At 34.3% G+C, this 115504-nt stretch overlaps 8 protein-coding genes across 15 annotated transcripts; 6 read left to right on the top strand and 2 right to left on the bottom strand.

Annotated features, from left to right (window-relative positions):
• The first annotated feature begins 2210 nt into the window (after nt 1–2210).
• Nucleotides 2211–22265, top strand: LOC106067860 (uncharacterized). Its single transcript, XM_056023259.1, has 6 exons — nt 2211–2443; nt 11381–11644; nt 13073–13230; nt 14278–14449; nt 14947–15381; nt 16126–22265. Exons 1-6 carry the CDS (start codon nt 2233–2235, stop codon nt 16905–16907), a joined length of 2022 nt encoding a protein of 673 aa, XP_055879234.1. The 5' UTR covers nt 2211–2232; the 3' UTR covers nt 16908–22265.
• A 5618-nt stretch (nt 22266–27883) lies between these two features.
• Nucleotides 27884–35012, bottom strand: LOC106067859 (SUMO-activating enzyme subunit 1-like). The gene is made up of 9 exons (XM_013227130.2): nt 34855–35012; nt 33487–33598; nt 33090–33149; nt 32511–32770; nt 31434–31509; nt 30486–30597; nt 29240–29384; nt 28958–29027; nt 27884–28206 (listed from the first exon to the last, which is right to left on the bottom strand). The coding sequence occupies exons 1-9, from the start codon at nt 34947–34949 to the stop codon at nt 28117–28119; spliced, it is 1020 nt and encodes a 339-aa protein (XP_013082584.2). The 5' UTR covers nt 34950–35012; the 3' UTR covers nt 27884–28116.
• Nucleotides 35013–35261: 249 nt separating this feature from the next.
• Nucleotides 35262–43339, top strand: LOC106067861 (TATA box-binding protein-associated factor RNA polymerase I subunit A-like). The gene is made up of 12 exons (XM_013227132.2): nt 35262–35397; nt 36694–36817; nt 37098–37258; nt 37648–37712; nt 37835–37940; nt 38196–38346; nt 38503–38639; nt 38804–38956; nt 39638–39695; nt 40303–40423; nt 41054–41205; nt 42449–43339. The coding sequence occupies exons 1-12, from the start codon at nt 35368–35370 to the stop codon at nt 42463–42465; spliced, it is 1275 nt and encodes a 424-aa protein (XP_013082586.2). The 5' UTR covers nt 35262–35367; the 3' UTR covers nt 42466–43339.
• LOC106067857 (eukaryotic translation initiation factor 3 subunit K-like) lies at nt 42848–48168 on the bottom strand. The gene is made up of 8 exons (XM_056023268.1): nt 48058–48168; nt 45325–45423; nt 45072–45192; nt 44393–44467; nt 43730–43796; nt 43452–43529; nt 43067–43192; nt 42848–42976 (listed from the first exon to the last, which is right to left on the bottom strand). Exons 1-8 carry the CDS (start codon nt 48108–48110, stop codon nt 42945–42947), a joined length of 651 nt encoding a protein of 216 aa, XP_055879243.1. The 5' UTR covers nt 48111–48168; the 3' UTR covers nt 42848–42944.
• Nucleotides 48169–48425: 257 nt separating this feature from the next.
• Nucleotides 48426–54590, top strand: LOC106062616 (tetratricopeptide repeat protein 9C-like). 4 transcript variants are annotated; one of them, XM_056023273.1, is made up of 5 exons: nt 48426–48765; nt 51576–51667; nt 52186–52526; nt 52648–52818; nt 54084–54590. In XM_056023273.1, the coding sequence occupies exons 3-5, from the start codon at nt 52244–52246 to the stop codon at nt 54182–54184; spliced, it is 555 nt and encodes a 184-aa protein (XP_055879248.1). In that variant the 5' UTR covers nt 48426–48765; nt 51576–51667; nt 52186–52243; the 3' UTR covers nt 54185–54590. The 4 variants fall into 4 exon arrangements, with proteins under 4 accessions (XP_055879248.1, XP_055879245.1, XP_055879247.1 ...); XM_056023270.1 differs by having other exon boundaries at nt 48426–48803; XM_056023272.1 differs by lacking the exon at nt 51576–51667 and having other exon boundaries at nt 48426–48803.
• Nucleotides 54591–58512: 3922 nt separating this feature from the next.
• On the top strand, nt 58513–83767 carry LOC106072639 (uncharacterized). Of its 2 annotated transcripts, none has more exons than XM_056024465.1 (8): nt 58513–58647; nt 64972–66123; nt 72832–73047; nt 73722–73883; nt 76609–76791; nt 77832–77948; nt 80005–80151; nt 81077–83767. In XM_056024465.1, exons 2-8 carry the CDS (start codon nt 65299–65301, stop codon nt 81323–81325), a joined length of 1899 nt encoding a protein of 632 aa, XP_055880440.1. In that variant the 5' UTR covers nt 58513–58647; nt 64972–65298; the 3' UTR covers nt 81326–83767. The 2 variants fall into 2 exon arrangements, with proteins under 2 accessions (XP_055880440.1, XP_055880441.1); XM_056024466.1 differs by lacking the exon at nt 58513–58647 and adding an exon at nt 62348–62452.
• A 2016-nt stretch (nt 83768–85783) lies between these two features.
• Nucleotides 85784–106837, top strand: LOC106062252 (leucine-rich repeat-containing protein 74B-like). 4 transcript variants are annotated; one of them, XM_056024101.1, is made up of 17 exons: nt 85784–85979; nt 92527–92629; nt 93349–93406; nt 93513–93691; nt 94416–94587; nt 95209–95375; nt 96855–96962; nt 99308–99401; nt 99556–99605; nt 99774–99855; nt 101047–101132; nt 101257–101451; nt 101937–102032; nt 102751–102924; nt 104018–104122; nt 105327–105412; nt 106335–106837. In XM_056024101.1, exons 2-17 carry the CDS (start codon nt 92576–92578, stop codon nt 106390–106392), a joined length of 1764 nt encoding a protein of 587 aa, XP_055880076.1. In that variant the 5' UTR covers nt 85784–85979; nt 92527–92575; the 3' UTR covers nt 106393–106837. The 4 variants fall into 4 exon arrangements, with proteins under 4 accessions (XP_055880076.1, XP_055880073.1, XP_055880074.1 ...); XM_056024098.1 differs by having other exon boundaries at nt 92509–92629; XM_056024099.1 differs by lacking the exon at nt 85784–85979 and adding an exon at nt 91609–92017.
• Nucleotides 106838–108657: 1820 nt separating this feature from the next.
• LOC106078531 (protein ZNRD2-like) lies at nt 108658–113136 on the top strand. Its single transcript, XM_056024102.1, has 4 exons — nt 108658–108969; nt 111133–111304; nt 111859–111943; nt 112500–113136. Exons 2-4 carry the CDS (start codon nt 111155–111157, stop codon nt 112979–112981), a joined length of 717 nt encoding a protein of 238 aa, XP_055880077.1. The 5' UTR covers nt 108658–108969; nt 111133–111154; the 3' UTR covers nt 112982–113136.
• Nucleotides 113137–115504: the final 2368 nt, after the last annotated feature.

Raw genomic sequence — 115504 nt, 5'->3', positions numbered from 1 at the left:
GTTCACAGTCAACAATAAGTAAACAGCTGCGCAGTGCCATATATCAACATCGAATCATCTACTTAGTCTACTATTTCCCTTTTTTTCTCGGGGGATCTCTTTTTAAAAAAAAGAATAACAAACATTAAAGAATAAGTATGTTTTCATATTTCCCGATTAAAAAACAAACAATAACAAAAGAAACATAACATATAAACAATCACACACCAATCTTTAATGAATATAATGGCAATGTCTTATTTTGAATCTGAAAATTAATGATTAAACGTGACATTAAAAAAAAACAACATTACATGAAACACAGTCATTCAATCTTGTCAGTAATTTCTTCAAATGAATCCACTGATCGCAGGAAATGATGGTTAGTTGATTTAGTTCGTTGATTGTCACTTTTGAAGTTTGCTTGTAAAGACATATGGCTAATGTTTTAAATTGGTCTTTCGCTCTACTATTCTGTAGGTTGTCATCAGTATCGGGTAATATATCTTGTTCTGTTCCTCTGTTCGGGTTGATATATGCCAACACTCTACTTCTGCACCATTATGTCTCCTAGAATAATGTAAGGGATCTCTGATGTATCCACATTCAAGGGATTTAATAGGCCTGTAACTTCTTGAAACTGTCAGGTAGAGTTGAGCCTTCGGCTCTTTGAACTCTAGGCCAGCAAAAGTGAACAAGAGCTCCCTCTCACCGGCATGAATGAGAACAGTGTACACTTTTCTGTCTGGCGGGTGGGTCAGACCGGCGCCTTCGACATAGGGGTCACGGAGGTCACGGTCAGACTCACGGCAAGAGGCCGCGTACACTAAGACCCCCGCCATTTTCCTTTTCTATACCAGGCTAACTATGCGGGACACGCCATTTATGTAACGGCCCCTTGAGGAACAGCGCCTGGATTGTGACAAGGTTGTGGGAGCTTTTTTACAACTCCGCGCAGTGCAATGAGGATGTTCTCGCACCCCCTTAGGCACCCCCACGGGAGTCTTGATTGCTTTTGAAGGTCTGCTCTATCATGATCGACATCCTGCAAGTGGTCTTGTGTCATGATACTTCTCAGCCTATCATCATCATCAAAAAATAATTCTTAATTTTTTAATTAGTACAAAGATTATCAACTCACGCTGCCTGTCTGTCTGGTAAAAAAGTTTGCACACGTTAATTCTCCAACACCCATGTGGGAATCAAGCTGAAAATTTACACAATTATTTCTTTTACCTGACAACACATGAATCCATAAAAATATTAACCAGCTATTGATAATTAATTATTTTGTTTGGTATTTTAAACAAGGTGAAGAAATCGTTATTGTCAGTTGTACTGGTAGGCCTATAAGTTGAATTAGTCCCCTTGACACTGACAGAGTGAGTTGATCCATGTAGGCCTAATATTAATCTTTGTAAAAAGCCGGACATATTTACATTTTAGGCTAAGGCCGACCGGACAGAGGACTCAACCTCAAAAAAGGAGGACATGGTCTCCTTTTCCCGGACGTCTGGTAACTCTACATGTGGAAATCTGCATTTAAATGTATCTTCAGAATCGAAGACATTGCCACTATAATAGGTTTCATTCTTGTTAATTTTTCATGGCCTAGAAGGCATCTAGATCTATATATACTAAAATAGCCTTGTCTTCGAGTCCGAAGATTAGTAAGGAACGCAGTATTTCCCATGGCTGCGCAGCCCCAGCTGTGACCTACATATTTTGCCACATCCAGGGCAATCACAACTATTGTCCGCAGGTGGTCAATTTAGATTTTCTTTTCGCCGTCTGCGTCTGTTCTCGGTAGCGGATTTTCTCTAGGTCTCAAATGTGTATCCCGCGGCCTATGTGAGTGACCTCCAGCTGTCTCGTTCTGAGGCCACATGCAACCAGGTGCTCTCTTTTATGTCAGCCAAGCCAGGCAAGTTGGCCCCTAAGTTGGTCTTTGAAGCGTTTCCGTGGGGCGCCCCTGTTACGTCGACCAAGACCGCACTACAAACACTGAAACAGCGATGTCCCTGCGATCGCCGGTATGGACAGTAGGCTATAGAGGGAGTTCTTATAGTCCAACAGTTACGCTGGACAGGGTACGTATCCCGTATGGGATATGGTGAGGTAAAAGGTGGTCGACACTTACTATATAACTATAGGACTGAAGATACTATCTTAAATGTTTCCTTTGTTTACTCAGTTCGCGTCGTGAGAGTAACTCTCCCAATTTTTAAATTACAAAGGTTAAGGCCAACAATAATGGCGGCCAATGTTTTTATTATACTATTAATAACATTGGCTGGTTTACTAACACTAGGAATAAATCTAGATCTAGATCTACCTCTTAAAGATGTAAATGCTAGTAATATAAAAAGTGTCTTAATTGCGCTAGATAATGTAATGAAGTTTTATAAAGAACATTACAGAAATCTTAATTTGGATGGTTTCTTTGGACTTCGTATTATGCAAGGTAAGTTACGCCAGTTACGGCTTACGGACTTAGATCTAGGACTTAGACTTAGAATAAACTTAGATTTAGATTGACTTGGCCGTAGATAAAATAGATTGACTTGGATTCTTAGATCTAGATTAGATAGATCTAGAAGATCTAGATCTTATTGACTTATTCTTAGTTTAACTTAACTTAAACTTAAAGTTACTACCCGAAGCTGCCGGAAGACGAAGTAAATAAAAAAATAAAGTAGATCTATAAAGAATTAAAGATTAATTAAAGTTAAAGTAAATTTTAATTTAAAAATCTATGAGTAGATTATAACTACGAATCTACGAGTAAAAGTTTATTTAAATTACTTAGATCTAGTATTCTAGAGACAGTAGACTTAGAGTCTAGAGTTAGAGTACTTAGAGTCACTAGAGAGTAGTTTATTAGTTTATGCCAATTGTTTGAATTATGCTATTCGGATACCTGATGCCTATATGGCGGCTATGGCTATAGCCTATATATAATAATAAATTTTTATAATACTATGTACTACTATGTAGTATGGCAGAGTATGTATAGGTGTTGTGATTGTTGTGAACTCCTAGCCTATGACTTTGACTTTGACATGGATACATTACGTATGCAATACTTCAAGAACACCGGCCTGGTGGCCTGGCAGGGATACATTAGAAATAAGAAATATTTAATAAAGAAATAGGAATAAATTATAACTGTAGATAACGCCAACAAAAGCTGAATTCCTAAATATACATTAACTATCAGAACTGTGTTATAATGGCTCCTACTATGCTATCCTAAAACTCCAGTCCCCTGTCAACAAAAACAAAACTTCAAGCGCTGTCACTCTGTCCCAACCAATGGACCAATGAAATAATAGTAAAATAATAAATAAACATAGAATTCTTTAACTCTTTCAGCCTGTTTTGCCAGTATACTGGCAAAACAGCTATACCTCATAGCCTGGTTTGCCAGTATACTGGCTTTTGGGGGGTGGCTTCTAAAATTAGTCCGTTTCTTGTAGTTAGAGTTTTTAAAGTTATTTTTAAAAACAAAAATAGTAAAAAGAAACGAAACCTTCCTTTTTTAAGCGTCTTTATGCAATAACCTGGATTGTTTTTTTGTTTTAATATTATTTTAATTAGTGTGTTGCTTAGCAAACAAAAACAAACATGGATGCTATGCCTGGATGCAGTAGTGTTAGTGGTAGGCCTAAAAGATTGACGGTAGCACAAGCTACTCAATTGTTTTTAGCTTTAGAAAGTTCTAGTGATAGTGATAGTGAAGATGATTCAACATATTTGCCAGAAAATCATGGTGTAGATGATAACATTGTGAAGAAGAAAAGAGCTAGATATGATGATACTGTGGTTGACTCAGATTCTGACAGTGATAGTGGCAGTGAAGCTAACAATGATGGGACTGGTATTATTGCTACAATTCCAGAACCAGATGATTTTAGACCTAGAACTAGTGGTAATAATGATGGGTGGCAATGGGAGAGGGTTGCTGACAATTGTCCTGTCAGTACTGCCAATACATTTAGAATGTCCCAGCCTTCTAAAAGTGGAGTCAATTCTGAGTTAGATTTGACAAGAGATTCTACACCATTTGATGTTTTTACCAGGCTAGTAGATGGTTGTATCATGACCTTTTTAGTTGATAGCATTAATGATTATGCTAAAATTGTGATTCAAAAACACAATCCTCCTACTGTCAGGTCCACTTTTAATAATTGGACAGACACAAATGTTGCAGAAATGTACAAGTTTCTCGCAGTTTTTATTTCGATAGGTCTACAAAACAAAAAGTCTGTCAGGGACTTTTGGTCTAATAAAGACATATATATCAGCCATGGTTTAATACCATGTTTACAAGAGCTAGATTTGAACTCTTGTTCTTTAGCATGATGCATGTAGGTGAAGCGGTCTCGGTCGGTAAGGATAAAGTTGAACCCTTCGTAAAGATGATGTGTTCAAATTTTCAAAAGGCATTTTATCCTTTTGAGGAGGTTGCTATTGATGAGATGGTGATAGGATTTAAAGGCAGGTTTGGACCATTACAGTACAACCCTAGTAAGCCTGAAAAGCACTACATAAAAAATTATGGCCTGTGTGATAGCAGTACAGGTTATGTAATAAATCTTATTACTTATTATGGAAGTGACACTACTTACTCAGACTCATCAAAGAGTATTACCAGCCATGCAGTCAAAATATTTGATACCCTTCTACAACCACTTCAAAGTGGGCATCATATTTTTGCTGATAGATATTATACATCAACAGATCTCTTGGAATATCTAACTCAGAAAAGATTTTATTATACTGGGACAGTCAACTTGGCTAGGAAAAATTTCCCTGCCGAGCTCAAGAAGCAAAAGCTGCGTCACAGAGAAACTCAATTTTACAAGTCTGTTGGCAGTATAGATGCTCTTTGTGTGGCATGGCAGGATAAGAAAGCTAAAAAGCCTTGCATTATGGTGTCCACAAAATCAACCAATCGCATCATTAATGTGCAACAGAAGCGCAGTGTTGTCGAGAAGCCAGAAATGGTTCACGACTACAATATGATGATGAATGGTTGCGACAGGGCAGACCAAATGCTCTCTTATTATTCTGTGCATTCTAGAAAAAGCATGAAATGGTGGAAGAAAGTCTTTTTCTGGATATTAGAAATTGCACAGATTAATGCCCTCATCATTTATAATGCCACACAGGTTACATGTGACCAGCCTTCAAAAAAGCTTTCTTTAAAAAAATTTAAAGAAACTTTAATTGATGGTTTAGTTGATGCTGCCACTGCACTGGGTGATGTTCCCAGACAGGTGAAAGTGAAGACTGTTAAAGCTGACAGCAAAATAGCACCTGGGCCTCATCTTGTTCATTATGAAGAGAATGATCGCCCTTGTGTCTATTGCAAGAGTCAATCACAACGGAAGCGGACTAGATTCTTTTGCTCGGGTTGCCCGTCGCAACCTCGGCTCTGTGTGAAACATTGTTTTCGTCTATACCATGAGGATCTGGCAAAAATATAGCTTTCGAGTAGTGGCAGTAGCATCTATGTAATGTAAATAAATGTATATATATATGTGTGTGTGTGTGTAAAATGTAAATATTATTCCTATTTCACTGGATATTGTTTTTTGCCAAAAATGATTTCGAATTGGATTTACAACTCTACGCGTCTAAGGTAATATCTGTTTTATAATCTTCACTGCATGTTTAAGTGTTGTATATCAAATTATTCAGAAATGAATCCTCTTTCTAATTAATGAAAAGTATTTAGTCAAAATGGTCAATACAAAAAAATAAAGAGTATATATTGATGTTATTGCAAAGAAAAAAAAATTGCGAAAAAAAATTGACTATGATCTAAGACATGAAATTACAAATTATTTACATTTAAAAGAATAAAGAAAGGGTAAAAAAGAATTCTTATGCATATCTATGTAGTTTAATATATAATTTATGGTGACTGTAATAATAAAGAAATTTTAAAAAATTATTTTATAATAGATATGGAAAAAAAAGTAGTTTAATTAAAATTAATGCAATTTAGAAAAAAAATTAAATTAAAATAAATAAGCAAGAAATTAGGGAAAAAAACTTGATTTATGTTTATCAAAATGAATTTACTTTAAAATGAGTACAAAATATACTCTTTTCAAGCAATATTATACATATATTATGTATAACAAACCTAGACAAAAAAAATTTTTTTTACTCTTTTATTTTTTTCCATCCTATTCAACCTGCAAAATCATCTATACAAATTAAATAAACTACAAAAAGATTAAAAGAGTTGTGTTGGTGAAGATCTTTGCTTTAATTTGATATATAACTTTATTTATCTGTGATTTACCGTTTATGAGATAAAAAATATTTTTATAACCCTAATGTAAACAAAAACTGGTAGCCATTTTTGCCCGCATCCATTGCTATTTTAGCAACAGGCTGAAAGAGTTAAGTCTTACAACCAAGGTTCTATGACGTACCGTTTACAATATTATATACAAAACATAATCACCACAATAGGCCCAAATTTGAAAGTTTGACTTTGACAGCACATTATTATGATTATTTTACTTTACAATGGTTCGACATAGAAATAGAAAAGAAAATGAAGTACACATCAAAATCTTCTTTAGTTTAAGGAGAATAAGGATGACTACTTATAATTATATTTCTAACCCTAGCCTAGGTAGTTGCACCAAAAAAATTAAATTGATCCTATACCAACAAATGTCACTAATGTGTAATAGAATGAAAGAGGATGAAAAATGCATTCCGACAACATCAAATTTATGGTGCTAGCATTATTGGTTCAAAAGTTATTGTGATTTTAAGTTAGTCAAAGTGTCTTGACATCCTATGACTATGGACTTTAAGACTTTATATATCTAGAGAAATAAAAAAAAAAAGTGAAACAAATTTTTTTTTAATGTGAATATTTCAAAAACTTTTGTGAATACATATACAAAAGTATATATATATCAAATTGTACAGTTTCAAAGGAGGAATTTTAATTTTAAAATAAGTGGCAAATCAAAATGAAATTAAAATTTTAAAATTATAATATCATTTAGTAAAAATTACAAAAAAACTAACATTTTTCTATTTTTCTTTAAATAGAGTATATAAAAAGAAAAATGCTCCCTGTTTCAAGTTTTCAACACAATAAGCTTTTAAATTGTAGATTAGAAAAAGAATCTTCAATCTTCAGATTTAAGATTTAGATCTATTTAAGTATATTTATTTGAAAGAATATTTTAGATACCTAGATTTACAGATTTTAGCTTCTTGTGTCTCGACATCGAATGTTCAAAAGAACTCCCAAGCATACAGATCTTTATAATATTTTATGTTAATCAATAATATTGGTATAAAGAAGTTATTCATTAAATTTTACATGTTGTAGTATATACACTAATTTTATTTTACTAATGTAAAAAACGGGTATTATTGATAAAAGGTCATCCCGAAAAAGAAATCTAGGCGTGTGTCCTGTTTAATTTAAATACGTATTTAAATACCTTAATTATGCCCTCGTTTTTTTTTTTAACAAAGAGATGTATAAGTAATTAACAATATATTAATTAAAATTCCCTATTAAAGACATTAAATACAATCTAGACATGAATATTTTACAAATAATAATTTGTAGAAAAAAAATCTAGATCAAAGATTTACTAAAAGAGGAGAGAGGGAGACAGTGACCGGGCGCACTCTGCTAGCACGTCACGTCAGTATGTCATCATACATGCGGATAGATAGCTGCCAAATAATTGAACTTCAAAACTAGGGCCCTTTGATGGAAAGTTTTACCGAGATACTCATCTACTGTGTAATGATCTAGTAATCTAGATCTAGACTAGAAATTTAGAATTCTATAATATATATATATAGATCTATATAGAGCTATAGATATATAGATTAGATCTTGATCAGCCAATATGCCCACTATTTAATTTTTATTTTTAAAACATGAACTACTTAAACTCTTTTAAAACTTAACTTGACTTAATTCCAAGTTTAAATAAAGACAAACATTTTGTGATATACAATATAGATCTAATAAATATTATATATAAATTATATATATAATATATATATATATATATGGTTCCCGGTCACTTCATCCCCGGTCACTTCATCCCCGGTCATTTCATCCCCTGGTCACTTCATCCCCCGGTCACTTCATCCCCCGGTCATTTCATCCCCAATTAAATATTTTATATATAAATATGATTATGTAGAATGCTTTCTTTTTTACATTTTATGACATATTACCAATGCGTTTATAGTGTTTCCTCTTCCACTTTGTATTCTTAATGAGAAATCTAATATTATATGGTAAATCTGGATGTGTACTTATCTATAGCGTAATGATTAAAGGCCAAGGTGTAGTGCAAGTAGTGGGAATCTTTTGATAGATAGAAGTGCGATTAGAATAATTATGACCGTGCCGCTGATAACTTATCATCAAAGGCCAATGTGTGGTGCAAGTAGTGGAAATCTTTTGAGAGATAGAAGTGCGATTACAATAATTATGACCGTGCCGCTGATAACTTATAATCAAAGGTTAAGCTGTGGTGAAAGTACGACCATGTTTCACTTTATTTGATTTTTCAATCGCTCTTTCTTGAAAATGGGCGAGTCATTTTTAGCCTTGTAATAAGGTTTTATTTTTTTCTAATAAAGGCGGTCTTCCTTATAAACATTAAAGTTACAAATTGTGTTATAGGACTTTATTTCTATCGATATTTCATTTCTACATGTAAATGTAAGTATGTATTTTGTTTATTGATATTCATTTTAGATATCAAAACTGGTGGGGAGGCCTCTAGTTCTGAGAACATACCCGTCATGATGAGGTTCCTATATCCTTAAAATTAATTGTTTGAGTGCTTATTGGAAATAATCTTGCATGTATATTTAGGGTGTGATTCTCTCTCTCTCTCTCTCTATCTCTTTCTCTCTCTCTCTGTCATTTAAATAAAAAGGAATACATTAAATATTGCTCATTTAATGCTTTTTAAAATTACAATTTGTTAGATAAAATTATCAGATGATGAAAATATCAGGGGATGAAGTGACCGGGGGATAAAGTGACCAGGGGATGAAATGACTGGGGGATGAAGTGACCGGTCACCATATATATATATATATATATATCAGGGGTGCACCGGATAGTACTTTTTGATATCCGGCCGGAGCCGGATATAACCGGATAGTACAATTAGATATTCGGCCGGAGCCGGATATAACCGGATAGTACAATTAGATATTCGTCCGGAGCCGGATACCTACATGACTCAAACAGCTCAGCTGGTTGCTGCTTGTGTGTGAGGCTTGACGAATCACTGGAGCTCGTAGACGTACTGGCACAGGCAGTGATATTACTTGATGCTGATTTCAATGCAGTCATTTCGTTGAATAAGTCTGGGTGTTTCGAGCGTAGATGACTAATCATAGTGGTGGTTGAGAAGTCTTTAGGTTTGCTGGTTTACCACGTGACAGTACTACTTTGCAAGCATTGCAAACTGCTTTAGAGTTGTCCATTGTTTTGACATTAAAGTAACGCCATATAAGTGATGACTTTTTATCAGCCATTATTATTATTATTTAATTTACTAAATGCCCTTGCAAGCCACTTTTATACCCGTGGCTTGTGTAACAAAATACTTGTAGGGGTGTGTCCTGTAGTTCAGTGCTCTAATTTACATTTCTCTTCAAGTAAACAAACTTAGTGTCATCATCTAGTGACCTCTAGACAGTGTCAATATGTCTTAACAATTTGGTTTGTGGTCCAGACCCTTGATTGACAACCTATCTCATAATAAACAAACTCATACCAGATTAACCTTATAGAGATTTGGCTTGTAGTCCCGCCCCTAATAAAAATTCTACTCCAAGTAAACAAACTCAGTTCCCTCATAAGATGTGACCTCTAGAAAGTGTCAACACGTTGACATCTGGCTTAATGTGGTCAGCTGCCTATCCGTGAACTCAATGTTATGGACTAAACAAACAAAAAGAGGTGGGGGGTGCTCATCTCTACCTCTGGAGATATACTCGCACATCTAGACAGATTATCAGCGTGACGTAGTTAAGGAATATTACGTGTTTACAAGACCACTCAAAGGTCAAGACAAGCTTTTAAAATGTGCCAGACATCGCTGCTACGTATGTAATACGAATTTATAATGTAAAGTCTAGTCCACCCCCCCCCCCCCCCCCCAATAACAAACCTAGTTCCCTCGTGTGACCTCTAGAGAGTGATTACGTCCATCGTATCTGACTTGGGGTCACCTGTCAATCAATGAACTCAATGTGATGGGCTAAACAAATAAAAGGGGAAGGGAGTTGTTCATCTAGAAATATACCTGGTTACATTAGAGGTGTGGCTCTTGTAGTCCAGCCCCCCCCCCCCCCTAATAAAGATTAACTACTAAGTAAACAAACTCAGTTCCCTCGAAAGGTGTGACCACTAGAGAGTGTCAATACGCTGACATTAAACCTACGTCCGTCGTATTTAACTTGTGGTTACCCACCCATAAAAACTCAATGTGATGGACTAAACAAATAAAAGCGGGTGGGAGTTGTTCATCTCTACCTCTGGAGATATACCCGCACAGCTAGACAGACGTCTGGTCAAGGAATGTAGCATTTTAACATGTTAACTAACTTACTCAAAGGTCAAGACAAATTGAAAAAAGTGCCAGCCATTGCTGCTCTGTATGTAAAGCGCATTTATGATGTAAAGTTTCATCTCTATTTATATTAAGTTATTAACACGCCTTGTCTTTATAATAAACGATGTTTGGTGCATATTCATAATGGCTCTATTTTTAAGCACATTATTTTGTTTTCATATAAACATTAATACATTCTATAACAGACAGTAATGGAACTAGGTCCACTTTATGCATATTAAATTATGTACTTTTTACTATCCGGTGTACTATCCGGTAGTGATATCCGACCGGAGCCAAATAGCACCGGATAGTAAAAAATGCCAGATATTCGGCAGAAGCCGGAGCCGGAGGGACTATCCGGTGCACCCCTAATATATATATATATATATATATATATATATATATATATATATATATATATATATATATATATACTAAAATTATTCTTAACTATACTGACTATACTGAGGACTCATAGTGAGGAATATACTCATATTACTGAGTTACTCATATAGATAATTGATCTCTAGATCTATAGTAGTAATAGTATAAAATAAAAAAGACTTTGAGACCTACATACGTTACTCAAAATAATGCACATTTAAGTGACAATCCCATCACAGAGAATACTTTTATAAATTATAATTTGTCAGTGGGGCACTTAGATTTAATTGAATTGAGTATTAATTATTTAATTTTTGTGAAGTACACCACCTTCTAATTCTTTTGATTGTATGTTTGAACAGGACAACTTCAAATGTTAGTAACAGAGTACAAGGCTAATCCTCATGGAAACCTTTCTTCAGACATTATTGAGCACATTGAAACTTTGGTTCAGTCATCCAGCAATGTCAGTGCTTTAGGCCTAAAATATATAGAAAATGATGATCCAGTTTACTTCCACAAATTCAGGCCCATTATTCTGTCTCCTTGGAGGATAAAAAAACCACACCGCAAATTAGAACCTCACCTCAGATGGGAAATACCTCAATACAAAGCTAAGTTAAAAGGTAAAAAAAAACACTCTGTGTTGACTACATTTATTAAGTAGTTATATAAATACTATGTCGGCTGCCTCGTTGAGCAGTTTGTGCACTGGACTGTCGTTTGGACTTACATGTTCATGTATGATTCATTTAGCTCTTTTTGATCACGCTCAAATTATTTTTACGTATTAGTGTTGTCCCTAACGGTTGGAAAAATCATGTTAGGGTCTTTTAGGTTGTTTTTTTTTTTTGCTTTAGTTTTAAGTGCTTGAGAAATATTCTATAAAGTTATAAAGAAACAAGACTTGGTGTTGGGGTACATTGGTTCTGTTGGTTTAATTCATATTACTAGTTCAGCTTTTATGTGATTTCAGTATTATGATTCATACATTGGATTTATTAACTAAAAGTTTTTTTAAATTTCTATTCATGAATATTTCTATGCTTTATTCATTTCAGAGTTTGTGTTAGAATTTAATAAGGACTATGCTGAAATCTAGCCTTCACATCTGAATATATAGATTATTAATATTTAGAAACTAGCTTTGTGAAACCTCAACCATTACAATATTTTTTCAGAATAACAAATGCATGTTTTGGGCTAAAAAATTCTAATTAGCATTGAAATTTAACTACTAATTTGGATGTTAACCTCATACAGTAAATCTAGTTTACAAAGAGCTTTGGGGAATCCTCCACCTTAAGCTTTTTTTTCTTTCTGTGATTTCCTCGCATAAATACCAGTGCTTGATACATGTTAGATAATTGGATTGATTCTAGTAACTAATCTTCATTCAGTAACTTTTCAAAAGCTTTTTCTACTTGCATCAAAACAATAATCGTTGGTTTATTTTCTTAAAAACTGTAACTTGTGCCATGAGTTTTAATTCTGCTTATATCTAAAGTTTGTGAAACCAGCCAGTTCTTTACTACGTAGATAGTTGGACAGAACTATGTGAGGATGTGTTCACCACTTATTCAATACATTTGATTCAACAACAAGTGGATTCAACAATAGCTGTCCACCCACTTACTTTTTATGTTTGACTATGCGTGCTCACTCTGACCTGCTTAAATGATGAGCATCATTTATAATATTATCTCAAGTGTTTTGTCAAGTTATTTCCTCATCACTTGTTATCTCTCCATGTTAGAGTGTGGCTTGTCCATTATGATTTTCCTGCAAAATATTAAATTTTTTTTTTTCTTACATGTTTTGAACATCCCCTCAAAGAATATTACTTCCTATCCCATACCTCCCTCTGGAGGTAAATAAATATATGTTGTCTAATGGGATGGGGCCTGTTTGGGAGAAACTTTTTCCTAATTATTAAGTACTACTCTATGTGTACTAAGAAGTGAGAGCAGAGTGTGACTTGTTTTGTTTTGAGTTGCATGTTATTGATTTATTAGATCTTAAAACTATTTTTTTTTTCTTCGCTATTTTCTCAGTAAAATTAACAGAAGAGTTGAGTGATAAATGTATAGTACAGTTGTTGCAACCAGACTGCAATATAACAGAGGACTGTGCTGACATTATGACTACCAGAGCTCTTACAGGCTATGGTATTACACATCAACTGTTGTGGACTGCAATTGGAGAAACAACGGTAAACGCAAGCAGCTTTAAAAAAAAAAATTGAAGCTAGTTTCATGCCATGCTAATTTTATTTTAAGAGTGTAAAATGATTACAGCCTCTCATCTGTTATTATGTGCACTTAAGTGATGAAAGGATTCAATTACTTTTTTTTTACAACCCATGTAATAGTCCTAGTATTTTTGAGACTTTAACTAGGCCATATTTTTTTTTTGTCTTTTTTGTTGGCTGCAGGTCATGAGAGACCATTCAACTATTACCTCTGGTGCATTGATAACTTTTAAATTTTGAATGTCCAGAAAACTAAAGAAATGATTTTGCATTTTAGAAAGTGTCAGGACAAGCTTGCATAGACCAAGTACAAAAATATAAATAGCAGGCACAATCATAAAAAACAAGCAACATGGAGTGAATATTGCCAAAATTTTAACAAGTTACATCAAAACTTTTTCTATCTTAGGGAAGCTACCAAAAGTAATCTAATTATCTTTTCCATCACCTGCTAGTATGGCAATACTTAAATTGCACAAAGACATTCTGTCTGGGAAATATCCAAGCAGTTATCCCAAGTATTCCTAAGACATTTGGGTTCGAAAGCTGAGCACCCCAGAGAATTTTCCCTATTGGCCAATTCGTCTCCTCTAACAACTTTTTACACCTGAGCGCCATGTTGAAGCTGAGAAGCATAGCTCGGCTAAAATAAATATGAAAATTCCCTTAATCACACTCTCAGGTCTGGGTGTTTGAGGTCATTCATGGTAAATAGTAGCCTAATTCATCATGTATTGGTTGTTAGTGTGTGTGTTTTTTTCTCTTGTGTGTATGTTGTTTGTGGTTACATCTATATTTTAATTGCTAGAGCTGTAAATGTAAGGTGGACAAATGTAGTTAAACTGAATTTCCTTTGCTATAAATATTGTCATTTATGGACACACTTTCACTCACAACGCTATAGGTATTTGATACTTATTTAAGTGCAAGTAAAAATTTTACAGTGGACAAAGAAAAAAATTTTGTATTACCTTCTAAACTTTCTTTTTATTATTTTCTTTCATTTAGGTCAACTGCACTGTGAACATGAATAAAATCATGGAAACTCGTGGATTTGGTAATGTCAGTGCTATGCAACTGGAATGGTGCACCAATAATTTCTATGAAATGGTAGCTATTGTGCAAGTTCTGATGCACAAAAAAATTCATGAAAGTCAACAGGATTTATTTTTTGAACAACGTAAGATAAATTGAAATGTGACTTTTTGGATTTTAAAAAATTTAATTGAAATATAGATTCTCAATAGTTTTGTTTTTAATGATAAGTAATTATTTATTTAAAGGGCTTTAATCTGTATGTGAAAATGATATATGTTTTGTGATTGTAAGGTGATCAGTGACTTCAATCATCAATGCATTGTAGTTTCTCTTCTTCTGAATTCACACCTTCTCAGACAATTCTTAGATTTTGTAAACCAAAGCACTTATACATTACTTCTAAACATTTTTAAAATAGAAAAATGTTTAGAAAATCCTTTTTTTTTCATCTATCATTGAGAGGCTCAAATTTTCTTTTCCCTGAGCACTATACAACCCTGTGGTGGTCCTCAATGCATGTATGTCCCCTCGCCCATACATTTCAAAGCATAGCTTCTCAGATCTATACAAAATAATTCATTGATTTGATAAAAATGTGTTTACTAAGTTTCCAACAAGTTTTTTTTTCTCCTTCTCTAGAGTTTGTTTGTCCTAGCCTTGGTTTTTATGAGTTTTTGAAAATGGAGTACCTAAAACAGATGTTGACTTGGCAGTTTCCTATGGGTTGTTTTGGAGACAGAAATACTGAGACAGATATAAACTCAATATTGTTCAACTACCAAGAAGGTCAGACACTTTTCCTGCATAACAAAGTGAATGCTGCCAATGGTCAAGTGACACTAAAGGATGGTTCAAAAACACTTGAGTCTGAAAAATCTGAGCAAGTTCATTTTGTGAAAGAGAAGGATTTAGCTGTGAGTGAAAACTCAACAAATATAGTCACGTTAAAGAGCAATGCTTCTTTTGTATCTATTAGGAGAAAACAAAGAAATATAAAACAAAGCAGTTTTGTTGGTAAACTCAAACAAAGTAGTAAAACTCAGAGACGCCTTCTGAATGAGAAACTAATGGAGGGTAAGAATTCTGCTTTCTTTTATTTGTCTATTCTAAAATACTTTGTAATCTGGACTAATTCATTGATCATCTTTGCATCTAATGCAAAATAAATTGTAAGTCACTTGCCATTGCTATGATGTACAAAGATTTGATTGTGGATTTTAAAACCTTTTACTTCATTAAATACTGAATAGATTTATACCCATATTATGCCTTTTCAACACATTAATAATATAATAGGTATGAGCACCTTTAGTTAGTAGTTCCCCTTTCAGACCTTGTGGTCTATAGGGCAGATGATTTAAAGGTCATCTGTTTCTGTGGCCTATGGTTAACATGGGTGTCATGTGGCTATCACAACAACCAAACGCCTTTATTTTGCCCCAACTAATGTCAGGCAAACTAATTAGAGTTAGAGCTGGGTGGACTCAGAGGTGCCCAAAGATGCCGAAATTAAAAAGTTAAGTAGTTTATGTTTTAAAAAAAAATTGTGGGCCTATTGGTTGATGATTGATTAAATCTTACTATCATCTAGAGTCTAGAATTCCAAAGATCCCGAAATTAAAAATCCCAGTCTTCACCAGGATTTGAATCCGGGACCCTGGGTCAGAAGCCAAGCGCTTTATGGCTCAGCCACTGCACCTCCTATGAGCACCTGTGGCCTGTGATTATTTTATTTTTCCAGTATATTAAAATAATAAGTTGTAGATATGCCACACTGTGATAAATAAAATGTCAACTTATTATCATATGATTTCACAGATGGATGTCTCTCTCACAAAACAGCAGTGGCAGTTGGGGCACTGTGCTCATACATCCGTTATATGATAGAGCCGGGAAATATACAGTGGACAGGACAGCATGAGCTGTTCCTTATGGACATGAGGAGCTTACTGCAGGCAGATGGTGATGGGCAGTTAAAGCTCTCAGTGGATAGGCCTGAAGAGGAGGATGAACACAAAGAATTAGAGGATTTGGGCGCAGCTAATAATGATCACTACCCTGCGGAGGAGGAAGAAGAAGAGGAAGAAGGGGAAGATGAAGAGGAGTACAATCAAGATGCTCAGGACTATGTCTCGGAGCAGCCCAAAGCTCATCTAGAAAACCCAGTTATACAGTTTGACCAGAGGGACAATGATAATATTATGGTTAATGAGGACAATGAAAAAGAGCTGATAGAGTACTCCAATGTTCATGATGACACTGGTGCCGAGAAGCAAATGTTGCCTCTTGAACCAGCAGAAAACAACATGGTAGACACCAGAGAGCAGCAGGAGGACCGCAACTATTATGACGACGAGGGAGAAACAGAAAAGGGGATCATCAAGCGGAACAGGCAAATCACCCCAAGGCCACGTCCTCCAATTAGGACTCGTAAAAAACACGGAAGCAGCTCCGATAAGAGCTCAGAAAATGTACTCTCTGACCAGCCTAACTATATGGTCATAGTTTTGGTGTCTGTTTCTCCTTTCTTTGTTTTACTTCTATTCTTACTCAAGTTTATTAGAAAGAGAAGAGTGCACAAACGTCATACATATTTTTGACATGCTTTGAAAAGAAGGAAATTCGGCAGCTTGACTGTACAATTAACGGTGCAATATTATAGTTTATGTGTGGCAGATTGAAAATTTGTTTTCATTTGTTCATATTACAACAGAAAGAAGCAAAAATATTTTTTAATGTAATTATCTAATTTTTTAAATAGATTTTTTTTCTTGTTTTTTGTGCCTTTTGCACAGTTATGTGTGTAACCTTTGCACAAACATTTTTAAGTGAATACTGAATAAAGTGAACCAGTGGAAGTGTTTTGAAAACTTGTAGAATTTCATTTCTATGGATTGCTAATAGTTTGATCTTGCATAAACAAAATGTCTTCCTATCTTCATGTTCACCAACCTGGATGTTGTAAGGGAGGCTACTTACTCAAAAGGCTCAAGTGGCTGTAGTCTCAGTCCTTTAGCTTTGACTTTTTTGTCTACTCTATCTGGACTCTATAGTTAACATGCTTTCTATTTATTGTTTTCACTGTTTGAAACAGTAGAGCATCAGTATTATTCTATATATATCTGATTTTAAAATATTGAACTTAGTCATGTATCATAAGACTCATTTATTACATAAACATTAAATTGAATACTGTTGTTTTACATGATACACTATCATCTATGATCTTAATAAGCATACATTTTTATTAGTAGTAAATATTTTTATTTAAAAAAAAATCTTTATAATTACTTTGATACAAATGTATTTAATTTTATGTCATATTTGTCTGAGCTTCAATTGCTGCTAACTAGTAACCATGTTTAGGTTTTATTTGATATACAACTTAATGTACACCAAGTTGAGCTGTTGGTGGCCTTCTCAATCCTAGAACAACTATGGTTCATCTTGAAGAATACTTTTTCACGTGACTGTAGAGTCCTATTCTCAAGAGGCATTCCTGTCCGCATATAACGCAGGCTAAGGTGGCATTCGCTTTGGTGGTAGAGAGTCCGTCCTCTATTTCTTTTGGCATGCTTTTTATCCAAAGCTGAGGCCAAGACATTTTCTCTATCCATAGCTTTCTTGGTCACCATCTGTGACTCTCCACATTATGCCGTCTAGAGCTATGTCTTCCCAGTTGTCAACATTAATATCCCCTGCTTTGAGGTCCTTTTTGATTACGTCCACAAATCGGAGGCGGGGATGATCAGTTTTTCTTGAACCTGTCATGAGTTGTCTGTAAAGGATGACTTTCAGGATACATTTATACTCAATCCTGTGGACATGACCTAGTCTGAGCATTGTAAAGTTGGGAAGACCTGCTCAAGCAAGTATCTCAGTATTACACACTCTTTCTTGACATGTGATTTTGAGATGGGCACCAAATCTACAAGCTAATAAGCTGTTAAAATTTGTGTTTATGTTAAATTAAAAAAGCAAAGCAAAAGATGTACAACAAAAAGTATGAAAACTAGTTCTAATGTTTTTAATGTTTTAATGTACATTTTATGTGTGATTAATTTTAAGCCATCTTGTATTGTAAATATTGTCTGTAATTTATTCTTTGTGTGTTGCTGCTAGAATGAAGCCGCATGTCTGTGAAACAGTGCTTCATTTAATCAGTTCTGAAAATGAACCTCCAGTCTCATTTATTTATTTGCATTGTAATTATCACCTGTTTTTCAAAGCTTACAATACTGCTCATTTTAAATTAAAATGTTAGTCTCTTGATCCATAAAAAAAAAAAATACTGTATAGTCTCTCTGCCTGAATTTTTCTCATATATATTGTTACGAATCTCACTATCCAGGCTCTCTGCAAACTGCACCATACACCACCAACTTAAAGAACTTGACAACTCAGGGCTCCAAAGTAACGTAACACTTTAATAGTTGAATAAATAACAGCCAATACTGTACAATTGGCAACACGTACACTGTACAAATATCTCTCCGATAACACCGTTCCGCAGTATCAACTCTTGCACTGGCCTCTCCGTCTCGTTCCGGGCTTGCACTGGGTTCAACAGTTCAGGACTGACTTCACACACTAGGCTCGTTGTGTCGGACTCGATCGCAGACCAAGATCAAGACGCCAGCCGTCTCAACTGTACTTGACATTACTCCGCACCGAACCGTCGTAATGCTCCGTACAGAACCACACCGCTGAACTGTGCTGTAGTCGACCGGACTGTAGTGAACCGGGCTCTGAACCCCTGCCGTGAACCTCCTTTCTGAACCTTGCTGTATTGAGCCCCTTTTCTCGACCGTCTTGACTGCGATACCTCCGCTCTTATATAGGGTCCCTACTGGCCTTCTCGAACCGGACAGAACACCGCTCGACGTTTCCAGGTGGTCAGATGATTACAATTCTCGTGACGCTCCTGAGCTCTGTTCACGAACCGCCGTCGATCCTTCCCGAACCGCCGTGTTGACACTCGACTCGGCTGACCATCGTAACTCGTCACGGTTGACCGCTCGTCTAGCGCTGGCCTGGGGCGATTTGCGTCGGCTGACTACACTCACACCACTACCCCCATCTGTGCCACCACCAGGTTTATAACAATATTTATACATAAAATATAGACTATTTTGTAGATATTAATAGTTATTTGGAGATGTCTCTTGAATTATTGTTACCAAACTCAATGTGTCCATCACTGTATGTAAAGAAGTGGTAAAATGATATTTTACATGAAAACAAAGAATGATCAACAGTTATTTGTGTTTATTTTAACCAGGGCAGAGTACCAAAGGACTAGAAAGAAGCTAATGTCACCCCCCTATTTAAAAAAGGAGAAAAATCTGACCCAGGAAACTACAGACCAGTATTACTTACCAGCATCACATGTAAAATCCTAGAACACATAATATATAGCAACATCATAAACCACTTAGACAAACATAATGTCCTCACACCATACCAAGTTCACCACCATAGTTTGCTTAAAAAATAAAAATAATTTCGGCATTAATGGTCCACTGCATCAGTGGATTAAAGATTTTCTGATAGGTAGAGAACAAACTGTAATAATAAATGGCTCTAAATCAACACCGATAACAGTAAACTCAGGTGTACCTCAAGGAACAGTCTTGGGTCCACTACTATTTTTAATTTACATAAATGATTTACCAAATTGCATTACTTCAGGAACAAAAGTTAGATTATTTGCAGACGATTGCATAATATATAGAACAATAAAAACAACACAAGACACAGATGTTTTACAAAGAGAATTAGATGAATTACAGAAATGGGAATCAAATTGGAGCAAGAGTAACAAAAAAAGCTAAAACAAATTAATTCCACTTATCTTATTCATGGCAAACCAGTAACACAGACTAAAAATTGCAAAATACCTAGGTGTTATAATAAATGAAAAACTGTCATGGAATCCACATATTGATTAAACTATAAAAAAATCAAACAAAGCATTAGGATTTATTAAAAGAAATTTTTATACATCAAATAAGAACATAAAACTAAAATGTTATTTAACCTTGGTTAGGCCAATAATAGAATATGCATCCTCCGTTTGGGACCCCTCAACTCAAGAAAATGTTAGGAAACTGGAATAGACACAAAATAGAGCAGTGAGATTCATAACAAACGAATATTCACATTTGACTAGAGTAACACCTTTAGTAAAATCACTAAATTTAGAAAGCCTTTAGGACAGAAGACTCAAAAGTAAAGTAGCAATTATTCATAAAACACTGAACCATAATCTTCAAATACAAAATTTAATAAAATACTCTGAAAGACACAAAGATAAAGGCACATTTCTTGTCCCATATGCTAGGACAAATTTGTACAAATACTCCTTCTTCCCTAGTGCTATTAGAGCATGGAATGGGTTGCCTGAGCTAGCCAGGAAAACCAGTGACTTGGCAGAGTTCAAGTCATTGGTTAATATGCATGACGCGTAGGACGTAATCATCTTCTTTTTTGAAGTAACGTCTGTATTATATAAGATAAGATAAGATTTGATCTCATTTTAATTATTATTATTTATATACAGTCAGACCTTATTATAATATTAAGTAACGTCTGTATTAGATAAGATTGCGCTTTTTTAATTTGGTATAGTAAGCATCTGAGTTTTTGTAGGGTTTCCTAGGCAGTGTTTGCATCTCTCAGCAAGACAATCTTACTGTTTGTTGAATTTAATAAGAAAATGACTCTAGAACTGTCAGTCTCAGTGGCAATACAAATCTTTCACCACTGAGCTGTTCAGTGACAATGTCATCTCCCCTCCATTTTCTTTTTCACTTCTTCAGAGAATTTCTAGTTATTGTAATGTTTATTTCTCCATTTTATTTGTAACATCAAATCAGCATGTGTCTTGAGGTTTCTTTAAAATAATGTTACTGACTCATTTCAGTTACATTAAAGAGAATTATGTAAAGCCTTTGTATCAAAATCTCCAACTTTCACCTAACTCATCTTTAATATATAAGTTAAAACATAATTTTTTATTCCTTTTTTTTTTTCTTTGCCTTTACTAAAACTATAAAAAAATCATTTTTTACATTTTTACATTTTTCAAATAGTTTTGAAGTTACAATATACGTCACAAAAACCTCCATGATTTAGGAGCAACCATAAACCTTGTTGCTTCTTTACCTACTTCTCAGTAAAACTGAATTCTTTGTGCTTTCGCAGCATTTAAGTGTTTTTTTTTACCTTACAAAAACTTTTTATTTGAAGAGCCTTTTATCAATTTGATTTTTTATCTCTTTCTGAGTTTACTTTGATATACTCTAGAAAATGGCAGAGATAGCAGTTTGATTCTACTAGAATATACTTGTGATTATTGAACAAGTCCACTAGCCATGATATTAATTTCTGTTTTCTTGAGGTTGTAATTAACTGTAAGTAACTTAGAAAACAATTCCAGAGGCAAGTAATTACTTGAAATGTTTAATGATTTTACTTTACATTGGCCATTATGAGTTATTGAAAGCCAAACCTATTCTGAGCACATATTTCTATTCATTTTAAATATATCATCATGTGTTCATCTTTTGTTCCATGATGTGGATAGTTTTGATACAGAATTATAGTGCATCTTTTTTTAAATTTATTTATTTACTATGAATGTATTTAATTTTTATTCAAAGAGTGGTGGCTGAAATTTGAATGCATAATTATATGTGCCATATTATGATATATATTATATATATGTATATATATATATATATGATATTTATGTCACTTTCAAGTTTGCTTTTTTGTCAAAGTTTGTTCCCTGGTGTTTGACCAAGTTTAAAAGTGTTTGATAACATAGAATACTGTCTGTTATTGAAACATTTTTTTATGACTGACTCAAGAAAGTAAGTTTGTAGGGTTTTTTTGTTTGTTTTTTATTGTACTGTTCAAATTTTAATGTCAATAATTATAATTTTGTTCACCAATGGCCTTCCATACTTAATTTCATGTTAACTATTTTGTAAGGTATCTCTCTTTGACAACAATAAATAAAAGAACATGTTTCTGTGCAAGTAGTTGTCATGATCAAAAAAGTTATACCTAGTGATGACCTAAGCATCATTCATCATCATCAAACTCTATTTGGGTAAAGACTTGAAAGGATCTAATTCTCTTTTGCAAAAGCCCTGCACAATCCCTAAACACTGTTAAAAAGTCTTAAGCTCCAATGGTATGGCCTTGTAACTATCATAAGATTTTATCCATGCATTCCTATAGAGTGCAGTATCAGGAAAAAAAAGAAGAGATTAAAAAAAAACATAGCAAAGGATGGGTATCCTTATTGGTGAACTGCAAAATAATTTTTTTTTAAATTAATGATAAATGCCTGTATGGACAGTAGAGAGGGATTGCTTTTATGGTTCGACAGCTAGGTTGGGCAGGGCACATATCTCATATGGTGAGTTGAAAGATGGTGTAACAGGGGTTTCCCCCGAAAAAGCTTTAAAGACCAGCCTAGGCACCACTAAAGAGATAACCAGGCAGCAGGTGGCTTCCAAACAAGACAGCTGAAGATTCATTACAAAAGTCGTGTGATACACATTTGAGACCAAAAGGAAATTAATTACAGAGGACAGACAGATATTTGAGAACAAAAGGAAATTAATTGCAGAGGACAGATATTTAAGACTAAAGGAAAGCATACTGCAGAAGGACGGTTATTTCTGCATTGGATGTAGCAAAATATGTAGATCACAGCTAGGACTGCTTAGCCGCATGAAATACTGCACTTCTTTATCTCTGGACTCAAAAACAAGACTTTTTGTTATTTATCAAATATCCCAGTCAAAAAAAAGGTATGTAACATCCATATATAAAATATCCCAGTCAAAAAAAAGTATGTAACATCCATATATAAAATATCCCAGTCAAAAAAAAGTATGTAACATCCATATATAAAATATCCCAGTCAAAAAAAAGGTATGTAACATCCATAGATAAAATCATCCTGACTTCCACCATTTCACTTTTCAAAAGGAATAACTCGGGGGACAACTCCTGTGGTCCATCATGCTATCTAATAAATGGATCAATTTCTACTTAAATACAGACTACATTGTCCTAATTAAAGTAGAACTTAATGACAATTGTTGGTTTGATACCTGTAACTTTTAACTTTTTTTTGTACAGACTACATGCAATAAAAAATAAACTTTATTGATCAAAGAAGCTGTAATCAAACTTAATATAATTTTTTTTTCAGTCTTTGTTCTTTATATTATGCTTCTATTTATTTATGGTTCTTTTTTATGTTACTGCTGATGAAGATGAGTTTGTTTCATCTTTGTATTGAAACCAATAATTGTTCATTTATTTGAAAAGATTTGTTTTACAAATTTTATATATATATATTTTTCACAAACATAAATTTTGTCATTGTTTTGTTCGTTGAAGACTTTTATTTTAAATAATAGTCTCATATTCCAGTTTAGGGAATATTGCATGCTTTATTTGTGGCCCACAAAAACTTATTTACAATACTAATTTTGTCCAGTACCACAGAGTGAAGTCTACAGGGATGTGACTGCTCTGTCTAATTTAAATGCCACATATTGTTGTAATGTTTGTATCTAGTGGTCCACATTTTGTTACCAGTACTTTGTTTTGATATTTTGTCTATCTGCAGATGTGTTTATGTACTTCATATAGACCTGTGTTTCCCAATGCTATCTAGTTCAATAAAATATTGTGGTAGTGCTTAATTTAAACCTGATCAAATGCTTGTTTTATCATTTTATATTTTTTTTTTTTTTTTTTTATTTTGCTAATATTTTAAATTTATTAATATTAAAAATACTCATGTTTTCTGACAATAAATTTCATTTTATCAAATGTTCTTGGGCTGTTTCTTTCTTTCTTTTTTTATTTCTATGAACTTTCCTTAGTGACTGTAAATATAGTTTGTCCATTGTAATATTATTATATAATGGTTGTCATGATGACCACTTTTGTCATCCGAGGGGCCGAGGGCTTTGCACTGCATTTTTTGTGTTATGTAGCTTGTGAGACCTAGTTTTGCTCAAAATGATTGGCTGCACATTGAGCAAGCTATTTCAAGTAGAGCTTGTGTGAGTTTTTTTCTCTGGCTCTTGTCCTCAGCGAGTTTTGTGTCAGTTCAGTTGTCACAGCGTGGCGCCATGATGATATCTCATTTGCTTCCATCTCCCAGGTGGCAAGGTCCATGTTGAAGGATCTCGGGGAGGCTTTTGGGGGTGTCCCTGAAGCATTTTCTTTTACCACCTTGGGCTTGCTTTTCATCTGTAAGGTAGCCTTTTAGGGATGCAGGAGTTGTTTATTCTGCAGATGTGGCCTACCTATAACATGGCATGAACGCTTGTGTATGGGAGAGCGAAGAACTATCAGAGCATTTGGCAGCATGAGATGGGGTTCTCCTCATATTTTCAGCTATGCTGACAGATGCAATCGGGAATAATAATAATCTTTATTATCTGTAAGGAAATTTGTTTTACAATTTGTGCATTACACCAAACAAAAAACATTATAACTATAAGAAACCAAAGTGTACAGACTCACTCATAATTTACATGTGACAAAGTTTATATTTATCTACTACATCAATGATTGCTTCCAGTAGGAGTTGAAGCTCCGAGTTAAAAAACGATCAATGCAACTAAGAATGAACCCCTTTTTCTCTTTTTAAATAATGAGTCTGGCATCTTGTGATTGCTCGCCTGACATTTTCTTCTTGTTTTTAATATTTTTGTCTTCTGAACCACAGTGCTCTTTTTTTTTTTTTTTTTTTTTATAGAAGAGCCATATTTTTTTTATAACACTTTGAGCTAACGTGTTATGCTTTTGTTAAAGAAAAGGTTTAATTAGTCAATAGTTTACAGATAGGCTTACTCATGTGTTTCTTTTGCCTTCTAGTAGCCTACGTGTACATCTACCTCCTACCTACAGATTCAGTGGATGTTATATAATTCTACATTCTGTTAGTTCTTTTTAAATTTCCTTTACTCCTCCATGGTTCCAGACATTGAAGCTGCATTTTCATATCTTTGAGCTCCACATATAAATTCAAGCTCAAACTTTTCTAGACATTTTAAGATATTTAGTTGATCTTATCAACTTTTTTGTCTCCCTTAAAATCGTATAACTTCTGAATCTGATCAGTGTGTGCTATGTTAGATGTGTTGTCAAACAAAATACAAATGTGCTTACAGTCATACTGACACTAACTAATATCTTTTACGTCGTTTGCTAAAACATTTCTAAACATTTTAACATGACAGACGTACTTTCAGCTATGGGCTTTATATACATAACATTTCCATCACATCATGGAAATTCATTATTTAATAAAGACTCGTCACAAAATGTCAAATATTTTGCTTTTATAGAAACAGTCTGTGCAATATCACCTTCCATTGTTTTTCTTATTTACATCAATCATAGAGCAACGACTTCCTTGTCAATAGTATTTCTAGCTGGATGCTCTTTTTCAATTTTCCAATCCAGATAAATTCTTCATACGTCTTTTAATATTTCAATATCGAACCTAATTTCAACCACACTTTAAATTAAGTGACAAATTTCTATTTCATTTCAATACAATTAGTTGAAAATAGTCCACAACAAAAGAATACAGTTTTTTGCTATTAAGTGATTAAATCGTTCCTATTAGGAAGCATCTGAACCATTCTTTGCACTTGTTAAGATGAAAAATTCCCTAAAATATTCAAGTATATCATTCGACTGACACATTGCCTTCTTCTAGAGCTTCTTTAACGGAAAAATGAAATAAAATCATAATCATCAGGAATCTCAATGACCTATAATTTACTTTCCAATTCTAAAAAAATTACATTAATTATATGTGATATTTCAATATTATTTTTGCCTGAAGAATGTCGTCATTTGTTAAACAGTGACTATTGGTTGGCATTCTGATATTACGGTGCTAGCTACAAATTCAACAGATTCAATTAAAAACATTTTTAAAAAAATCAAAGCAGTGTTCATATACATAGATGCAGCAGGTATACATCTGAAAGTAAGGTTTCACGTTTTTCTTATGTAATTAAATATGATATAGCATTTAAAACCTTTTTGAGGGGTACAACAACTGTGCGAGTATTAAAAAAAATGGATTTAAATCAAAAGACACTTTTAGAACAGTTTCCAGCTCAGTCTTAATGATTTTTTTTTTTCTAGAAAAAAAAGGAAGGGGGCAGCATTTTAAAATTCCGCACGCAGGTAGCCACGACCCTCTTGGCGGCCCTGTTTAGACATGATCTTCCAGAGTCATTCTTTGCTTACAGAGTTAAATATTGATAACAGGTTGATATTTTTCCTAGAGCTGCCATAAAGGTCATGTCTTTGGTTCCATGTTCTTTTAAGAAACCACACTGACTTTCTGGTAGTAGGCCCTAGTTCATATTCAAGATGATGCATTATCTAATTTAGTAGCACAAGTGTGAGGATTTTTCTGGCAATGGAGAGAAAGTCCTCTGGTTGTCACAGAGTGTTTTTAAGAAGACGTGACTTTATTTAGATTTGAGGTACATTTTAGTTTCAATAGCTAATCTCTCTACCGCTTTAAAATTACTATTTTGCTAACTTTCTGAATTCTTTGTAATGGCAGAGTATAAATACTTATGAAACTGGACTGTAACATTAAACATGTTAAAACAATATTTAAAAGCTCACTTTTTGTTTTGTTAGGGGCTTGCAGTGTCTAGTGCAGATAAACCAAGCAGATCAACGAAATCCAATAACACTGGCAAAAGGCTGAACAATCAACATAAGTTAGTCGACGCTGATACTGAACAAGTAGTTTAATAGCAATGAAGGAACCGTCAAATGTCAGCTATTTCTAAGGCATCATAAAGTAATTAGTTTACATTGGCTGATATTTCTCTCTGCCTAAAGCTTAGTCTTGTCTTTACATTGTCTCTAAGTCAAAACTTCTCTAATTTCCGAAAGAAATAACAAATTCCCAATAAGTTTCAAATTTTAAAAAAATAATATTCTTCATTTGATGATGAATTTGTTTGCAAGTAAATAATTGCTTTCTCTGAAGCCTATATTTAAAAAAAACAACAACTTTCTAATGTTTGGGAAGTCTTCACTTTTAATTTCCCTTGTTTGGTAAAAAAAACAACTTTCTAATGTTTGGGAAGTCTTCACTTTTAATTTCCCTTGTTTGGTTAAAAAAAAACAACTTTCTAATGTTTGGGAAGTCTTCACTTTTAATTTCCCTTGTTTCGTAAAAAAAACAAACAACTTTCTAATGTTTGGGAAGTCTTCACTTTTAATTTCCCTTGTTTGGTAAAAAAAAAAAGTGAATGATGATGTGGATCTATCCAGTGCCACTTTTCCCCATCTTTTAGTGTCAATTTTGAAGACCTTCATGCCACATTAGCATACATCAGTATACCTTAAAAGTGGACGACCATCGGCTCTCCTGCCCTTTGTTAGTGCCTGGCATGCTTCATCTTAGAAAATGATAACTAAAACAGTTAAATCCCACTAACTGTATATTTGTATAAGGCCTTTATGAACTAACAGAACACAAAGGACATTTTTTTGGAGAAAAATATTTTTAATACCAACTTATCAATAAACCAAAAAAATGGAGGTACTAGTGTAGGTACATAAATTTGTAAAATTGTTTTTTTCATATACTAACATGATGGTTGTATAAAAACAAAATGATACAAAAAAAATAAATGATTTTAAGCCAGTTACGAATGCTCAAGAAATGTCAACAAAACAGACAACATGTACTTTTGTAATAATGATCAACATTAAAGGTTATAATGTAATTTTATCCACCAAGCCATCATCTGTCACTCCGTTGTAAAAAAAGAAATTGTTCAGGGGAGCATCTTTTTGTGAAACAGCCTGAAATGTACAATTTTTCATTATATCAACTAGAACTATTAGACACAACTCAATCAATTGTCCTCACTTTTTTTTTTAGTCAAACAGCTCTGACAATGTCAAGGTATTAAATAACAAAAATAGTTCATGTCAGTGTTTAATTATTCCAGTTAAAACAAGTGGGCTTTACTTAGATGAGGGAGGGGTGTAGGCCTGCATACATAAGGCTGGTAAATGTGGAGTTGTCTTTGACAAAAATGCTCTAAAAGACTAGCTCAAGAGATCTAGCACATCTTCAGTTGAAACAATGAGAATGAAAAGACATTTCTTTGCTCCTGATGTAAATAATGACAGGTTGGCTTGAGAAAAGGAAGAGGGGAAAGGCAAGGTACACATGTAACTGGTTTGTTTAATATAACTCAATTAACAAGCCTGCCAATAATGCTATCAAAATGCCTATAGACATGCTGCTTTTTTACACTTTTATTAAGAAATAAGCAAAACTATAAAAAAAAAATTAGGAAGAAATTTTAGGAGGCTGAGGATTCTAGGAGTCTTTTCATTTGTTAGGAGATTTGAGGAAATTTTAGGAGCGCTTTAAAACCTTAAAACAACTCATTTGTTTTTATGAATACAAAGTAAATTTGGTTAATGGCCTAAAAAAAATTATTAAATGTTTTACAATTTGCATTAATAAAGAGACAAGTCATTCACAACTACCTCTATAAAATTGTGCTTTGATGCTAATTAATGTAAGAAATTATAAATATACCTTAATGATTTCTTGACCAAGGATACCACCAACTATTGCACAAACTGGACTCAGTTCACCAAAACCATACCTAGTAAAACAAAAATACAGAGCAAAACAAATATATTAAAATTATTGTCATTTATAAATGTGGTTTTGAAAAGATGTTTATCTTTGTATGTAAATAAAATCTAACAAACATTTACTTTAAATAATGTTTCACCAATTATTGAATTTACAAAAAAGCAAAAGCAAATCTAACGACATTTATATTACTAAAAGACAAAACTCTAAATCCCTTACTTGTAAAAGTCTTCTGGAATAACTTTGGCAGGAACACCTAATTTATTTAAAAGCTGTAGGCGTATATTTTGTAATTCTTTAGTGTCAGCTTCAAGAGATGAGATACAAGGGCGTCGACCATGCACTTCTAAAAACTCTTGGTAAACTAGAAAAACAAAAAGATAATAAGGTTAAAAGGTAATATTAAATTCCTAAACCTATATCCAAAGGCTGCATTGCAAGAAAAATAGCAGGACTATTCTTTAAAAAAACAATTTTTAAATGCAATTATTTTTCCAGCCAGTTTTAAATTATTCCATTCCCTTTTTTTAAACTTTTATTCTGGACCAAAGATATATTTAAAAAACATCAAAGCCATCTTTCTCCTTGGGATAATAAAAATGTCATGAATGCAGTGCATAGTAAACACAGATCAATATTGTCTCTGCTTTACACAGAAAGGCTAATCAATGCCAGACCTTTTACAGACTCAACAAATGGTCAAACCCACCCTTCAGTTACTAGGTTTATTGGTAATGGACTTTCATGATGAATCAGCAAAAGGCATAGTACAGTGCAGAAGACAACAGCTAATTCATGCAGCTGATTTTCATGATAGACAGCTTTATGCCTTTATAAAGTTTTTGTCTAAGGTCTGTCTTATCAGGAAAATTACTGTAGACTCTATAGTGTATTTATTTATATATGCCTACTTTGGTACATTTTCCTTAAAGTGTATTTTGACACTCTACTAGCTACTGTAGCCAGCCAGCAATAAATGCAAGACTGTATTTTCTTTTTTACCCTCATTCCTGATAACCTGGCATTAACACAAGCTTTAAGTGGCTTAGATTTTATTTTTCAAATTTTAATTTGCTTGACATGCTGTGGCTATCACAAATTCATGGAAATCTTTATGCAGAATACAGTGCTTTTCCAATATTGCACTTGAATTAAAATGTTCAACCCAACTTTCCACTAATGATATTGAAAAACAAAACAAACCTAAACTATTTTTTTTTAAATGAAGGGCAACTTTTTTTTTTAAATTCCAGAATTGGAATATAACTTAGAAGCATATTTCATAGAGATATCCAGGCAAGTCTAAAATAGCTACCCCAGTACTGTCAAATAAAATTATAATAACAAGTATCTTAATCATTAAAGAGGTAAATAAATAACTGAATAAAAAAAACATTAGTTGGTTGATAGTGTTTTGATAAATCAAGGTCAAAGACTGATATCTAGTATTCTAAAAATTAAGCACCTCTGGTAATGAAAAATGTGGATGGTGTCTGACGTATTTTCTTCTGCATGGCAGGTGTATCAGCTGTCCAGTCAAACTGTAATTCATCTTCAAGTCGGGTGAAGACAATTTTCTAAACAAAACAAAACAAACATTTTAACAGTTAGCTACTACACATATATGTCAGTAATGACATAAGAAATGGTGAACAAATATACACGTGAAGCAAGCAGTTGTTCAGCAGTTGGAAGGCCCAGCAGAAGATCATAGTGTATTAGTAAAGTTTTCCTATGAGACTTAAAGGTTCATAGGACAGTTCAAAAGCCAAATCCTTTACTACTCTACCACCAAACTATAACATTGATACAAATTATGAATAAATACATTTAATGAATAATTTTCACAAAGTTTTTATTTTAAATGTATTTTTGTTGTTGAGCTGTATGCTCTTAAAAGTTTGCTGTTTTTTTTTTTCAGTTGTTCACCCCTGCCATACAGAATGCTCATTATCAAGTAGTAGTAAGGTCTTCCTAAGGTGAATTAAAATGCGAGATTCAAATAGGATATGATTCACAGTTTCATAAGGGTGGGCACAGTGTCTATGGAGAGGTGGGTCAATAAGTAACAATTTTTTTTAACTCACTTTTCTGGTTGGCAATTAATTGCATACTTACAAAACACTGTATCAGTACAAAATGAAAAAAAAAAAATTAACATTTTCAGGAAAGAAAAAATAGTTATTTTTGTTAGTTGTCCAGCTGGCTAATGTCATAATATCCAAAATTTCTAGCCTAATTACAGAATATAAAAATGTATATATATTTATGAAATGTTTAAACAATTCTATTACTAATTATTCTTTTTACTTTTATTTAAATAATCAAATTTGTGTGCTTTTCATTTTAATTTTAACTACATTTCTTAAAAAAGATCTTAATATATAAAATGGCCTAAAAAGAAGTAGGTCACCTCTTTTGATGTTATTGTTTTTTCTGTTGTCTTTGACTGTCCTTCACCTTCCTTGGGTTTCAAAACCTTCACCTCTCTTAACAAATAATAAATAGTTTTTAAAATTTGATCATACAATAATAAAAATTATTTTAATAAATTACCATCACATTACAACAAATATGAATGGAGTGGTCAGACATATTATGGCAGAGTTAGATCTAAAAGATTTGTTTTTTAATAATGATCATAGATTTTAAGCCTCATTTCCCCGAAATACATAAAGGCTTGCTGCTATTATTGTGTTTTTTTTAAGACAACTAGTTTTTATGCATAATAACTTAGACCTCTACAAAGATCAGTCCCAGGCAACTTCCACAGCCTATTCCCAGCTGGTGCCCACAGATATTAAATCTTTAAAGAAGGAGTGATGACGTTAGAAGTGGACGTTCTTGTTTTCGCTTTCCCTTTTCTGACTTCCATCATGGCTGACTTTGGTAAACATGTTTCAGTTGTTAAAGAATGTATGTCCAGTGAATCTCATATGACTTTCAGTCACCACTTCACTTATGGGAGGAGTGCCCATGCGGGATGGATTTCTTTATATCTACATGTAGCTAGTATTCCTAGGATCCTTCTCATTCATTGCCTATGAGACACATTTAGCCTCTTTTTAACTTTTATGGATGACTTCCACCCAAGCGAAGGTGGCCCTTGGGACAATGATTGTATCGAGGAGGTGGATCTTGGTGTCCAAGCTAATTGATTTCTTTGGCCAAAGTTTTTTTTAAAAACAGCTTAAAATATCCATATCAGGCATGCACCATTGTGCCTTTTCTATTCTTTTCAAGCTCTGTATAAAAATGTTAAGGAGTTATTAGTTGACCTTTAGCCAATATGCACACCTTTGTGTCTCTAACAAGGCTCTTCATCATCTCTTGAATAAATTTAATCATGCATAATCAGTACACTATTATACTATCATTTTCTACATCCCAATGGTAATAAGAGTAAAGAAAAAATAGCCGAGCACTATTTAGTTATTTGGATCAATAAAACAAATATTATTTTATAGCCTGATGATACAAAACAACTTACTCGTGTAAATATTCATGAGTTCCCAGGTCAGAGAAAGTGAAACCATAATATCCGTACACGTCACCAGCAAAGAATTTAATGTTATTTTCAAAGCAGAGCTTATCTAGACGGCAGAGCAAAGAGGGTGGGCAACAAGTCGCACAGATGACATCAAACTCTTTAAAGAAATTGTCATCCTTTCCAGCGGGGTTGTTTGTATCTGTGGTAACTGTCACCATTGGGTTTAACAGTTGTGCATTGCTTGCGCTAGCTTCTGCTCTCTGAGTAGAGGACATTACATTAGTTAGGAATAAAAATCTTAAACTTATATGTAATATGTATATATTAACATAATATAAAATTACAAAAATATATTTGAATGCAGGTAATATTTTGTCAGTCACGAAACATCTTTGTTGAAAATTGATGAGTGTAATGGGTAAAAATAACTTGAAATGTGCTAGAGACTTCTAGATCTTAAAAATAAAACTTTTAATTTTTCTCCCTCAAAGGTTTGAGAGAGTTAATTTTTTTACAAGTAATTAATTTACCCACATACCCATAAAATATTTGTAATTAGACAATAAAACTAAAACCTACATTTTGTCCTGGTGCTACAGTAGACACAAAGAACTGAGACATCTGGTCTTCTTCATCCACCTAAAAATGTATGTATATATTTTAAACAGCATTTTTTTTTACAGTACATCGACATTCCTTTCTATAAATTATCAACACCAGCTATTAATTCAGTAATGTAAACCTGGATGTGGACTGCTAGTTCTGATAGCATCTTTAAAGGGGGGGGGGGGGGGTGAAAAAGAGTTTTATTCATGAGTACTTGCTTTAAAAAATAAAAGGTTGAAAAACACAGCATGAATTCATTTTCTTTTAACAATATTTAAAAATCTAAATATTGTACAATTTATATAATTATTTTTTTTAAAGCATGAATTTATATTTAGACAACAGAATAATTATCTAAATTTTTACTGACTGGATTATGATCCATTAATGTTATAGCTTTAATTCCAGAAAGAATAATATTTTTGGCAACTTCTGCTCCTAAACCTTTCAATCCAATTAGAAGAACACTGGCAGCTCTTAACCTGTAAAAAAAAAAAACATATGTAAAATCTAGACTTGTTCTTTTTTAATATATACATTATTTAAGATACACAGACATACAATTCTCTCTCCATTCAGCAATGCTTTCTAGGGGAGCATTGTTCAGGAAAGCCCCAGTGACAATCATTTTTCTGTGTTCTGAGTTTCAGAAGCATCCTCCTGGTGTCAACAACACACTTTTTCTCATAGAAAGAAGCATGTTAAAAAAGGTCAAATTTAAAAAGTCTGGGACAGGCCCATACATAAAGCAAAGTAAATAAAGAAGAGGTAGCACCAGATATTCGAGGTAAATATTCCTTACCTCTAACAGGCATATAATCATCATTAAGATCAACTTTGTATTAAGTGAGACCTCATACTTTTTTTTTAATGCATTAGTCCTAAAGTAACATTTAATGAAACCTATAAGTATAACAGTCTTGAGAAATGAAACCATTCCGACATAAAACAGAGAAAAATTGAACTCTAAAAATTCAAAAGGTTTGGACTTGATATATATTGTTGCAAATGCTTAAAAATTTAAAGTTCACTCTAAATGGGGGTGTATAATAATACTGTATTACACTGTATACATTTTTAAAAGTCCTACTTACAAGATAAAACAACATCTCTTAGTACTCTTAAACTCGATTGAATAAAAATCATTCAAACATAAGATTAAAATTGACCCTTCCTTCTGAGCGTCACCATCATCATGTTCATTATAAAATCATTATACTTACTTCATGTCATGACCATTTCCATCATAATCCTTGATCATTCATGGTGATCATGTCAATGAATCATGCATTCATGATATCATCCAATCATTCATGAATGATGTGATGATGATGACTTTTGACTTGATCATTATTATTATTGATTTATTCATTGATGATTGATCATTTTGATGACCATCATCAGCCAGGCATCATCATGATTTCATGACTGACTGACATGACATTGTCATCAGACATTCATTTGTTTCATAATAAATCTAATCACTAGATCTATCATAATGAATGATAATGACAATAATTGAATAATTATAAAGTCAATAAAGAATCAAATCATGAAAAAAAATAATTCAGAAAATCAAAATGAATATCAGTCTCACTCTCAGTCACAGTCAGTCTGATCAATTCAATCATCATTTCTCTCGTTTACTTTTTACAGTTTTATTTAGCCATGAAAAAAAAAAGACTAGGTCTACATTCTAGAAATCTATATCTACACTGGTGACTATATCTAGATCTACCTTCTCTGTGCATCCAGACCCCAAAGACGTATTTGTCTGTCATATAATTCTGCTTCATCCTCAGTTATGAGATCCATCGACGATTGTGAATCCATTTTAGCTTTTTCTTTTAAAAAGCGCTCGAGTGTAAATCTTTTTGTTTCGAAGATTATTTAAAATCTTTATACTGTGGCTATTAGTATTAGACTTGCTCTTGCTAAGTATAAATTTGATAGAACACAATAACAACAAGTAATAATTTATGTTGTATTTTTAACAAAAAAATGCAGATTTTACAAAAAGGTTAGGGAAATAGTAACAAAATCTAGCTCTAGATTGAATGAATTTAAAAATAGGTCTATGTATTAATTTAAATGCCAAAGACCTAAAAAAGAAGTGTTAATATTGATCTAGTCTATATCTATATAATTTACGTAGAGATAGATCTAGAAATGGGGGACGTCTTTCTTGTTTTTAACGTTACTTTCACTTTACCAAAACCAGATTCGAGTATTTCAGCAGCTGCAAGCAGCAATGGAAATGAATGACACATCAAAGAAACTGGTAATCAGTGCTCTTCTTATCTTATCGTAATCTAGACGCTATATATATTACAGACGTTACTTCAAAAAAAAAAAAAAAGAAGATGAAAATTACGACTTCAGCATTTCTTGTGCCAATCTGAATCTTATGACTTATGAATCTATTATCTAGCCACTAGATCTAGTCTAGGACTAGAGTCTAGTAGTTACTAAGGACTAAGTTATTACTTACTAAGTAAGTTAGTAAGTAGAGTGAGTTATGAGTAGACTTTGTCTTTGAAGAGTGTAACTGTAGACTGTAGACCCTAGTCGACTCAAACTAAGTTCAAGTCATGCACTTTAAAAAAGTCTTTTATTCTTTAAAAAAAATTAATACTTTTATTGCATGTAACCATGACTATGTATTACAGTAAGTTTGTAACATGTTAATAACAATAGTTATTGATTATTGTTATTCTATTTCAAGTTATTAATATTCAATATAAAAAAGATATTGTCATTAATTTATAAATTATTGTTAATCAAAGACAAAGTTAATCAATTGATTCAAATACTCAATTCAATGATTAAAGTTAAGGCTACTTAGTGCCTTAGTCTAACTAAGTTTAAGCAAAAGGTAAACAAACTCTTCTAAGTCGTCTAAGTCCTTGGTTTTTCTGGCTGATTCAAGCAAGCCATTCCATTCTCTAATGATAGTGACTAGGGAAAACGAGCACTTGTTTAAATTTGTTCTAGAGTATGGACTATGGAATAAGAAATGTGCCTCTTTCTTTGTCTTTGTGTCTTTCTGAGTATTTCATTAGGTTTTGTTTTTCTATTTTTGTAAATTATGGATCCGTGTTTTATGTATTATAGAATTGAAGCTACTTTACTTTTTATTCTTCTGCCCTGTCTCTTAGGTTAGTGAATTTACTAATGGTGTTACTCTATAGATATGCAAGGTTCTGAAAGGGGAACTTTTCTTTTTCATTAGTTAGATATATAGATCTACATAATTATATCTCTATTAGTGTATTATATACTATGATATAGATCTACCAGTCTTTATAGATCTAGGTTATTCTAGAGATATATTATTTTATTTATATAAACTATACTGTAATTTATAAGATAAGTGATATATGATAAGATATTGCATTTATATTAAAATATTATTTTAGAGTCTATTTTAAATATATTATTATATATATATCTAGTTTTAAGAATTAGGAAGTTTTCAATTAAGATCTATTTTTAGGGTTAGATTTGCAAAGTTTAGGTCTAGACTTCAACTGCTACTGTTTTAAGCTTATAATATAGTTCTGATTCTTTATTTCAGAAAGACATATTTCTCCTCCTTGTTCCTGAGAATGACTGTCCACTCTCTGAAGAAGACCAAACCAGAAAAAAGGAATTAGTTGAATTTTTTGAGCATTTAAATTTATACTCAAGAAGACTAAATGGTATGTGTAACAATAAGACTTTATGGTATTTGACAAGAAGACTAAATGGTATGGGACAATAAGACTAAGTGATATGTGACAATAAGACTAAGTGGTATGGGACAATAAGACTAAGTGGTATGGGACAAGAAGACATATTTGTCTGTTTAAAAAAAAAAAATAATTTTGTGTCAGTATAGCAAGACATGATTCTTAGTTTGAAAAAATAATAATTCAATGTTATTATGACCTATGACACTGGTTTGTAGTCTGTTTCTCATAAAAGCTTGTATAATTTCAGACTATTTCCATTGCACTAGCACCAACAATTTTTATGAATTAGTTCCACGCTTTCTGCATCTTCTAAGAGAATGTCTTCTTACCCATCAATGGCAAAAAGCACTTAAGTTGATCACAGCTTTATCTAATGAAGCAAGGGGACAAGACTCTACAATGTGGAAGGTACGCTAAAACTATCACTAGATTTAATCAGGAATACATTGAAAATATGAAACATATTCACAACATAAAAAGGAATTGGAATAATGTCACAAGCATTAAATATTTTACATTTTCTCTAAGTACAACATACCAATGAAAAATTATTATTTTTAAAAATCTTTGTTTCATTTGTCAAAATGTTTATTCATTTTTTTCTTAAAATTTAACCTTGGTATGTAATTTCAAAAGAATAACTATAAAATTCAATACAATCAATAATATTTTGATGTTAGCAATTTACCCACAACACAGTCATTGCATAGATTAAGTATATACAGTGAAAAAGGTTGCAATATAAACAATTTAGAGCTCTTATAATATATAATTGCTCATTTTTTGTTCCATTTCAGGTAGGACTTGCCTGTTTATTTCAAGATGAAGAGAGAAACAGTCGCCTTATCCAGCAATTTGTAAAGTATGCTAATTTCAACACACAAGAAGAAACATATAGATTTGATTACTACTATTATTCATAAATTAAAATTATGTCTTTTCCATCAAATGTAAATAGTTTTACCTTGTCATAAATTTGTCCAGTCAGGTTTACATTCTGAAGGGACTTGCTGTTGTTGAAGTCATGTTGGATTATTTGCTGTTCTTGATACTGAAATTGAACATTGAAGATGCCAAAGGACTTGTGCAGGTACTTTGATTCCATAGTTTACTTTTGTTAGTTTTTTTTTTTTTGGCTATTTGAACTATTTGTCTTACTTGTGATTGATTTTTTTTTACTGCCCTTGAAATTGTTCTTTTTCCTTTTAGTTGCATATTCTTAGAAATAATTAATTTTTTTTTTTTAACATTGTAACTAATTGAAATCATTACCAAATAGGTTAAAAAGCTGTATCAAATTACAATTTGGCATCGTCACTACATGCATTAATTGTGTTTTGTTCAGGAGCTGAAGCTTAAAACATTATTTTGTAGTCAGCTGACCAATGAAAGAAGATCCATGGCACATACTTTGTTCTTTGCTTACCAAGGCTTGGTATTGTACGTTGAATGGAAAATGGTTTTGATGAAAATAGATGATGAGGAAATGGAAATGGGTGAGTAGACGACTTTTGTATCTGATGGGAGAAATAGGAAAAGGTTTTCATTTATGTATCTTTTTCTTTGTAATTGTTCTAATTTAAACAATGTTTAAATGGATGATGTTGTACTAGACTGTTTCTGTACCAATATGTTTCATGCTTGTCTTGTAGACCTTATATCTCAGAAGTTGTCTCAGGGAGCTACTGCTAACTCTGCTAGAAGTATTGCGGACAGAGCTGTAGAATATTTAATCACAGTCAAAGATTTGCCTGGCATTTGGGATATATTTATATCAAGGATAGTTGAGGTCATCATCCATTTTTTCTTTTCAAGTAGAATAAAATACATCTTAATTGCTTTGTAACTTAAAGTAGTATTTTATTTTTTAAATCTCTTCATTGTTTTTGTCTACATTAACGCTATGCTCTGAAATATTTATCTATTGCATATTTTGTTTGTTTCATCGTGAAGATATATGAATATTATGGAAATACAGATGAAGCCAGAGAATTATTAACTTCTTACAGAGACAGAAACCCTTCCAATCCTAATGCCCACTTTTACTTGTACAAGTTTGAAATGAATCAAGATGAAAACCCAGAAACTCGTCTAGATTGTCTTAAGGTTATTTACGCTTATTCTTCAAGCAAATATCTACTTTTTTTTTACTTTAACAAAATCTGTCTAGCTCTAAAAACAAAATTCTACACACACACAGAAATATTTTTAAAAAATTAACATAAAAAAAAAAAAAAAGAATTTTCCTGGTGGGCCCTTTACTCTGTCTAATTGGCAGTTTTTTTTTTTTAAAAAGGGTCACTTAGTCTCTCTTCTTATTATTAAGAAATGTTTTAAAAAATGCTGGTAACCTTTGATCACATTGTGCTGCACAAGTAGTCCTTTGTAAACATTGCATTCTATCATAATAATAGTTAGGAGGCGGCTGAGGGGTAAAGCTCTTGGCTTCCGAAACCTGGTGAAGACTGTGGATCTTTGATTTTGGGATCTTCGGGCACCTCTGAGTCCACCCATATATTGGGTACCTGACATTAGTTGGGAAAGTAAAGGTGGTTGGTCGTTGTGCTGGCCACATGACACCCTCGTTAACCGTAGGCCACAGAAACAGATGACCTTTACATCATCTGCCCTATAGACCACAAGGCCTGAAAGGGGAACTTTACCTTACTATAATAATAGTTGTCTTGGAAAGTTGAGGTGGGAGATTCTGGACCCCCCATACACACTTGCTGGCCTCAATATTTCCATGCTTCTTTCATTTTCTTTTGTATGCTTTTTTGCTTTCAGCAAATTCTGAGGTTAGATCCAAGTAATGAACTTTGTTTAACATTGTACAACCTTCTCGGTAGGTAATACTAAATACTGACCCCAATTGATGATTGTAGCTAACCACAAAACAATATCACACATACAAAAAAACATAGCTGAATCAAAGTGGCGCTCAAATGTACACCCAGACTAACACAATCCTGTCTCAGCTTTTTTTTCTTACCTTATATCTACTTCATTGTATTTACTTGGGATACTTATTTAAAATCAGTTTTGAGAAATTGCAGAAAAATTCAAACTATCAACTTCAAGTAACAGTATGCCAAATTAGTAGCTCAATTTATATAACAAAATATTCTCAAATTGTATTTTATTTACATTTAAATTTAATACAGTATACAATTTATGTGGAAATCATTTATTAGTTGATCAATTTTATCTGATTATAATCAAAAATACACTTTTCCCCCATATTTTTTCTTATCAACTGGTTGACTTAAGTCAATCCAATGTTACATGACTTATCAAATATTTTATTTAACTTATAGAGCACTGAAATTGATAATTGTTTTAAAGTGAGAATTAGAGCTTTGCTGACTTTCGTATCCTTTAATTTTTATCTGAACCCTCAAAACTAAGTGACAAGTCTAAAATGTTTGTTTGATCTGGTTCTGATTTAACAGAGGAATTCTTAGAGCCTAGGTCAGTCGTCTACTTGTTTGACTTCCTGGACTATGAACATTGTTGCCATAATGAATATGTCTGGGAAGCACTAGCAGATAAACTCAGCCAAGTGAATGACAAGTAAGTAAGATGTTTACTGTTCACCAAAGTTTGTTCACTTCATAATGTTTGTGCTTTTGTATGATCTCTACAGGAATGTAGAATTGAAAGACAAAAATGTAAGACAAAGTAAACAAAAACATGACAATACTAAGTCTTTTATAGACATTGTTCTCAATTCTGAAGGTAAAGGATGGCACAGTTGCAACCTACATATTTCGCCTCATTGAATGCAGACAAAGCCAGGGCTTTATTTAAGCTCTATTTTTGTAGCCTGTGCCTGTCTTCAGCAAGGGCTCTCCTTCTAATAATATCTATATTATATGAAAAAGATTTCAAACCACACAAAAAGCTAATGTTTCTTAACAAAATTACAATGGACCTCATTCACCAATCGCAAACAAACAACATTTAGCCACATGATAATATTTATAAAACCTCGAAAAAAACGTATCACGTGACAGCCTTAGTGTATTACGTAATTTGTATAGAAGAGATAGAGAATCACGTGGCTAAATGGTGTTAGTTTACGATTGGTGAATGAGGTCCATTAGTATTTCAGCAAGGAATGTCATTGTAATTTAGTTTGTCATCTCCAATACAATAAAACATAAATACATTCTTGTTTATATATGTGTCTCAATCTTTCAGCCCACTTTTAGCTGAGATTGTTAGAGAACAGTGGGACATACGCAGAAAGTGGTGGCCTCAGACCAGATTGAGTATAACAACAAATCAAATTAAAATATCAACCAGATGCCAAAGTCTAATTCAGAGAGTGAAGGATAGTTTGTTATGTATGGGTAAGTTGTAGTTGAATGAAATGTATTAATGTGCGGCTTGTAATAGTTACCAAGTCAAAAAAAAAAACAACTGATAGCACTTCGCAAGTTAATATTCCTAGGCTATTTCCCTTTGATCACTGAAATATCAAAAACACCTATTGGTGTATGAAGAGTCAGATCAATAACCCAGAATCAATGAATGTATTGTTCATGCTACCTACTGTTTGAAGTTACTCTTTACAAATTTTGTCAAATGTAAGTGAACTAGGAAAGTTTTTTTTTGTTTTAGAAGTTAACTACACCTTAGTCTTATGAAACATAGTACTGGTAATTTAATTTCCAGTCGTTATTATTAAATAGTCTATACTAGTGCTACCATCCACCAAAGTAATAAACTCAAAAAAGATTTACATTACACTAAATACTACTTTGGCTTGTAATAGTGGCACTTCTGGTCAACTGTTTAACAGAATGTTGTGTTTAAGAAACAGAATGATGCTTTTTTTTTTTCGAATTCTATTGGAGACTTTAGTTTATGTTGGTAAGAAATTCTTTAGTGTTTCTGGTTTACAGACTATAGGAAGAAGTAAAACTATATGCTTTTTAAAAGGCCTACGTGAAACTTGTAAATTCTGTTTGAAAGGGTTAGATTCATTATTTTGGTCAGTGTTGGTGACAGCCTTATTTGGGTATAGGGCTTTTGAATTAAGACTAAAAAAAGTATTTATTAGTTCATAAGAATACACAACTTTCTTTGGGGAATGCACTGCTATGTAGTTTCCACATCTTCATGCAGTTATGTATGCAAAAGAGCTGCAAGTGCCAATACCGTTTGGAATCAGGCTCAGCCAGAAAGTAGCAAATCGCTCTCCTGAATTTTCATCAGGCTTGACTCCCAAAGCTTTTCTAATATTTGGGCATAACTGCAAAGGATAGAATTTAAAGTTTTCTTTCTTTCATATGGGTAGCCAGCCATGGCAAAAAAGCCCCTCCTGGCTAAAACTTACTAGTTTAAGTGTCAGTTACTTGCCTTTTTCCTATCATCTCCATCTGACCCAATATCTGAGCTATATGTGAAAGCCAGGAGTTGGGCTGGTTGACAGTGGCTTGTGGAAACAGGTTTATACATTATAGTTTCTATCACTAAAAAAAAAAAAAAAAAAAAAAATTTACTAGTAGTGGACATTGATTAGTTTGGTCAGCAAACAAATCATTCAGTCACAACTGATGGACACAAATTGTTTCTTTTTTTTTTCTCCAGGAAATGATAAAACCTGATCTCCCAATGAAACAAAGAGAATATGCTCTCATCAGCTAAGATGTGTGATGGTTTCAACCTTCTTTACTCATGGTAATACTTCGAACTAAAATGATGTCACCAGATAAACCTTGGTGATGAAGACTAAGTAACTCACAAATACATTATTATCTGATGAAAATGTCAATATGATTTAAATGTAAATAAAGTGAACACTTTTTCAAATCTCTGTTGCAAGCTGGCATCTAAACTAAGTTTGAACAAAACAGCTGGAAAGAAAGTGTTGTATCACTTTGTGGAAGTGTTTTAGAATACATAACCATTCAACTGATTACTCTGCTTGATGTTAGCAGCAGGTATTTCATAAAATGTATACCACAAAAGAAAAAAAAAGGCAAAGCATTTATTTTCAATCTTATTCTTCCAATTGACAAATTGAAGTTACAAATAAGAATTTCAATTCCTAAAGCAGCTAAATAATTGTCCTCTTTCATAACCATCATCGCCCAGAAGCCATAATTGCAGCAACACCTGCAGATAATTAACAAACATAAAAAATGAATATATTGGAAATAATGTACAAAGTACAGATTGAGTTGTAAATGTAGATCTGAAACTTACTGTCAAATGAGATTTTCTCTGTGATGTTTTTAGTTTTGATATTTTCTTCTTGATTGGTGATGAAGACATAGCCATCTAACATCTCAGTCCAACCATACTTGCTGATCCACTGACTGGAATGAGCATCTGGAACAAAAATATATTTTATTTTCAGTGTTTAAGGAAGATCAAGCCTAGATATTCGAAGTTGTTAGATGTATTTATTTTGAGAAGAGAGGGAGTAGTGTGTCATTGTTTCAGAAAAATCTATTAAAAATTTGAAATAAATATTGATTTTAACTGGGTTTTTTTTTTGTTTCTTAGATATTTATCTCACTTTAAATCCATTGTATTTTGCATGCCATAAACCAGATGCACGTGAACTAGCCCACAAATGTAAACATACCGGAGATATTTCCAAGCAGTTGTCTCAATTTTTCTTTTCTGATAGTCTGGTAGGTTGATGCTACAACATGACAAACAACTGTTTGCAGAAAAGGAAGATTACATGAAAACAAAATGTTATGATGCATAAAAAAATAAAAACATGCTAACATAAAAAAATAATAATCTTAAAAAAAAACAATGAATGCATCTATAACAAAACTGTACCAAGTTCTTAAGATTACACTAAGTCAAATTTAAAAGCGTGTTATTATTACAGCAAACTAAAAGATTTCTTACATTTGCGAATTGAGTCTTCAAATCCAACAATGCCAATTAGTATATCAGGATCTTCCTCTAATGCAGCCTAAATTAAAGAAAAATGAATATTTAAAAAGGGCTTTTGTGAATACCATTGAGACTTCATCATTCATACCATTACACCTCATTTGTTCATTAAATTGTTAAACTTACGCTTTGTTGTTAACTAATGTAAGTTAACTACTTGTTATTAACTATTCAGTTGATTGACATGTATTCAATGTTTAGCAAGTCACAGTTTTATATGCTAATACGCTAATACTTTTGTTCTGGTTTACACTGTTCAGGTGGGGGGAGGGAGGGGGGGGGGCAGGGAACTCAATGCAAGTATATACACCCCTCCCTGACAGTTGGGTTGACGAGAAATTATTTACTGATTCATGCTGGTGTCTCCTCTCATTACATATAAATGTTACATCAACAGGCATGTGTAATTTTTATTACCAAAAGACACAAGAGCTAACAACAATCATTATTTTCAAAATAGAAATATGTTCTTTGGTATTTATTTCTAAATGTTCCATCATTTAGGTAAAAATAAAAGACTTTTGCATGAGTTCACAGCAGAAACAAATAACTGAAAAAAAAAAAATATTTCTATAAAATATGATTTGTTTAAAAAAAAAAGTATTGATCACTTACCCAAAACTCTTGGAAACTGGCTCTCTCTAATAAATTTGCTAACCTCAAAACTTTTGATACAGGCTCTTCATTTAACTGCGAACAAATTAAAACTAGATAAGTAAATTTTTCAAAATACACACAAAAAGATCTTATCTCAAAGTTTTTCCTACATTCTTTTTAGACTAGACACACAAAAACAATTAGTTTATTAGGTTGAGGTTTTCAGGCACAAAATATTTAGAAATATGCCTAAAAAACATAAAATATTCACAAAGCCATTTTTTATTTGGTCTTTTTAATGCTAAAGTTTTAAGCTGTGTTCCTCAAAGAGCCCAAAGCAAAAAAAATTTTTTTTTAATTTATTGTGCATCATAACAATGTACAAAAAAGTATTTCAATCAGAAGAAATTATTCTGACTTATGAAAATCAATAAGAATCTTCTTCAAATCGTTTTAAGTCAAATTTTTGCATAGACTTCTTGTGAAAATGGTATAAATTTTAAAGGCCCTAATTAGAAAACAAAACAATATGTCTCTTACTTAAAATATTTAAATTTTTAAAATATAAGGACTGGCTTCAAGCGACTTCCATGTTTGAGATATTGCCAGGATGTACCTTGATCAAATGTTTATTTTTTTGTAAATAATCTTTAACAATATTTAATTTTTAAAAATGACTACAAATTGTAAACATTACCCTGGAAGTTTCAATAAGACATTTGCATAAAATGAAATCTGAATGAGGAAGATTTGTGAGAGCCTTGAGTAAAATCAAAGCAGTTGGTACTGGCTGGTACAAACTTGGATTGAATTGATATCTGGTAGAAATACAAATTCTTTGAAAGTAAGAACATGTCAACCTTTAAATACAAGTTTATTTCTAAGAGAAAAGGGTATATAAGCTAAAAACATATTAAACAATCACACTATTTTCCAGTATTAAATCTCACAATTTTAGTATGGCCAGATTGGCTTCTAAGTCGTATGTATTTTCACTTGCTTGCATGTCAACATATCTCTCAAGAGTATGTAGGTTCTCTGGATTGTATCTGAAATTATACATTAATACATTATTATACCCTGTATAGACATAGACTATAGATAGTAGAGTGATAAACTAGAATTTATATAATTATAAATATATATAGATCTAGTCTAGTGAGATATCTTAAACACTGAATATGGTTACCAGACACCCAGAGAAGAACAAAAAGAAGGACAAAGCCTCACAAAGGAGAAAAAAAAAAAACAAGACAAAGGATTACGCTGAAACATTTCAGCCAATCAAACTCAAAGGCTGTAGACTTGACTATTTTTATATTTAGCATCGCAACTTTTAGTAGACATTTTAACATCTTTTCCCAGTTGTACATCATTAGCACAAACGTACTTGTGGAACTTCATGCATGACATTTTTTTTCACATTGTACATTGTGAGAAAAATACCTTTCACTGGAGGATGTATTTCCCTCTATTGCCCAACATGCAGTGATTAGCGAAAACGCCTTTTCAACTTTGTTATTATGCCTCGGAATGCAAAATAAACACTAGATAAGATCTTTATGTATAATTCAGTTTAAAACTGCAATTTGAAGAATTGGTTCTTTAAAACATCCCTAAAAATCAAACACCTGTTCAAGAAGGAGGTTGCGAAAAATATTGTCAATGGACCTCATTCACCAATTGTAAACAAACAACATTTAGACACGTGATTCTCTATATCTTCTATACAAATTATGTAATCCATAAAGGCTGTAACATGTTACATATTTTTCATTGTTTTATCAATATTATCACTTGGCTAAACTAAATGTTATTTACGATTGGTGAATGAGGTCCATTTATAATAAATTATAAGCTGTCTATTGGTGAGTTTTTTATAGTTATATTAATGCAGAAGATAGGAATAATGAATAAATGATGTATAATATCTAGACTAGAATCGTCACTAGATAAGATTGAATTATGAAAATGTTGGATAGGCCAATAATCTACCTGCTGAACAGAGGACAGAACCCCAAAAAAAGGAGGACACCTGGTAACCCTAACACTGGGTCAGTGCCTGTGGCTAAGTCCCTGAGTGGGTGACTGAACAGTAAAACACTTCAACTCAACAAAGACTAAGAGAAGACTGACTAAGAAAATTAGTCTTAGACTAACATTAATAAGTCGTCTAACTTAGTTCTAAAGTAACTAAGTTAACTGTTAGTTAACAAAGTTAATATAGTAGTTTATTTATTTCGGACATTACATGAATTCGGACATTCGCTGTTTTTTGTGGTCATTAAATAATTATTTTAATATGTATTATAAAACTAGCGCACTGTATAATGTGCTTGTCCATTTCCCAATGATTCTGACCCAATTTCCTTCCATTTAGCTGTCTTTTTATGTAAGAAAAACAAATTTCAAATTTGTTAGTCAGGTTGTTGTTTTTTTCCTATGTTACCCGGATGACTTTACCTCTTCCTAGAGTTAAGACTATATTTTTTGATTGACTCAGTCTATACTAATGAGCCCGGCAATATTTATTCTGTTTTTGGAGCTAATTTATTTGATTTATAAGCCAAGTTTTCTAATTCCATACCAAAAAAAAAATTAATACGGTGTCCGAATTAAATTACGATTTTCTTACCAAAATTTATTTCGGACAGCCAGTTTTGGACATCAATAAAAATGATCTTATATTATATTTGTTCGTTTGTTGTTATTATTTTTAAATAGAGAATAAATGGGCGAATGTTTGGAGTGAGCTTGGTACATTGAATGAAGTTAAATGCTTAGATCTAGACCTATTAGATAGATCTAGATTTATATAGAGAGAATATAGAGGATTCAGTTAGGCAAGAATGGCTATCGTAACCTGTAGGGGCCTACTATACTACAAAAGATCATCTGTATTAGAAATTTATTAAATTAATAAACAAAAAAAAAACACAAACATTCAACACACATCTAATCATGCAAACCTCAAACATTCAACACACATAAAATAAACAAACATAAAATAAGTCTAAAAGTCGGTGCAGAAATCACTATTCCAGTGACCTATTTTTGGTAGAATAAGTGTGTTCATATTTTTATTTTTTGTGTTCGTATTTATGCATAGTTTGAAAACATCGTAATGATTTCATGTGATGGGCTATGCCTGGGGATCTTAAAATTTAGTTAATGTTAATATAGAATTAAAATCTGAGTTTATTGATGCCTAAATATAGAGACTGTCCGAAATAAATTATGGTGTCCGGAATCAAATAATGTGGGTCAAATGTGTCCGAATTAAATGAAAACACACGGCCTCTTTGACCTTAAATATAATCACAAATATAGGTTTGGGGAACAAATATAAGTAGTCATCCTTATTCTCCTTTAACTAAAGAAGATTTTGATACGTCATTTTCTTTTCTATGTCAAACCATTGTCAAATAATGCGCTGTCAAAGTCAAACTTTCAAATTTGGGCCTATAAGTGTCCGAATAGCATAAACTACTCTAATTAGATCTAGATTGAGATTCTAATTCAATAATTCAAAATAATTGACTTCGACTAAACCACACATTCTATTTTTAAAAACAAAGAAGAAAAAATAAAGAAAAGGTATTGAAAAGAATTTAAAGTAAACGAAATTTTGTAAGGATTTTATTTTTAGCATATTAGATCTAGAAATATAGATCTAGAATTACCTATCGATTCCTTTCAATAAGGTAGCCACGGTAGCTCTCATTGCTTCAGCCATTTTTTTTTAAAAAGAAGCCAGATTTTGTAACGGACCAGTGGCGTTGCAATTATCTACAATTTACTTATTATTTCTTTTACAAGATTTTAGAAGCTCAGATAAATTTGTTTACAAAACTAAATAGTTTTAGAATGTATGATATAGATTTAGATTTAAATAAAATTTATTTGTACCCCACATAGATCTAGTATTTTCATTGTTAAAATAAATATATAAAATATAGATCAACATTTTAAAGATTATTAAAAGCGTTGAAATCAGGCAATAGTACAAAAATGTCAATATCCATTTCCGTTTTAAACAACTTTTCCTTTCGTTTTTTGTGTAAATCGCAAGTTAGTGCAGTGAAATAAAGATTAGACTCGATAGTCTAGAATCTAGATCTACTATTACTAGATCTAGATAAAGAATCTATTTCTAGATAGATAGTATAGATTTCTCTAGATCTAGAGCTCATAAAAGATTTTATTTTTAGATTGTCTAGAATCTAGAATAATCTAGATTGAAGTTTGAAGATTCAGTTTAAACTAAACGTGGTCGTGATCAGGATCATGATCAGGAGGATGCTTTTAGTTTGTAAACTTAATTTTATCATCAGGACAATCAGGTCATCTATCAAAATAGGTATCAATAACTGAAGCTTCAACTTGAACCTGTAAGTTGTAAGACTGAAAGTGAAAGTGTAACTTTAGTGTAAGTACTATAGATCTAGTATATATACAAATTATATTGATCTAGATTATAGATCTAAAATCTAAGTCTAAGTAGTCACATGTAGTGTAAGTTAAGTACTTAGTCTTAGTTAAGACATAGATCTAGATCTATATATTTATATATATATAGATCTATATAGGTTTTACTTCTTCTTCCTCCTCCTTCTCATTTTTATGTTGGAGCGTTCATATGGTTAGACCAATATTCCAATATTTAAGATGAACTCCACAGTGGTTTCCAAATCAGGGAGCTCTCCATATAGTTTTCTTTCTATTTGGCCCAATTTGGGTGCTTTGAGGCCAGTGTCTTGTATGGTCCTCATGGTAAAGAGAACAGTTTTGAAGGACATGGTCAACTTCCTTTGCTGACACTCCACATGTGACTGTCATGGGCAGAAAGGTTGCTTCATTAATTATTGAAACAAATATTTTTTGATTTACAATTAAAGCCTAGTGTTCCCTCTCTCAATTTATGGAACTACAAAATATATATATATTGTATTTTTTCTTAGTATCTTGTGAGTAAGACCTGGCTTGGTAAAATGATGTTATTGTTAGGAAACCATGAGAGATAACTTTTTTACATACTGAATTTTTGTAATGACGAAAATTGACAAATGGGAAACAACTACCAATCCAAATATATTTAAGTAGATTCTTTTATGTCATATTAGTTTTAAATGTTATTGTTAAGTGGTCAAGTGCCCATTACTATTAGCATCTACTAATAGGATTTCTTTGTTTCTTACCTAATCTCTCTGCCTCCTAAAATCTGTGTTTGCTACTTTTACTGAGCCATATTTAGCCTTATCTTAAATTTTGCATATATATGAATTCCATGTCTCACATGCATATATTGCTATTGGGATGAAGATTGTGATTAATAGGTGGATTTCAACTTACTGACGAACTAGCCCTAAAACACCACCTACCCAATAACAGAGAAAAAGTTACCAGATTTTCAAATATAACGCCCAGACTAAACTACAGACAACCAACCATTAAAACACATTTAATAAATAACACCTTAACAAAAGAATCAAATCCATTGGAGCTCAAAGTAAGCAAGCTCGAAACAATTGAAAGCTATCCATATATATACCGACGGATCGGCCTTCAAAGCTACCATCAATGCTGGTCTTGGTGCCTTCCTGGTCTTCCCTAAAAATAAACACTTTGAAATAAGTGCACTGTGTGGCGATTACTGCTCAAACTTTCAAGACGAAATTGAGGCAATTACCATAGCACAACAGACAGTGGAAAACAAATTATTTGAAGGAGTGCAATCACCATCAGATATTGTTGTCTTTACAGACTCCCAATCCACTCTGCAAGCACTTAACAGCAACACCTCAAACAGCCCAAGAGAGTTAACAACACTAATTGTGATAATCCACCAGATGATATCAAAATTAAATATCAATATCACACTACAGTGGATCCCTGGACACATTGGCATCATGGGAAATAAAAAGGCAGATAAATAAGCTATTAAAGGCAGGTTCATCTATTGAACAACCAGGCAGACCTGTAAGCTACCTCATAAGGTCAATGTTAGTCAACAATCACAAAGAGGAGTGGCTCAACCAATGGGCATCAGGAAACACAGGCAGAGCCATGTACAAAGAAATGACTTCTATGCCTAACAAACTGGACAGTATTAACTTCCTCCCCCGCAAAGAACAATGTACTATTATCCAACTAAGAACAGGACACACCTCTATTTAATTACCACCTGAACAAAATAAACTCCACACAACTTCCCCTTTGCAGACACTGCGCCCACCCTTATGAAACCTTAAACCATACCTCTTTGAATGCCCCTCCCTAATCCACCTTAGGCAGACCCTACTTCCATTACAGCCCAACATAACCAACACCCTGTACGGCAGTGCTGAACAACTGAAGAAAACAGCACACTTTTTTTCCTTGGCACAGTCTGCAAAATAGCTCACAGCTCAGCAGCAATAAAGCTGGCTAGAAGAAGAAGAAGAATACCTACTATTTCAAGTACATCAACTGGCCCTATTTGTACTTTGCCACCACTACTGCTAGAGAAGTAACCACCACTGATACTAGGCGTATCGATACTATTACTGCCCACAGTAGACCATTTCTGCCTGCAGTCAGGGCCAGATTTAAGCTTCATTGAGATCCACTTATGAATAATTATTTAAAAACATGCCATCTTTTAGAAGGAAGAAACAGAGTACTTGTAAATTTAATATCATTTTCAAAAAAAAAAAATTTAAAAAATTCAATATGCATATTTTAGTTCTAAAAATATATATACTTTTGAGTTTGTGGAAAGTAATGCCATACCGGTATATCAGAAGCTGCATTTGCATATTAAAAGCGAACACTATTTAATCACAACACTGTTTAAAGTGTTAGCAATATAAATGCTAAAACAATGTTAGAAAATTACAACATAGATTATTTTTTTTATCTCTTTTGTGGAGGTCCAGGGCAGCAATCCTGCCTGCTCTTCCTTAAATCCGACCCTGTCTGCAGTATTCATCGAGTCCATGGTAGCCGGCTATACGCTGTGCCAAAGGCAAGCACTCTACCAACTAGAATGCCTGTCCAGCTGCAAGCCCATAAACAAGAAGCTCAGCCAGCAACGACATCAATAACACTAGGACTTCAAATAAGTAAATAAAGCAATCAAAGACATAGTGACACACACTCGCTCTTAATATACATTTGCAAGGAATGATGATGAAATATTCTAATTTATCTTTCTTTCTAGTCTGTTTGTGGTGACACAGCACATACCCTAGACACAAAACAAGCCACACATAGACGGTCAACACTTTGATACAATAATTCACAGGCTTAAAGGTATATTAGAGGACCGTTAAAATGTGGCCCATTTACTGAAAAGGAAGGGATGTATCAGCCATAAAAACATTTAGCTGGGAAATAATAATGGGCATAGCATATATATATATATATATATATATATATATATATATATATATATATATATATATAAAAGAATTACTCATATTAAAGTATTTATATATATTATATATATATATATATATATATATATATATATATATATATATATATATATAGAACACAATTTATAAAATATGACTGTTTATTATTTATTGTTTGAACATAAAGTAGGAATTTGTTTTAGAAAAATATTTCATATTACTTGTTTTGGTTTAACTTGACATAGAACTTGCCTTTTGGAACCTGCATTTTAACTAAAAAGGTTTAAATACACTCTTAGTGTATGACTAAGTCTGCAAGTTAAAGTTTTTGTTTGAATGTAGCACATAAGAACAAGCCATTGCCATTTTTTTTTCTATTTACTTATTTATTTATTTTACTTTTTTTTTCTTTAGGCTCATTTTTACAGTGAAACACTAAAACAAAAGCCTCCCAGCTTAATCTCTGTTCACCATGGCAGAAAATACTGGTTTCGTAATTAGTGACACTGAAAAATTACTTAAAGCTAGGGAATACAAAGATAGAGGCAATGAAGACTACAAGAAAGGAAACTTTCGCAAAGCAGCTGGGAGCTACCATAGAGCTTTACTATACCTAAAAGGACTGAGCTCAAATTGTCCAGATTTACTGTCCAGTTTGAGCGGACTTCCAAAAAATAAGGGCAAGTCCCCAATGACACAGGACTTGATGGATGATGCAAGATCATTAACTTGTGATTGTCACAATAACTTAGCTGGTATTTATCAACTTTTTTATTTTCAATATATATATTTTTCATAATAAAGTTTTTGTTAAAATTAAAAATACAACTTTGTTGATTGAAATGAGTATACTAATTATTATTTTTTTTATTTTAGCATGCATGTTAAAAGCTTCAGCACCCAAATATGAAAGAATTATTGAACACTGTAATTTTGCATTAGATGCTTCACCCAACAATATTAAAGCTCTCTATAGGAAAGGTACATCACTGTATGCCATAGGAGATTACGATGGAGCTCTTTCGGCATTTCAAATGGCAAAACCTGGTAAGCTTAGATCACTTTTTACATAGCTTATATCGACTCACTCTGTCTGTCTGGTAAAATGTATGTACACTTTATTTCTCCATTCTCGGATCAAGTTGAAACTTTGCACAATCGTTTATAGAAAAGACATGAATCAGTAAAAAAATTAGTCAATTGATTACTTAATTAATATTTTGTTTGATACTTCTTCCTCTAGCCAGCTTTTTACTGCTGATCTGTGAGCTCTTTTGAAGACTGTGGCAAGGAAAAATAGTGTGCTGTTCTCTTCAGTTGTTTAGCACTGCCGTACTGGGTGTTGGTTATGTTGGCTTGTGTGGTAGTAGGGTCTGCCTAAGGATTAGGAAGAGGAATTCAAAGAGGATATGGTTTACAGTTTCATAAGGGTCTACATAGGGTTAGATGTGTGGGATTTATTTTGTATTCACAGATATGGCTCGATTTGTAGGGGTTTAGTCCCCTTAAATAATTAACACATTCACAAGCATTCTCCATTCAAGCTGATACATATTTTTTGTACGTAACAAAACATGAATGATTCAAAAATTAACAAATTAGTCAATTAATTATTGGTTATTAATTATATTGATTTATATTGAATAATGGAAATAACTTCTACATTATGGATATATATAGATGTAAGCATGGAATCTTCCCCCTATATAAGATTTTAAAAAAAAACAACAAAAAAAAAAACAACAACGCTTTTTTAAAATATTTTGCTTGCTACTTATATAAAAATAGTTTGACAAATTTTCAAAAGTGGCATAAGTTACATTGAAATCTTGCTTGTCCATAAAGATTAGCAAGGAAAAAGATGTGTTGGTATATGTTTAATTAGTTCCCTTGAGGCTCAAGCCTTGAGTTTGAATCCAAGTTGTAATTTTTAAATGTTGAAAATACCTTTTTTACGAATTGTCATAACTGGATTAAGTAGGATTGTCAGTCAAAACCAAACTAGTTTACCTTGTATTATATTTCTAAATTGTTATGTCATAGCAATGGACAAAAAGTAGGTCACAGCTGGGTCTACATAACTTTGTGAAATATTCTACTCTTCCTTAATCTTCAGACTCAAGGTTAAATCTTGTGAGGTCTTTGTGAAATACTCTCTAATCTTCCTTATCTACAGACTTGAAGTTGTGAAATACTCTCTAATCTTCCTTATCTACAGACTCGAAGTTGTGAAATACTCTCTAATCTTCCTTTATCTACAGAGTCAAAGTTTAATCTTGTGACATAAGAGCAATATTTGTTTTTCATTTCAGATGCTAATATTAGGAAGTACATGGATTTGTGTAAAGTGGAACTCAAAAAGCAAGACAGAGCCATGGCAGACAATTTTCGAGGAATGTTTGACATTCTTTGATACACTTACCTTAGCAGATGTATTATTTTGACAGTTCATTAACAAAGCTCAAGGATATGTAATCCAGTTTAAGTTTACTATTTCTTTACAAACATTATAAATATTCAAGATAGACTTAAGCAAGTATATTCTCCTGGACTTTATTAATGATAACCCAATGTCTGATATGCAAACAATACTAAGTGAAAAAAACAACAACATATAAATCGTAGGAAAGGCATATTTTGTAATGCAGGATATTCAACAAGGATTACATGTTGAACTTATTTTGTGTATCATCTTACTGTGTACTCTAAATTTCACTTTTGCTTAAATTTATTTTTTATATCATTTATCCACACTTTATAAATGTGTCTGTATAAAAGCCATAATAAATAAAGTATTTTGCCATCAGTGTGATCCTACATTTAAACATGTTCTTTTCTTGCCTTTTAATATGTTCCGTTACTAACTTTTAATTTGATCTATTGGATTTGTGCCCGTCATAGATAGAATTTTCCTTTGCATTTATTGTCAATTTTTGAGTGTGTCACCGAGAGAGCTAAGTGAATGGGGATTCTATAGTCAGTAGGTCCTTCTTAAAAATGAAATATATGCTACCTTTACATGAATTTAAAAATGCAATCATCATATTGGTTTTAAAACTGCCAATGCTATTTCATTCTCTTTGCGCTTCTAAATGTCAAATATATCTTTTTATCTATACAATGCAGACGTTACTTCAAAAAAGACGATGATTACGTTTTACGCGTCAAGCATCTAGTCATGCATGTTAACCAATGACTTAAATTCTGCAAATTCATTGGTTCTCCTGGCTGGCCCAGTCATGCTCTAATAGCACTAGAGAAGAAGGAGCATTTGTACAAATTTGTCCTAGCATATGGAACAAGGAAAATGCCAATCACTGCTGCCTTCTTAAAGTTTAGATTTCGCCAACACATGAATGTATGGAATCTTGTCCTTGATTTAATTAATGGAGTATATATAATAAAAAAAAACACGCTACTTCCGGTTGTACAATTTAGGCCCTATAGAGCGATTATTTTTCTCTTAATCACGAATGAATGTTAGATTTTAAAAAAAGGGGACATTTATTCTACTTTATAATATTCAAATGATTGGCCTTTAGATTTAGAAGGCGATGTGCAAAATATTTCTGAATCCTGAACATTAATTTATTAAACTCTTGAAAGAATGCGAAAATATCTGAAGATATTTAGTCCGTTCAAGATAAATGTTTTCTAGCCTAATTTAAATTGCTTTTTTTTTTACCGACACTTCGAAAAATTATAAGGGTCAAACTAGACTTTTCCCAATGTGGTCAACTACCTAGTAATCCTTTTCACAACGATATACACCAACTGTAAAATTTCTAGGAAGATCGTTTGAGCCATTTTCGAGATTCGTGTCCACCCAGGTTTTTGAGCCCGCCCAACCAGAAGGTTTTCGTTTCCACGAGAAACGAGTTACCTAGAGGTAGGGCCTATTGTAATAGATAAGAAAGTGAACGCCGGGCTCAAGTTTGGTCAATAGGCTGCTTACACAAATCGCAGTTCCAAGAAAGAAAACAAAATATGTCTGGTTAATATAAGAACTAAAAATACAAATGGTAAATCTCCTTTTTCACAATTTGTTGTTCACACTACTGTTCTTCATTAACGGATCAATATATCAAGTCATAGACCTAATTAACATAAGCGTAAGCAGGTGTAGGCTGGTTGACATCATTGTTAAAAATAGAACATATAAAAAATTGCGTCACTTAGTTACAGGGAAACCAATTGTTGTTTTTTTTAACTTTGTTTTGCTAAGGGGCTTGATTGGGTCTCGCCATATATGGAAGTTGACATACATTTGAAAATGACGTCACGTAAACGTAGATATAGTGAGTAACAGGTGGTGCTCACCCCATAAAACGTGTCATTAAAAAAAAGACAATCAAGTAATCGCATTGAGATTTAAACCCAACGTGAGCAGTAAAAACACTAGGCGTGCGTAGGTTGCATGTGCAGCGTCAGCCTCTGTCGCATATCTTTTTATTTTTGTCATTTTTCTTTTTTTTTTTTTTTTCTTCCTTTGTTTTGGTCTCCAGTGCTCTGAATAAAAACCTCGATTTAACTCTTTAATGTGCAGTTTACTCCGACCAAAATATATGTAGGCCTATACATATTAAGAAAGGACCAATACGGATCAAATGCATCTACAAAGACGAACGCGTAGAGTGTCTAGAGATATTTAGACTTAATAATAATAATAAGGCTTGTTATCGAGTCCGAAAATTAACGAGGAATGCAGTATTTCCTGTGGCTACGCAGCTCCAACTGTGACCTACATATTTTGCCACATCCGGGACAAGCATTACCATTGTCCGCCGGTGGTTGATTAAGATGTTCTGCGTCTTTCCTCGGCAGCGGATTTTCTTTTGGTCTCAAATGTGTATCCGCGGGATACATATAGACTTAATAGCGGCAATACATTTGTTGTTTCAGAAAATGTCTAATAGTAATGACATAATAGCCTGGTTGCACAGAGAAGACTTGATAATGGAAGAAAGTTACATTCGTATTATTTAACATATTCTTTCGCAGCTAAAATAGCTGTTGTGCCTGTATCGCCCAGATCGTCTGTCTTCCACAAAGCCTGGATTTATCTGTTGGGTAGCAATTTAAACGCTTGATCATTTCAAGACACGCACGCCAAAACATTATCCTTGCAAGCAGCGTCTCACTCTGGACCACCCGTACGATTTATACACACGCACGAGATAAACATGGATTTGATGATGTGGAAGCAGATCTGCAACAGCTTGGGGTTAAAGCGTGGAGACGAAAGGCCCAGGAGAGATCTGAATGGAAGGATGTGGCCAGAGCCCTCTATTGGTTATATAATAAGGTTCTTGCGTTTTCCAAAGTCTCCACACACATCTTGATTTAAAATGAATTAACCTGAAACAAATTTTTAGATCTAAATCGAGAATTCTTATCGGAACAAAATTCTCATGGACTTAGGACTGCTACTTTTACGTTTCTGTGGCCCGCATGAAGTTCGTAGGCTACCTTGGCTACATCTGGCGATATTCTATCTTCATATCATTACTATCTTCCAGAGACTTGTCGAGCAACGATGCCCAAAGTATGCGGGCCACTGGACATTGACGCGGTTAAAACCGGATTTGATTATCGTATTTATCATGCTCGATATAGATGCTCCGTCTAGTGGCGATTTTCATACATAGCGGGGAAAAAAATGAATAGCTAGCATTCTGGTGTATCGGGTGTACAGAGTAAAGGACGAGCTGATACACTTGTACTAGCGAACTAACTAGAGGTAAGGGGAGATTGGATAGGAAGTATAACTTACACGTATTGAGAAATTGTTAAAATTATAGCTCAATTTTGTTTTTCATTTAGTTGGCAATATTAACTTGTCATTGTGTTTATCATGAAAATTTAGAATAAATGGAATCTTAACAAGATAGATCTAGTGTCTTTTGAGAGAGAGAGAGAGAGAGAGAGAAAGTAATGAATGGTAGGCTACTTTGTAACACTGTAAAAAAAAAAAAAAAAAAAAAAAAAAAACAACTACTAAATCCTAATAGCTTACCATTGAAAAAATAAATCTAGATCTATTGTAATTTCGCTACATTCAAAAGGGGTCACATAAACGATTATCCTATCTTATATACAGTATTAAAACCAAAATCATATTTCTTTGTATTTAGAGAAGAACAAAATACCAAGATAAAAGTAGAAAGGCGAACGTGAATGTGTACGAAGGGCTAACTTTTGGTGAGGGAAGGGAGGGAGCGGGTAAGTAAAAAAAAATAATAATAAACGGGGCCAGCATATAGATCTATGTGTCGGGGGGTGCACTTAGAAGCGGGTCTTTCCAAATTAAGTCAAAAGTCAATGTGGGAGAAATTACGATGCTCAGGTAAAAAAAAAAATGGGGGCGAAAGAGAAGGAAAGAGAGAGCGGGCCATGAAATTTCATTGTAACAGATACACTAATTCACGGGTTTAAAAAGTAGGTTAGGTTGATCATTGAATTTGGCATTTTTATGAAAATAATTTTTAAAAAAGCAGGTGATGTTCCGGCTATATTAAACAACATAAAAGCCTAGGAACAAATCAACGAGAGTAGCCGGCATCTTAAAGGAAAGAAGAAACGTAACGGCCCCTATATATACTAAGTTCCATTTCAATTTTAAACTAATTAAATAATTCTCTAAATCAACGAATCGTTTATGAAATAGTAATACACATCAGTAAAAACATTTCCTTTTCTCGTTTCTTCTGACTAGTGACAATTGGAAATTTAAAGATGCAGAAACATTTTGCAAACTGTCAACAGGCAACATCACGAGTCACCAAGTTTCCTATGTTGATGCAGTTCGTAATCTTCGAGTTTGTTTGACTCATCAGTCAGCTCTTTAAGGATTTCTACCCCCACTGCTTAGAAAAGGTCAGATCTCATTAAATCAAAGTTTAAATTATGGATCAACATACATGAAATGCGTAGGATGTAATATCTTCTTTTATTATTTTTTTTGTTGAAGTAACGCCTGTAATAGATAAGATAATTCAACTACATTATCACGCATCATTTCTCAAACTGTGGGGCGCCCCCCCCCCCCCTCCTAGGGGAAAGCGAGGTTCATTTGGGAGTGGGGTGTAGGGAGGAGGCGCGACGTCCTTACAAAACGGAAGAGGGTGGGGTAGAGCATGCCGATTTCTATTTCATGTTGTATTTTCATTGTAGTAGTCAATCCATAGTTGATAATTGACCAAGTAAAATGACATTAGTACCGATGTTGGACGAAACATGTCATTTTTAATAGCGTTTCATTTTCTGATAAGGACCTTTCAAAATGTAAACCGTTTTCTAGAGAGGCGTCTGCAACAACATCGACTTAAAACGTTTGGAAGAAGTCGTTTCAGTACGTCTCCTCTAAAGTGATTCTTCTCGACTTTCTTATGTTAGAATGACCGAAACTCTCCCGAATGTTGTACATCTTTATGTAGACGACGTTTAGGAGACCAAATAAATTATTGACGTACGTTCGCTACATATCACTCGAATGTTCTCAAACAATAGTATTGGCCAGTGCTGCCTCGTTTATTTCAAGGAAACATATCAATATCGGCATGTCCCATTCTTTTTTAATGTAACTGTTTTTTTGACTTGCGTTCTATTTACTATGAGAGCGAGCTCTGCGAACCAGAAAACAGGAAAACGCTTGGTGCTGGGGGCTTACGATAATGATAATATACGTGGGGCTTAGATTAGGATTATAAACTTAATTAAAATATTTATGCAAAATTTAACAGGAAAAAAAGTTTTATAATTGTTTCGGGCCCCATTGTGAGAGCATATAGCGCTTCCCAAAGTTCCCCAGCTAGCTAGGGGGACGCTAACTAAATTCTCGACACATGGAAAAGTTAGAGAAACACTGTACTCTCTGGCCGTGACTTCTGTAATGCTGTGATAGCTAGTGTACCTGGCGATAAAGTTGCAGCGAATTTAGAACAATGAACAATTCAGAACAGTGCTGAACTGAATATTCTGGGCACTTAAAGATGAGATTCTGCTGCTCTCCTGTATACGGTACTCTTTATTGCCCCCCCCCCCCCCTCCCCGTGATTTCGAGAGTGCAATAACAAGTGCACCAACCATCATCACCTTGTATAGTAGTGATTACTCGATAAAGCCCTTTAGAGAAACTTGCGTTCCACGACTTTTCTAAACGCAACGTAAATCGTCAAAATGTACGGTCTGTTCAACCCTCAGTTTGTTAGCTCTATTTTATGTCCGTTAAAGCGCCTTCAGATTGAGCTTACAGAACATTTTGTTAACAATGCTAGATACATTGAATAATTAATTAACAATTGGTTACACAAACACAGAGAGAGAGAGGAGAGAGAGGGAGAGAGAGAATAAAGATGAGAGTATTTTTTTCGTTTGTTTTACACGTTTTACACGTAAAAAAAATACATACATAGAACAAAGTAATACATAGAACAAAGTAATACATAGAACAAAGTAATACATAGAACAAAGTAATACATAAATAGAATAAAAAAAAAAGCTAACAAGATCCTCGAAATAAAGAATCACCCTTTGTGTCAGGATTTTGTGATTTTACCATCACAAAAGAGATACAAGACACCGATGGCAAAGACAAAAAGACACAAACACTCTTTTGTTCCCCTGGCAATCAAATCATTAAATAAGAACAATCTGATATAAACTTTGTCACATGTAAATTATGAGTGCGTCTGGTGAGAATGTACACTTTGGTTTCTTATAGTTATAATGTTTTTTGTTTGGTGTAATGCACAAATTGTAAGAAAAATTTCCATATGGACAATAAAGATTATTATTATTATTATTATTATTATTATTATTATTAATACATAAATAGAACAAAGTAATACATAAAATTTCTATAAATCAAACAAGAACATAAAACTAAAATGTTATTTAACCTTGGTTAGGCCAATAATAGAATATGCATCCTCCGTTTGGGACCCCTCTACTCAAGAAAACAAAGAAATTGGAACAGACACAAAATAGAGCAGTGAGATTCATAACAAACGAATATTCACATTTGACTAGAGTAACACCTATGGTAAAATCACTAAATTTAGAAAGCCTTCAGGACAGAAGGCTCAAAAGTAAAGTAGCAATCATACATAAAACACTGAACCATAATCTTCAAATACAAAAACAAAATTTAATAAAATACTCTGAAAGACACAAAGATAAAGGCACATTCCTCGTCCCATATGCTAGGACAAATTTGTACAAATACTCCTTCTTCCCTAGTGCTATTAGAGTATGGAATGGGTTGCCTGAGTTAGCCAGGAAAACCAGTGACTTGGCAGAATTTAAGTCATTGGTTAATATGCATGACTAAATGCATGACGCGTAGGACGTAATCACCTTCTTTTTTGAAGTAACGTCTGTATTATATAAGATAAGATAAGATAAAACAATATGTAGAGAAATTCAGACACATTTGTTTGTATCGTTCTAAAGATTTGAAAGTGGTAACTTCTTTTTTAATTCTTATTACTTCTTTTTTTGTTGCCACCTTTTTTTTTTTTGGCGGCTCATTTCAACCCTGTCTGTCTGTCTGTCTGTCTGTCTGGTAAAATTCTTAACACGTTGTTTCTCTCACTTCGTATGCTCGGATCAGCTTGAAACGTTTCACAATTATTCATCGTTCCCAACCACGAATCAATAAAAAAAAAGTAATTAAGCAATTAGTAAATTAAATAGTGATAATTAATTGATTTTGCTTGATAGCGAAAAAAGGAAATAAATCTTACAGTGTTGGGATCTATGAATGTAAAAGTGGAGTTCTTCCCCTTAGATAAAATATATTTTAAAATATTTTTCTAGTTCCTGTACATGTAGTAACAAATATTAAGTTAATATTTAGGTTATCTTTATATATAATTCTCTTCGTCGCCCAACCATGCGGGACACCACGCACGCAAGCCGACTCTCTAGCCTTAAATGAAAAAGTCATGAAAAGATAACTCTTATATTTCTGCAAGTTGGACTAGAGTTACCCCATGTAACTTTCGCGGCTCAGAGAAAAAAAAAGAGGGGGGGGGGTTAGAACAAGAAGCCTTCTCACTAAATAGCGACGTATGCTACGCCGCGGGTCGGCTCGTACCAAATGCTTGTACTCCCGTCGACTCAATTTATGACATGGGAGTAATCATTAAATTTAGTAGGCGCCCTTGTAAGCATAAGCGTTAACCGAAGTCTACTAAATTGAATATTTAATTTCTTTATTTGAAAGATCGATTAGCAGCATTCAATGATGGCTGGTCTTATTAATTTATGGTAGCAGTAGTGAAAAGCACCTTGGATTTTAGCAGCTGAAAGTCTAAATTTAAGACTTAAGATTTGTCAACTATGCACATTTAGAAGGAAAGAGATTATGGATGTAGATGACGTAATGTGACCTCAGCGACCTTTTCCCCCTACTCATCTCCCCTTTTTACAAACAAGGTTTGCAACAGCTGATCGTTTTTAAGGGGGGAAAAAAAGCGATCATTTGCGTCATCAAGAGACACATCTGTGCGTGAGGCAGTGGACGAGTTCTATTGGCCAGTATAAATAAATATACACAGCGCTTTCCGAGCTGTTGATCTTATGAATGAACATCACGTGGGAGTCAGGTCTGTGTTGTTGTTTTGTTCCTCTTGGGATACTCCAGTCGCCCCTATCATGATCTCTCGTAAGGATGCAGGTAATTATTGATGCATTTTCTTTTTGCAATTAGACACACATTTATGCATTCATTAAAAACCTTTTTCATATTGAATCAAAATAAATCAAAATAATGTATATACATTGTAGTTATCAGGGACATACCGTCGGCCTACATCCAAAATCTGGCTGTCTGTTTTGTTATCAACTTTCACGGTTCTGTACACTAACCAGGTCACTAGGTGCACGTGCATGCATGAGTAATTTAATCAAAGATGTAGTGTTCTACTTTCTTCTATAAGCTTTTGATGCACTATAGTGTATGCCTACTAGAGTCTGTCAGAAAAAACAACAACAATGTTGTTTAATAAAATACGGTACTTAAGGGTACATCATATAGGCTACCGATCTGCGATATTCAATGATAGCACATGTGCACAGTAGTCCATGATATTTATGATAGCCAAATTTAATTTCTAGACACACACAATCCTACGATACCTCAAATGCCCATTATCTTACTTAACGTACATTATACCAGGGGCGGACTGGATGTCAAAATCGGCCCGGGATAATCTATACAATCCGGACCATAAATTGTATATTACATGATGGACATCCAAATCTAGGTCTACCTGTCCTCAAAATCATTATGTTAAGTTTGATAATGTATTGATAGCTACACATGCATACAGTGAACACTATTTCCTTATAAGGAATAAGCCTGAATAAGGCCTTTTGTTGCTTTTTTAATCGTAAAGTGTGTAGGCCCTAAAAGGATGAAGCCTATTAGTAGCACTGTCTACGGATGTCAGTTATTACATTAATTTTGAAAAATGTGTTAGATTAAATAAGTGGGCCCTAATAGAGTTTGCAAAAGATTTGTTTTAAAAACTTCGCTCAGAGGGCCCCTCTTATAAGAGTATACTTTAAAACCTTTAACAATTAAATATGTGTCATTAGTAGCATCCTTACGGCCCTTATGTTATAAAATGCAGACGTGACATCAAAAAAGAAGATGATGACTTTGATCCTACCGGCCCATTGGGGTATCGGCCCACCGGGCATTGCCCGAATACCCATATAGCCAGTCCGCCCCTGCATTATACCTATACTACGTTTACGGGGCCTTTGGAAAAAGACACGACATTGGGTTTATTATATTTACATATGCATTTTTTTTTCTGTTTACACGTAAGCTACCCCAATCAAACGAGGATCCTGGGAAGGGGTGGGGTTTAAGAGATAAACCATGTCCAACGACTCTTAGCTTCTCAGCGAGTGTCCGTTAAGGATCGAGCTTGCGCCCTATTATAATCTTTGACTTAGGATTAGGGTAGGATTTTAACCAGAGACCAGGAATGATAGATTGGCTCTTCATCGACCTCTCTGTCCGGATGTTCCCCATAAGGTCGTTTCATTACATCCGTTGTTGTGAGACACCGCTCCTTGAGTCCCCGCTTGGCTTCCCCCCATCCAGGAGAGGCCAGAGGCCAAGCACACAAGTGGATCCTCGGTATTCCTATACTCTATCACCACTAAACGAAAAAGAGTAACCGCAACGTGACCCGCTGAGGAACGACGTGGCGGTTGATACGTTTAATCGGAACATGTTCCTTAGAACGTTCTGTGAAACCTTTACTGGGGGGGGGGGGATGTTTCCTTTTTTTTTTTTGTTAGTCGGTCTGTTTTCTCTAACTGAAGTTTCCACGAGGGCGCAGAGCTATAGCCTGGAAAATAACATCGAACCTTAGATCCAAGTTTGTCCTTTAATATTAAATATAACAATTATGAAATGGTAATAATACTAAGTCCCTTTTTATTTGTCTTTTAACGATCATGAAATATAACAGTCAAATCTAAACTAAGTCTGGCCTACTTAAACAGTCAAACATTTGGTAATAAGAGGCTATTATGCTGTTAACGAGCGATCGTATTTCTGGTTGCCAAAATAGGCAATTTTTCGAATTAAAACATTGATAAATAGATAAAATCTTTGTAGTCTAAATTGTTTCTAGTGCGCATGTTAATAACTGAGGTATATAGGAGATAGTTGGCAAAGGCGGGAGATTTCAAACTGCCAGCACTGGAGGAAAGATTCAGTTAAAAAAACAAAACAACAAACATCAGAAGCACCCTATAAAAAAACATGATGACAGTTTCTAAGTACCTTTTCACTCCCAACAGCTTCGGAAACATACTTCCCCAAAGTGCAGTCCCTACGTCTGTGCCTCATCGTCAATTTATCAGCTTTTTACTGCAGTGCCGCCCCTCCTCCCTAGTTTATCCTCTGTCTGACGAAAGAAGTTTCAAAAAGAGAACTAAAGACAAATTGTTCGAAAAAACAACAACAAAAAAAAACCCAAAGAAAACAAAACTGATTGAACTCTAGAAGCTGTAATCAGCGAAGATTAAACAAAAGCATCAAATAGACGTCTAATCCCACCAAGCTCCAGGAAGCAGCTGGTGGGATTAGAAAGTATGTAAATATAAATATATGTTTTTTTTTTAAAACCTTTATTATAAACATTTCCATTGATTTTCTTCTCCCTCCTCTAGCCAACACATTGCATAAGGACTGAATTTCCCGGGATGCTGTCTCGTCTTTCATTCAACGTTTGATCTAAGTCCAATGTTTATATTCTGGGCTGCAAGTTTTATTACTTCAAGATGTTGTTTCTTCAAACACGTCAGCAATATGGCTAACGTGCCAGAAATGTCGTTTATTACCCATCGATATCTTCTAAGAAATATACGTGAATACATGTTAGTTATAAGTTAAAGGATTTAATTGAGAATAACTGTTTTTGGGTTTTCTTGGTTTTTAATAAAGCCAAATATTGGTTGAGAAATTCCTAATGAAACCTAGAGAGCTCATATTCCATCATGTTGATTCAAAGCTCAAAGCAATGCAGCAGTACGTCAAAATATCAGGTCAAGTCAAAATGTCCGCTCTATGCACTGCACATCAACGACCTTCCAGACGAGGTCCTGGTGCGCATCTTCAGTTTCCTCCGACCCGTGGAAGATGATCTTCCCGCTCTAGCCATGGTGTGTCGGAAGTGGCGCCGAATACTGCAGACGACCAGTCAGCTGTGGCGCGACCTACACATCAACCCTTCTGTTTATCAATACTACCATTTCAGCATGGTTTGCTGTATATTTCGGGTGTACGGGTTCCATGTGCACCGCCTGACGTGGTATAAGAACTCTCCAGTTTACGAAAGCATGTTCGCCCTGATTCCAAGGTTGTACAACTTACGCTACCTCCGCTTGCCGATTCTCTGGACCAGGGTTGTGGTGGAAAGTCTCCAGACGCTCAGCCAGCTGGAACACATCCAAATCAACGGCGGCTTCTCCCTAACGGACGAGGACCTCGAGCTCATCGCAGAATCCTTCCCCAAGTTGAAGGACGTCTCGCTCAACGCCTGCTGGAGGGTGACAGCCGCCGGCGTGGACGACTTTCTGTCGTCTCTGGAACATTTGGAAACGTTTAAACTTAAAATCAACTCAGGGCTTCCTCTCCATGACGTGAGGAGCGAGCAGGCTATGAGGGAGGGTGGACACATCGCCCACACTGTGTCAGAGACGTTGCACTCCCACTGCCTGAGTGTCTTGTGCCTTCATTTCGTGCCTATTGAGATGGATGAGCTATGGACTGTGGTCAAAAGACTGACCAGCCTTAAGAAACTGAGCATCAGTAATTGTGAGGTAAATTCTTTACATTCAATTTTGTTTACAGCTATTCTGAAACGATTTAATGTAATTGATTTGATTTTGATTATTTGCACATCGGCTCTCCATGAACACAATCGTGCCCTTCATTTTTTAATTCAGTAAATACAGCCATGTAAGTTACAATTTAAGTATTAAAATCGGTTTATTTATAATTCAAGTATTACAAACTGCTATAAATAAGTTATTAATGAAAATCTGTTGTAAACATTTATATAATTATATACTTTTCCACCAAAATTGGCATACTCAGATACTAACACTCGGTCTAACTTCCCTGATTCAAAAACCAGTACTTTGCCAGCATCTACGCTCAAAATAGTTCAGAATTCAGGTTACTTAGTTGTTTCCTTCAGTCGCAGAACGACTTATGGTTGATCTCGTAGAACACTTTTTCATCTGAATATAGAGCTCTTTGTTCTTTTTTTTTTTTTTTGGATAGGCATTCTCGTCCACATGTATAACGCAGGTTAAGGTTGGCATTCGCACTGCTGATATCAGGTTAGTTATGATCCAGATTACATGAGGTCAATAATATCGTTACGACTTATGTAGAGTTCTTTGTTATCCATTATTTTTTTTAACAAAATAGCCTACTATCAACTCACTGGGCTAGATCTCGTTTTGTACTTTGGATTCAATTCACTAACTGATCTAGATCTCGTTTTGTACTTTGGATTCAACTCACTAACTCATCTAGATCTCGTTTTGTACTATGGATTCAACTCACTAACTCATCTAGATCTCGTTTTGTACTATGGATTCAACTCACTAACTCATCTAGATCTCGTTTTGTACTATGGATTCAACTCACTAACTCATCTAGATCTCGTTTTGTACTATGGATTCAACTCACTAACTCATCTAGATCTTGTCTTGTACTTTTCGTGTCAGCCAAAACAAAAGTACCTCTTACTTGCATTTGTCTTGTTACTGAATACAAATTGTGCGCGCGTGTGTTTATGGAGGGGGGGGGGTATTCAATGGTTTCCACTTTTTATGGTATATCTACTTTGATGTCCTAATATTTTTTTTAAAGTTGTTTTTTTTTTCTAGTGATAAAGCAAGAAAGCAATAAGCATATATACATATACCACAATAAGTTTTATGGTTTTGTACATCTGTTGCCACATGAAACAAAAATTCGTAAAAAGTTTGTATCAATCTTTCAGTCCAGTGAGAATGACCTAGACGTTATCTTTACATTTAATGTATTCAAGTTCTTCACCTTACAGGAGAGTTGTCGCGGATATAAGGAGCAGGTGTTCTATTGCTAAATGTGAAATCTCATGACGCGTGTCATTGAACTAAAGTCTGTCGCCCTCAGCCCCAGCTGACTTTTTTATAACGTCTTTTCTCTTGGCTTGAAAACTACTTACGGAGTGCCAGTATGCTTGGATGTTATGCTTGCAGGATAGTTGTATGAGGGTTGTACTTTACTTATTGTTGTTATTTGTATGATAGTTGTATGCTACTTGTATGATGACTTGTATCTGTGTGATGATTGAGTGCAACTTGTGTAGATGTATGTGCGGTGTAAGAGGGCGTGAATGTCTGTTTGTGCAATTATATGTGTGGTGTGTGAGGTTGTGTGTTTGTATGAGTGTTTGTGGGATGTGTGAGTTTGAGGGAATGTCTGTGCGATGTTTGAGATTGTGTGTGTTTGTGTGAGTGTATAGGTGGTGTTAACATATATGCTGTCCCCCTTTTGCTATTGTTGTACAGTATTTTCTTATCACTGCTCATAATGTAACTCCTTTAAAGTTTCAGTCTGTTTTATGTGCAATATTATAATTGACGCGGTTTTTTTTTAGACTTTTATCAACTCACTCTGTCTTTCTGTCCGTCAGGTAAAAAGTTTGTACACGTTATTTCTCCTACACCCAATCTCGGATCAAGTTGAAAATTTGCACAATCATTTCTTTTACCTTACAACACAAGAATCAATAATAAAAAAAAAAAGAACCAATTTGGTAATTTATTATTTTGTTTGGAATCTCAAACAAAGGAAAGATTGTACTTGACGGAAGCGGTGGTATAAGCTGAATTATTCCCCTATATAGTAAGTTTAAAACAAACAATAGGTAACTTTACAATCTTATGTTTTCATATTCACCTCACTAGCAGAGTTATTAGTAAGTCAGCTTGAGCCGGCTTGAGGAGGGGTGAGCCATGAATTTGAATTCAGGTCGTCCCCCCCCCAATAGTTTTTTAAAAATAAATACCTGTAAAAAGTGATTACGATAAAAATTCACCCAGACATCCCTTTCTTTCTCTCCTCCCCCCCCCCCCCGCCATTTTCCCAACTTGTCCATGCTCATAGCGTATTGAGAAAGCTAAAAGCAGGAAATTGCGCTAAACAAAAACAATTGGTAAACATATTTCTAATCGCCCAGATTTATTATTGTTAGTCTAGATTTATTACACATTTAATGACATGACTGATCCAAACGAATTGATACAATTACACTTCGTATGAGCTTTTTTAAAAAAGAATTAGAATTTTCAAAAAAATGTTTTATTGTTTTCTTTTTATGTCTAGTTTGAAGAGCGCTATTGGAAAACAAGTTTTTTTAAGAGGGCCATCTCGGATTTTAAACAATAATAGTAAAGTAGACTTTATTAGATAGACTGACTCTCTTCCAGAAATCCCAAAGTGTGAAACAAATGAAAGCAGTTGTTATCATCATTGGTTTCCCTGGCTGGTTCTGGCAACCCGTTTCATGCTCTAAAGGCACTATGTAAGAACTATCACTTGTACGAATTTGTTCTTGCATATATGGAATAAGAAATGTTTATAGGTGTGTCTAACTAATAGATTAGTTTGTGCTTATGTATTTATAATTTATGGTTGCGTGTTTTATGTATTATAAGCCTTAGGGAAAAAAAACTTAATTAAGCAGCCGTGTCGCCTTGTTTTACGTTAAAAACCACATTGTAAAAATAATATAGCTGCGTCTTTATGTTCCTGAAGAACATTCATGTAGATTTATGGAACAAAGTCACAATACTTTTTTTTTTCAAAAGTGCGTCGGCATTTCCTCGTTTCCCACCTACACAGTTTCAAAACACGAAATAAACAAGAGAACAAAGAAGTACAAAACAACGCACGCAAGCGCGCACACCCACTGAACATCTTTGCTGACATTGCGGTTTAAACAGCAACAACAAAAAAAAACCCAACGTGAGTCACGATTGACGTCATCCACTCGGAGCGCTTAGATCACGTCATATTTTCTATCACGTGGAGCCCAAGTAACACTAGTGATTTACTTGAATAAGAGGATTTCGATTAGGTATCAAGCGGGTCTTCTTACTGTTTTAATTACACATGCTTATAGGGGCACACCCACACAATCTCATCTGTACGCTCTCTTTGTCTCTCTCTCTCTCTCTCTCAGTTACTCTCGTACTCCATATAGTTTTAGCCACCAATGGGTCAGCAATACACAAATACCGGATGTTCAATATGTATAACTAAACATATGCCCCTTCCTCCATCGCCCCACCTCCCTCAAGTAACATGAGATTATCACTTTAGTGTGGTACAGTATTGATCTCAACTAATCAAACCTCCGATGACGTCAATCAGAGATAAAATGTGGGAAGGGGAGTGTAAAAGAGGGAATGGGTGGGGGGGGGGAACCATAAATCTTAACAATGAAATGAGATGCTTCTAAGATGCTATCTTTGAGACAGGGGCGTTTACATCTGCTGACAATCATGCAATGAACCCACCATCAACTACGGATACATTTAGGAGCTCCTGAGCAGAAGAACAAATGTCCAAATAGCATTGGGATAAGCCCCATTACTTTAACTTGACCTACTTGATCTATTTCTGTGTATTCCCCCCCCCCCCTTCCCAGGGAGCATGGTCCCGCAACTGCAGCTCTCCACTGAACTCGGTTCAAAGCAGTCTTGTTCATCTGCTCCAACGCCGTTTCGGTATCTTCAGCTTCACTGATGACTGACCACTTCCTGGTTTGTTTGAGTCTGTCCACTTTCCTTTTTCCCTGTGGGTTCCAGTCAAGTGCCTGCCTTTTCTCCCAGCCCACCCCTTTGCCTTTGCCTCGCCCCTTCTGTCTCATTCTCCTTGATACTCCTTCTCTCTATTAAGTCTCAAACTGACGTACTCAAAAAAAAAAAATCTAAATCAGAGTTATGTATAAGTATTTATATTTTTTATTGTAGATTTCCCTTTTAGCGAGAGGATTTAGAAAGTAAAACGTGGTGACGCCATTAAGTATATTTATGGATTTAAAGTGCAAAACAACTTCAACAACAGCATCATCAATGGGAATAAACAAACAAAAAAAAAAAAAAAAAACAACAACACAATCAACATAAAACAACTGCTGGTTCAACTCTAACCAAACTTTATTCGAGTACTTAAGTGTACGTGTACATATTTGAGTACTTTTAACGAAATATTCGAAGTATTGATGCAGTCTGTCAACAATCGAGTTCGCACTAAGCTCCCGAGACACAGATCGAGATGTCTGGATGCCTTTAAAATCGTTTCTATCGATATAAATATATTTGCATAAACCAAAAGTTCATGAAAGTCGAAACCATATTTTCTTTTTTACTTTAAGGTCTATTAGAGCCACACATCACGCTCTCTTAAGACTATTGTGGAGGCGCAAGAATGTTTCATTCATAATAGGAATAAAATGAGGATGTAGCTGGCAAAGGGTAATTTTGTACCAAAATAACTATTTCAAAGGGATACAAATTAGAGGAGTCCTCATGAGTGTGATTTAAAATACAAACAATTATGTACGATATATGTGTGACAAAATATGTAGGTCACAGCTGGGGCTGCGCAGCCACTAGAAATACTGCATTCCTCACTAATCTTCGGACTCGAAGACAAGCTTTATTATTATTATTATATTCTACTCAGGAAATTAAAAATGCGTTCTACAAATAATTTCCTGTTTATATCATAATACAATTTATAGAAAGTTATATTTGATTGTGTTTATCACTTTCTGAGAAATTCAGTTTGTAAATAATGCTGAACATGTAATTTAAAAAAAATGTTTACCATATTATATTTTATTTGAAACACAACAAACAGACTATTTACTTCTGAATAAAAATATTTAGAATATAAAACTTAATCCATGTAAAGACAAATATTTTTCAAAATTTAAACACAGTGCCATACCGACACATATCTCAGGTTATTCTACACATTTACCTTATCTTATAATTAACAGACCTTCGCTGCTCGAGCTCATACGTCAAGGTTCAAGATTGAAAGTGTACTTTATTAATTTTCTAGGTGAATTCAGACTACTTGTAACACTACTTCTTCTGTTTCCTATCTGTACAGATGGAATTGTATACTTACTGTGTTTAAATATTTTCGAAAGTTTATCTGCCAAAACATAGCCCACTGGATTGCTGGTATAGATACTATAGATGAAGTACTTACACAGTTCCTCTTTACGAAATAAAAAGTTTTAATTCTTCATGTAGAAGAATCACGATAATTTTGAATACACACTATTGACACGTTTTCTTTTTAGTAATCATCTTTTTTGAAGTAACGTCTGTATTATATAAGAAGATAAGTTAAGATAAGACACACAATATAATTTAATTTCAATAACTATCGTAATGCCCATATCTGCTCTTTGGTTTTAATCTATTTTTTAAATTCCTCTTATTAGCTTGCAAACTTTGCATGGGTGAAACCTAAATTCTAAAGCCTGCCTGGATGGGAGGTTGAACACGGATCTCTAAAACAGCTTTAACTTTTTAAATTCATAAATGTATGCATATATTTGAGGAAAAATACTAGCATATAGGCCACAAATGGAAAACTCTGGTTTGACCGTTATACATTTTCAAAATATAATCATCTTAAAATTAAATTTGTTCTAGAGATTTATATCTTGAACACATTTCAGATTCCAGCAATTAAAGAGTTAAATGAACAAATAGACGTCCAGGAACATTTTTGAGCTGGATCAAACTAGAATCTTCTGTAGCATATCGTTAAATAGATCCAGTCTTCTAGTCTTGACTACTGTATTGTATTATTACCAATCTGGATCTATATCACCAAACTCAAATTGTATATAGGCTACTCTGAGTAAATTGAAGCATGGGTGTAACCAGGATTTTGTTTCGTAGGAGGGGGTAGGTACTGGGGCATGAGATTATTGTTCCTTTTTTTTAAAGTCATCATTCATTAGTTATTAAGAGCAAAGTTATCATTCTTAAAAAATGTCTTCAGTTTTAAAATAGGGGAATTTTTAAAAATAGAATTTTATATTTGTTATTTGTTTAAAGTTAAAGATTCCTATATAACTTAGTTTATATTCCAACAATTTCAGGATAGAAGACTTAAAAGTAAAGTAGCAATTATACACAAGAACCATAATCTTCAAATACAAAAACAAAATTCAATAACATACTCAGAGAGACACAAAGATAAAGGCACATTCCTCGTTCAATATGCTAGGACAAATTTGTACAAATGCTCCTTCTTCCCTAGTGCTATTAGAGCATGGAATGGGTTGCCTGAGCTAGCCAGGAAAACCAGTGACTTGCCAGAATTTAGGTCATTGGTTAATATGCATGACGCGTAGGAAGTAATCATCTTCTTTTTTGAAGTAACGTCTGTATTGTATAAGATAAGATAATTATTTATCTTCTATTTTGCAGCACCTCCACGGCATCCGTCTGGTGTCTGAGTCACTGCAGAAGTTCTACCTCTTCAACCTCTGGAACGTCCTGTTTGTCAGCGTGGACGCCCCAGATCTGCGCCACATCACCGTGGACACTGGCATGGAGTCTGTGGAGCATCTGGAGCTCTTCGCCCCGAAGCTCCGTCGAGCGTGCATCAATGGCAGCAACGTCCTGAGGTCTATCAACATTAAGGTGAACTACAGCAACAGCATGTCGTTTTTTTTACAAAGCTTCTATCAACTCACTCTGTTTGTCTGTCTGTCTGGAGTTATTTCTACCACACCAATTCTCGAATCAAGTTGAAATTTCGCACAATTATTCATTGGCATAGACAAGACATTAATCAATTTTAAAAAAGTAACCGATCAGACAATTAATTACCGCGAATTGATTGATTTGCTTCAAAGCAGCAAGGGAAACTAATACTTCAGTATTCACAGATATGGCTAAAGTTGTTGGGTTTGGTCCCCTTAAATAATTGCTTACGTTATTTCTCCCTCACGCATTCTCTGATTAAGTTGATTATTTATTGTACCTAACAAAACATGAATCAGAAAAAATAAAAATACTCAATTAGTCGATTAATTATTGGCAATTAATTATTTGGTTTGATATTGAATAAGGGAAATAACGTGTACATTATTGGTAGATTTAGTTTTAAGGACGGAGTTCTTCCTCTTTAGATAAGCTTTTTTAAAAGGACTTTTGATATTTTATTGAAATGCTAGACTACATTGAGTTGAAACAAAAAAAAAGTTGTTTCTTTTTGTAACAAATCCAATTCCCGTTTTGGTTTTTTTTAAATTTACATATCGATCTTGCCTGAACAAACATTGACTTCTATTGACCAATTTCAATCTTCTTAGAGTGAAAAACTCTGCTTTTTGGAACTTTCGAATTGCGAGGTGCTGGACATGAGGAACTTGAGGGAGCAGTTGAAGAGGAACTCGAGCTTGATGTGCTTCAGACTTGGCTGTGTGAGCCAGGACAGCCTTCTGTTGGACGAGGACATCATACCAAACTTACAGGTGGGTCACTAGTCTGCTCCGACTTACATAAGAGCATAGCATGGTCAGTTAGACTGTTAATAAAGTGTTAGATGTCAATACTGGTATTATATAGATATAACCAGGGACGAAGTTGATGCGGGGAGGAGGGCAGTGGATGGGCTCTTCTTTACTTCGTGGAGTTCAGAACTTTTAACATAAATACATCTATCAGAATCCTATGACTTTGTTATTTTTTTAAAGGGAGATTAACTAAAGCATTCCAAAAGGTTTTGTTTAAAAAATTAGCTCCCCTCCAAAGTATTAGAAAAAATCTCTTTAAAATAATTAAACCAAATGACATTTTCATTTTACATCCAATATATGTTATTTTCATAATGAAAAACTAAATTATTCATTTTTATTACCTTTTTTTGCACAATCGGAAAACAATTAATAGTTCACAACACAAGACAATATCTACAATCTGTACAGTCGAAAACAAATTTCTTTATCACTATACAATTAATAAAAAAAAAAAAAAATCTGTTATAACATTTTTATAGATTTAAATTGCGTTTACTTTGACTGTCTTAGATCAAAATCATCCAGTATTTTGTTTCTACTGGGATAGAGAGAGATAACTCTAGAAATAGAAAATCTTGGTATTGTCTGCTACTACTTGTAATTTCATAAACGAATCCTAAAGTTGAGGCCTTAGCTGTATCTGTATAGGTTTATATCTGTAGAGGTTTATATCTGTATAGGTTTATATCTGCATAGGTTTATATCTCTTTATTTATAAAGTATGCAAAATTTCCGCTTGATCCGAGATTGAATGTGGGAGAAATAACGTGTACAAACTTTTTACCAGACAGTGAGTTGATATAAGCTTTGTAAAATGAGAGCTGAGCTGGTAATGGGTAATACAAAATGAAGCAAATGTATAAATCTTCTAGACTTCATAAAATTTTAATGATAGGCCTAAAAATTTAGACTTAGAAGACGATTTCTATGTTTGCTTCACATAGGACTAAAGTATTATGCAAACCCAAATATAGGTCATATTGACTCTTATGTGTTTCCTAATTTTTATACGCAACACATATGAATATACAGTGCTTTTTTTTTGTAAAAGGATTGGTGCCGGTACTCAGTGATGGATTGCCTAACTTTTAACTACTAATAAATACGTTAAAATACAAAGCGAAGAGTGATAATTTTTTCCCCACATTCAAAAAGGTGCCGGTACCGTCACAAAAAAAACCTGTGAATATATATTGAATCCATATACATGTATTGTAACTGGGTTACGTTATATGATACGCTACACGTATCACTGTATTAGAAATTATGCGAAGAAAAACAAGCCTAGTGACTTTTATAGTGGCTCTAGATCTAATTACGTTCACAATCAACATACATTGCATCATATCAAATAATAATTCCTAAATCTGTTATGAATTTTGCATTGGTTTCCAACTCAGCCTGGAGACAGGATTTATTCACTAAAGATTACATTCATATTTTTCTGAGCAAAAAGACTTATCGTATAAATTACAGGCGCTCCATCAAATCAGAAGATAATTAGCCATATTCGTGAAAGAGACTTTAACTCTGCTAAGTCATTGATTTTTCAGTCTGAATCAGGCAACCCATTTTATGTTGTAATGACACTATGACACTTGTACAATTTGTTTCCTTCATCTTCACTTATCCCTTGTCTGTTGGACCGTTAGGGCACCACAGAAGATCTGTTGACGTCTTTCTCCATTCCGCACTGTCTTTTGTCTCGCCCTTGTTGTTTAGAGAGAGAGTAGTCCTTAAAGGACTGCAGGCACGACATGGCCTAAATTGTGCCGATGTGCCTAAAATCAAAAACCAAACCAAACCTTTTGTCTCGGATATATTCTTAATGACAGGCCCGTCCATTCTTTTATGTTGTCTATCCATCGTTTTCTCTGTCTGCTCCTTCTACTTTTTCCTGGTACTGTTCCCTGAAGGAAGATCTTTGAGAGCCCTGATGATCTTAACAATATAGCCATAGAGTTTTAGTTTGCGTTTTTGTGTGTGTGTGTGTGCATGTAGTTAGCAGTTCATCGTGTGGTATCGATCGCTGAAATAATCCTTTCTCTATTGCTTCGTTTTGTCCTAGCATATGGAATAAGAGTGAGGCGCGGTGGCTGAGCGGTAATGCGTTTGGCTTCCGTACCGGGGTCCCGGGTTCGAATCCTGGTGAAGACTGGGATTTTTATTTCTTGATCTTTGGCCGCCTCTGAATCTACTCAGCTCTAATGGGAACCTGACAATAGTTGGGGAAAAGTAAAGGCGGTTGGTCGTTGTGCTGGATACATGACACCCTCGTTAACCGTAGGTCAAAGAAACAGGTGATCTTTACATCATCTGCCCTATACTTTTTATATGGAATAAGGATTGTGTCTATATCTTTGATCTTTCAACATATTTTATTACATTTTAGTATTTTGTATTATTAAGTTATGGTTTAGTGTTTTAAGTATTATTGCTACTTAATTCTGAAGTGTCTTTAAGTTTATAGTTTTTCTAAAGGTATGTCTCTAATATTCGTGTTATACATTTCACGGTTCTATTATGCGTCTGTTCTAGTTTATTTATGTCTTCTTGATTTGGAAGGTCCCATAAAGAGAACACTTATTCTAATATTGATCTAACTAATGTTAAATTACATTTTAGTATTCCACTTGCATTATAGCGTTGAGTTTATAAATTATCTCTTTCAACTGTACAGGAATTTTGTATGCTCGGGGATTTTGCTTGCGAGGCTGTTCACCTGAGGAGTCCAAGTCTTCGCTTGTTCCACACGGACGCTGACAACGACATCATCACTCTCAACCACATCTACGTCACAGCAAACCACATGTGTAAAGTGGCACTCATTGGGATACCGGCGCTAAAAACAATCACGATACAGGTGATTCACAATCTCTGCTAGATCTAGATAATTCCCATATCATCTTTGTCTTATCTTACATGTTTCGGATGTTCCTTCAGAGTTGAAGATAACTAGTTCCTAGTCCAAACCTCCCGCAGGACGACGGGGGATGGGAGCGGGCAGGGTTTGAACTCGGGACCATCGATAAATCTGAACGACAGTCCAGCGCGCAAACCGCACGACCAGGCAGCCATCTATCTTTATAATTGTAATGATTTATATGTGTTTCCCCCCTCACCTTTATCGATTGATTTCAGATTTAATATTAAATTCTACTTTTTTTTTCAAAGTTTGTATCATCAGTGCACGTCTGTCTGTCTGGTAAAAAGTTTGCACACATTATTTCTCCCACACCCAATCTCGGATTAGTTCAAATTTTGGTGATGGCAAAATAAGAATGAATAAAAGAAAAAAAAAACAACTAATTAGTTATTTAACTATTGGTAAATAATTATTCTGTTTGGTTTCGATCAAGGGAAAGATCTTTATACTTGACAGATGTGGTGGTAGTCCCATACTTTGTGTAGCGAAGTAGGTCGTGGCTTCAAACTTCATGAGCACTTTGCTGTCACAGTGGTTAGTGTGTTGGCTTGAGGCTTGAGCCCTAGAGCTCGAATTTAAGTTGTACAACTTTTTTTTTCTACGACGAAAGTCAAGGGACAGATGAGATGAGTCTAGATCTATTACAAATTTAATGACATGATTGATCCAAACTAATCGATACAATTACACTTAATTTAAACTTTGTTTTTTTTAACAAAGTATTTTTCTGCTTTGCTTGTTATCACATTGTAGTTTTTTTTTTAAAGATATAATATTATTCTTTATAGATCAGTGCACAATGGAAAATATGCCTTTGTTTTGAAGTTACGATTTAACAATACATCATTGTACATTATTCTTGGATTTAGCGCAACATGGCGCAGCATGTTTTCAACTTACTTATTATGAGTCTACGGCGTTTAAGACTTTCCTGAAATGACACAATAAATGTTTTGACCTGCTTCTGTTTACTTCAGTGTGTTAGTGTTGACGCCATTGAACTCAATCTCTGTAGTGACGACCAGCTTCAATTGGACTCGTGCATTATTCAAGCTCTCAGCTCTATTGGCTTTCTCCGACTGTTTGATTGTAAGGTAAAAAATGTGACTCACATTTAAACAACAAACAAAAAAGTAAATAGTTTAATTAGTTTCTTAGTCTTCGGTCCTGTCGTCACGACGAATAATCTTTGGGGTGCCAATGCTGACTATTTTTAGTAGCTTTCTGATACCTATTTTATTCCTCTGCTGTTCTCCGTGAGTCTGCAAGGATTGGGCAGTCCGCATTTGTATGTTCAATATCCATCTTCACACAAGTCTTACTTATTGATTCCCATCCGGCATTGTGGGATTAATCCTGAGAAGTCGTTTAATTTTGTAACGAATTAATTCAACATCAGTGAATATGAAATCGTTTGGCCGATCTAAAGGGCTGGCTGATATGTGTCTTCCAATTCACTTACGTAAAAATGTTTTCTCTTGGACTTGGTGAGGAGGAATGAATTAGAAGTTGAATTGTAAACACATTCTATCAAAGTTCTTATAAATTTGACTATAATTTTTGAAAATGTGAATTTGGAATATTATAGTCACATTATCTCCCTTTTCCAATTTTCCCAATGAAGTTATTTATATTAGGACTATGGGTGAAATGGCAAAAATTAAACAAAATGAAAGTCACTTCATTTCAATTTTAACAATGTTTTGTACTTTGTCCATGAGGAAAACAATAAACCAATGATATAATCCTCTGTAGTTTGTCATTAATTGCTATTAATAGATTCGTTTTGCATTCTTGCCTGTTTAGGGTATGTACATGCTTATTGCTTAATAGTATCCATCCAAAGAACCAATAGAATAATAGACTTGGATTAGTCACTTCAACTCTTGTGGAAATAGACTGAATATCATGTCCAGGTCAATTAAACACTTTTGGAAATAGACTGAATATTATGTCCAGGTCAATTAAACACTTGTGGAAATAGACTGACTATAATGTCCAGGTCAATTAAACACTTTTGGAAATAGACTGACTAGCATGTCCAAGTCAATTCAACACTTTTGGAAATAGACTGACTAGCATGTCCAGGTCAATTAAACACTTTTGGAAATAGACTGACTAGCATGTCCAGGTCAATTAAACACTTTTGGAAATAGACTGAATATCATGTCCAGGTCAATTAAACACTTTTGGAAATAGACTGAATATCATGTCCAGGTCAATTAAACACTTTTGGAAATAGACTGACTAGCATGTCCAGGTCAATTAAACACTTTTGGAAATAGACTGACTAGCATGTCCAAGTCAATTCAACACTTTTGGAAATAGACTGACTAGCATGTCCAGGTCAATTAAACACTTTTGGAAATAGACTATCATGTCTAGGTCAATTAAACACTTTTGGAAATAGACTGACTATCATGTCCAGGTCACTTCAACTCTTGTGGAAATAGACTATCATGTCTAGGTCAATTAAACACTTTTGGAAATAGACTGACTATCATGTCCAGGTCACTTCAACTCTTGTGGAAATAGACTATCATGTCCAGGTCACTTCAACTCTTGTGGAAATAGACTATCATGTCCAGGTCACTTCAACTCTTGTGGAAATAGACTGACTAGCATGTCCAGGTCACTTCAACTCTTGTGGAAATAGACTGACTAGCATGTCCAGGTCACTTCAACTCTTGTGGAAATAGACTGACTAGCATGTCCAGGTCACTTCAACTCTTGTGGAAATAGACTGACTAGCATGTCCAGGTCACTTCAACTCTTGTGGAAATAGACTGAATATCATGTCCAGGTCACTTCAACTCTTGTGGAAATAGACTAGCATGTCCAGGTCAATTAAACACTTGTGGAAATAGACTGAATATCATGTCCAGGTCACTTCAACTCTTGTGGAAATGGACTGACTATAATGTCCAGGTCCATTAAACACTTGTGGAAATAGACTGACTATCATAGTTTGAACATTTACCATATGATATCTTTTTTCGGAAGAATGCTCAATGAAATTTGTCGTCAATGAAGAAACATAGCGATTAAGAAATGTGTATTGTTTATTATCTTAGTTATAGCTTTATTTTTGGAGACTGTTTCTATGTCTTCACGCCCAGCTTAATTCTAAAAGATTACCGACTCCTACAGGTCAATCTGTTATCACTGTCCACTCCATTGGCTAGAACTGTGGTTCTGTACCGGTGTCACGTGTCAGACTATGCTCTCCAGATGGCGCTTCACGGCTGCCCAAACATCAGTCACCTGAACCTGGAGAAATGCAGAACTATAACCAAGGTACGTACACCTGTCTAGTAACTAGTTATCTCAGACATGCTTAACAACTTGATCACAAATCTGGAATTATCTCGCGTCAATCTAAACTAATTTAAATATCAACAGACAACGCTTGGAAGGCTGAGTTGTTAAACGCTTGGCTTTGAATCTGGAGTCTTGGTTTCGAATCTCGGTGAAGACTGACTTAAGTTGAAGAAAGTAAAGGCAGTTGGTCGTTGTGCTGGCCACATTTCCTGCTCGTTAACCGTTGGTCAAAGAAACAGATGACCTTAACATCATCTGCCCTATAGATCGTAAGATCTGAGAGGGAAACCTGTCTAGACAACGCTTGAGAAATACAATTAGTTCCCTATGTCTATAGGGGTGGGGAAAGTGTTGTTTTTTTAAATTTGTTTTTGCAAAAAAATATTTTCAAAGAGGTAAAGGTACTCCATTCAGATCTTGCAATCTATAGAGCAGATGATGTAAAGGTCACCCGTTTCTATGGCCAACGGTTAACGAGGGTGGCTAATGACCAAGCGCCTTTACTACCCCCTACAAATGTTAAGTATCCTGTAAAGTGGGGCGGAGGGTGAAAAAAAAAATCCCAGTCTTCACCTAGATTGAAGCTTGGTTCAAAACCCAAGAGATTTAACATATACCCGGCATGCACAGTTTCCACTGTCTCATGGTTTACTTATAAGGAAAAAATCTGAGAAAGTGTATTTGTGTTTTCATTATGTTTTTTTTTTCGAATTTTTTTCAGGGTTTAAATAAAGTTTTAGTTGAATATATGATTGGTATTCATTATTAAGCAGTTCTAAAAACTATTAAAATCACTCCGTTTTGAAAAGTATGTATATATTTATCAATATTGTATAAAAAGAAATATTTTCATGGGGATGTACACATTTAAATACATGTACACAATTTTTTACATTTTCAGGTTTCTCTGGAAGCTCAACCACTGAAGTTTTTGAACATGTTCGGATGTCGAGACATCCACAGGCTTCAGCTCGACTGCCCGCAACTGCTGGCTATCAATCTAGGACAATGTCCCAACGTCCGTCTGTACTTAGCCGGAGTGGAGCAGGACATCAATGCCGTCTGCAATTCATCCATCCAGGTGGTGAAACCTTGTGAAAATATACGCTGGACCCACGACTACCCCCCTCAACTTTATGTCTGTGGATGATTTTCATTAACTCTTTCTCTCCTAACTGACGATACCAGCGTTGATTCCACCAGAATGTGGTGAATAATTACGGAGAGAAAGAGTTAAAGAATTTTCCTTTATTGTTTGTGTAATATACAAGTGTTAAATAGAAGACTAGAGTATAATAGTTCTTTTCTAAAAAAAATATGGAATAAATATAGGTCCCTACATATATATACATGTATCAAATCTTGTCTATTAATTCTTTAATGAAAAAGTTGTACACATACACAATTGTCATACCTTCTAATTCATTGATTATTTTTTTACCCTCTTGTATTCTAATACTTTAATTATATTTCAGCTCTCTTTTAATAAAATGACTCTATTACTGCTCTCTTCTAATAAAATGACTCTATTACTCTATTCCAGCTCTAGACTTTCTAAACTAAGGACATAATGCTTTATTAAGTACACAAGCAGAAAAAAGTTTTTCACCTAATTTATAATGACAGCAGATGTACCAATTTTTTTTTCCAGTTAATTTCTCTATTAACCGAAGTATTATTTTTCAAAATGTTTGTATACTTTAATCTTTTTTTGAGTCATCAGGGAATTTCTTTTCTTTTCTTTTGATATTTACATTGAATTTACTAACAGCAAATATTTGAGTTTGTTCTATAAATATTTGTCTTCTTTGGGAAATCTAGCAGCTTCATACTAAGTTTCAATGTAATAGTCTCGGGACCCTGGTTCGAAATCTGCCTCCCACCATCCTCCGCTGTCCTGCGGGAGGTTTTGGGCTTGCATGTTAAAATCTTCAATTCCAAGGGCAGATTAGCCATATGCCTTTTTCTTTATTTAGTCATCGTATTTTTGTTTCATCAGAAGTTGTATTTATTTAGGTGTACATTTTTGTGAATAGAACTTTGTTTATTATTTCCACGACTGCAGACTGTCTCACAACGTTTGGCTTGTTCAGAGACGGTCTCAGGGCTTTGTATACACTTTCGCACTTTTTTCTTATTAAATAACATTGTCTTTAGTGTATAGACTTCTTTCCTTAAACGCCACTGTATGTTTAAATTCTATGTTTATTACAAACGCTATTTCGGGGATATGTAATGATCGCTATAAAGGCTACAGGATATTTTTTTATATTCTTAATGTTTTTTACGATGTCGCTTGTTCTGGCTCAGTTCTATTGAGAAGTGCTCCAACAGTTTACTGCTAGATCAATAGTAAACATTCTTTCTGGATGACCATAAACTTAAAGTCTAAAATATAGCACTGAGTCTCAATTTATTGATTCACGTTATTCTCTTGTTGTTCCCTTTCACAATATTGTATATCAGTGTTTCCCAAACTGTGTTCTGCGGATCCCTAGTGTTCCCCGATGCCTGAATAGGTGTTCCACGAACTGTTGGAATAATTAACTAGTAGGCCAACACATGAATTAATCTCTTTAAGAAAAATAAGCAAAGTGTTCCGCTAAATACTCACGATGTGCGAAGTGTTCCATTACGGATAAAGTTTGGGGAACACTGTTGTACATTATTATCATCTGTGCAAAGCTTCAAGATTAAAACTAATTCTAGTTGGAGCTGGTAAATGTTGACGCAACTGACCTGCCCATACAATTATTGTCTAACCTTCAGGTTTATTCTCACAATTATCTTGTGACAGTCAGACTACTGCACTAAGGTGCTTTGTCATTTTGGTATTATGCAACTGCTAGTGCTGTAGACATGACATACAACAATAAATTGAGTGTCAATATTCTTACTCTGTTTTACATCATGTATTTCAAGGGCGTGTATTTAGTGTGCCTTTTGATTGGTAGCTAGTTGACACACGTGACGATGAATGTGTTGTAAGTAATATAAGTACACAGTATGACTTAAAGATTTTAATCAAGACTGTCTTCTGCTGATATGTGTGTTACACAGTGTCTACATCTTAATTACGTAATTACAATTCTGCACGTTGATTTGTATGTTGTATGTTGTAGACCTGAATGTTGAGCCACTGGTGTATTTATTTGGCAAGTGAAATACTAATGGTGTTTTGTGCGCTAATCGATCTATTTATGGAACATAAATGTTTGTGTCAAGTGATGTTAGCTTTAAGTGGACTTAAAAAAAAAAACATCTTATGTTTGAACTATAGACTGAAAGCTTTACAGAGAATTAATTATGTAAATTAAGCTTAAATTATACGATGATAATATGTACTTGTTAATGGACTATTGTTTTTGTTGCTTGTATATTTGTATACACAAATGATGCTGTAATTTTGTTACGTTGTTACAACCGCTGTCAAGCAATGCACAATTCATTCTGTTTATGTACCGCAGTTCGTAATGTATTTGTTGCGTACTCTTGGATTTTATCATTTAAAAACATAAAGTTGTGATGATAAGAGATGTTAGTGTTACGTTCATTTTTAAATCTATTAAATGGAATGTTCAAGTCTTTAAAAGTTATAGTTAAGTTTTTGAAAATCAAGTTTATATTCTGACTTCTTTAAGTTATTATACTTGCAAAGCTTCTATAAAGGTGTTCAGTATAGACCCAGCCACCTGGGAGACAGAGGCACATGACAGAGCATCATGGCGTCTCGCTGTGAAAACTGGCGCACAGGTTGCTGAGGAAAAGAGAGCAACACTGGTAGAAGAAAAACGCCAGAGAAGAAAAACAAGGCCCACGACACCAGCTGGAATAACCTGCCCAGTGTGCTGTCGGACATTCCAGGCTCACATAGGTCTCACCAGCCACATGAGGAGGCATAAAACCCCAGTGCAAAGCACTCAGCACCCTGGATGACAAAGTGGTCATCATCGAACCACGATGGACGAACTATATACTAGCTTTTACGTCTATCTTACAACTTGGAGTAATTCTATTCTCACTCGAAGAGCAACTTGTAGAGCTTGTAGATTCTGCCATACATTGATCTTTTTACATAATTTATTTCTATTAAAATAAAATAACTAATACAGAGTCCACATCTATTAAGAGCAATGCCACAGGTACACAAGCGTGTACATTTCAAAGATTTTACATTTTTAAAGTATTTTCCCTTACATTCTCATTAACGTTTTCAGGCGGCTCTGAAAACTTCATAAAAGACCAAAGCGAAATTCTTGACATCCTTTAGCAACAACGATTTATCTTGCTTTTCTATGGCAGGGCCGGCCTTAGGCATAGGAAAATTAGGCAGCCGCCTAACGCCTCCAATTGGTGGTGCCCGCACAGGACTTAAATACAAATTTAAAGAACCAATTGCAAAACTTGGATCTGAAACATAAAGTTCTATGACTCCATGTTTAACAGTCTACCCTTGCTTCCAGTTAGAAAAATGCGATACATGAATTTCAGTTATTTAGATATAGACGGGAAGGTTTTATAATAAATTGCATAATTTTATTTTTTCTTCTTTTCTTTTTTTAATTTCATGCTGCCAAATTCACTTCGCCTCCCCAATTATCCAATGCCGGCCCTGACTAAGGGACCTGAAGGGCTCCACAACAGTAAACTGATAACTTCCTGTTTCAAACTCACTCACTGATGTGCTAAAGTCGTGAGACTCGAGGCTGAGAACTAGGACAGTGGTGCAGTTCATTATATTGTCAACCTCACAATCCATCAACGAAGGCCAAAAAAACAAAAATTGATTTCTTCACATGATCGCTAAAACACCTGGCTACTTTAGGTTCAATTATTGATTCACTTAATGTGGAGGCAGGGGGAGAGATGTACACACAAAACGACGGATGTTGTATGCTGGACCATTAATAGTTATAGTTCTAACTATACACATATCAGGTTCTCTTTCTCCTCTCTCTCTCCTTCTCTGTTTAGTTCACTTTCTTTTACTCTCATTTTTTTGTTAACTTCTTCTCCAATACCATTTCTTACTTTCTTTCCTTCAAAAAAAAAAAAACAACAACAAACAAACATACAGATCTCAATCTCTCTCTTTCTTTCTTTCTCTCTCTCTCTCGATCTCTTTTTTCTCTTTCAAACAAAATATAGATCTCAATCTCTCTCTTTCTCTCTCTCTCTCTATCTCGATCTCTTTTTTCTCTTTCAAACAACATATAGATCTCAATCTCTCTTTTTCTCTCATACACGAAAGAGACAAGTACAGACAAATAAACTAATTAAACCTTGAAGTCTTCGTTGTACACAATTAAACAACTTCAGGTCGAACCGCGATCAAAATGTACACAGCAATCAAAATGTACACAGCAATCAAAATGTACACACAGCAATCAAAATGTACACAGCAATCAAAATGTACACAGCAATCAAAATGTACACACAGCAATCAAAATGTACACAGCAATCAAAATGTACACAGCAATCAAAATGTACACACAGCAATCAAAATGTACACACAGCAATCAAAATGTACACAGCAATCAAAACAGAGTTGATTTTTGGTGGTGGCAGTGGAGGGAAGGGGGGAACCGAACCCTAACATTTGACCTTTTGTCTGTGGATCTATTCCTTCGAGATTCCAATCAGCTGACAAGAGGACTTAGATATGTAGATATGGAATAACCATGTAGGCTTACCCACTTATATGTTTTTGTCTTGTCTACTTAAAACTGTTTAGATTCGAGTGACTATCAGCTGTGTTTATTAGGTGACTAGTGGGACTATGTTCTGATGGATTAAGCAATAACGTAAGTTGGTAGATTATCTGGTGAAATAGATGAAAGACACGCGCATTGACATTGTTGTCAGAAGGACAGAGAGAGAGAGAGAGAGAGAGAGAAAGAGACAGAGAGAGGTGGGGAGAATTCGAATTAGTCAATCTTCAATAGAAGCTTTAAAGCCTAATCTTTATTCACTCCAATGATGCACTGCATTTTGTGTTTGCTCTTTATTATTACAATGCTTGTTTGTTAGCTTGTGTATTCTGTTGGAATATAATTAAAAGTCTTGTCTTCGAGCCTGAAAATTAATGAGGAATGCAGTATTTTACATGCATACGCAGCCCCAGCTTCGACCTACATATTTTGCCTAATCCAGCGCAGACTTAACCATTTGTTTCGCCAGTGTTCGATTTAGATATTCCTTTCATCGTCTACGTCTGTTATCACCCGTGGATTTTCTTTTGGCCTCAAATGTGTCTCGCGGCCTTTGTAAGTGATCTCCAGACTCCAGCTATCTTGTTCCGAAGCGCCAGCAGCAATGTGTTCTCTTCTACGTCAGTGAAAGCAAGTTGGAATATATTAGGTAGCAAATCCGAACCCGGAACCCCCAAGGAAAGAGGAAGAGGGTACGGTCCAGGAATGCATGGCGCAGCGATCTGGAAGATGCCAAGCAGATGGATAAGACGTGGGAACAGTTGAAGAGACTCGCCCAGAACCGAGATGCCTGGAGGAAGCAGGTGGCCTATGCCCCAGAAGGGACCACAGGCAGAGATGAGATGATGATGAAATCCGAACAGCCGCAACATTTGTGAACGTAAATAATACTGAAGTCGGTTGTTGATATAATCAATAACAAAGTTTATTCTTTACATGTCAAAAGAACTTGTCGGTAGCGTGAAGTCTGTATAACCATTTTACTTGCATACAATCTTCAAATACCAATTTCATCAAGACTCACGCGTCATCCGTCTCTGTAGGCCTACTATTCATTGTTATATTCATACGGTTCTAGATTATCCCTTTACTATATATGCTTAGATATCCGTACTGATATTTAGGTAGTTTGTCGTGTAAATGTATAGATCATAAGTTTGTTATTGCATTGCTATGAAGTTTGTTGTTATTAGGGTAGCGCTTCCATTTGATAGAACAAACAAAGGGATACAACCAACTACAAGTCAAGATCACTTCTCTCCCTTTGTTCTCTGTACTTCAGTTTAAAAGTAGAGCACACACACACACACTGTCACACACACTGTCACACACACACAGACACAAAATAAATAAATATGAATCAAGAAAAAATGTGTGATGAAGATGTGTGTCAACAGTGTGTTAAACAAGTGTGTGATGTAAATGTGTGTCAGTAGTGTGTTATACAAATGTGTGATGTAGATGTGTGTCAGCAGTGTGTTATACAAATGTGGGATGTAGATGTGTGTCAGTGGTGTGTTATACAAATGTGTGATGTAAATGTGTGTCAGTAGTGTGTTATACAAATGTGGGATGTAGATGTGTGTCAGTGGTGTGTTATACAAATGTGTGATGTAGACGTGTGTCAGTAGTGTGTTATACAAGTGTGTGATGTAGATGTGTGTCAGTAGTGTGTTATACAAGTGTGTGATGTAGATGTGTGTCAGTAGTGTGTTATACAAATGTGTAATGTAGATGTGTGTCAGTAGTGTGTTATACAAATGTGTAATGTAGATGTGTGTCAGTGGTGTGTTATACAAATGTGCTTAAAAAATTGTGTTAAATTAAGAAAAAACTATTTCTTACTGTTTTAGGGTTAGGGTTTCTTCTTATTTTTTGTTTACTATTTACTTTTTTTTCTACTTCTTACTGTTTATATTAGCAACAAACAAAAGGTACCAAACCCATTTAAGAGAAGCACAATATCAACGGATAAATCGCTTCGCTTCCGAACCAGGAGTCCTGGATTAGAACCTTAGTGAAGACTGGGATTTTTTATTTCGGAATCCTTGGGTACCTCTGAGTCCACCCAGCACTAATAGATATCTGACATTGTGCTGGCCACATGACACCCTCATTAACGGAGGGCCATAGAAACAGATTACCTTTACATCATCTGCCCTATAGATCACAATGTCTGCACGGGGAACTTTACTTTTACACTATTAACTAAGATATCATGAAGTTTACTTTCTCTGTGGGACTCCAACTTAAAAGCCGCGTGTTTATCTAACAGCACACCTAATACTACAACATTCTGTGCGGGAGGCGGACACGGTTCAGTTTCACGGATATTAAATTGATATTGATTATTTATAAATCTTCTTTTTTGAGGGGAGAGGTGGAACTTTAAGTGCTCTAGTAAACAGTACAGAGATATCGATTTCATAGCATTGAACAAAGTCAAAGTTACTTATAGAACATTTCTCCAATGAATAGGTATAAGAATAGTATACTATAGTGTTCAACATTTTACTAGAAAATCTTTTAGAAAGGATTTAAAAAAAAAACAATACCTCCTTTAACAACTTGTAGAGCGTTTTTTTTTTATTTTAAAAAACTATTATTAGAGTGAAAAAAAAAGGAAAAGTAGGCTTACTCTAGAAACATATTATTTTTTTTAAATTTTATACTTTTTAAAAATATAACGGTTAAACTAGAGCGTTCACAATGGGGTCAACGAGCTTGTAATTTCATAACGATATACATCAACTGTCAGATATCTAGGAAAATCGTTAGAACCGTTTTCGAGAACCGTATCTACACAGGTTTTAGGTTTTGCTGATACTTTTTGCCCACTCTGAATGTGATTGTCGAATAGAAGTTTGGTAATAAATATATTCTAAATCAAATTAATGGCTCGTGTTTACTGAAACTGTACGATGCAAGATAGAGGTATGATTTTAAAATGCAGAAAAAAACAACAACAATGGATAAGATGACTTCTCTTTACGTTAAGAAAAATCGCTCTAGTGGGATATAAACCACTTGGCTTCCTTAGGGGGTTTGAGATCAAATCCCGATATACACTTGGATAATCCGTTCTCTACATATGCACTTTTGTGTCTCTTGTTGTTTTTCAATGTCTGTTACGACATTATAACTTCAATACATCTTCAATGTTTGGTTATCATAATATCAATACATCTTCAATGTTTGTTAGGACATCATAACTTCAATACATCTTCAATGTTTGGTCATCATAACTTCAATACATCTTCAATGTTTGTTAAGACATCATAACTTCAATACATCTTCAAAGTTTGGTTATCATAACTTCAATACATCTTCAATGTTTGTTAAGACATCATAACTTCAATACATCTTCAAAGTTTGGTTATCATAACTTCAATACATCTTCAATGTTTGGTTGTCATAACTTCAATACATCTTCAAAGTTTGGTTATCATAACTTCAATACATCTTCAATGTTTGTTAAGACATCATAACTTCAATACATCTTTAAAGTTTGGTTATCATAACTTCAATACATCTTCAATGTTTGTTAAGACATCATAACTTCAATACATCTTCAAAGTTTGGTTATCATAACCTCAATACATCTTCAATGTTTGGTTGTCATAACTTCAATACATCTTCAAAGTTTGGTTATCATAACTTCAATACATCTTCAATGTTTGTTAAGACATCATAACTTCAATACATCTTCAAAGTTTGGTTATCATAACTTCAATACATCTTCAATGTTTGGTTGTCATAACTTCAATACATCTTCAATGTTTGGTTATCATAACTTCAATACATCTTCAATGTTTGGTTATCATAACTTCAATACATCTTCAATGTTTGGTTATCATAACATCAATACATCTTCAATGTTTGGTTATCATAACTTCAATACATCTTCAATGTTTGGTTATCATAACTTCAATACATCTTCAATGTTTGGTTATCATAACTTCAATACATCTTCAATGTTTGGTTATCATAACTTCAATACATCTTCAATGTTTGGTTATCATAACTTCAATACATCTTCAATGTTTGGTTATCATTACTTCAATAAATCTTCAATGTTTGGTTATCATAACTTCAATACATCTTCAATGTCTGTTAGGTCATCATAATTTCAATACACTGTGAATGTTTGTTAACTTATCATAACTTCAATACATCTTCAATGTTTGTTAAGACATCATAACTTCAATACATCTTCAAAGTTTGGTTATCATAACTTCAATACATCTTCAATGTTTGGTTGTCATAACTTCAATACATCTTCAAAGTTTGGTTATCATAACTTCAATACATCTTCAATGTTTGTTAAGACATCATAACTTCAATACATCTTCAAAGTTTGGTTATCATAACTTCAATACATCTTCAATGTTTGTTAAGACATCATAACTTCAATACATCTTCAAAGTTTGGTTATCATAACCTCAATACATCTTCAATGTTTGGTTGTCATAACTTCAATACATCTTCAAAGTTTGGTTATCATAACTTCAATACATCTTCAATGTTTGTTAAGACATCATAACTTCAATACATCTTCAAAGTTTGGTTATCATAACTTCAATACATCTTCAATGTTTGGTTGTCATAACTTCAATACATCTTCAATGTTTGGTTATCATAACTTCAATACATCTTCAATGTTTGGTTATCATAACTTCAATACATCTTCAATGTTTGGTTATCATAACATCAATACATCTTCAATGTTTGGTTATCATAACTTCAATACATCTTCAATGTTTGGTTATCATAACTTCAATACATCTTCAATGTTTGGTTATCATAACTTCAATACATCTTCAATGTTTGGTTATCATAACTTCAATACATCTTCAATGTTTGGTTATCATAACTTCAATACATCTTCAATGTTTGGTTATCATTACTTCAATAAATCTTCAATGTTTGGTTATCATAACTTCAATACATCTTCAATGTCTGTTAGGTCATCATAATTTCAATACACTGTGAATGTTTGTTAACTTATCATAACTTCAATACATCTTCAATGTTTGTTAGGTCATCATAAATTCAATACATCTTTAATGTTTCTTAGGTCATCATAAATTCAACACATCTTTAATATTTGTTTGGTCATCCTAACTCCACAAGTCATGCAGAGCAGTTGAGAGTCTGAACATTTTAAAAAAATCAAGCGCTCCGCACTTCATGTCATTATCTAAATGGTGCCATGGTACCAGTTCACAGTTGGTTCGTTTTCAGATGGAAAACACAAAAAAAAAAAACACAAAAAAAAAAAAACAGTCAATACCAGAAGATTTATTTGTCTAGTACTCTCACTATATCTAGGTACTTTTCTATGTACAACTTAAGACCTTGATTTCCTTATAAAGCCCATGTATGAAATGTTTAAAAGCCCCTCTCCCTCTCTTTTGGTTAGTTCTAGTCTTAGGTTGCCCCTTTAGTAGCACTGTGTTGCCACAGTGTTGGGCAGCTCGCAGCAAATCAAATAAAAAGAAATTTGTTTGTAATAGTCATAGTTATGGTTTTAGATCTACTTAATAAATTCATTCAACCATTGGCACTGTAAAAGTTTATTCCCAGCCTCGTTTTAAATGTGTATTGATTCAAAAAAATGAAAGGGGGAAACAACCCAGGAAACTTTGTCTCTAGTACTTGATCAACGTATGGAGTCAACAGCGAGGATTGGCGTCAAGGGAGTGCACTCAATAAATCAGTTGAGGAACCGCAACTCGCTTGATTAAAATAAATGCTCTTAAAGATTGTCTCCCCGTAGCGGAACGGTGATTGGGCCATAACGCTTTATCTCGATTATCGATCTCCGTTGTTCATCGATTAAACTACAATATCTCAATCTTTTGAATCAGTGCAGGGCTGAGGATTTGTCCCAAACAAACCGCTGGATTTTGGAACAGCTACACATGCAGGTCGCAAACAGACACACTGGCAAGCGCGCGTGAAGGTGCACGCCTCCATTCAGGAATTCGAAAACATACCAGAAATTAACTAAATACACACAACTGTATTCAATGTGCCAGATTTCTACGTGACGTGATTCTCTTTGTAAAAAGACTTTGTTAATTGAATGTTTATATTCGTATCCATAGGATAACTCTTTTTCTTCTCTGGTTAGTGCAGTGAATTAGCTTGACAAAATAATTAATTAATTTGGTTCTAATTAATTGTATTGTTGGTTAACAGGAGTTCTGTGTTTATTTATATCTCGTTTAATTATGTACAAATGTCAGCGGAAATTTTAGCGTCAGGTTTTTTTTGATATAGTCTAAATAACTGAACCCAATCAGCAGACACTATTGGCTATTATCACAGGATGAAAATTTTGAATAATATCTTTACAAAGTGAAAGTTGCGATTTATGAAAGCTATAATTTATTTATTTACTATATGGATTAGAGCGCTAATGTCCAACCATGGAGCTATACTAACCTTAATCCAACCAATTTTTTTTTTCTGTATCTGCTATCATTTTAGATTTTTAAAAAAGCACGAAGAAAAAATACAAATTAAAAGGAATTAAGTTATAGCAATCATATTTATGTGGTACATATTATAACTAATGAATGTTTCTACAGTTATTGTTTCTACATTTTCCACCTAGTGATTTTAATTTCCTAAGCCAAAGCAAGCCCGCTGGAGTTTAAGAACTCTCTGCCTACTCACCTGCGATGTCGACATTGTCGGAAGCAAGCCGCTCTGATGGAATGGAGGCTGATATGCTGGTAAGATGTATGATAAACGTGAGTCTTGTTTGCCATGTAATATTGAGTTCCGATGAATTAGTTTAGTATGGGTATCTCATGGCCTACTTAGTTTCCATGTGTCATGATCTAGTTAAAATTGATGTGTTATGACCTACTTAACACCGATGTGTCATAACCGAGTTAGTATTGATGTGCCTTGGCCCACTTAGTGCTGATGTGTTATGACCTAGTTAGTATTGATGTGCCTTGGCCCACTTAGTGCTGATGTGTTATAACCTAGTAAGTATTGATTTGCCATGGCCTACTTAATGCTGATGTGTCATGACCTAGTTTCTATTGATGTGCCTTGGCCCACTGATGTGCTGATGTGTCAGGACCTATTGACCTATTGATGTGCAGATGTGCCATCATCTTGTGCCATGAAATACTAAGTGTTGAAACGCCACCGTCCAGATAGAGTCCATGCACAATGTATGATCCACTAGGTAATGACCATGACTCTTAACCCACTTAGTGACGATGTTAATTTGAGCTGCTATGCCATAAACATAAAAAAACAACAACACATACACATATATATCGCTATCCAATACACAAAAATGATTTATTCCCGCGAATTAAAATAAAATAGTTGTTTTTTGACCTAACATTTTCAGTGTTGTCATCTTATTTTTATATCTTACTTCTTTTCTTCTCTCTGTATATTATATTTATGATTATTTTTGTCTTTATTTCAGCCTGACTCAGGAACTGAGCTACCAAGATTGGATATAGACGAAGTAAATAAAGAAGCTGGTAAAAGTTTTGGTTAAACTTAAGATTCAGTATGTAAACTTTTAGTTTTGGTTACTTATGTTACGTTGTGTTACTATGCTAAAAATGTATTTCTTTATCTTCTTAGAAGAGTTCTCTACGAAGGAAGATTTGGTTGGTTACTCCATCAAGACATCTCGAACTTCTCTAACCACCTCCAGAGCCACCTTCTCCCGCACACCGAGCAATATGATAGCACAACCAGAAGATGAGGACTCTGAAGAAGATGAGCACACCCATAGCAGCGTACTCATCACGGAGTTGCAGGTGAGTTCGGCAATGCACCCAACACAGACTTACAGCTAGGCCCACAATGTAGGCCTACTCATCACAAAGTTAAAGATGGTTTTAAGCATTGCTTTGCATTTCCTGTACAGTTTAACTCTATTAATGCGTTGATTTCGAGTCCGAATATTAAGAAGTTAAAATTTTAAAGGGATAGCCTTCTAGTAAAGGATAAGTGCAGTGTTTCACATGAATATGCAAACCCAGTTGCGACCTACATATTTAGCCACACTTAATGTAGACAAAGTCGTTGTCCGGGGCGGGTCTATTTAAGTTTTCTTTTCGTCTTTTGTGCATGTCTTTTACAAGGGCCTCAAGCGTGTGTCTCGCGGCCTTCGTGAGAGCTCTTCAACTGTCTCTTTCAGGGGCTCTTCTTTACCAGCTTCCTTCCTCTTTGCCAGCGATAATCAAAAGACATTAGGTATTGTGGAAATCGATAGCAAATTGCCAAGGTGAAACTTTTACAAACGAATTAGGGCCAGACTATAAGCGTATCCCTTATAGTTTTTTTTTAGAAATTATCAACCCAAGAATTAACGCTCAATACTTCTAGGAAAAAAATTGCACCTGTAGGAATCATAGAGCCTCTATGTTATAGTGTCGTTATACCAAATATTTCATAAACACTACGATGCTGTTTAAATCTGGATGATCAGTGGTTGAAATATATCTGTTTATATTGCTTTATATTTGGCCCATCAAACAGATAGAAGATGCTGAAACGAGAGATGAAGTCCACCAAGAAGATGTTGAGAAGCAGGAAGTCGACTCGCTTTACGATCAGCTCATGAACGAACCAGTCAGGAAGGGAGAAATAAAAGTCATTCTGTACGATGATAAACCTGAGGAGTTTTACGAAACAGATTTAGAGAGTGAAGGTAGGTACTTTGACCTTTTTAGTTATGACAAAGCTAACATCAACTCACTCCATCTGTCTGTCTGTCTAAAAAAAAATTTGTGCAAGCTATTTCTCACACTTCCCATTCTTGGATCAACTTGAAACTTTGTGGCATTATTCATTGCCTCTAACAAAACATAAATCAATCAAAAAATTAATTAATTTATTAGTGGTAATTAATTTATTTTATGTTGTTGAAGAGGAGAAATATAAATCTTAAATTATTGAAATATATGACTTTAAAGGTGTTGTTCTTTCCCTTATATAAGCTTCGTTTTTTTAAAGTATTTTTAAAAAATATTTTGCTTGTTTGTTTTTTATTACTCGGTTCATCAAAGTATTACTGTATAACTAATCGTTTCAAAGTTATCTATTTTTAAACTCGGTACATTAAAGTTGATTACATTTTGAAATCATACTAGAAGTTTCTATTATCTGTTTCATTTCTTGTAAGAAAAGTTTTGTAATAAAATAGTTCGTAGCTCTAAAATGAAAAGAAAAAGGACAAAGCTAACATCTAACTCTAAAGATCTGTGAAAAGAAAAAAAACAACATCCTGTACAAATCTGACAAAATGTTTCCTCCTTTCAAATGTGTTTAGCTGAAGAAGAGGAAGACTTTGTCATCTCCTACTACAAAACTGTGTGTGAGCAGTTAGGCCAGGTCCCTGTGGCCTACTTCCTTCACCGGATTCGAGAGCCCACTATCAGGATGAGATACAGAGGTCTGGGCAATGAGGCAACCAAGGCTATCGCTTTAGCGCTCAAAGTAAGGCTTTTGTTTTTTGTGTGTACAAAGTTTATATCAACTCACTCTGTCTGTCTGGTAAAAAGTGTGTACACGTTATTTCTCCCACACCCATTCTCGGATCAAGTTGAAACTTCGCGCAATTATTTATTGGCATAGACAAGACATGAATAAAAAAAAAAAGAAAGAAATCAAATAGTCGATTAATTACTATTAATTATTTATTTCGTTTGATACAAACAAGGGAAACTATTCCTTCAGTATTCACATATATGTCTAATTTGTTGGGTTTAGTCCCCTAGCCCCCTTAAATAATTGTTCGCCCAATTAGTACAATTGGTAGTTAACTATTTTGTTTGATATCGAATAAGGGAAATAACTAGTACATTATTGATAGACGTAGTTTTAAAGACAGAATATTTCTCCTTTAGATAATCTTTTTTTTAAAGGATTTTTTTCTATATTTTGTTTGTTTATAAGACAGACAAAGCATTGTAGCTTTGCAACAAGAATGTATAACTCTTATGTATGAAATACTGTGTAACAAATGAGTAACAATGATCAGATTCCCTTTAATAAAGTAACTTGTTTGCATGAAATGATTTATTTGATGTTGTTGTTTTCTTTTTTTTTTTTCTTTTATATCTGTGCATAATGAGAAGGAGGTCTAGACCTTAGAACATTTCAAAGTGGTGGTGGGGGTGGGACATAGTATTTGAAATTAGGGCACCAAAGCTTTAATTATAATGGATATTTCAATATCTCAATATATTTTGTAAGTAAAAATAGGTGAAAACTATTTATAATTTTTTAAATATTCAATGTTAAGTCTATTAAAAATATGAAATTGTTCATATAAAATTTACTATTTAATAGAAAAAAAGTCTAAAATATTTAGGAGGGAAATAACTAGTCAAGTTTATCTGTTACAGATTATAATATAAGCAACATGTTGATCTTAAAAATATCAATTTCGATTAGTTCTTTATATTTCGATACCTACGTATTTGGAATTTAACAAATTGTTACAATAGCCTAACCAAGAAAGGGTCAACTGCCTTCCATTGGCCAATGATTTTGTTTTCTTATATCGAAAAACTATTTGATGATAGTATAGAGTAAAGAAAACAACAGACAAAAAGCTTTATCTATAATACACTCGTACAGTGGAAGACTTTAGATTAAAACACTAAAAAATTTTAGATAGAAACACTGGAACGTTTTAACTTTTAATAAAATTGGAAAATTTTAGATAGTTTAGACATAAGGACTTTTTAGATAGAAAAGTGAAAAATTTCATATAGGAACTATGCGACATTTTTTTTTAGAAACAGTTCAATATTTAGATTGCAACTGTGGATAATTTAGGTAGAAACAGTGGATAATATAGATAGAAACAGTGGATAATTTAGATTGAAACAGTGGATAATCTAGATTGAAACAGTAGAACATTTAGATTGAAACAGTGAATCATCGAACAGTTCATTATTTTTTTCATAGGAGAGTGTAACACTTGAACGTCTTGACCTCTCAGGCAACTGGATAGGACCTGATGGCGCTAATTCTATGGCCAGGCTGCTGGAAGAAAATGATTATGTAACTGATGTGGTCAGTAAAACTGTGAACTATATGCTATTGATTTTTCTTTTATGGTACATAGTTAATTTATATGTATTTATCCTTAATGTACAACTTTACTCTGCAACCATTTAAAGACATTGATATTCAATATATTCAATCGTTATATATCTTGAAATCTTCTAGTTGAGCTCCATTTCAAGCACCAGTGCCTAAGAAACCAAAAATAGATTGCTTAAATGATTTCCGCCCAGTAGCACTAACACCTATTGTTATGAAATGTTTTGAAAAATATATCCTTAAACAACTTGTAGCAAAAGTCAATAACAGTCTAGACCCTCACCAATTTGCATACAAAGCAGCTAGAGGAACTGAGGATGCCATTCTATTGCTTTTGGAGCAGCTTTATAAGCATCTCGATATACCCAAAACATATGCACGAGTCCTCTTCGTAGATTTCTCCTCGGCTTTCAATACCATACAGCCACATCTAATGATAAACAAACTGAGTAACTTAAATGTAAGCCCTTGCTTGCAAGCATGGGTTCTAAACTTTTTAACCCAACGGCCCCAGTATGTTAAAGTCAACAACACCAAATCGTCAACTCGAGTACTATGTACGGGTGCTCCACAAGGTTGTGTACTTTCTCCTGTACAATACACTCTTTACACTAATGACATAAGAAGCATCTATGACTCAATTAAACTCATTAAATTCGCTGATGATACTGCCATAGTCGGTCTTATTTCAGGAGACGAAACTCAGTATCGAAGCTCGATAGAAGAGTTTACAAACTGGTGCACCGACAACTTTCTAGAACTGAATGTAACAAAAACTAAAGAACTTATAATAGATTTTAGAAAGAAAAAACAAACTATACGTGAACTGCAAATAAACACTACATCTACATCTATAGAACAAGTAAAGGCATATAAATATCTAGGCGTTATCATCAACAACAAGCTTTCATGGGAAGACCACCTTGGAACTCTGACAAAGAAAACAGCCCAGCGACTCTTTTTTTTTATACAAACTCAACAGTTTTAAATTAAACAAGAAGATCCTTGAGACATTTTACGGCGCGACTGTACAAAATCTGCTAACATAAGGAATAAGTTGTTGGCAAGGCAACGCCTCATCTAAACTGTTGCAACGTCTAGAAAACATCATTAAAAAAGCATCAAAAATTACACTCACAACATTACCAAATTTAAAGGAACTTTTTGAACATACGTGCCTAAGAAAAATCGAAAAAATCTTGGAAGACAACGGCCACCCGCTCCATCAGAACTACGCCAGGTCGTCGTGAAGTGGTCGACTGCTGTCAATCAAAACAAGAACGGAGCGGTACAAAAACTCGTTCGTACCTCACTCGGTCAGACTCTATCACCGCCACTCATTGATCAGGGAACATGAAATGCACCAAGATACATGTTTGTAGTCGCTGAATGAACTCTTTATGTTGTCTGTTGTATTTATGTGTATTTTTCTGTTGTGTTGTCTTTATATGAGAAACGAGTCCTTGTAATCACAACAAATTTCCGTAAGGATCAATAAAGCAGTCTTAGTCTTAGTCTTAATTATATCGATCAACTCAGAGTGTTAGCTTCTTCTTCTTAATTGTCCTAAGAGTTGAGTCTAAGACTCTAGGAACTCTAGGCCTAAGATAGATCGCCTTCCCCGCCTGTCTGAAAAAAAAAAATCTGTCTGTGATAGATTCAAGCAGATGTACATTTTTACATTCCTTTTACCGATGGTTCGTATGCAAAGACGCTCAGGTAAGAAGAGAGGCCAAAGGTTGAGCACACCAGAGAAACTTCCTCGAATTCTTTCTCTGTACCATATCAGCCGTGCAAGTGTGCGACATAAAAAGGTGTGTGGATAGTGACCAGTGTGATGGGACTTTTCTTCCATCCCGCTAGTCACTAGCTAGTGCAATGGAATCGGTCTTTAGCACAAACTGCAAGCATTTGCAGCAAGAGGACACATTCACTTACTATTGCAAATATCCAATCCTTATTCTTTTACGTTAGTACGAGGTTTAAAGGCTTATTTGGAAGAGACGATCGTTACATTAGCTTGCAGAACGATAGCGTATGACGTTCTGCAGACAGTAAGCGGGGTTTGAACTCGGCACGAAGCTCTTATCACATGTTCTTTCTCAACCTTTTTGTGGGATGATCCATTGGTAATATAAAGTATATGAGTGTGAAGTAATTTTATTTGTGCTTAATAGCCTTTGAATTGAAATAGACTTGCAATTACCTTGAATTTGAAGATCTATGTGCTCAAAGCCAAAATTTTATTTACAAACCTTTGACTCGCACTACTAAGATGTGAAATTTGTGTCATTGTGTTTCTTTTTTCTTTTAAGATTTTATCCGATAACAAAATGGGAAGCGAAGGAGGTGAACAAATAGCTAAAATGTTGAGCATCAATTGTGGATTAAGGCGCCTGGAGCTCTCAGGTACGATAGAACGACTTTCTGTAGACTCCTACCTAGAGCAGTGTCCAGGACGTAGAACCATGTCATAAATAATCTCCATCTCTGTCCTCTCTAATCTCTTGATCCATATTCCTAGATAGTGTATTATAACAATGTTTCCTGTCTTTGTTTGAAGGGAATGACTTCGATGATAAATGTGCACAGAACTTTGCTTTGGCCATTGAAGTAAGTTTTACAATTACGTATTACCTTTCAGACAAACAGAAATAGGACACACACGTAGCTTTCAAAAACGTTTTGCGCGTCTTGAATCAAACTAGATCTATGGCTTTCTCTCTACAGACTGCCTTCTGTAGATTAAATCTTCACAATTTCATTTTTTTTCTGTTTCAGAACAATAAATATCTAAGGGAGTTAAATCTAAGTCATAACAGATTTACGGAACTTGGAGCCGAATATTTGGGTCAGGCCATAGGTTTGTATTACGCTTCATTTCTAATGTTAAGGATGTCGAATGTCAAGTGTTGTTGTTTTTTTCTCACAGCGACAAATGAGTTATAAGAAAAACATTTTCTTCTTTGACTATATATGTTGGATTGTTTCATTGATATAGTGCTAAAGAGTCAATATTTTTTACATCTTGGTGGCGTGGTGAGGAGTGGTAAAGTTCCTAGACGTCACTAGTTTGAATCCCGGTGAAGAGTAGCCTACCCACTTAGGTCTAACGGGTACCTGATATTTGGTAAAGTAAAGGCGGTCAGTATGGAAGAGAGGCGTGTGCTGACGTGTGGGCAGCCCAGCACTCGCAAATTTACCGCCCAGGCTTTCCCCAAGCAATGGAGAGGTCACTTCATATCTGACAGTAATGTCTTTGAAAAAAAACACGGAGACGGAGAGTGGTAGTTACCGGGGATAAGTTCTTAGCTGATTGGCGTAAGCTGGAACGCCAGGGACCACTCTTGGTGGTAGGAGGGTCTTTTTAGCCTCACTGGATAGCTACTGCCTGCCTTAAGCCGAGCAGCCCTCGGACAATAAAGTGATATCCCGATATATGCCCAACCTGCGATCGCAGCTGTGTATCAAGGATTGGCCTCTTTAGTCACACAAGAAGTTGCAAAGGGAAAAGATCGTCTCTCGAGACGTAAAATGCCACAGAAAGGCGGTTGTGCTGGACATATGGTAAAGCGGAAAAGCCATTTATGTGGTCTCAAATCCTGGTTAAGGCTCACATTTAAGATTATGGACATTACCGAATCTAATTACTACATGAAAAGTAAAGGAGCCAATCTTTGTATTGGTTATATCTAGCTGTTCGTCAGCCATTTGTCTCAGATATTTATGAGCATTGCATTATCAGCCATTACATTCATTTAGGTGAAACAAAGGGAAACTACCCTATATAAGAAATATGCAACATTTAAACTAAGTTATCTTAATACTCTTTGTTTTGTTTTCCTTGTTTCGGATGTTCCTTCAGAATTGAGTATCATTACATCCTAGCACAAACCTCCATCTGGGCGACGGGCGGGTGTCGAGACGATTGCTTGCCTTATAAGTGAGGCGACAGTCCAAAGCACGTATCACACGACCAGGCTGCCATATTATTCTCGCGTGACAGAAATAAATAATTAAAACGTAATAAAAAGAAACATTCGTTTACAAACAGGTTCAAACGAGAATTTAGACGTCCTTGACCTTAGCTGGAATCACATACGAGAAGCTGGTGGAATAGCAATAGCAAAAGGTTTAAAGGTAACTCACCGAAATGCTATTTGATCTATTAATAAATATAGGACAGTGTTTAAAAGGTAATCAAAATATAGAAGTAGTTTCTCCTAGCCTTCATTAAAAACTAAAACAATTCATCAATTACCAGGAAAATGTGAGACTCAAAGTGTGCAATCTCTCTTGGAATGGTCTAGGCGTCAAGGGCAGTTTGGCCCTGGTGGACGCCATGTCCAGCAATCAAAGTATTACAGAACTGGACATCTCTGGTAACAGATTCACTCAGGAAGTGGCCACTGGGTTCGCTAAGGTCTTGTCTACTAATGATACAATGAAAATACTCAGGGTAGGTCCATTAGATAGTGTGTCATTATATGTTGCTAGGTAGTTTGTTTTTTATGAGGCCTGCTTCAGTCGCGAAGCGACTATGGATCATCTCATAGAAATAAGATGAATGCCTGGGCATCAGATACGGTCGGAACTATGTTGCCCACACTGCAGTTCTTCCCTCTACAAACAGCTGACCTATCTAAAGGAACGGTAAGTGTCGATACAATTTGGAGTCAGCGTCATGCAAGCTATGCCAGAGTGTAGCACTGTGTTGCCGACTCCTGATTCTTCCTCAGGGTTGACTCCCAAAGTCTTTCCCATGATTGTAGCTGAAAGGCAGCAGAGGTTTGAATTCAGGGTTTTCCCCGAGACAAAGACAAAAGTATATACACATCTTTATAGAGCCAAATGTAAAAAACAACTGTAGCGGTAATATGATGTTTATTATCACTTTATCACAGTATAACTTTTCCATTTTATTTCCCACTTCTATTCAAACAGATGGGGAACAACCTAATCACATCAGCGGGCGCCCTTGCCCTCGCCACAGGCATTAATAACGCCCAGCACTGCGAGATGGAAGAACTTGACCTTACGGTATGATTTGTAAGGCCAATACCAATGCAGATACTTAAGAAATATGTCCAAATGAATTAAGCTTAAATTCTCTGTTAAAATGTTTTACCAATCTCTAAGTTTTTAAAAAATCTGCATTAATGTGTTTAGCTTTTTTTTTTTCAAATTAATTTTACCTTTATATAATTAGTATATTTGACAAGATATGTTGCCTGGTGGAGTGGTATGCGCACAGGTCCTGGGCTCGAATACTTTCAGAAGCCTTTCTCTGCTCTCCTGCGGGAAGTTTGTACTAGGACATGATAGTAATTTCTAAAGAAACATCAAAATATTTACAAACAATGAAATTCAACTTTCTTGTTTGTATCAATGCATGTCTTAACGTTACTTTAATATTACTACACTTTAAGATTTTTCACAATTCCTCTACCAAAAATTGATCAGAAATGAATAATATAATTTAAAAAATAATCGATTCCTTTTAATGGGTCAGTATTCTCCTATTAAAATTATATTGATTTCTTGTGATGCTGCAAGGAGTCTTTCCAGTGAGCGTGCACAATCTAGTTCTTCTATTACAAACCAGCTCATTTCTACATAAGATCATGTTTAAAAATGTCAAATTTAATTTTAACTTAATGCTAGAACTTAGTTAACTGTATGATGTATAACTTGTAACATTGATGACACTTCGTGTTTATCATTTACAATGTTCTCCCTTATTCATTCTTATTCCAAGGATGTCCCAGTTGAGTATGAGTTTTTGAGAACCACTGAGGACGTGAAGTCAACTCGCCCCAACTTTCGGGTCAAACACGGACCTATAATGAGGGCGGGGAACACCCTGCAAGACATCTCTAGTCCGGCCATTGATGTGGAGAAAATTAAAAAAGAACCTGTTGTATTGTTGAAAGTGAGAACACATTCTTTTCATTGACATGAGCAATATATCTAGCTGAAGTCAAATAGTAAACAATATATCTAGCTGAAGTCAAGTAGTAAACAATAGATCTATGTAGATTACTATAAGTAAAATAAATAATAATGCAATATCCAACAAAATGCGCAATATATTTATACAATAATATAACCCCAATAAAGGGAAGCGGTGGCTGAGTGGCTAAGCGCTTGGTTTCCGAACCTGGGGTCCTGGGTCCGAATCTCGGTGAAGACTGGGATTTTGAATTCCGGGATTTTTTTAGGGCCTTCCTTAGTTCACCCAACTCTAATGGGTACCTGACTTAAGTTGGGGAAAGTAAAGGCGGTTGGTCGTTGTGCTGGCCACATAACACCCTGCTTGTTAACAGTTGGCCAAAGAATCAGATGACCTTAACATCAACTGCCCTATAGATCGCAAGGTCAGAAAGGGGAACCTTACTTAAATCCTAGATTTACCTGGATTTATTCGAGTTGCACTCAGGACTCAGAACGTGTAGTGGGCACAAATGACTCAGCAATCACAGACAGGATGGACAATCATTATACGTTTCACAAGCGGCTTAATAAGCCCCACGAAGAGTAGTACTAATAATAATGGCAATGTCTTCGATCTGAAGATTAATCATGAATGCAGTGTTTCTCATGACTATACAAAACCTGTTGCGACCTGATGCAGACAAACCCGTTGTCCTCCGGTGGTCTATTTAAGGTTTTGCCTGCTGCGCATGTCTTTGGTAAGGGATTTCTTTGGGACTCAAAGGCCATCTGCTGCCAGCTACTTTTCTCTATGCCAGTGAGGGACAAATGGAGAGAAAAGAACAAAAAAAAAAGTCTCTTCAAAGTGTTACATCTAACAAATAGATTTAGCAAGTAACCATTTAGTTATGCGTCTCTGAAAGCCTTCTATATATACTATATATTTAATAAGGTTTGTCTTCGAGTCCGAAGATTAATAAGGAATGCAGTATTTTCGGTTTACTTATGCATTAAGTCACAAAAGCAGACTTTTCGTTTTAGAGTTGTTTTGTGGTAAAAGGGAGATTGACACACTACTCTTTACATTTCAGGAACACATCATCGTGAATGATTTCCGGCTACTTGATATACTGAAGAGATACGACGAAAATAGCACACTAAGTATTTCAGCTGAAGATTTCATCGCAGCTCTTGAGGTGTGTATAGTTTAAAGCTAAATCATTATTCCTAGAGGTGTGTATAGTTTAAAGAGAAATCATTATTCCTTTACTGAGCATTTCATCGCAGCTTTAGAGGTGTGTATAGTTTAGAGAGAAATCATTATTCCTTTACTGAGCTTTTCATCGCAGCTTTAGAGGTGTGTATAGTTTAGAGAGAAATCATTATTCCTTTACTGAGCATTTCATCGCAGCTTTAGAGGTGTGTATAGTTTAGAGAGAAATCATTATTCCTTTACTGAGCATTTCATCGCAGCTTTAGAGGTGTGTATAGTTTAGAGAGAAATCATTATTCCTTTACTGAGCATTTCATCGCAGCTATAGAGGTGTGTATAGTTTAGAGAGAAATCATTATTCCTTTACTGAGCATTTCATCGCAGCTTTAGAGGTGTGTATAGTTTAGAGAGAAATCATTATTCCTTTACTGAGCATTTCATCGCAGCTATAGAGGTGTGTATAGTTTAGAGAGAAATCATTATTCCTTTACTGAGCATTTCATCGCAGCTTTAGAGGTGTGTATAGTTTAAAGCTAAATCATTATTCCTTTACTGAGCATTTCATCGCAGCTTTAGAGGTGTGTATAGTTTAGAGAGAAATCATTATTCCTTTACTGAGCATTTCATCGCAGCTTTAGAGGTGTGTATAGTTTAGAGAGAAATCATTATTCCTTTACTGAGCATTTCATCGCAGCTATAGAGGTGTGTATAGTTTAGAGAGAAATCATTATTCCTTTACTGAGCATTTCATCGCAGCTTTAGAGGTGTGTATAGTTTAGAGAGAAATCATTATTCCTTTACTGAGCATTTCATCGCAGCTATAGAGGTGTGTATAGTTTAGAGAGAAATCATTATTCCTTTACTGAGCATTTCATCGCAGCTTTAGAGGTGTGTATAGTTTAAAGCTAAATCATTATTCCTTTACTGAGCATTTCATCGCAGCTTTAGAGGTGTGTATAGTTTAGAGAGAAATCATTATTCCTTTACTGAGCATTTCATCGCAGCTCTAGAGGTGTGTATATTTTAAAGATAAATCATTCCAATACTGAGCATTCTGAAAAATTTTCTTTCTTTCATCCTATCTAAAAAATTTAGTTTGCAATTGGTGGAAATATTATTTTCGTGCTCCAAAAGAGGCTTTAAATTAATGTGCATCTTTAATGATGTAAAAACAAATTAAATTGCAGGAGCTAGCTGTCCCATATGACAAGAAAAGACTTGAGAGCTCAGTAAAAGCATTTGCTGCAACTTCAACAGGAAAGATTTATTTTGGGTAAGTCAAACAATATTGGTGTTCTTTAAAGTTATTTGAATTTTTTATCACTTCATATTTATTGTTTCTCTAGGATCTGTATCTGAATTGCAATAAGGTCTCCATTATAATGAAATCTTACAATATCTTACAAATCGATAACAGGTCGAAATATTGTGGGCCCCGTTTTACTTTACAAACATGCGAGTCAAGTACAGAGGTTTCAAAAGTTGTACAACAACTTGTATCGGATATTTTCATACATGGCGGAAAAACTGTAAATGGCTAGCTTTTTTTGGTGTATCCGGTGTACAAAACAAACCGCTAGACGGCGCTAGTCTAAGCACTTCCGTTTGTAGCACAAAATAAAAATACTCTGAAAGACACAAAGATAAAGGCACATTCCTCGTCCCATATGCTAGGACAAATTTGTACAAATACTCCTTCTTCCCTAGTGCTATTAGAGCATGGAATGGGTTGCCTGAGCTAGCCAGGAAAACCAGTGACTTGGCAGAATTTAAGTCATTGGTTAATATGCATGACTAAATGCATGACGCGTAGGACGTAATCATCCTTTTTTTGAAGTAACGTCTGTATTATATAAGATAAGATAAGAAAAATAATTTTGCTTTTAGACTTTCACTCTATGACTTAAAGCTTTATTTGAAAACAAACGAGCAACTAACTAGTGGTAATAAAGAAGATATCACACTAAAATCAACTGCCACGCATTCAGATATTGATAAAATTAATAGCTCAATTCTCTTTTACTAAGTTTGCAGCAGTGACATTCTATTCAGCGACCCTGACATTGTTTAGTTTATCGTGAACATCACCAGTAACTGTGCTAAATGTCGCTATTGTTCTTTTTTTAATGTCGAAAGTCGACATTTTATTTTATAAACCACTAAATGTTGAACATCTTTTTTATTTTATTTTACAGGAGTTTTGTTTCTGCGGAACATAAAAAGCAAATGGCTGAACAGGAGAAAGTTTCCTAGTGCCTGACAGCATACTGTTCCATGGCCTTGACCTTGTATCCCACTCCGGAGAGGACTGTCTCTTGCAGACGTTAAATCTAAACCTTGTATTGAAACTGAAAATGTTCGTTTGTAGAATGTGAAATTACAAAAAGCATTTAGCATATTGCCTGTTGTACATAATGATTTATTGATTAAGAAATTCATATTAGTGTTGCTGTTTTCTTGGTGAGTGATGTTTTAAATATCAGATTTCAACACGAAGGCTGTGATTCTTGAGCACGCTGCAGTCGAAGAGCTACTGATTTTGAATCTTAAAAATTCTTGACCAGGTGTATTATATGTAAATACGTATATATGCCCTTTGAAATTGAGCCATATGTTTTGATGAGTAATTTACTATAATAATTATGTACATATACACATGCTGTCAAATATGCAAATAAAAAAAAAATCTAATAGGTTTCTTTTTTGCGTTGAACTATTTTGTTATATTGCATGGAGTGACGCTGACCTAAATAATATTAACAGGTTGGCTAGAAAACTAAACTATTAATAAAATTTTGTCTTTACATCCTAATTCGTCCATCATAAAGTTGTACATGTCATGGAATGATAGAGACCGTGGACTGCAGAGCATTTTAAATTGTGTTAAATAGAAAGAAGTCTTCAAAATAAGATCCGAACTCCACGCCTCTATTGATGATTTAGTAATTAGTATTGGAAGCCACTCCTTTGAACCTATAGAATAATGATGTTGATAAAGGTTTAGAGTTTAGATGATAAAACCTCAGGTCATGAAATTCGCCAAGGCTGCATAATTAACACGGTTAAAAACTGGACAGCTGTTCCCCAAAACTGAAAGCCTTGTTCCCTGCAATTACTGGAGAGAAATATCAGAACTATTAAAAATACTTTTAAAAAAAGCTTATATTAGGTGAAATTGAATCAATTATTTTGGAGAAGTCATGTGATTACATTTGTAATTGATCTAGTATAACAAAAATAAATCTTTACGAGTAGAACTATTTTTACCAATTTTTTTTTGTTAAGCACAATTTCATGCTTTTAGCTCTTGCTCTGCGCTATGATCCTATCCCTTGTCTTGAACAGTTTGGGGGGTTATCTGCCTGATTATTACCGTAATCACTTTTTAAATGCATAAAAAAACAGTTCACTCACTGCTCAAGCCTCCTCAAAGGGCACTAATTCAACATATACCACCTCATTTGTTAAGTACAATTTCTTTCTCTGATCAAACAAAATAATGAATTACCAATAGTTACTTTACTTTTTTAAAAAAATACGATTCTTGTTTTGTCAGGTAGAAGAAATAACTGTGCAAAATTTTATCTTGATCCGTGATTGGGTGTGAGAGAAATGACGTGTACAAACATTTGACCAGAAAGACTGGCAGAGTGAGTTGATAAGTATTGTGAAAGCATTTCCTGAGACTTGATATTACAGACAAATATCAAAAGTACTGAAATACAGAGGAAACGAGTAATTAATTGCAGGATGTCCAGCTTTGTCAGAATCTGATAACCTAGGTTGCTTCACAAAGGTAGCGAAGCTGATGCACAACTCACCAGCACATGCCCTGAAAGATGAGGAAGTTGAGAAATATACTTCCCACAACAAGAAGTTCTTGAGTCATCCAAATACCTAGACTACTATGATTATAGACCTATACTAATTGACAGGACAATGGGGCCTATAGGTCTACTTCAATAAACCAGATCCCTTTATTAACTCTCTTCGGGTGTCAGTATGGGAGAATTCTTAAACACTTTCCATTCTCGGATTAAGTTGAAAGATTGCACAATTATTCATAGACGATGAAAAAGGGAGAGAAAATTGCAGTATTGAGATATATAATGGTAATTGTGCGGTGCTTCCCCTTACATTAGATGTTTTACATTTAAAAAAAATAGTTTGCTTGTTATTGATAAATATGAAAAATCTACCATAATCATCGACTTTGTTGTGTCACTATCATATAACGTTAACCCCCCCCCCCCCACCCATCCAACCACCACCACCACCGAAATTGATAAAGATAACAGAACAAAATACAAGAATTTTAGCTTGAAGAGCCCTAATTGTAATATTGGCCGAAGAAAAAAAACAATTTTTAGTGCACACTATAACGGAATTGAATCTCAATCCAGAGCAGTGATGAAGAATTTAAACATTTTATAATAATAATAATAATGATAAGCTTCCATAAAAATTCGAAAGTATAATTCCACTTCTTTTAGACTGTTAGACTACAGTAGAAACTATGCGAAAAACGCAATGTTACAGTGGTTACACATGTAATCGTTTAAGTTGAAGTGATAAGATCTGGATCTAGATCTAGATAATAGACTCTAGAATAGATAGACCTAGTCTAGCTAATAGATCTATATGACATAGATTATAGACTCTATAGTAATAAAGTATACTTACATCTAGATCTAGTTGAGCAACAATACTACATTTGACAGTCAACTCACACAGTCAGTGTCACACTCACAGTGACACACCACACACAGTTCACACACTGACAACTGAGTGGCACAGCCTCAGACGACTCAGTGCCTTGCTAAGTTGCTTGTGAGTTTTATTACTTAGTTTTAAATTTAAAATTATAATTTAAATAATTATATATATAGATCTAGATTATCTAGATCTACTTAACTTAGTCTTAGAGTAGATAGAGTATAATAATAATAAATAATAGATCATTAAATATTTTATTTTAATTATTACAGAGATCTAGATCTAGTTATTCTACTAAATTCTAGATTTAGATTATTAATATGAAACATTCTTTTACTTTTTGAAATTAAGATTATTCATTATAAATATATAGTAAAACTACAGTGATTCCCTCTAGATCTACTGCCCTTAAGCCAGATCCGGCCTACCAAAACATTGGCACAAATCACAAAGTGTAGTAGATCACATAAAAAAGGTTGAAAAATGTATCTGTCCCTGTGTCTGGACTCTCACTTTTTCTTCCATACTGGTTCATTGATTTTGATTTCTTTCTATGCTGTTCTAATATTCATATTTTTTTTTCTTCTTGTTAGATAAAAAGTTTTTAAATTTCTAATTTTGAGGCAATATGAATCTACAGTTAATTTTAATTCTTTGAAATTCTGGTGCTGTCTTGAGCAGTGTCCTTGTCATCTTGTATGTGCAACTTGGGTCATCATTTCTGCATCATTTTGGATCATCTATTGGTATCAACATGAGTGGTGCCATATCATACCAATTAATATGTGTGTGTTAATGAAATGGGCGATCCGACTCTGAATGTAAAACTTTGAAGAAAAGTTTGGACTGATGTTACCTTTTTTTTTTGTAGAACATGTTTGATTTGTAAAGCTGTTTGTGGCTGTATTTAAAGAGCATAACCTTAAACAGCATTATGAAATCAAACACATAAACAAATGTGGCAGCTCTCTTAGTTCGAGCTGCGAAGAAAAGATAGCTAAGTCACGCTTAGAGAATAAACGATTGATCAGAACATTTGTAAAAAGATACAAGAAGATGAGTCTGCATTAAGGGCAAGCTACAGAGCTGCTCACATCTGAAGTAATGAAATAAAGCCATTTTTCAAAACAATCTGATGGAAGAAATGTATCATGAAAAGAATTATGCAGTTAAAGATATGGGTTAAAATTTCCATTTAAAACTATTGCCACTGACATATGTGACACAGCTCATCTTTTGGTACTTATTCTTGGAACAAAAAAAAAATTTTAATCACAGAAGAGTTAGCAGTTATGAGAAGCATGCATGGGACCACCACTATGGAAGACCTGTTCAAAGAAGTTTGAACCATCATGAAGAATCTTTCTCTCCTTTATGAGAAATGTGTGAGAATGACTAATGTTGCAGCCAGAAGTATTGTTAGATGTCAGATGGACTGGCAGCAAGAGAATTATCAGAAAAGGTATCAATTCAAACAGAAACACTGTGGCAAGATGTTGAATCAGGAGCTTGTAGAGATGTGTAAAATTCATTACATTACAATGGTGAACCACACAACTTTCAAAGATTTTCTGAATATGAAGATGTTCCATTTGACAGTGAAGTGTAATTAAACAGAGGAAAAGTACTTAAACCCTTTTTTTTTTTTTAATTTCTTTTTTGATAAGACATGAAATAGAAATTTTATAACTAGAGAAATCAAAGCAAGTGCTTCAACTTAACAACCAATGTTTGAGGGATTTGGCTTTTTTAAGCTATATCACATCTAAATGAACTCATCACAAAACTACATGAAAACCTTGTTGATTTTGCATGTGTATGCTGACATTTAATAAGCACCTTTGTAAACTCTTCTGTTAGCAGGTGGAAATGGGCAAAACCAATGCTACATAATTGTCACACAGACAAACATCTAAATCATTTTCTATGACCGAATATTAATGAGGGTGGTTAGCACAACAACCGTTTGTCTTTACTTCCCCTACGTAAGTCAGCTACCCATTAGAGTTGAGAATACTCCGGGTATACATATCCTAAAAATCCTGAATTAAATCCTAGTCTTCTCTGGATTTGAACTCAAGAGAACTCAGTTCAGAACCTAAGTGCTTTACCATTCTGCCACTTCAGCCCCAATTGTTGGGGAAAGTAAATGCCTTACGTCTTTAAGCCTGCTACTTAACATCCTTATTAGCTATTGCTGGCTGCATTAATATGTGTAGTTGACACAAGATTCAGATACAGTTAGCTATTAGATTCTTTTTTTTTTTTTTGCTCCAGAAAACTTTCAAGCCACACAAAAATGGATCTAGATGAATGGCAGCCTCCTACAGAAGCTGAAATGAAGATCATTAAAGCCCGTCAAGAAAGATCCAACAAAATATCTCAGATAATGTCGACGTACCTCCTCAAGGGATATAAAATGTTAGGATCTGTTTGCTCTGAGTGTGATGTAAGTTTTCAAAGCAAAAGATAGTAGGAAGTTTCTATTTACAAAGTTTTACCAAGAGAATTATTTAAGCATTTTTATATTTTTATTTTAATGGCTAGAAATGTGATAGAGCCATTACCATACTATTACAGACTTTATAATAAAAAAAGTTATTACATGTTGTAAAAAAAAATTAGCAAAAATGTAATATTAATAATTTAGTCTGTTACAAACCTAAATTATAGGGACAAGAGTTATGCTTTTTGCAACTTTATTGCAACTTTATGGCCCATAAAAAGATTGAACTGCTTTGGCACTGTAATATATATACTATTACGGTGTTCCTGCAGAAATTTTTAAATGCATCTTTACCTGACATGGTATTACTTATTTTTCCCTTGTCAGAATCTCCCATGATGCACGCTACAATGTCATGTTGGAATTGCTTTTTATCTTCTTGTCTTAAATTTTCAACATCACCCCCTCCCACCTCCTTTTTTTCCAACTTTAATTATTTTTGACACAATACAATAATCAACTTTCTTTTTTTTTTTTTTCTTAAATGCTGATAACAGACTATTATTCTTCAAGACAGACAAGGTCAGAATTATTGTGTTGCTTGCTCTGAGTTGGACTCTGAAGAGGATAAAGATAATCCAGGTTAGTTTTTTTTTTCATCCCATTTTATGTGTTTCTGAATGTTTGTTTTTTTTTTGTTGTGTGTGTTTGTGTTTGTTTGAATTGTATGACTTGAGCTATTAAGGATACTTTGATTTATAAACTTTTGTTCTGAAGTGTTTCTAGACTGACTGCATTACCACAATTCAAAACCCAAATAAAAGGAAAAAAAAAATAAGAAAAACAAAATGTCCTAGCCATTCTAACTATTTTAGATTCTACCACTGTGTCTATCCAATCCTATTAAACCAGGTCTCTTATGTTCTTTCTCAATTACAAATTCTTGATTCTCTTTAGTACTATTTTCCCCTTATTACATATGACTAGATCTACGAAGAAATACAAACTTTTAAAAATAAAATATAATTTTTAGGAACATAGTGTGCTTACCATAGTGGCTGTGTTGATCTTGTTATTATTAGGTCTACCTTTTTAATTTCTTATGAAGTTCTCTGTTTTATTAAGAATTTTTTTTATTCATGTTAATTATCATGTAAATTATGTTATTTGTATATTATATATTTTTTTTTCTTTTTAGTTTTAAACCCAGCTGCTGCTTCTTCTCTGGCTAAAGAATTATCTTCCTGCGGAGCCAAGAGCAAGGAGTCAGCACCAGTGACTACACCTCTCTCTTCTGTAATACCTAGTTTAAGTGGAGGTGATACTACAGGTCTAAGACTAACAGATTCGTTATCTGATTCCTGTCTGACTCCTATGGCTGCCCCTCAACCTTCTGCCATGCGGGAAATCAAAATAGAGAACTTAGAGTTTGAACATCCATCAGGAGGGGTGAGCTCTTTATGTGCATCAGACTGGCCCCATGCCAACATCGCTCACAGTGGACACTACTCTCATCCATCGGGCACTTTGACACGCAACATGGACATTCTTGTTGAGAAAGTGGAATGGGCTTGTCAGGCTCTGCGGGACACCAGAGATCTTGACTATTCAATTCGGTTGTGTCAAATGATTAAAGCAGCGGGGGAAGCAATAAATGCTCTGAGAAAGGTAGACATGTAGGCATTAGGACTTGTGGGTTTTCTAAAGGATTTTGTGTTAGCGTGATGTGTTCATTATATTCATAGCTCTGTACTGGACTGATGACTTTTTTTTTTCTTTATTTGATTTTTGAAAATTAAAGATATTGATTCTTTTGTAGAAAAAATGTGTTTTTATATATTTTTTTATAATTTCTCTGTAATATGTAATGATCTGTTATGATAGTCTTTTGGTTAAAAAAAAAGATTCTTGTGTTGATAATTTTATGGATAGAAAGAAGCTATTTATAGCAGAACAATTAATGCTTATATTTTTCTAAATTGTGTTTTTTTTTCAAAAAGTATTATTGTGTTCAATCAGCTTTTTAAATTAAATATTTATTTATTGATAAAATGTGTAAAAAAAAAAAAAAAAAAAAAATATAACGGACTATCATACTTTATGAGCTTAATTAAAAAAAAACATTTTTTTTTTAACCAAAAGTATAATTGGAATCCACTGGATGAAATTAATGTATAAAAATATTGTGCAAGTAAGTGTATTGCTAGCTGGTCATTGAAACAAGTCTTACTGTCAATGATTGACTAATGATGTCAGACATTGCAGTGTGCTCACCGTTTTGTTATTCTCTTGGACTAAATCAGTAAGTCCTTGTATCATTGAGTTCTTGTCTTGGATGATGGAAGTGGAACATTTGGAACTGGTCTGGTGGAAATAGGGTAAAGTCTGTCACTTTATAGATCTATAGGTTTGTACTTGACTGTGTACAAGTCTCACATTACAATAGATCATTTCAGTTTGGTGCTTGTAGATCTAGTTACTTTGTGACAACTTTAGAACTAGATCTTATGATGTTTTGAGACGCCACAATTTTTTTTGGAAAAGTTAAAACAAAAAAAAAAAAAGTGAGAGTGGAGTGGTAAACATGGACATCAGTTTTAGGACATTGTTTCCCAAAGTGGGGTATGCGTACCCCCAGGGGAACAGTAAGAATTTGAAAGGGGGGCACATCAGCTGCTTTTTACTTCTGTTTACAATTTAACTTTTATTGATATTTTGTATGAACATTGTGCCGATGTGCCAAAATATCAAATACCTAGTGAAGGCTTGTATATTACTGTTCATTTTTATTTATTTTCAATGCCATTAAAATGACTCGAGCTCAAAGAAAACATTACTCAGAAACAATGTTGGTGAACTTCTAACAGACGTAGTTGTCGTTCTTAAAACCGACCAAGCGAATGCTTCAAACACTATCCCATGGGAGGTAAATGCATTTCTTCCACACAGCTAAGGGGCAGCAACTTTATAAAATGTCTTGAACACCGTTACCAATGAGTAACAATGTCACTAGAATGTAGACCATTTATGGCTTGGATCTATTTATCATGAACCGAAGCAAAATACTATCGATTACGTGGGCCAACAGCATTCCATTCCATCACTAATGGCACTGGTATTGTTGACGTGGCCATTATTTCAACTCTTTAGCTTAAAAAGATTGAATATCGACTTTTAAAAGTAAATATTGAACTTCACCGTATATGTATTCGCAAGGCGTCTTATTGAAATGAAAGAGAATCTTTGGTTAATCTTGTAAAGCTGTGTCTACATTTCTGTTTTAAAAATAAACACTATAGACATAGAGCATTTAATTGGGTATTATGTTTAGATGCCATCGTAACAAATAGCCGCTATTGTTGTTATGTTGTCCGTTCGCCTGTCCCCTTTAGATCGCAACAACTACAAAACGTGCTAGAAAATCACCATAGCAATAACCTTTTTTCAAATTGGGCGCATTGTCTACAAGTGGTTTCTGACAAAAAAAAAAAAAAGAATACTGCATACTGTATGTACATACATTTTAACCTTTTATTAAACAAAATTATAAACCCCATGAGTATTAGTAATTAACTTAAGGGAACGAAATAGCAGCAAATACCTATCCACACTTTCTCAATATTAGTTTATCATAGCATTCTCATTTAAGATCACTGATGTAAATGCCCTAGGGTTTTGGGGCTGTGTACACTACTGCCGTCCTTGAGTTCATGACATCATCTTTTGCTTTTGCATATTGACACTTATAAAAACACACGCACACTTCATAAAACTGGGATATTTCTAATACAGGTACTTAGGAATAATTCCTTAACGGGGCCTAAAATTTTCTTTTAGGCACTCTGTCAAAGTATACTATATTGAAATAGTCTAACTGATAATCTCTTGTTCTTCCTTGTATCAAGTGGAAGAGCCCGACCTCGGTGAATCCTAAGGACGTATCTATTGTCTATCGAGCCCGAATGATCCTTAACAGGGAAGAAGAAAGTCTTCTACGTGCCAGTGTGATTTCAGAAAATGTAGCATTATTTGGGCAAAGTGGCTAAAAAGTACGACGTAACTCGGAAGGAGCAGTAGGCTGGGATATACAAAAAACTTGGCAGCGCTGGGAGGTGTTTTTTTTTTTGACATCTTTTTGGCAATTAATAGATCGGCTATTTGTAGACTTTGCCCCAATTAGAATTCTTTTTTAACTACAATTCT

Source organism: Biomphalaria glabrata, chromosome 3, assembly GCF_947242115.1.
Source record: "Biomphalaria glabrata chromosome 3, xgBioGlab47.1, whole genome shotgun sequence".
Taxonomy (NCBI): Eukaryota; Metazoa; Mollusca; class Gastropoda; family Planorbidae; genus Biomphalaria; species Biomphalaria glabrata.
The sequence above is the reverse complement of the archived record's forward strand: the minus strand, read 5'-3'. Positions and strand labels throughout refer to the sequence as shown.

What these genes read in the sequence shown, in the direction of transcription:
- LOC106067861 (XM_013227132.2), top strand. Translation starts at nt 35,368, where the DNA reads ATGGAAATGAATGACACATCAAAGAAACTG. An exon ending in CTTATCCAGCAATTTGTAAA is followed by an intron (nt 37,713 to 37,834) that starts GTATGCTAATTT and finishes AAATTTGTCCAG; the next exon opens with TCAGGTTTACATTCTGAAGG. An exon ending in TGATGAGGAAATGGAAATGG is followed by an intron (nt 38,347 to 38,502) that starts GTGAGTAGACGA and finishes CTTGTCTTGTAG; the next exon opens with ACCTTATATCTCAGAAGTTG.
- LOC106072639 (XM_056024465.1), top strand. Translation starts at nt 65,299, where the DNA reads ATGTTGATTCAAAGCTCAAAGCAATGCAGCAGTACGTCAAAATATCAG. An exon ending in TGAGCATCAGTAATTGTGAG is followed by an intron (nt 66,124 to 72,831) that starts GTAAATTCTTTA and finishes TCTATTTTGCAG; the next exon opens with CACCTCCACGGCATCCGTCT. An exon ending in TCCGACTGTTTGATTGTAAG is followed by an intron (nt 77,949 to 80,004) that starts GTAAAAAATGTG and finishes CGACTCCTACAG; the next exon opens with GTCAATCTGTTATCACTGTC.
- LOC106062252 (XM_056024101.1), top strand. Translation starts at nt 92,576, where the DNA reads ATGTCGACATTGTCGGAAGCAAGCCGCTCTGATGGAATGGAGGCTGAT. An exon ending in ATGATTATGTAACTGATGTG is followed by an intron (nt 96,963 to 99,307) that starts GTCAGTAAAACT and finishes TTTTCTTTTAAG; the next exon opens with ATTTTATCCGATAACAAAAT. An exon ending in CAATAGCAAAAGGTTTAAAG is followed by an intron (nt 101,133 to 101,256) that starts GTAACTCACCGA and finishes ATCAATTACCAG; the next exon opens with GAAAATGTGAGACTCAAAGT.
- LOC106067857 (XM_056023268.1), bottom strand. Translation starts at nt 48,110, where the DNA reads ATGGCTGAAGCAATGAGAGCTACCGTGGCTACCTTATTGAAAGGAATC. An exon ending in CCAGTTTCCAAGAGTTTTGG is followed by an intron (nt 43,797 to 44,392) that starts GTAAGTGATCAA and finishes TCTTTAATTTAG; the next exon opens with GCTGCATTAGAGGAAGATCC. An exon ending in AGAGAAAATCTCATTTGACA is followed by an intron (nt 42,977 to 43,066) that starts GTAAGTTTCAGA and finishes AATTATCTGCAG; the next exon opens with GTGTTGCTGCAATTATGGCT.
- LOC106067859 (XM_013227130.2), bottom strand. Translation starts at nt 34,949, where the DNA reads ATGGATTCACAATCGTCGATGGATCTCATAACTGAGGATGAAGCAGAA. An exon ending in CTGTAGCACCAGGACAAAAT is followed by an intron (nt 32,771 to 33,089) that starts GTAGGTTTTAGT and finishes TCCTCTACTCAG; the next exon opens with AGAGCAGAAGCTAGCGCAAG. An exon ending in ACTCATGAATATTTACACGA is followed by an intron (nt 31,510 to 32,510) that starts GTAAGTTGTTTT and finishes TTATTTGTTAAG; the next exon opens with AGAGGTGAAGGTTTTGAAAC.
- LOC106078531 (XM_056024102.1), top strand. Translation starts at nt 111,155, where the DNA reads ATGGATCTAGATGAATGGCAGCCTCCTACAGAAGCTGAAATGAAGATC. An exon ending in CTGTTTGCTCTGAGTGTGAT is followed by an intron (nt 111,305 to 111,858) that starts GTAAGTTTTCAA and finishes TGCTGATAACAG; the next exon opens with ACTATTATTCTTCAAGACAG. An exon ending in AGAGGATAAAGATAATCCAG is followed by an intron (nt 111,944 to 112,499) that starts GTTAGTTTTTTT and finishes TTTTCTTTTTAG; the next exon opens with TTTTAAACCCAGCTGCTGCT.
- LOC106067860 (XM_056023259.1), top strand. Translation starts at nt 2,233, where the DNA reads ATGGCGGCCAATGTTTTTATTATACTATTAATAACATTGGCTGGTTTA. An exon ending in ATACAAAGCTAAGTTAAAAG is followed by an intron (nt 11,645 to 13,072) that starts GTAAAAAAAAAC and finishes CTATTTTCTCAG; the next exon opens with TAAAATTAACAGAAGAGTTG. An exon ending in CTGCAATTGGAGAAACAACG is followed by an intron (nt 13,231 to 14,277) that starts GTAAACGCAAGC and finishes TCTTTCATTTAG; the next exon opens with GTCAACTGCACTGTGAACAT.
- LOC106062616 (XM_056023273.1), top strand. Translation starts at nt 52,244, where the DNA reads ATGGCAGAAAATACTGGTTTCGTAATTAGTGACACTGAAAAATTACTT. An exon ending in TTGTCACAATAACTTAGCTG is followed by an intron (nt 52,527 to 52,647) that starts GTATTTATCAAC and finishes TTTTTATTTTAG; the next exon opens with CATGCATGTTAAAAGCTTCA. An exon ending in ATTTCAAATGGCAAAACCTG is followed by an intron (nt 52,819 to 54,083) that starts GTAAGCTTAGAT and finishes TTTTCATTTCAG; the next exon opens with ATGCTAATATTAGGAAGTAC.